The sequence below is a fragment of the Archocentrus centrarchus genome, chromosome 5, assembly GCF_007364275.1.
Source record: "Archocentrus centrarchus isolate MPI-CPG fArcCen1 chromosome 5, fArcCen1, whole genome shotgun sequence".
Lineage (NCBI taxonomy): Eukaryota > Metazoa > Chordata > Actinopteri > Cichliformes > Cichlidae > Archocentrus > Archocentrus centrarchus.
The window spans coordinates 4,337,846-4,455,230 of NC_044350.1; the positions used below are offsets into that span (position 1 = coordinate 4,337,846).

At 41.9% G+C, this 117,385-nt stretch overlaps 1 protein-coding gene across 1 annotated transcript; it reads left to right on the top strand.

Annotated features, from left to right (window-relative positions):
• Positions 1-25,229: 25,229 nt before the first annotated feature.
• klhdc8a (kelch domain containing 8A) lies at positions 25,230-91,482 on the top strand. Its single transcript, XM_030729676.1, has 9 exons — positions 25,230-25,307; positions 28,550-28,598; positions 60,746-61,145; positions 61,348-61,558; positions 67,600-67,764; positions 67,858-68,076; positions 86,113-86,214; positions 86,791-86,939; positions 90,271-91,482. Exons 3-9 carry the CDS (start codon positions 60,981-60,983, stop codon positions 90,322-90,324), a joined length of 1,065 nt encoding a protein of 354 aa, XP_030585536.1. The 5' UTR covers positions 25,230-25,307; positions 28,550-28,598; positions 60,746-60,980; the 3' UTR covers positions 90,325-91,482.
• The last annotated feature ends 25,903 nt before the right edge of the window (positions 91,483-117,385 follow it).

The following is a 117,385-nucleotide window of genomic DNA, read 5'->3' on the forward strand; positions in this document are numbered from 1 at the left end:
TGCGTTAAAATGGTAAAGCTCCCTATGGAAGTAGGTGGGTACCGATAGAAACTATTTCCCGGTGATTCCCTCATGCCTGGTGTTGGCTTTGGCTTGTTTTTCACTCTTTCATCCTCCCTCTCTGGTACATGGCGTGTCCCCCATTCTTCCACCCTCATCTCTGTTTGTTCTGATAACGAGCATCGAGGCGCACGCGGCCTGCCCACAGAGAGAGCGACTGAGAGAGTGGAGTAGAGAGGGAACGCTCTGTTTTTCATAGGAGACTCCTTGTGTTCCACTTTTGCCGTAATGGCCTATTTGTGTACGACAATCTCACTCCAACACCTCGCCTCTGATGCCTGGTTTATTTTAAACAATGCAGCGTATGTTTCCCCAGACGTAATTATGCGTGCACGTGGGCTTGTGTATGTGTATTTGTCTTAATGCCTTCGTGTGTGCATGTGTGTTTGTGTGTGTGTGTTTGTGTGTCTTTTTCCAACTATGTGGGAGGCCGACTCCCGCGCCTCTCATCTGTCAGCTCAGCAGGGTTGCTATGGGAACGACAGAGGGCCGACAAAAGTAATGATGATGCTCCAATTTGTTGTGAGGTGACCTTGAAAACGTAGCCTCGTCTGCAGGTGAGACACACCAGATGCTTTATTTAAAAAAGGGTGAAGTTATGGCTCTGAGCCACCCCCATCTCTCATGGCTGTCTGTTCGTCCATTTTATATCTCTGGACTTGTTGAATCTTTCAACAACCCATCTAAGGTTAAGGATATGGTTTTTAATTTAACACAAAAACTGTGAGTCCAAATGTTAGCCACTTAATTTTAAAGGTAGCATCTTCTAGTTCCTGAATCTTTGTTTAGCATGTGGCCAAAACCCAACCCTAAGCCTTGACCAAGACATCACTCTGTCCATCCATCCATCCATCCATCTACCACTTATCCAGGTCTTGTGGGGGCAGCAGGTGGCAGCATCAGTTGTACCCCAACCCAAAGTCTAGATGGGTTGCCAGTGGTCTGGTCTTAAAAACCTCCTGTAATAAGGCAAACCTTTGCTTTCTGATTCAGATTTCAGATTTTTCAGATTTTCATGCTTTCATGCTTATTCAAAATCCTCCTTCCACTTCCAGTCGAGGCACTGTTTTACACATGAGAACTGCGGATCACCAAAGCGCTGGTGATAACACTCAGCTTTTAATCAGAGGCTGATGGAGTGGCATGGAAGCCAGGTGGAGGCTCTTTCTGGGAAATTAGTGCCATTAACTGATCAAGTAAAGTAGTCAAAATGCACGACAATAACATCTGTATTCCCTAATGGAGGAAAACTGCTAATAACTGTGTGTGCGTAGGTGTGTGCGTGGTGCGAGCATGCTCAAGTGAGTGTCTAGAAAACAGCAAAAGTAACAAATGCTCGTCTGTGTGCGGGCAGGTCTGTGTTCATGCGTGTGTGTGTGTGTGTGTGTGTGTGTGTCGCTGGGGAAATGAAAAATTGAGGTCACAGGAGGTGCAGACCTACTTTGAGAGATTCCCGTTCGTTCGTTATAATGTCAAGCAACCGCCATTTAATGCTGATCCCAGCTCCTCATTGTCTTGTTCACAGTGACCTCTATGACCCCCGTGTGTATGTGTGTTTGTGTGTGCATGCACTCGCTATGTCCACACCAATCAACCAAGGACCCACAATTGATTGCGCAGCTCTCTCCTCACCTTTCCACTTGTTTACTTGTTTTAGTGATTAGCCTGACCCTCAACGAGCTAAAGCTCATCACAGCTACTTTCCAATGGAAATGTGGAGGAAGACGCGCTCTGGGTAGGAAGGTCAGGGGAGTCGTGATGAATAGAAAGCGGGGGTGAGGGAAGGAGAAGGTGAGGAAATGAGGAGCTGAGGGAGGGAGGCGTGAAATCCCATGATGGGCTCTGCTCAGCATCCTGAGGATTACAGCAGCATCCACCAGTGCAATGTAAGGCAGCATTCCTGATGGACACACCAGATATTTCAAGATGAAATATCCAGCAGTGGAAAGAAAACAGAAGCTTATTTTTATAAGATGATTATGGTGTGAATGTAAACAAAGGTTATGTTGGTTTTATTTCGCAAAGGAGATAAAAGAAAGGATACAAGAGTGAAAAATTGCACCAAAATAATAGAAAATAGCATAATCACTGCAGGTTTTATGCTGGGTTTAGACTTCCCAGTACTTGTCTGTGATGGTCACTATGTCAGATTAGGTGATTTCAGAGTAATAAAATCTTGCAGGTTTATGATTGAGAGACATAACAGATTCTCTGATCTGTCATATTTGCCATTTCTCAAGACAAGCGTGAAGGAGCGATTTTCCATGAAGACAGTAAACAGTCAGTGGCTATCCCAATGTTGTGCATGATACCGGCTGTCTACTCCTTTCACACTTCCATCTAGCTATAATGGAAACATCATTCATTTTGCTTCCTCGGTTGTACAAAGCTGAACAGTCAAAAAACGCAAAAGCTGGCGAAGCGCTGTCCTCACATTAGTCAACTTCAGAATTTCATAGATCTTAAAAAGAAATGCCACACAATTAGTGATGTAGTTTCTGCAGGTCAGCAATTCAATTGCAAAATGACATAGGTGCTTGGCAACTTTGCTTTTATGTAGAAATATAACCAGAATACAACCAGCTGGCAACCATTTAAAGTCTCCTGCAACAATAAAAAGTTTGAGTGACCCTTCATCTGCTCAGTGATGACGTCGTGCAGGAGGAACAGAGCTATGCTAACATTAGCATCTGGTGGGATATGTACTGTAGTTATACCACGGTGATTTATCTGGGTAGGTAAAATGGTAAAATTGTCTCCAAGTTACGGTGCCTACGCCAAAATCCAAGAACAAGCCACAGAGAGCCCGTAATCTGGCTATTGTCTCTAAGATGTCATGTTCATGATGGAACTCGCTCATGACTCTGCAGAAAGTTGGCGACCTCAGCGTCTCAGCATCCACTAACCCCGCTCTGTGATTTTACGTGGCCCACTACATTTTGCTTTAATACCACTAACAGCTGACAGTGAGGAAATTTCACGACTGGACTTGTTGCACAGGTGGCATCCTATCACGGCACCAACGCGGTGCTCACTGAGCTCCTGAGAGCGACCAGTTCTTTCACAAATGGTTGTAGAAGCAGTCTGCATGCCTAGATGCTTGATTTTATACACCTGTGGCCATAGCAGTGATTGGAATGCCTAAAGTGAATGATTTGGATGGGTGAGTGAGTTTGGCAATACAGTGTAGTTCTTCGGGATTTGCCAGAAAAAACTGAACATATTATTCACACGGCTTTTCGTGTACGATCCCTCGAGGTCACTTGCTTTTATTTTAAAATGTAGGTATTGGTTGTAAAACATGCCCGCACAAAGCAACCTTATGTCATGTTTTTTTTAAAAGAGGACAGGCTCCCTCAGACAGACTGGCGAACGTTTAAAAATACTTTTAAATTTGCAAATTTAATTTATAAATTGTAGACAGATTGCTAGCACCTTGGAATCAATCTGACTCTTGGTGCAACTTGTCTGTGATGCATGTTTTTGCAGCCGGGGACGCAGTCTAGTACAGTATGTTAAATTTCCCACCAGAGGCAGCATTAGATAAAGTATACTCAAACCTGGAGCAAGCTTATAAGGTCATTCCCCTCCCACACCTAGACATGTTCAACCATCTCTCTCTGCTTCTTGTCCCTGCTCACACACCCCTCATAAAGAAAACCAAACCAGTAATAAAGACTGTAAAACCCTGGCTAGAGGGGTTGCTCAACCAATTGCAGGACTGCTTCCAGCAGACAGAGTGGGCTATGGAACATATGGAGTGTATAGAGGTGGTCTTGGCCTACATCAAGAGCTGCACAAACATTGTCTCTGTAAAGAAAAGAAACTGGCTCTATCCCAACAAAAATCTTTGGATGATCTCAGAGGTTAAGGCACTTCTCAGGGCCAGGAACTCAGCATTTAAGTCAGGTGACACAGAAGTATACAGTGCAGCAAGAGCTGCCCTGTCACTGGCTTAGGTTCCATCCTGTCTAAAGGCAGCCACCATCATCCCAGTGCCAAAAAGAACTGTCATCTAAAGCCTCAACGACTACAGACCTGTTGTCCTCCAGCACCTCAAAACCTGTTTACCTGAGTCCCATGACAAACACCAGTTTGCCTACAGGCCAGGCGATCCACAGAAGATGCCATTGTCACCACACTCCACACCACCTTAACCCACCTGGAGCTCCCAGGCACTTGTGTCAGGTTGTTGTTTGTCGACTGTAGTTTGGCATTCAGTACTATCATCCCCAGCATCCTTCAGCATTGAGAATCTGGGCACCCTAACCTCACCCCCCAATCTGCTCCTGGATCAAGGACTTTCAGACCAACCACCCACAGGTTGTGAAGGTGGTTAAAATTTTTAAAAATTGGTAGCCCTCTTCCTGCCCTGGAGGACATTGCTAGCTCCCGCGGGCTTTGCCAAGCCAGGAGAATTTCCACAGGCTCTACTCACTCTGACCGTGTACTGTTTAACCTTCATCAGACGAACAGTTCAGGTCCCAGAAATGCAGAACCAACAGATTGAAAAACTTTTTTATCTGTGGGCTGTCAGACTTCTAAACACATCACAGTAACGCACCTGCTCCTTCATCCCATAAGACAATTACAGGGCAATAAAAACTGAGCTGTGCAAGCCCCCCCCCCCCCCCCCCCCCCCCCCCCCCCCCCAACAACAGTACAATATTCAACTTGGTAATAGTGCAATATTTTATTTGTGAGTGCAATGCCTACTTATCTGCAGTACTTCAAACCCATGTGCAATACAAATCGCATTATATATTAATAGATATTTATTAAGAGGTACCCCCCCGTGTAAATGTAAATACACTTTTGCTGTGTGAATGCTGTTTTTCTCTTATTTTTATCCTTGTACTTATACACACTCATCCGTTCACACACACACACACACACACACTTCCACATACACACACACGTTTTTGTATTACATATGCTTTACTGATTTTTATTTATTATATTTTATTCTGAAATGTAACTTTCTCCTTCATGAATTGCCACCTTGTCGTGGTGGAGGGTTTGTGTGTCTGTGGCCCTTTTTCCACCGACTGGGTGCTCGTGCTGGTGCCGGTGCTGGTGTCAGTATAGATAAGATAAGATAAGATAGTGTTTATTTGTCACATGCACAGTTATACACAGTACAATGCACAGTGAAATGTATTTTGTACCTGCAACCTTATATACACACACATATAAATAAGAAGAATAAAAATAAAAAAAAGTAATTCACATTATACACTATACTCTATATACTATACACTATACACACTTTTTAAATTATGATATTTACACTGTGCAATAATGGTCCAGTTAGGGCTCAGAGTTGAGCAGACGGATGGCTTGTGGGTAAAAACTCTTCTTCAACCTTTCAGTCTTAGCCCTCAGGCAGCGGTAACGCCGGCCTGATGGGAGCAGGGAGAAGAGAGAGTGTCCGGGGTGGCTGGGCTGTTTTAGGATCTTCATGGCCCTCAGCCTGCACTGCTTGGTGTAAATGTCCTGCAGGTTGGGGAGGGTGGTTCTGATGGTCCGTTCAGCTGAACGAACCACCCTTTTTAGGGCCATGAAGTCCTGCTTGGTGCAGTTTCCCATCCAGGTGGTGATGCTCCCACGCATGATGCTCTCAATGGTGCAGGTGTAAAAGTTCCTGAGCACCTTGAGTGGGAGCTTGAAGTCTCTCAGCCGCCTGAGGAGGTAGAGACGCTGTCTGGCCTTCTTCACAGTGATGTTTATGTGATGAGTCCAGGACAGGTCCTGTGAGATGGTCACTCCCAGGTATTTGAAGGTGTCCACTCTTTCCACCTCAGCACCACTGATGACAAGTGGATGGTAGTCCCTCTGCTGCTTCCTGCTGAAGTCCACGATCAGTTCCTTTGTTTTGCTGACGTTGAGCAGGAGGTGGTTCTCCTGGCACCAGTTCTCCAGGCGGGAGACCTCTCTCCTGTAGGCTGTCTCCTCATTGTGGGAGATTAGTCCCACAACAGCAGTGTCGTCAGCAAACTTGATGATGACATTGGACTCTGACGTGGCCTCGCAGTCATGGGTGTACAGTGAGTACAGCAGAGGGCTGAGCACACAGCCTTGGGGGGATCCAGTGTTGAGGGTGAGGGAGGATGAGGTGAGGTGACCCACTCGTACCACCTGTGGTCTGCTGGTCAGGAAGCTGTGAACCCACCTGCACAGGGATGGGCCCAGGCCCAGGTCCAGCAGCTTAGAGACCAGCCTGGAGGGAACTATGGTGTTGAATGCTGAGCTGTAATCTACAAACAGCACTCTCACATAGTTCCCCTTACCAGTGTCTATGTGTGAAAGGGTCTTGTGGAGGAGGAAGGATATGGCATCATCTGTGGATCTGTCTGGCCGGTATGCAAACTGGCCGGTATGCAAACTGTAGTGGGTCGAGGGTGGTGGGCAGTGAGGAGGTGATGAATGTCTTGATGAGTCTCTCAAAACAGTTCAAATACCCATCTTGGATGGGTATTTGAACTGTTCAGCGGTTTTTTCCACCACAAACGCATTCAGTGCTCGGCCGAAAAACGGGTTCAACTTGGGCCCCGCAGGCTAGCTCGTCTTGAACCAAGAACACATGACGAAAGCGGCAGAAGAGCGTGACTCGTCTCAACGTATTTCACTGCATAGTATTTCACTGCATAGTGTGCATTACATGAGGGTCTCATATGGCAATTTGGTCCTGGGTGAGGGGCCAGACAAAGAACGATTCAGAAGAGCTTAATGGAAGCGTCACCAAAAGAACTTTTTACCCTGCCCAGGATAGGGTTACTGGGGCCCCACCCTGGAGTCAGGCCTGGGGAGTGAGCTCAAGGGAGAGCATCTGGTGGCCTGGTATTAGCCCGTGGTGTCTGGCCAGGCGCAGCCTAAAGAGAAGACATGGGCGCGCCCACCTGTAGGCCCACCACCCACGGGATGTATCATAGGGGTTGAGTGCAATGTGTGTCAGGCAGTGGCCAAGGGCGGCCCAATCCCCGGCTATCGAGACTGGCTATTGGGACATGGAATGTCACCTCTCTGGTGGGGAAGGATCCTGAGTTAGTATGTGAGGTTGAGAGATCTCGGCTAGATATAATCAGGCTCACCTCAACACATGGCCTGGGCTCTGGAACCAGTCTCCTGGAGAGGGGCTGGACTCTATTCCAGTCTGGAGTTGCCCTCAGTGAGAGGCAGCAAGCTAGGGTGGGTATTCTTGTATCCCCTCAGCTTGCTGCCTGTACATTGGAGTTTTGACTGGTAGCGAGAGGGTTGCAGGTTCCCCTGCGCCTTCGGGCTGGGGAACCGGTCCTGACAGTTCAGAGTACCCGCCCTTCATGGAGTCTCTGGGCAGGGTGCACACCATGTTCAAACATAAGAATGTCCATAAGTGCACGTGGCACCAGGACACCCTAGGTCGTACGTCGATTTTGTAATTGTATCATCAGATCTGTGGTTGTATGTTCTGGGTGGAGAGAGGTGCTGAGCTGTCAATTTATCACCACCTGGTGGTGAGGTGGATCAGTTGGTGGTGGGGGGTGCTGAACAGAACCGGCGCACCTAAACACATAGTGAGGGTGCCCTGGGAACGCCTGGCAGAGGCCCAAGTACACGAAATCTTCAACTCCCACCTCCAGCAGAATTTCGACAGCATTCCAAGGGAGGCTGAGGACACTGAGCCTGAATGGACCATGTTCCACACCTCCATTGTTGAGGCTGCTGCTCAGAGCTGTGGCTACATGGTGATTGGTGCCTCTCATGGTGATAATCCCTGAACCAGATGGTGGTCACCAGAAGTGAGGGGAGCCAGCCAGCTGAAGAAGGAGTCCTATCAGACTTGATTAGCCTGTGGGATTCCGGAGGCAGCTGAGGGGTACCGCCAGGCCAAGTGGAACATGGCTCTGGCAGTGGCCAAAGCAAAAACTTGCGTGTGGGAGGAGTTCGGTGAGGCCATGGAAAAAGACTTTCGGATGGCCTCGAAGCAATTCTAGCAAACTGTCAGGCGACTCAGGAGGGGAAAGTGGTGCACTACTCACACAGTCTGTAGTTTAGGTGGGGCGCTGCTGACTTCAACTGAGGCTATAGTCAGGCAGTGGAAGGAATACTTAGAGGACCTTAATTCCACTGATACGCCTTCTGTAGCGGAAGCAGAGTCTGGGGATGAGAGAGATGACTCGCCCATCACTGGTGGTGAGGTCACTGAGGTGGTTAAACAACTTGGTGGCAGGGTTCCGGGGTGGACGAGGTTCACCCTGAGTTCCTGAAGGCTCTGGAGGTTGTAGGGCTGTCTTGATTGATGCCTCTGCAACATCACGTGGAGATCTGGGATGGTGCCATTGGATTGGTAGACCTAGGTGGTGGTCCCTATCTTTAAGAAGGGAGACCGGAGGGTGTGCTCCAACTATCGGGGGATCACACTCCTCAGCCTCACCCATAAGGTCTATGCCAGACCTCGGATTCATAAGGAACAATGTGGTTTTTGTCCTGGTCGTGGAACGCTGGACCCGCTCATCATCCTCTTGAGGATGTTATAGTGTGTGTGAGAGTTTGCCCATCCAGTCTACATGTGTTTTGTGGACTTGGAGAAGGCATTTGACTGCATCCCTTGGGGTATCCTGTGGGATGTGCTGCAGGAATATGGCGTGTCCAGCCCGTTGTTGCGGGCTATTCAGTCCCTGTACAACCACAGCGAGAGCTTGGTCCATATTGCCAGCATTAAGTGGGACTCCTTTCCTGTGGGTGTTGGACTTCGCCAGGGCTGCCCTTTGTCACTGATTCTGTTCATAATTTTTATGGATTTATGGGCTTCTCTGCTTAGGTTGCACCCCCCCACGACCTGGCTCCAGATAAGCGGAAGAAGATGACTCGATGGATGGTATCTTTCTACATGCTTGTAAAGCACTGACCAGTGGCAGCTGTCACAATTTCATCAAACACCTGTGTTTGATGACAATAAAGGCTTTCTGATTCTGAATTTGAATCTTCTGATTACAGACCTCCAAATTTCATGCGGTCTTCAGATGCTTCAGCATACCAAGATATTTTGGATAATTTCATGCTCCCAACTTTGTGGGAGCAATTTGGGGATGGCCCCTTCCTGTTCCAACATGACTGTGCACCAGTGCACAAAGCAAGGTCCATAAAGACATGGATGAGTGAGTTTGGTGTGGAAGAACTTGACTGGCCTGTACAGAGTCCTGACCTCAACTTGATAGAACACCTTTGGGATGAATTAGAGCAGAGACTGTGAGCCAGGCCCATCTCATCCAACATCAGTGTCTGACCTCACAAATGTGCTTCTGGAAGAAGGCAAAAATTTCCATGAACACACTCCTAAACATTGTGGAAAGCTTTCTCAGAAGAGATGAAACTGTTATAGCTGCAAAGGGTGGGCTGACATCATATTAAACCCTATGGATTAACAATCGGCTGTCAGTCAGGTTCATATGCATGCAAATACTTTTTGCAATACAGTGTATGTGAATAAAGATTTTCTCAGATTTCTGAAAAGTCTATGGGGACTAAATGGCATTAGATGCCACAGGAAAAGAATAACCATTAAATAAATGCACTGGTTCTTATTTAGCACTTTTCTATTAAATTTGAGCACTCAAAGCACTTTATACAATATGCCTCATTCACACCAATTTGTACAAGCACATCAGCATTTTACCCAAGAATACTTTGGCATGCAGACCATTACATTACATGTTGATGTGACCAACATGACACACAAAACCACATGTAGGAGCACTCATTTAAAAAAAAAATTCATTTTGGACCAAATGACTATTGTCTTTATTGTCGCTGATATTCTTGTTCGAATTGGAGAACAAGTTTGTCTGAGAGGGACTGCAGTCAGTCCGAGTCAGACTGTGATTGTTTGGAGACAGGTTCCCTCCCACCAGGCAATCTGTGCAGTTGCCTTGGGATGGAAAGTGGTGGCCCAGAAGTTGAGGATGTTGCACGGTCAGGTCCTAGCTGACCAGCTATTCGTTACAACCATTTGCAATTGTTTCTGGATGCAAAAAAATTCCGTGCCTTCCCCTGGCAACCACAGATTTTTCCTTATTGCAAGGAGCTCACTGTCCTTTTTTTCGCTCCGGTGTGACTGAGCCATGAAGTAAAATTTCTTGCACTAATCTGTCGATAAAGGTAGACATGGATCATAATCAGGCAAGAATTTAATTGGGATATGACTGTTTTATCCTCAGGTTAGCGTTTACTCTGCAACATTTGCTCATCCCCGTCAACATGTTTTTGTCTACAACTATAACTGAAAAAAAAATTATAGAAATGTTTGAGCTTTCAGTCTGCCTCTCTTTTTACTAACTGCATATGTCCTGCACAAAGACCAGAGAGCATAAGAGTTCCAGTTGTGAAAGCTATACAGCTGATCTGAACAGAAACAACAAGAATACAGTTTGACAGCATAATCTTGACTCAAGTTCCACTCAATAGAACTTGTCACAGCAGGAAAGGTTCAGGTGTAATGAATAACCTTAACAGTGACTGACTTCCATTAAGTGTCCCATTAATCTGTGTCAGTCACCAAGCAAGCACACTATATAACAGAAGTGTGAAAAGGGCTCATCTAAATGGAATGCTGCCTTCAATACTGACATCAGTTAATGCTACGGCATGTCAACCTGTCTGCTGGGAAAAAGGCCTTTTGTATTTCAGGCAAAACTGCTATCAGTTAATGGTGTTTTTCAGTGGTATTTAATGTAACATAATTTTATATGATTACATTTCACAATTTCTGAGAAATGTTACAAAAGTTCTGCTCTCAGTGGAATGAAGTCAGAGCACCGAACTTTGAGCCTACTTCACTTGAGAGCTCTTATCACTAAAATATGTCAGTTAAAACGTGTTTTCAGGCGAGAAAATGTTGACATGCACATTGTGTCCAGTCTGCAGAGCACTCGCTGATGCTTCACTGTTCACTTTCCATTTTGCAATTTACTTGTGATTCATCACTTCTTGTGGGCAGATAAGGGACCTAAAATTTGAATTGGACAACCACAGTGAATTTATAGCATCTCATTCAGCTGTAGTGAGGTGCTCTTCTCTGCTGGAGGACCTCTTTCAGAAGTAGGCCAATATGTTTTACATAATTATCCTGTCTTTTCCAGCATTAGCAGAGAATGTGATTACATCGTGCATGTTAAATGAAACCATGAAACGTAGAATATTGAGCACCACTGTCGGTTTTTAGGAAACAGAGACCAGGAAATTCTGAGACGCTGAGCAATCATCAACACAACATCACCAAGCCGTTTCAGTGTGGAGTGTGCTTACAGATGGCTTCAGGACTGATTAGGATGCCTGATGAAGCATCTTGGTTATTTTACAGCACCCTTGATTGTTTCTACATCCTGTGAACATATGTGAGCTTGGCAGAGTTGGTTTTGATTAACAGTGGTTCAACACACCAAGTGAGATCACTGCTGTGTGTAATCTGCTGCATGGATTAAATTGTCCATTTAGGCACTAGACATATTCAAGACATTTTATTTTCAATTAATATGTTATAACTTGAAGATTTAAAGATTCTTTGTGAGCCGGGTAATTTTATTTATTTATTTATTTTTGGCCACTTGGGGCAGCAGAAACAAGCTGTGACACAGACACTGAATCATTTTCACTTTATAAAATTTATATCATAAAATCTTTATTTTCCTTTCCAGCAGACACAGAGCAACAATATCATCCTTTTGATTCTAATCACACCCAATGTCCACACTCCTGTCAGGTCTGTCTCCTAAGGGAAATATGTGGCTGTTGAGCTTTTAAATACAAAACTATGTTCCCCAGCAATTTGCTGACTTTAGCCAAACTCCAAGGAACTTAAAAAAAAAAATAAATGTCTGTCTGCATTACCACAAAAATCTAAAAGCCCCAGTTGAAAGCCTCACCATTAAAAAATAATTTCCCAAGAACTAAATTTTGACCCTTCGATGGAAGTTCTTTTAAAGGATGTTAAACTAAGGGGAAAGCTCCGATGGTGGAAACACACCTTTGGCTTGTCTGTTGGGGAGATAAATGGACTGGTACTTAGTGTTTTTTCGTACTCTACCTGAGCACTCAAAGCATGTTTTACTGCAAGCCTCATTCACCCAGTCACACACATTCATACAGCACTTTTGTTCTATGCCTAAGCATTTTGTCTAACATTCACACTCACACTCCACTGAATGCACTGGGGGGCGACTCAGAGTTCAGTACTGTATCTTGCCCAAGGATACTTTGGCATGTGGACCAAAAGAGCCAGGGATCAAACCACTGACTTTCCAGTTAGTCAACAACCTGCTCTACTGTCTGAGCGCCAGCCGCCTGCTGGTTAGTTAGCTACTAGAGAGAAATGTAGAATATATAGCATTTTTTTTCTTTTTTCTTGTGGACAGTAATTAAATACAGCCAAATAATAATGCAATCATAATCATAATACAATACTGGAACTTGCTAGAAAATGCATATCACATAATCCAGATATTATATGACAGATAAATCCATAAATCAACTTCTGTTGCTATTTTGTTCCTCTTCTATATTTAGTGGATAAGGTGGCACCCAGAAGGTTCTGGGTTTGAATCCAACAGCCGGCTGGGCTTTTCTCTGTGGAGTTTGCTCATTCTCCCCAAAGTTGCGAGTGTTTTCTCTGCGGCAGGCTAAACAGTTCAAAGAAGACCACCGATCCAGTCAAACTCTGACAAACTTTTACTGAGACTGATTTTTTTTAGTTCAGTCGTGCGGGCTGTGCTGGTCGGGGTGAGTGGGGATAAAGCTGAAGCAGGCTTGGCTATATCTGACTAGGTGGCTCTTTTCTTGTTGGAGAAAATTTTTAATTATAAATCAGCAGAAAAATCATAGTAGCACTCAAGGAACAAACATTAATATTCAAACTAGCTACTGTAATAAATATTTAGCTGGAGAGCCTTGATTTCACATAAAAATCCAGTAAAGTTGGGGAACTTTTATTTTGGAAATGTGACAATAACGACAACATGACAACAATAAATTGAATAATATATTTAACCATGTAGTGGTGGTAGTGGTAGCTCACTTTCTTTTCTTTTTTTTTTATTCATTTTACACCGTGCAGGTTTTTAGTCTTTCACCTGAGAACAAAAAGTACCTAAAATGAAATTCTGTCTCTTCGTTGTCACAATCAGTTTTGTTTTTATTACCAAAACATTTGCAGAACTTTCAATGTGTTGGACCCAGCGTTACATTTGTGCGTTACATTGTATCCTTCATTAAACTCAGTGGTAATACAGAATTCAAAAGGCAATAGTCATGTTCTCTACCATGTGATGTGACGCAAGCAGCTCATAAGTCATAAGAGTGTGAATTCGCTGACTGGTACCGACTTCTTCATTTTGTTACACTGTCACCCAATTATAACATATTCTGAACGCAGATCTATATTATACAACATGTAGATTATGTTTGATTCATGATGATTTTTGATCAACAAAGTTAGCAAATAACTGTTGAGCACAGTGGGACATTTAGCAGCATGGGAACATCACTCAGGAATTTCTAGAAAGTTCCATGATGGGGAATTATGGACTCAAATGAATGAATGGTAGTTTGGCTCAGTGTCTGGATCTGTAAGTAAGCCTGCGTTAGCTAACAAAATTTCCCCAAATAGCCACAAAAATCTGTTGCAGCTTTAACTATTTGAGCATCGAGTACAAAGTATGTGTTTTTTATCTCATTCTAAAGTTACTCTCATGGTCTCACGCTGCTTTGTAAGAAATCTTTCCATATAAAGTCAGAAATAAGTGTTGACAATCAGGCAGCTGCTGTGTAATGGAGGCCCGCAGATCCCAGGCTGCTGCCTATCAGTGCTCACAGGGAAAGGCAGAGGAGTCTCAACTGTCAAATTGCTTTTTCAAGTCAGATTGGAACAAAAGCTGTTTGACTCAAACTTGAAGGTCATAACTGAGGAATTTATTCATTGTTTCATCTCTGTCTGGGCCAGAGCAATTACTCCTGTATATTCTAATCTTGCTATGCATCCATGTACACTTCTGGCAAACTTCAAAGGGTTTCTTTGAAAAACATTCATCCCCTTCCTCCCCAACCACCTCCATAACAAATTACCATACAAAAGTCTCCCAGCACATGACGCTACACCACACTGAATCTCTTCACAGACAGAGCTCCGCTGGATGATTGAAGTCAAGCTCCCCTGAATTTCCTCAGCTCGCTTCCGTGATCAAAGTGGATGAAGGCAGGCGGTTAGCAAGACGGCCCCAGAAGTGAGGCTCTGCCTGGGGCTCACTCTGGTCTTTGCATGGAGAAACACTTCTCTGCCTCGTACCCTCTGCTCTGCAGAATAAGCACTGTCTAGCTTATGCAGGGCATAGATTTCTCCTCTTACTTTTACTGGTTGGAGTTCTAAGTACAGCTGAACTTTTATTAGGCTTTTAATCTTATATAGTGTATCTTTCTATAAATTTAATACATGAAGTGAATGAATAATGTAGGAAGCAGTAGTCATAGTAGTTCAACTGTGGTCCCATCTGAAACATAAAATGTAATGGCAATGTCTTTTAGCATTTTACAGCCTGATAAAGGCCTCTGTAACTTGATACATCATTTTAGCCTTTTATTTAAAGCAGCTTTAAAAACTTTTTTCTTTGCACTACATCGCATTACCAAAAGTACATGGACATTTCAGTATTACAGCTAAATGGCATAACTTGGCATCTTATTACAACATTTCTTGCTGTAACACACTTTGCATCAGGTTCTGGAATCTGGCTGCCAGGATTTGATCCAACTTAGACGTAAGAACAGTCATGAGGTCCAACACTGGTGTTGTACAATAAGGCCTGGCTTGCACTTGGTGTTACGGTGTCTCACACAGGGTTGACCCAAAGTCTCTGAGCCAAACTGCCACATTCTTCTACACCAACCTGTGACCTGGAAATGTCTATGGGAGCATTGTCATGTTGAAATAGGAAAGAGACTTTCCCAAAACTTCTGATGCACAGTTGGACTTGTGATTTTTCATGAGGTACTAAGATACATGAATTAAGACATAGTATAGTGAAAAATACACCAATTAATATACTTTCATAAGGATTACCAGGATCTTGGAGATGTATGTATCTGTTTCTGCACGGCGAAGGAACGAACCAAGAAGCTTCGGATGAATTGGATTTTTTTTTTTTTTTCGCCACAGAGAGGTGCCAGAAAGACTAAAGGCTGTCAACAAATTAATCAGTACAGTCTGTACCCAAAACAAGACGTAGAATCAGAAATTTGGCTCTCTGATGAGCTTGGACTGCAGCTTATTAAATTGTCTCCGGGATGTTTTGTAAACAGATGCTCTACGCCCCCGCTGTCCTGTCTTCTTCTGATCTGTGTTGGACTGAGTAAGCCCCACAGTTGAATTTAGTGGAAGTTACTAAAATGTTTTCATTTTTCTTAAGATTTCTTCAAAAATTATTTGTCCATTTGACAGGTGGTATAGCAATGTATTACCAGCAGGGTGTGCTTGACCACCGCGAGAATTAACAAATCGCCTTGCTGGTGAAACACTGTTGTAACCAATCACTGAATTTAGTAACGTGTGTTTATTAGCACCAACGCCGGTTCTGTAAAGATGAAACCAAATTCTCTTGTAATTCAGGGGTGGCATCAGTCTGCAGCTCAGTATCTCCAAGAAAATGATGGATTAGGATGTAAAAGAAGTGTCCAATGAAGATGAAGCAGCTACTTTCAGCTGTTTTCTTATCCAGAAGGAGTCGCCACAGCAGATGAATCCAGATATTTGATTTGGCAGATTTCAACATGGTAGTGGGAAAAAAGCACCAGAGGGCACAGCCAGCTTCCCTCTGGTCCCAGTATGATAGTGCTAGCACTGCTGCTCCACCACTATAACTTGCCTCATAGCTGCAGTCCTCCTGTGACCCGGGGCTAAGAGCATTAGTATCCTCCACAGGAGGCAACTGCTCACAGTTTATGCTTTGTTGACCTGCTAAGTGCTCCTTCCTCCCATAGACTTAAAGGCTTTCCTTCTTTGCTCTCTTTATGTTGGTTGCCACATTAACAGTTGACATTTGCATTAAAGCTGCATCATTATGCCATTATTTAATGGACTCGTTTACAAAAACTGAAACAATTTTATAATCGTACAGGATTTTGAAACTCCCTTTATTGCAATATTTTTAAAATGTTAATGTGAAGAGTCCCCACCGCCTCCAGAGCCCATGCAGTGATCTGTCTGTGACCCCAGTAAGACCGCATTAACATGTCTCCACTGGTTCACTATAAACATTCAGTACTAATTCAGAATCATAAAGTTTATGGTGGTTCCATGTGCGTATACCACCTCTGAGTTTATAATCCCTCTGTTCCTTGTAATTGGAGTTTACCTTTTTAATAATGATGATCATTTCCTAAACTTTGCAGTACTATAGCTGCCATTCACTGATGATTACTGATGATTTTTAGGAATAATGACTCTGGAAAAGAAAAAAAGTCATTGTCAATGAATGTATTCAGAGATTTGTAGAACAGTAGTTGGTCAGCTATTGAGTTTGCCTAGACTAATGAAATCTGTTGAACAGCTTTGGGCAAGACTGAGCTTATATATATTCCAAATGTATTATTCACCCACTTGGATACACAGAACCTGTATAAAATTATGCTGACAGAACTTCCCTGATTGGTTAAATGAGTTACTACTCTGAATTGCACATATACAGTATGTGTCCCTGATGTGCGCTGCAATTTTCTTTTCTCCTTTCCAGCTGAACCCCTCAGTTTATTCATGGGAAGAGATTTGATCCAGTTATAAGGTGAAACTGGAAAATTCTGGTGTGGACAGGCACTGACAGTAATAGACAGATGGATCATTTTGCAGCTTGAGCCTTTATCTTAACAAGTAAGCTGAGCACTAGGGAATCTTCTAACAGGTAAGTTGTGCAGTAGAGAATCTGCTACAAACAGAGTTTTCCTTTATAAGTAAGCAATTGTTTTTCACAGTCTGAAAAAAGCAATTTAGGGCCCCCAATTACTGCTCCTGCTGACCTGGTATGAAACAAACCCTGCAGTAACAGTAAACCTCATACATGTGCCAAATACTATAAGCTCCAAGTTTTGCCAAGTAAAAACTGCTGGCTGTCGACAGTTTGACTCCCAATTGAATTATAGATGTAGCAGTGGATTCCTTTCTCCGAGACCAGTGTTCTGCTCCAATGGAAATATCAGTGACAGGGAGTGACATGTCGACAAGCCAATTATGTGACTGGCCAGTTGTCATCAGCAACAGCATCTCCACAGTCATCTCTGTCTCACTCTCTGCGGCTTCAGAGACCCTGAAAATACAGTGCAGTGATACTACACAAATCCAAGGCTCTTAGACAATAATAATGCGGTTGAAAAGACATATGAAATGAGCTCCAAACTACACAGCCACAGCTGTGTGTGTATGTATGCTTAGATGTGTGTGTGTGTGTGTGTGTGTGTGTGTGTGTGTGTGTGTGTGTGTGTGTGTGTGTGTGTGTGTGTGTGTGTGTGTGTGTCCAGACCTAAAAGAAAGAAAATGATGGTGCTGTATTCAGGCTAGGTCCCTGGAGGACAGGCAGCAGTGCTGACAGCGAATTGGTACCCATCTTCAGAGCTGAATTTCTGGGGCATGGTCCTTCTGTCTGCCTTAAAAAAAAAAAAAAAAAAGGTGCATGTGTGTATGTGTGTGTGTGTGTGTGTGTGGGGGGGGGGGGGGGGGGGGGGGGGGGGGGGGGGGGGTCAGATAGGAGGAGGGGGAAAAAAAAAGGCCAAGCAGAGAAAGTAAGGGGTGCTTGATTTTCAAGAGGCACTGACAGTAACCAAAGCTGGACTGTCTATCTTTCTGCCACAGCCTGACTGACAGATTCTAGACTGATGAATGTGGGTAATTGTGGCCTTTCCTGCCCAGAGAGCACTAACTAAAGAAATACTGTGAGAGGACAAAGAGTTAGAAGAGTCATACCTTTTAAGCTAGTTATTAAAGCATGGGTGGTTTGTCTAAAATTATCAGATCCCAGCTGATTATGTCACACATATTTAAAGCATGCTGCTTGTTGCCTTTTTAGGGCACAGTGTTCACAATAGCAGGCACACACAAAAATATGTTTATCACCTATGAGTTATAGATAAACTCTGCAAAAATCAAATTGACTCAGTGCAGACCAATATATTTCAAGTTTCTACTGTCTCTTCTCGCGCTCAGCATGCTGTAACTACAAACCCACAAACCAAAGGCAGTCAGGACAGTAATCAGCAGTTACACACATCTCTGTAATCAAGGCCATTTCCATTGCATCATCATCTTGTGGGAGCATTCAGCTAACCCTCTAAGTTTTAAGTTACCATTAGTGACCATAAAGTCCATTTTAGCTTTTATCAGAATACAGGGTTTTGGTTAGTGCAAAGGCATGCACTCAGTGGGGTTAGGTTAATTGGTGATTCTAAATTGCCAATTGGTGTGAATGTAAATGTGAATGGTTATCTGTCCCTATGTGTTAGCCCTGCGACAAACTGGTGACCTGTCCAGGGTGTACACTGCCTCTCACCTTACAGCAGCCGGGGTAAATGGTAAATGGACTAGCTCTTATATAGCGCTTTTCTACTCAGTCAGAGCACTCAAAGCGCTTACACAAAATGTTTACATTTACCCATGCACTCACATTCATGCAAGCACTTCCATGTTTCTACTAAGCTAAGTACTTTAATTAACTAACATTCACACACATTCATACTACGACAGGACGGTCGCTATCTTGCCCAAGGATACATTGGCATGGAGTAGCCAGGAATCGAACCGCTGACCTTCCGATCAGTAGGTGACCTGCTCTACCTACTGAGCTACAGCCACCCCATGTAGGCTCCAGCCCCTCTGCAACCCTGAAAAGGATGGATGGATGGATGGATGGATGGATGGATGGATGGATGGATGGATGGATGGATGGATGGATGGATGGATGGATGGATGGATGGATGGATGGATGGATGGATGGATGGATGGATGGATGGGTGTCCCACTGAGTGCTTCTTTTGTTAGATATTAGCTGTAAACTGTCATGCCACGAAGTACTTCTCCATGATCATCAGTAACCTCTGTGCAGTGTAGTGTGGGGAGACAGGCATCACTGCCTCACCTTCTGCCAAATAAGAACATGCCTCCAATGAGCATTACTCTCAGAGACTAAAGTAGCTTATTGTAACTTCAGTGCTACAACATTTTATCACTTGGGTGAAGCTCTATGAGACAGCACCACTGTGTCCTCACCATTGTACCACTGTGGTATCCACCTTAGAGAAACCCGTCTTGAACATGTGCTGACAATTTTGTGCCTCAATGTAATGCTACATTTTGGTATGATGTGAGCAAATGTTTTACATAGCTCCTTCTGGAGTAACCATCTTTTGCAGCAGGAAGAGCAGATGCTGAATTTAAAGTTGGGCTTTCTGAGGTGCTTTAAAGAAATTGAGAAACTGCATCTTTTGAAAACTGGAAAATTAGAAATTAGCATGTGTTGGATCTGATACCAGAAAGTAAATACATGTTTCAGATTTACATACTATATTTGAATGTGCGCAACTCCTGCCAAATTAAATTGTTTTAATAAAAATATACCAGACATACACTGTATGGACAAATCTCTGTTTTCATTTCCATTATCACAGGTGTATAAATCTGGAATTACACATGTCAAAAGTGGCACGCAAGATGTTAGATTCAACTCATTGTCACTGAGCACACAAGGCACACAATGAAATGATCGTTCCAGATCACTCATCTAGAGACGAGCATCTGCGGTCATGCAGCCAGAGACAGGCGCTACCGTTAGGCAATGTGGTTTAAGTGTCTTGCCCAAGGACACAACGCAGCGCAGGGACAGGGGCTTGAACCAACAACCTTCCGGCTGCAAGGCGAGCGCCTATGTAACGGGTACCGGTTCACAGCGCCCGTGAGCAGCTTTACCGATAGCTGGAATAATGGAAAACAATAAGATGACACAGGAGAAGCGGTTTGTCGTCTCTGATTCCTCCTCAGCTATGAGGGGAATGCACGAGCGGCAGGCACACCACCATCTCACAGTGCCTCCTACTGGTGGGAGCGGAGTAACTGCATACACACTCAATATTTAACACAGTGTGTGAACCAAAAATTGACCCATATAAAGACAAACAAAATATATCTGAAACACAGCATTATACACCTTATTCAAATGCTTATTTCTAATTACATCCACATGTGAACACACACTTGTGGGCTTCACACCTACCCACTGCGCCACTGCCACAAGAAAGACAAAAGCAGGATTAGGGTTAGGGGGTTCGGTATAGGGTTAAGGATAAAACTGTTCAACAGACTAATGGGACAGGAGTGCAGAGGCTTCAGAACGTGACAGAATCTGTTATTTTTTTACAAAATCCTCTGCATTTAAGTAATCCGTGATAGCTGTCAGTATGTTCACTGCTGCAAAGCAAAAAGAAAAAAAACCCTGTTGATTCAGAAAACGTCATTTTCCAAACTATGAATAAACAGGTTATAAACCAACCCTTATATTGCTGCCATGATGTAACTCACTTTAACACTGTAAACTGTCAGTCACAGAGGTTGTGGTGTCACTGCTTTGAAAGTGACCAGTCACCTTAGGGCCCTTGTTCATTTGGTCTCTGCCCTCCAAACAAATTAAAGTCAGATTGATTTGAGCAAGTAGAATTCAGCTTTGAGAGCAGAGCTGCCTGCGAGAGCGCTCGCCAAGCAGACACTCTCGCATGACTGATGGCTTCTTTGGTTTCTGCGTGAGTGGGTTGTTAAATTTACCTGCAAGGAATTTAATTGTGAGAACGGCAGTGAATACCTGCACCTGTGAAATTAAATTATTTGCTTGTGATTATGTTTTATCTCATGCACCACTTTTGACACAAATATAATTCAGTATTTTAATCAAGTACCTAGTCATGCAGTCTACTTTTACCAGCATTTATGAAAGGATGGGTCAATCTGAAGAGCTCGTTGAATTAAAGCATGATCCTGTAATGGATGCCACTGTTGCAATCGGCCAGTTTGTGGAGTTTCTCCCCTCGTAGATATTCCACAATCATCTGTAAGCGGTATTATTGCAAAGTGGAAGTATTTCAGAACCACAGCAGTTCAGCCACCCAGAGCGGGGTCGCTGAGTGCTGAGGCACATAGAGTGCAAATGTTGCCAACACTCTGCTGACTCAAAAACTGCAGCGTTCCAAACCTGCTCTGGCATTAATATCAGCACAAAAACTGTGTGCCAGGAGATTCATGGCATGCGTTTCCATGGTCAATCAGTTCCTGTAGGTGTATATGTGTATACAGGTGTGTATTTAGCCCAATATTTTTGTACATACTGGGTACGTACTAAGTGTGCAGAGTCTAAATGAACACTGTTTAACTGTCTTTGGTAGTCTGGAATTATTCAAGCAAGATTGTCTCAAAAAGGTGCCACTAGACCCACAGCTGATTCTGCTTGGTCTGGTTTGTAAAGTACAAACAGTAATAAAGGGTTAGGTAACTAACTCATCCAATAAGTAGCTCTATTTCCAGCAGTGTAGACAGTAACTTTTGATTCCTCTGGTTGTTGTGAATGCATGCTGTATTCTTATCATGTTTTAGATAAAACTGTTTACTGTCTAGTTAACTAGCAAAATATGTAGAACTTTTCCCCCACATTTTGATTGTGCTCTTGCTATTGTTAAGCAATTTTTGACCCATGAAAAAAGCCATGAAAACTCAACAGTTGCCTTGAAGAGGTGACCAGGTGGAGGGGCAGCAAAGGGTGATGATTTCTGTAATCAATTTTAGGTGTCCTGTCTACTTGAAATGTCTTTCACAATGTAGTCCAATTTCAAATCCCCTGCTCATGCTGGACAGTGCAGCTGATGCCGTGAGGTGTCTCCTGACAGGCCCTATAAGGCGTCTTGTATTAAGGGCTATGGTTCATTGTCATATAAATGAAACTGCTGGCCGCTCACCTATCTTTTGATCCACTGTGGTCTTGGTTCATTTGCTCACACAGCTGTGCACGAATCAAAAGAACTAAACAGGTTTCTATGTCACGTGGATATGAATAAAACAAGCATAAATTATGACAGAATCGAGAAAAAGAAACATGAGATTAAAAAGAAAAGTTAGAAGCAGACCTTTTTTTATTAGAATGTATCACAGTATAAGGAAAGCATTAACGATGGCTCTCTTCCATGAAAGTATTGTTAGTGAGCCAATATGTACAATGCAACATAGCCCCCATATTGTTCTGGTGAAGCTGGTGCTCCTAATGCATCAGGAGAATACAACAGCTACAAACACACTGCTTTCTCCAAAGGTTTCAGTTGTTTGTTACAAAAGTCAGACATTTTTTTTGTGATAAAGTATACATGACTTCATTAAAAATGCAAGCTTACAACCAAAATCCCTTCTCTTTTTTTAGATGAACTGCTGGAATGCTGCTATACATGTAATCCCAGTGAAAGGGGTTACATGAAGAGGATGTGGGATGTCGGACTCGTCGACACCCAACATTCAGACTGACATCAAAACAGCCAGTAGCTCAGTGTCCCAACAAGAAGCAACTGCTATCGCGACTAGACTGATGAGGTACAACACAAATGCTACGGCAAGGGGGCGCCAGGACGACAGGTCAGGGGGGAGATATTATCATCCCCACACTCTGAGACTCAGGCACCAAGCCCCAATAACAACTGGCTAAGTTGGAAACCTGGACCTGGATCTGGACCCCCCCAAAGCCGTCTACGAAGACTACATGAAGAAAGTTCTGAAAGTCTACTAGAAGATGCGAATGCAGCACTACGGACAATCCCTACTTCGACCATCGCTGAAACCAATCAGTGATGGTTTCAGGTAACAGTGATCAGCTATCAGAGCTGCAGAAAGGTGGTATACTGTTAGCTTATAACCAGCTATTGTTATTCAGCTGGCTCCTGTCAGCTGCCTGTAGACGGGAGGGTCGCATGTCTGATCTCCTGAAAATATTGACAATATTGGGAATAAATAAGCATCTTTATGTACAGTATGTCTTTGTGTGTTAGAGTCCTGACTTCAGGTCAGGAGATGAAGCTTGAGGTGAGGAGGAGCAGGATGAGGATGAGGAGGGAGGAGAAAGAAATAATAAGAAAAGGCAATGAGAATAAATGATAAAATGTATAAATCTTAAAAGGTCATCTTATATATAGTTTAAAAGAGCTACTTGTGATCTTTAAATTAAATTAAAGCTAACTTATAATTTTTTTTTGCTATATTTAGGTGTTTAGAATGTTTATTAATAAAGGCCAAAATCATTTAGCAGGATGTGACAGGCTGCTAGTAACAAAGTGCTAATAGATACTGTTAAAAATCGATTCTTTTTTTAAGTTGTCTTTTATGTGTAAACACAACAGTAGCTCATTCCTTGATTTAGGTGCCTTTTTTTTATGGTTGAATGAGTCATAGATCATTGTCAAGGGGCTAAACAAAAAAAGTCCTCTGAAAATCGCACAAGCCTGGAGAACTACTCCTGAAGACCACTTTAAAAACTTACAAGAAAGTCTGGCTCTTTGGAAACAAAATATAAAGAAATTGTTCTGGCTGGACTCTGAATGTAAGTAGTTAATGTAAATTTCTGTTTAACATCAATTCCTGTGTAACATGTTTGCAATTTTTGTTAATTTATCAATCTCCGTGTCATCACAAAGAGATTGCACATAATTGCCCTCTTGACCCCATTCAATCATAAACCGATAGCAGACTGACTGTCGTATTACAGACTTTCTCTGATCTTGATGCACCAAAGTTGCCTTTAAGGTGGCAACTGACTGCAAGGAGTTGCAGACCTGGTCCCTGTCTTCAAAACAACCATATCAAAGGCAACACGACTGCAAGTTCACTGTATACATTTGCAATAACTGTGGTCGTGCTGCAGCCTTCAAGCACCGTTGATGCTTCACGTAATGGTAGCTGTATCCATCTTTTTTCAGCTGCTATTGCTCATAGTAGCTTACAGGCAACCTAAAACTACAAAAAGATTTCAGCATTTACATTCTCCCTTAAAAAATGTACACAATATGAAGTAACCAGATTCCAACAAAGCTGAACACCTCTGGCAAACTTTGGACCATGTGTGAGAAAACGCTCCAATACCATCATAAAAACACCAAATGAGGGAATATCATTTGGAGGAATAATGTTCAATCCTACTACCAGAGTTCTTTTGAGCATCAATTGAAATGTGCACTGAAGCTGTTCCCGCAGCACGTAGCAGTCTATAGGCTGAATATGTGTATCAATCATAAATCAATATAATTATTAGTGTGATGTATCAATTTCAATACATTTGGAACATTCAAATATTGTGGCGTAACCTGCCATGTGTATAATGCCATGCTGTGTTGCATTTCTTTCATTATGACATCAATAAGCAGTACAAAAGTCTGGCATTTTGCTCCCAGGCCTGTATGAGCACGCCAGAAGCCCAAGACACAGGCCAGCGTGTGGTATCAGAGGACCCTGGAACTGGCACACCTAAACAGAATGCAGCCATCCATCATGATCTTAATTAGATCTTTGCATTTCCTATTTTGACATGTCAAAATATCATCAGCTAATGCATGCTAACTGTGTGGGACTATGTCTAGAGCATCAAAATAGGGTATTACTGAAAGAAAAATAAATTGCATTACATAACTCATCATAGCCCATGACTTTGGGTGTATCTATAAAGTATTTATACCGAATCCTCAAATCAGCTCAAAGACCAGTGAACATAAGAGACACCAGTCTCTGTGTCTTCCAGTTCAAACACTTGAAGTGTGTCAGTGGGCTCCCCTGTACCAAATATAGGTTAACACTCACGCCCCCCCCCCCCCCCCCCCTTTTTTTTTCTTTCTTTTCGGATCATACCGTCACAGGGAACGGATATGAACTTGTGCGGTGTAAACTGGAGATGAATAGCTCATCTCTGACCCACATAATGGCGATATATCAGGCTCTGTAAGCCGTGTTACCGCCTGCTCCTCCGCTGTGCGCTCCCGGTGCGGTGGGAGCTTTTAGCGGCGCGCCTCGCTTCGTCTCTCATCTTCCTCCGCCTGGACCCGACTCACCTCCTCTTGTTACCTCTCTTCCTCTCTCTCTCGCTCTCTCCCTCTTTCCATCTCGGTACCAGAGGGAGGAGAGGAGGGACAAACGGAGGCGACACACGCCGAGAAAAGGGGCGACGGAAACGGGAAAAGTAAGTAGCTCCGGAGGGGAAATGAATGGGAATGTTATCGCTCTCCCTGATAGACATGACTCCCGGCTCAGTTGGGAAATAAAGCTGGTACTTTAGCTAGCAGTGTTTCATGACACGTTACATTATTTAGGCGAGACGGTGGAAACCTCGAGAAAGTTACCTGCTCTTAACTTCAGCTAGTTGATGAGACTTGGTTTGGTAGGCTGATATTAAAACTATTTTAAGAAAACTTGACATATTTATTTTGCCTTGTGGCTAGCTGTTGTGTTAAATGAATTGCTCTTATGTCTTTTAGAAAACATTACTTTTACTAAACGCTAACCTTATACACTGGAATGTAGTTTCCATTACAGCCATAAGCTGAAAACAAACTGCACTTGTCTAATGGTTATTCTGGAAATTGTTACATCAAAACACCTTTTTAACAGTTATAATACTGTTTCAATAAGGAGGACTATTGGTATTATAGTGCCAATGAATAGCACAGAGTACCAGTGAATGAGGAGGGTTATATAGTATTTAAACTGTAATACAGCGAAGCCATGAAAAACCTGTGCTATAAGGTCACTGCACATTCACGACACAGCTTATTGAGAAACTTGGGTAGAACTGATGCAGTTGAAAGGGGAAAGGTTCAGTGGTGGTGCCTGGGCAGTCCGTTGGCAGTCTGTTGGCAGCTACAGACAACTTGTCTGCCTGCAGAGAGCTCTGTTGTCAGATGGGGCCAGTGTCAAAAATGTGGTACAACCTGTGTGTGGGGGTACCTTTGCATGTACTGCTGTTGGTCCATCAGCCGGTCACAGAGAAGATCAAAGCTATATCATACAAAGGGGTGAAGTGAAGCAGAGTGTTAAAAACAATGAAGTGTCCACTGCAGTCACTCTGTGTACTTTTCATACTGTATTTTTTGATTTGTTTTGGGGTTTTTTTCCGCGCTTCTCCCATTCCTGGTGAATTCTGTTGTTATTCCCTTCCTGTTCCGGCCCACTTCTTAAACAATCAGTATTTGACAGATGCACAGCATCATCCACACCGAGCAAAGTGCAGCTGGGATTTTGGAGCACCGCACAGGAGCATGTTTGCATCGGCTGAAAACCCCACTCCGTAGGCAGATTCATACGCAAACAGACACAGTTGAAGGCTTAGACTGGTGTTCCTCATATTTGGATATAAAGATAAATAGTGGATATAGTTTTATCATCTCACAAGTAGTACATTAAGTTTAATCTGCACTTCTCTGATTAGATTATTCTAAAACTAAGCATTCAAATCTCCATGAAGGTATAATTAGGTTCTCATAAAGTTGCAACTGACTTGGATTGTTTACATCTTTTTTCATAGTTCACTAGTTCTTTTTCCCAAAACTTTTTCCGCAGGCTGAGAAATGATGATTGATGATGATGGATCCATTGTTGCAGTCCTCATGACAGTGATGACAGTGAATATAAAGACCTTCCAGGCCTTATCTCAAAAGGTCACTTACTCAATATTCACCAGGCTGTCTGTCTTCAGTCTGTCTAGGTTCAGGCTCAGCACAGATGTAAAGGAGGAAGATGACATTTCTTTCTCTTCCCATCTCCCTCAGGGAGATTGTCACTCTCTTCTGTTTTCATTCTTTGCTCCAAAGTTGGAATTTCTCAGCTCAGCTTACACTTATATGTTGAAACCCCCCCCAGAGAAACATGGGTCCCAAACTTTGCTCAGTGTTAACTACTGTTTTAAGTCTAACAGTAGTTGCTGGAGGTTACTGGCTGCCAGTATGTAAAATTGGTTGCAACAAAGGTGCTGCACCAAAACCTCCTTGTGGTTGCTTTGGTTGCTAGCTGATTATTGCCTGTAATTTGCATGGAAGCTGCTGACTTGTCTATAGACACTCACTAACTAACCACCGAGCAATAGCAAATCTTAAAAAAGTGTAACCAGAAATCGTGACATTCATCTTAAAAGTAAAGTTGTTCCTTACTGGTGGAACCAATATGTTTTACTTTGAAGACAAGTTGGCTCCTTCCATTTAACTATGGGTGGTCTGCAGTCTAGCAACCAAAGCAATTACAGTGAGGTTTTTGTGCCGCACCATGTTCCTTTTTCTGACCAATTTCACCTAGCGACTGCCAGCAACCACTTTCCAACTGATCGCATAATACATATTTTAATCATAGGTCTTTAGGCCTGCATGAATGGGGCTTAGCATTTGCTTTCACAGCCACTGCCAGCAACCTCCAGCACCCACTCGGAACCGGTTGGGGAATACAAATTTTTCCCTAGCAATCGGTTGTTGCCTGGTGGTCACCAACCCATTTTGTAGGCCTGTGTGACTGAGATCTTAGGCATTTCTGCTTCACTTTATTTCAGACACAGAAGCTACATTCATCCTCTATATGAAGTTCATGTGGATTATTCAGTTTCTGGTCACTAGAAACTGCTAAAGAAACTGACATTTGGCTGCCTTCAGTTAGAAAAAGTTAGGTCCATTATTTGACAGAATTTTTGGAGTTTGCCTCTGTACACCACCACAGTGGATTCAAATAGTCAAGGTGTGACTGAAGTGCACACTTCCAACTTTAATTCAAAGAACAAAAGTACTGTATTATTTGTTTAGGAATTAGTCATTTTTATACATAGTCCTCCATTTTCAGAGGCTCAAAAGTAATTGGACAATTGACTGACAAGCAGTTTCAAGACCAGGTGTGGCCTGTTCCCTCATTATCCAGGGTAAATTAAGCAGATCTGGAAAGACAGAGGACAGCTGCTGTCAGCCTGCAGCAACGTTTACTGTACATGAAATCTGCCACATTTTAGCATGGTGGCAAAGTAAACAGGCAGTTTGTCTGCGTACATACAGCTTTTATTTTAATGTCACAAACACCACAATTGCAGTCGCTGTAGATCAGGCCACTTTTCTTTATGTTTAAACTATCCCAAAAGACAGTTTGATGATGACTGTAAGAAAAACAACTACTCATCAGTAAGGATCTATTGCAGCCTGCCAGCTTCAGGTGAAGTCAGTCAATGGAAATGCAATCATATACCCAAATAGGCCATCCCCTTGCCCAGTATACTATTTTAATGGCCCCATGCCATTGGTTATGTTGCCTACCAACCAGACAAATTTCTTTGAGTCAGTGTTGATATATAATTAAGGAAGCTTTGAACAAGTAGGCATTAGTGAAATCTGGGGATTCTACACACGTTTAAGACAGTGTAGTGCAGAGTTTTAAAGTGCCAACTTCTTGACTTCACAGGTAAGGCTGAGATTATCCAGAGCTTCCTCCGTGGGATTCCAAACTGAAGGTAGTGTCATTAATTTTCTTCTAGTTGAAGGGCCTCACCTCCAGCACCTCTGCTTTCCTTTACTCTACACATCTTCTTTCTGTTTTCATTCTTTCCTGTCTACACATCAACTGATTACTTCCTTGCACACACAAACACTCATAAATACCATTTCAGTCAATTGTTGTGCAAAATGTGCAGTGGTGCACCATGTTAAATCAATGCTGGCCTCACTGTAAGCATCAGCACACTCATTTGTTCACAAGACAAACTAATGACAGATCTCCTTCCCTTTGAAATCAGGAAGAAAATTTAAACTGGTAATTCTCTGTGTGTGTGTGTGTGTGTGTGTGTGTGTGTGTGTGTGTGTGTGTGTGTGTGTGTGTGTGTGTGTGTGTGTGTGTGTGTGTGTCAGTCAGTCTGTGCTGTTGGGATGATGGGCCATCTCCTCCTGACAAGACAAGTGGCACTTAAGGTTTTAAACTGGCAGCAGGTCTCTGAAGTCAGTTTTGTTTGACAGTTGGTGGCACTTGCTTTGGGTGATTTGGTTATGTTACAAAACAGACAAGAAAAAATGCATGTCTATCTATGCAAACCCAACTATTTTACATTGTATTGTTCATCATCTGTATGTATACACTTACCAAAATGTATAAGATGAATAACATTTCACCTAAAATCACTATAATAATGAATTGTCACATTAATTGATCATGTTACAAATGCACTGTATTTTTGTCATAATTTCTGCTGTGAAATAAAAAGTCATTTGTAGGTAACATTTCTTTAACATACTGGTAATAGTAATAACACTGTAATCCTGTACTACCTTGAATGCCTCATACCATATCTGGGAGGAACATTTTCAGGTCATATTCACTTGTTCAGACCCATTTGCTGGAAACCAAAAAGAAACTGCAGGATTCTTTCACATCTCTTTAGTAAATTACAAAATAAATAGTTGAAAAACTGCAGGGCTCTGCATGTTTTCATAAAAGGTTCTTGTCAAACTAAACAGCTGAATCAAAGAGAGCAGGATTAGCAAACACAGAGTAATGAAATGCTGTGTGTGTGTGTGTGTGTGTGTGTGTGTGTGTGTGTGTGTGTGTGTGTGTGTGTGTGTGTGTGTGTGTGTGTGTGTGTGTGTGTAGAGTTCCCAGGTTACAGCTTTCCTGCTGATGACACAAATTAGTCGTTCTTTTTTGGTTTTTGTTCTTTTTTTGTTGGCAGTATTGGATGGTAGCCGTGTTATGTTTCGTATGTTGTTGACTGAGTGTGCCCAGGCTTACATTACTTCCTTTTTCAGTAGCAACCTCACATGCACCTGGGCCTGCTTCTGTTTTGGGCTGATTGTTGCTGTCCTCATTATCTCTCCCTGAGTAAATTTCAAGCCTAACTGATATATCAGCCAGCCAACATACAAATCAGTATATCAGATTACAGTACTCTCAGCACTAGCTTCTGCTTATGATGCAGAGTAGCATTGCAGCTGAGATAGCTGTGATATGGAAGCAAGTGGTGTCTGCACCTTAGGTTGCTAACTTGTTTGTACCCTACCTTCCGCCCTGTGGCAGCTGGGATAGGCTTCAATGGTGTGAGTCACTGAGTTAGTGTGCATGGTGATAAATTTAGATCAATCTGATGATGAATGGAGAAAAATAAGGGTCAGTGAGTCAGAATAGTTGTTTATTGATCTCAGAAATATTTTTAAAACATTATTTAGATACCATTCACAGAGTTACTCTATCAGTTCAGTGTATTTATACTCAATACTCTAATACAGCAATAGCATGTGCTCATTTTGGTCTGTCTTGCAAATGAGACAGTCTCAATGAGACTACCTGTATAAAAAAAAGGTTAAATAAAAAATTTTTTTTTAAAGTGACTTCTGCTCTTGATAGCTCTAGCATAAAACATATATAAAGCTGCGTCTTTATTCCCCGATATTGTTGGAATCAAAGATTTTCAGCAGATCAGACCTGCGACCCTCCGGACAGCTGACAGGAGCTGGTCAGACAACATTAGCTGGTTATAAGCTAACTGTGTACCAGCTAATGTTAGGCTCGAGTGTTCTAAAAATCACACTTTCCCTCTGATAATCAGTTTGATTAAATTATCACATCGTATGAGTTTCTAGCTAACTGCGCAAAAAGAGACTCACCTCAGCATCGCTGTCGTCCGTCAGAAGTGAGCTTCACTGACTCATCAGCCTCTGTCTGAACCCTGTCATAAAGTTTTACAGGTAAACAGTGATCTGACAGCCTGCACGTTACGCCAGCCACAGTGTTTGAGGGGACTCCAGGGTAAAAATGCAAAATATTTAATTTTCACAAAATAATTTTTTTATTCCTGATTTTTTTAAATAAGCCTTATTATTATTAAAATGTTAAAATAAAGTGTGCACAAAAACATTTTTTTAAACAAACAGTAGTAGAAACACGCCAGCTGGCCGCTATGGGATACAATTGTATCATTAATTGTATCATTGTACAGTTTTTTCGATCCTCATAATTTGTTTTATTGTCTGTTATAAGAATGTATGCAGCTGCAGTACAGGTGGACTTCTTCAGTTGTCCGTTTCAGACCACTTTTTTCTTTTTTTTTCTTTTCCCTGAGGCTTCTCTTGATTTTTTTCAATTCTTTATACCTGATAAAAGGAAAAAATATGACCCAAATGAATCGTTTACATCGGTGAGAGTGGGATCCCACGTATTTGTGGGTTTGTGGCAATTATAAACACCAGGGCTTGTCAGCTCTGAACAGACAAACAAATATGGCGGACACTAGTTTAGGTCGGGGCCACTTTTGATGACATCACAGGCCTGGTTGGTCAGTCTCCCTCTGGTGCCTGCCAAAGGCATTTTAGCCCGCACCAAAGCAAAATGACAAGCACCAAAATGATAACATTCCAGATTGAAAAAAATCAAGCGGTCTGTAAATGTGTTAAATCAAACATACAACACATAAACTTTAATGTGATGTCTTGGTCTCTCCTCTTATCTATAGCCACTGTATTTAGGACAGGCGCTGGATCAGCAAGCGCAGATGCAGTGACTTGGTTTTTATTAGGGGTGGGACTTTAACACGTTAACTTCAATTAATTAATTACAGGGAAAATAACCAATTTTAACGCATTTTAATCGCACTTTGCACTGTGGAACGTTTCTCAGTGCACGAGTTCCAGGCATACAGATTATATCGACACCGCATCCGTCGAAGGATCCGTCCTACGCAGACCGGGTCCTTCGCAGCCCACGAAGACCGCAAAGGCCGGAAGTGAACGGCTAGCCTTCATATCGCCTGCCCTCACCTCTGCGTAGCTCATGTCGCCTAGAAACCGTGAGCTGTGTAAAAGCAGCTGGTTAAACGGAGAACGAACTTTTTCTCCTTTTTGTGGTTTAATTTTAAGTCTTTAATTGAAAATAAGCTGTTAAAACAAGCATGACACATTTCAACATCAAGGAATACAGCTGAGAGAATGATTAATTTCCAACTATATTAAGTGAGACATTAATGTTGAATAAAACTATCCAGTTATGATGCTTAACTTTAATTTCAGGAGTTTGCTTATCACAGGAGCACTTCCACCCTTCGTTGGTCTGTGTAGCAGACTGGTGGGAAAATACACAAAATTTTGAAGTTTAAGCTTATGTATATTGATTTATTCATCAACTAAACTTAAATTAATATTTTTCATGTTAAATATTTAAATGTGAGTAAAATGCAATTAATTCCGATTAATTAATTACAAAGCTCCTAATTAATTAGATTAATTTTTTTAATCGAGTCCCACCCCTAGTTTTTATACTTTTAATGGGCTGAATGCTTGACCAGAAACACTGGAGCCCAGACTCTCCCACTGCGTTTAGCAGTATTATATTATAATTTTACCAACGACTACTCATTCTGTCAAGTGTCGTGTTTCAGGTTCAGCGTACAGGCATGTCTGAGAAACAGGGGCTATAAATGGGCAGACATAGGCTGAAAGGAGGTTCTGTACCAGTGTACAGTATGAAGGAACTAGTGTGTTTGAAACTCTAAAATTTATCTTTTAAATTTTTAAATACAGTTACACAGCTGTTTATTTTACAGACATGGTGCATTGTTTGTCTTTGCCAAAAATGAACCACAGTTGACTGTGTTTTATCCTGTACAATTTTTGTGTCCTCTATTCAGTAACAGTCACAAATAGCAGAGAAATGCAAGTTTTTGTCTAATAACAACGCAGACTCATTACTGATTGATTGTGTTTAGTGCCCATAGTCACCACCGAAAGGCCCATTCTGAGCCAGGGAAAACCCTGGAAGTGTATTCATGCTTTGAATGAATGAATTATTAAGTAAAACTATAGATACTTAAATTACTTGCAGAGAAATAATCAGCTGCCGCTGTGATGAGTGGACAGACTCCAACTCTATTGTCTTGTGCTGCAGCTGATGCCAGTAGTTATCTGCAACCCTGGTGTGCACAGCTTGTGTTGCTGCTCTCAAAAAGGGACATGTTACAGAGTTACTCGTAAGGCAAGTAACTTAGAGTACTTTTGTGTTATAAACCTTGTGCAGATATGTTGTTCAGAATTTATTTTTCTTTTACTGGATAACTTCCCTCAGAGTGACAGCTCAACAGAAAAATGATTTAGTACTCTAAATGCACTACTTTATAATGTGTTACACCCAACGCAGGTGATAAAGAAGTTATAGACAGAGTTTAGTATTGTATTTTTGTTGCAGACCTCTTTTCTGAGCGTTTCACTGGAGGGTGTTGCAGTTCTTGGCTGATAAATCTTTTGCTGCTCAGCAGTGTCCATAATTAGGTCTGACCTGGATCAGCTATAACAACACAAACTGGAACAAATTTGAATTTCTTCAGGTCAGTCAGAGACTTAGTTTGGTTAGTAAAAATGTTTTGCTTGAACTCAATACACAGTTTGTTAAATTATTGTATGCAGCACAGGAGCTAGTGATCCTTAGGGACCTACTGTATAATGCTAGTGCAAATCTTCTTCTGCCTAACAGGGTGAATGTCCATGTACCACTGCAGGCGAGCGGTATGTTTACTGTGCATCTATCTGTGGGACAGGGAAATAAAAGTCAGCCTGCTTGCTGGGTTTAAGTTTCAGAATACACTAACCATACCTCCTGCTGATTTCATATCCATACACACAGAGGAAGGAGGCGGGGTGTTGTGCAGTCTGGTACACATAAACGCACCTCCAACACCTAAACAATTCACTCTTTATAGAAGTGCAGCCTGAAAAAAATGCCCTTAATATGCACAAATGCTCTCACTCTGAAAGTCACCCACTTAAATCTTTAAAGGCTAGAAGTGCAGCTAACACACACGCGCACACACACACACACATTAAAAGCATGGTGCAGTAAAGGAACCGTTAGGGAGTTAATTCCAATTCTGCTGACAGTAGATAGGTTTTACCATTCTCTCTCACTATCACATAGTAATTACTTATAAGGCCACAGGGATTATGATGTCCCCAACTCCCCTCTGTAATAGAGCTCTTGCTCCATATAACCCTTTAGCTTTGCTTCCCAGTGTCTATCATCCCCCTAATTAAGCTGTCCCTCCCTCTCATTATCGCTGCATGTAATATCCTACAACCATTAACTTAGCCCACTTCTCATACTCCTCACCATTACTAACCCCTCCCCCTTCTGCCTCTCCTCCAGCTTTCCTGTCTTGCTTTTGCGCTTCTCCCTCCTCTGCTCTTTTCTTCACTCAAGTCTTCACAACACTGCCACACCGGATCAGCTCAGTCTAATTCTACTCCTACACAGCAGCAAAAGGAAACAGAACCACTATGCCCTGAATATACAAGTGTTTGAGCTGGGGGAGGGGACGCTTCTTCGCTGACACAATACAGTACAGAGATAATTCAATATGCATTGGCCTTACGTAATCAGCCATGTTTCTTGGTGCAGGCACAACATGTCCAAGCATACATCGCGCTTCATTTTCTCAGCTCTGATCATGTTTGCTGTTTCCTAAGTGCCTGCATCAATTTCTGTCTTGTCTCCATGGCTCCTGCTGCAGCAACATGCAAAATGCAGCCACATCTTCTGATGAGCTGATCCACAGACTCCCAACTCTCAGATGAAAATTCATTAAGATGTTTGTGCAGCACAGCATCAAAGGGCAACTGTGTGTGTTGTGTTGATAAGTTTATGTAGGTCAGTACTGTATACTATACTACAGCCAGTGGTTAGTTTTTTCAAAAAGTGATAAAACTCATGAGGCCAGTAATTAGTAGTCATTTCTATTAATGTAAATAATCAGCAATAATAATAAGTAATATATCCCTTTATGCATAAGAGAAACTTGGCATGCAGCATTTCTCACACATAGACTCTATTGATGATTGTCCAAATATAATATGTCATTCATTTTTCAGCTGCCCAAGATGATGTGATGGATTTACTATTGAACAGTCTCGTTGCTCTTGTTTTGAATGTTCAGTTATTGCTAATCAGCTAGCTCTTGTCTTTTCTAGTCTCAGCTCGTGTTTCCATGCCAGCAGGCTGGACAGATCGCTGTTCTGGCAGTCAGCTCTCTCAGACTCCTCGTCCTACAGTTGGACAGTCCACTGTGTTGAACTGCAGTGGGCCGCAGCAATGGTCCTTGTCCTGCTCTGGAGGTCAGCTGCTGTACCTTAGCTCACTGAGGCTGCAGAGCAGTGAACATGTTTCCCTTCATCCACTGCAGTCCAAGATGGTTGGAGCTGGGCCATAGGATGAGGAGCTTGTTGGAGTGGCAGCTGATTACTATACCATTGTTTACTGGCACAAAGTATATATAGTAATATTTATTATATTTATTCATCTAAGTACGGTACGGCCTCCTTTTGCACATGTACACGTGGCACCTTTATAATCCAATTCTGTGGGAAACACTGACTCCACTTTCTGTATGAATCATGTAAACAATCATAGTGGAACTACTAGTTTTCAGAATGTTTGTATTAATGTAATGTGCTCAGTAGCATTTGTTGGAGTTTTATCCTTATTGTTTTCATTATTAGGATGGATTTTTTTGGTGTGTTTTGCAGGTGCTTGTGTCAGATGAATGGCTGTGTCCCATTGTCCACTGACTCCTAGCTCATGGCTTTTGTCCAGTCCTTTGTTGTATTTTAATCTTGATAGGCTAAAAAGAAAAAACACCTTTAGTGCTTAGTTTAAAATGATCTATGAGATGAAAAAGAAAATTGTATTTTTCTTCTTCAATTGTACTGTGTAACTGAAGAAGAAAAGCACCCAAAAATGCAAAAAACAAAACAAAACAAAAAAAAAGCCCAGGAAATTTGTACTGATACCTGGCATTGTGTTTTGTTTTAATATTAAATTATTTTCAGTTTTTGCCCCATGCAGTCTGACATTCTTCCCATCTGAATTTCTTCTTTTTAACTGCAAGTTAGTCATATTCAGTAGTTTTTTACCCTTAATCATTTGATAAGTACCACATCCTGGAGTCATGAAGTAGTCGTTGTAGTACACATGGTGTAAACTGTGATGGAAAGCAACTTCACGGTGATGTTGTAAAAACTTGTTAGCATAGCACATTGTAAAAAATGTTGATTTGTCACAAGAAGAAATGATACAGTATGTTTTGCCCGAACCATAAAATTAAAAAATTAAAATAAATAAATAAATATATATATATATATATATATATATATATATATATATATCTCTGTTGTCTTCCATCCGGCCATCCATTTCTTATCTTTTTCAAGGTCAACGGGGGCTGCTATCCTCTTAGCATTTTACATTGCAGAATAAATTACAAACTGCATTGTACTCAATCACATGTATAGACCTCATAGTGCTTGAGCTGCAGAGGACCAAAATAGAACTTGTACAGTTTTACATTACTGTAGTAATATACAATACACAGTTTTACATTACTGTAGTAATGTAAAACTGTACAAGAATATTTGATTATTAAGATACTTTTTGAGTGAATAGGTATTCACTTTCAAAATTTAGGAATTCAAATGTTTTTTTGTTTTAATTTAAAGGTGAAACTAGTCTATGTATATTATATTGACAAAAGTACTCAGCCACCTATACATTACACCTACAGGATCTGCTTGGCCATAGAAATCCATGCCACGAAAATCTTGGGGCACAGTTTCTGTGCTGATGTTAATGCCAGAGAAGGTTTAAAACTCTGAAGTTACTGAGTCAGCACTTTGGGATCTCACTATGTAAATTTATGTGTTCTGCCCTGGAATTCAACAAGCTCTTTAGAATGCCCCATTCTTTCACAAATGTTGGTAAAGCCTGACTGTATGGCTAGGTGCTTGATTTTATAGGCCTGCAGCCATAGAACTGAAAACACTGGAATTCAGATTAAGACGTGTGACCAAATACTTATGTCCATATAATGGTTCATTTCAATGTGTTTGCTTGACATCCCAGTCATTACAGTTGGGCACTATGTTAACATTTTTGAACAAGCAACTGTCAGTCCAACAGCGAGGCTTACAAAATCACAAATTTTGGATTATTTTTGTTTTAAATTGAATAAAATGTGAGGGTAAAATATTCCTAGTCTGTACTGTGTCAGTCATCGTGATGGTTTTGGTGCTGGTGAAGAGCTAGTAACTACTGTCAGCCAGCTTAGCTAGCATGTTAGCTCAGCCTTGTGTCCAACAAAGGAATGGAGATGTCTACACCTGTCCTTTTTCTGTGATACTATGTCTCCATGACACTACACTTGCTCTGGGCAGCCAGTAACTTCCAGGAAACTGAGGAAGGTCGGTGATGCTGGAGAGACAGACGACCTCCAGGAAAAGACTGGCGTGGGTGCATGAGGAAGTAGAAAGACAATACTCTCACAACAATAATATACAATCTAGCAAGGAAGCGTTTTGGAACTGAGGAGAAGAAAGTCAATATCAAGTCTGCATACCAGCCAAGCAGAAGAGAAAGGAGAGAAGAAGGGAAAGGAAGATCACTTGAGGGCAGAAATCATGCGATTCAAAACAGCCCTAGCTAATGAAGGGAAGGCATCAAGGACCGGAGCCAACTCCAGGAACACCTTTGCAGACTATGAAAAGCAGAAAGCTCTTGGAAGAAGAAGAAGGAAAGGGAAAAGATCACAGTTCACCAAAGACCCCTTCCGATTCACCAGAACACTGCTGAATGAAGTAAAATCTGTAAGGCTGATTAGCCCCAGAGAAGATGTGAGGCCTTCTTGAGGGGACCCACAATTATATCTTCAGGAACCCAACCGAACATCAACAGCATTAATACCCCAGGAAATAATACCCCAGGAAGTTCAACTTCAGTGAACCATCCTGGAAGGAAGTCAAAGAGGTGGTGAAGAAGGCAAGGTTGGGATTTACCCCTGGCCCCTGGTGATCTGAAATGGGAAACTGACCAAAAGGTCCAAGCTGTACATGTGCAAGGTGAGGCAATTCCACCAATAGAGGAGAGTCTAATTAAGTGCCTTGGAAAGTGATTTGATGATTCACTTACTGACAGGAACAACAGTGCCAGGGTAAAATATTCCCAGTTTGCAAGAAAGGGGGAAAAGCCACCAACCACAACAATAACAAGGACCAGTCTGCTACAAGAGTCTCAATCACTGAAAATTAAGGTCGACTTGGGTGGAAGGTTGCAGTTCCCCCAGGTTGTCCAGACAACCCATAGGCTGGATGTGGCACTGTGGTCTGAAGAGGCAAAAAAAGATCATCATCATAGAACTTACAGTCCCATGGGAAGAGGGGTGCGAACAGGCCTTTGAAAGGAGAGTGCCAAATACCAAAACCTTCTGCATGACTGCATGGGTAAAGGATGGCAGGCGTGGCCGTTCCCGGTCGAGGTTGGCTGTAGAGGATTCCCTGCCCAGTCACTGTGGAGAATGCTCACAGCCATTGGAGTGACAGGGAAGGAGAAAAAGGTAGCAGCTTGCAGGTTGGGGGGAGCAGAAAAAAGAACCTCTTGCTGGTTATGGAGCAGGACAGAGGAGTTAAGCTGGAAACCAGGAGGAGGAGATGGACAGTGATTTGGCCACCACTGCTGACCCACCATCAAGAGGGTGTTGTGGTTGAGGATCGAAACACACAATCAACGATGATTACTGCCTGATGATATCAACTCCTTCTGGCCAAGGCTACGTTCATTTAAGGTGAATGAAGGTGAAGCATCCTTAGATGTATTTGTAAGCTAGTCATGCATGTTGAAAATCTGTTTCAGAGTAGTGAACAGATGTTTATGTACAATTGTAGCTCAACAAAGCAAAAAAGAAGAGGTACCATCTTTTGGTGGCCACTGCCAAGTCAAATTCTTAATGAATCAGACCACAAAATAAGAAAGAATGAGGAGCACAATTCTGTAAATATGTTGGCAAGTGGTTGTTGGACTACGTTGGAAAATGTAAATGACTGCATCCTGATATAACAGTAACTTGCCATGTTGTCAGCTACGCATTAGGATTTATGTCAGCTTTTAACTAAGGATTAGTCTTGACATTAGACAGGTTAAATTGGCAGGCAACCTAATGTTAGGTGACTTCTCACTTCATCACAATAGAGTAGCTTTTTTCAGCTTGATGGGTGGTCAGTGTTCTCAGCTTTTAATGGACTGGTAGAGTGTTATGAAAGCCAGAGCAGGAGAAAGAAATAGGTGCTCTATTTTTTACCTCCTTAACAGCAATAGTGTTCTCACTTTTGCTGCATCTGCCAGCTGAACACACAGACATTCCCAAACACACTCAAATAAAAGACACACAAAAACCATAAGGACAGCCAGAGGGAGGGAAACAGAGTGATCTGTTTGCCTTTTAAAGACAGATAAGAGAAACACCAACTGCTCCACAACAGCCTCGGCCAACAATCAGCCACAACTGATTTAGTCTCTGCTTGCTCATTATAGGACCTGGACCCTGTGCTGCCAGATTTAGTCTGCCAGTTGACTTCATGGGTACCAGCACAGACATGGGAACAGCTGGGCTGGAGCATTTTGTCATTTCAGTCTTGTGTAAAATATGTAAATGCTAACATTCATAGCATGATGGCAAGCAGCAGCAGAGTTTAAAGGAGCTCTGGTGACAGCAGCAAGATAATTACACCTCATTGTGATTTCCTACCACAGAGTCTCTGTCTGTTGAAAGCATTTTCATAATGATAGCTCATGGTGTGTTTGTTTGCATACAGTGGAGATAGGATTAGCAAAGAGAGCAGCCTTTGCATCTCTGGAGGCTAGGGAATGCAGTAACTCCTCCTCCTGGGCTGTTGGTCCAGAGGTCAGCTCAGACTCACACAACAGAGTCGTGGTTGTGAGTCTGCACAAGCCACAAACCTTCAGACTTGATCTTTCATCCCTGCTTTGTGAAGAAGCACATTTTCCTATTATTGTCTGGAGCATTAAATCAGATCGAGCTAGGCAGCCAGGTAAGCCAGAGCCTTATCTAATCTTCAGGCTGATCAGTGGCAGGATGGTGACTGGGAGCAAGAAGGTGATTCAGTTGGCTGCGAGGAGCTGAGCTGTGTATCTGTCAGCCAGAGAGGCTGAATATGGTAACGTTGGAATTTGCCACATGTTCGCTTGAAAAGAGCTATTGAACCTCAAGCTATTACAGCTAAGAGGCTGTGTAAATGTCAGGTAGAGTATACTGTGCTGAGCTGAAGCAAAGCAGACAAAGGCCCTGCTGTCCTGAAATTCCTATCCAAAGGCAGTCCACAAGTTCTGCTTTAACTTTAACTCTATCTTTAGTGCTCACCTCTCTTCATTATAGTGGTTTTACACTGCTTTCCCTAGACATTACCTGTCAGTGTGGGTTGTACTTTGTGTTAGCATTTTCTTCATATGAAGTCTGAGCTTCTCTAGGTTTCCCTGTCTGTGTCGGTTCAGCTATGGCAGCTCTCACTGCCAGTCTTTCTAATCATTACATAAGGAGTCACAAACTAAAAATGCATTATCTGCTTCTGAAACTAAATCCTCAGAATAATACTTCAAGTGCAGAAGCTTTTAGGTACTGTGCTGCTTAAGTATTGCAGGTGAATATGTAACACAGCTGGCTTTATCAAGATGCAATAGTGAGACCTAGGTGTCTGTTACTGCATGCAAATGTTCCTTCAGCTTCATCCAGGGAGCAGAGAGTGCTTTTGAGTTAGAAGGTAAGTGTATGAAGATAGGAAGAGTGTTTCACAGGATGAATTATGAATGGATATCAATAGTTTAACTATTAGTAGGTGCACTTCTTGCTTTTCAAACCCAATCCTTATCCAACACACGCCACTGTTTATGCTGAGAATTCTGCTGCCTGTTTTAAGGCAGCTGAGAGTAACAGAAATTTAAGTTGAAATCTTTATTATTCAGCATTTGCTCAAATACTGTATGTGAAACATTTTACTTAATTGATAAAACCGTATTCTTTGAAATTTTAAGGAATGTGAAAGCTGGGCTTCTAGTCATTTTTACCATGCAAGAAAAAAAAGGAATCTTAATAAACTGAATGAATAATTAGTGGGTAGATAAAACTCTTAGTGTGGTGAATAGGCGTGTCAACTGCAACATGTCCTCTAATCCAAACAACACTATCAGTTATTTGTGCAAGCCCTGAAATGCAGTCTATATGAGCATTTCCAAAATGAGTGTTTTCACCTGTGGCTTCACATGTTATGTGGTCATGTCTGTGGGTATTGTTGCTGTAGCTCAGTAATCTATTTATCAGAAGGTTGATGGTTCAGTCCCAGGCTGTTCAAGTCGACATGCTAAAGTATCTGAGGGCAAAATACTGAAGGGCTTGTATGAATAAGGAATTTTGCATAAAGTGCTTTGAGCACTCAAATACTCAAGTAAAGTGTTATATAAAAAACGTATTAATTTATTGTTCTAACTTTTCCAGTTGCATCTAATGCTAGTTAGTCCACATAGACTTTTCAGAAATCTGAGGAAATCCATATTAACATATTTTTTCAGGATTTGCCAGAGAAAACCGAACAAGTTATTCACACGCACTTCTGTCTACGACCGCTAGTGTTCGCTTAATTTCATTACAAAACGTAGATATTGGTCGTAAAACGTCCCTGCAGAAACGACCAATTTTTTCAAGGACAGGCTCATCAACGGATACTCTAAATTTGATTGTAAAGTTGAATATTTTAAACAAACTTTTAGTCATCTGATTGTGAAAATTAATAACACTGGTCAACAAAAAAACACTTTTTTGTCTGCTACCTGAGGAAAAACAACTGATTTGTACTAATTTGGGTATGTTGAATCCAAATATGCAAACAGAATTTCTCTAGCATGTCAGGATCTTGAGTTATGTAACTATGCCAATAAATACCAATTGCCAAACTCGATGTCAATGATTTTATTAGAAAATTACACCATGAACATACAACTGGTGAAAAAAAGACAGACAGGGTCCCAGGATAGCTCAGGGCGTGAGCAGGCAACCACATATGCCGCTTGGCTGTGCAGCGAGCACAGGTTTGAGTCCCGGCCTGTTGCCATTTGCCACGTGTCCTCCCCCATTTCTCCTCCCTGCTTTCCTGTCTATCTCCACTGGAAAACTATCAAATAAGACCAAAAAAATATCTTAAAAAAAAAACACAGATAACAAAATCAATCATATGAGGAATCTCAAACTAATACAGTCCACAGTTAGTCTGCTTCTTCATAGTTTGTGGCTTTGTGGTTGCCCAAGAAATTCTGAACCACCTGAATAAATGATTCCCATGCTCTTAGTTCAAGGGGTCTGAGCTTAGATGGAAAGTCTTTGTCTCTAATAAGCTCACGGACTTGGGGTCCATCAAAGATCCCAGCTTTAAGCTTGGCATCACTTTGGACTGCCCCAGAAACACGATACCATCACTTGATGTAGCAATACAACTTTGTTTTTATCTGTTGACAGATCAATGCAGTCACTATAAGAAATTGCAAATTTCTGGCATTGTTGATCCTCAATATTGGCAGTTAAACTTTAGTTGATTGAATTTTAATGACCATATTTGGATTCAGCACCCCAAAATCAATTTATTGCTAAATTCTGTTAAGTTTCAAAATTAGAAAATCTTAGCACACTTTACATTTACGTGAGAAGCAACAGTAGAGCAAGAGTAGAAAACTGGATTTCGAGCAGAAAAGTTGCTGGAGTCATCAGTGCTGACTCCAGCAACTTAAAATCTTTTTATTTATTTATAGTTCAAGTCAATATAATGTTTGTAAATTGTGGTCCCATTAGAGTCAAAAAGGAGGCTAAAGCAGGCCATGCAGGATGGCCACTAGTCACTAGCATATGAGTGTGCAATGTTCCTAGGTTTGCCACTCAGATTCACCCCTTGTGAAATGCTCAGCTGCTTTGTATTTACATTTACATTTATTATTGAGGTCACCTGATATAAGGTGTGAATGTGGCTTGAGACAACTGGGAAGCATGCCAATGTCCTTCTGCTGCTTGTGTCTTGGTTCCAGACCAGCTAGCTTGCAGTGCTGGAGTTCAACCCGTTTTTTTGGCCGAGTACCATTCGCAGTGGACAAAAAGCTGAGCAGTTCAAATGCTGGCACCGACACCCAGTCAGTGGGAAAAGGGCTTGCGTCCACTGTGAATGACAATCACTGAACAGAGGTGGTGGCTTACAACATCAGCTGCCAACCACCTACAATGCAGTCTTAAGATTCCTTCCCAGGTGCCTCAACCCACACTCACACATTAGGGGAACTTAATGGGTCACTTGATAGACTGGGGCAATGTCTAGCAGTGGTGTCAACCCCTAATGGTAATGACCCACACTTTTTTCACACCTTGGCTCATGTGATGATGCACATGAACAATAGTTGGTCACTGACCACTTCCAAGGGGACAACCCCCATTAGGGTTTAAATGCCTAGGACTCTCCACCATTTGGTTTTAGAACTGAAGAAGCCTGTTAGACGTGAGGTGAAATTTCTTCAACAACCTAAAAAAAAGTCACCTTCTTTCAAGCTCCAGAGACTGTCTTGGAGAAATGATTCCAAGATTCCTCAAAGTGTTACTGGAGGCCAAGTTAGTGCCATCCAGTGTATCTGGTTAGACTCCATGTTTCTAAATTTTGTAGGACAAACTACAATCAGTTTAATCAGAATTTAGAAGCATGTCTTTAAGACATTCCTGCAGTTTAATTGGTGTGTGTCATCTAGCTTCATGGATAGATAAAGCTGGGCATCATCTGCATAGCAATGAAAATGTATGCTATGCCTTCTAATAATACTGAGGGAAGCATGTATAATGTAAATAGAAGTGATCCTAGCATGAATCCCTCTGGAACTCCATAATTAACATTAGTGTCTGAATAATATTTCCCATTTACATAAATTGGAGTCTATTAGATGGTCTGTTTCTTATGTTATTTATGGTTTTGTTTCTCACCTTTGTATTTCTTTATGTATTATATTTCTATGTTCTTTTTATTTGGAGTTTAGTTTTCCTTGTCGACCTCATGTCCCCTTATGTCTTGTCTGAGTTTCTGTGTGTTTGTATTCCTTCTGTATTTAGCTGTGTTGCATCAAGTCCGCATTTGTATCATGTTTGGGCTCTTCCTGTTTTATTTTGACAGCCTGCTGTTTCCTGCATGTTGTGTTCGGTTTTGCTTCCCCTGTCTTGTTAGTGTCATTCAGGCCACCTGTCTTTCTCAGCTGTTTCCTCTTGTCTCATTACCTTGTGTATATATTGTCTGAGCTTTATTCAGTTCCTTGTTGCATTGTCGTCTATGTTTCTCTGCAAGCTGTGTGAGTTCTCTGTTTAGAGATTTTTCCCTCTAGTTTCCAGGGTGTTGCATTTGCTAGCTTCAGCCCTACCTTGGCTCAGGGATTTTTGTCTTTTGGGTTTTGAAGACGACTCAGCACTAAAGCTCTTTTAAGTTCAGTTTTGTCTCCTGCGTCATGTGTTTGGGTTTGACTCTGCTTGCCACACAGCCAAACCTGGGGTTGTTCTTATTTTCTTTTCTGATCAGAGGTGGCAAAAGTACTGACATTCTGTACTTAAGTAGAAGTACAAGTATTTATGTTAAAAAATACTTTAGTAAAAGTCAAAGTACTGGTTCAACTTCTCTACTTAAGTAAAAGTAAAAAAGTACAGGCTCTGAAATGTACTCAAAGTAAGAAAGTAAAAGTAGTTCTTTGGAGGATGTTTCTACCTGCTATTTTTGTGTAAAACTAACCGAACCTCATTATATATTATTGTAATAATATAAAATAATATTACATGAGAATACAAACGTTATTCCAATCTAAATTTTAATTCTAATGAATGTACTCAGCTTATGTAGGACACAAACTGTGAAAGGGAATTTAAACACAGCTCTGTTCTCTGTGTCCTCCATAGTAGAGGGTGACTGTGCCTCCACCTAAACACCAACACGAGGATACTCAGGGGTTACAGTGGGATTCAGAAGGTGGAGGAACCCTAAGATCAGCTGTAGTGGCTCTGCATGGGGAGAAGAACCACAACTTTCTACTGTGAGCTGCAGTAAATGATGTTGGTGTGCAGGCTGTGATCAGCTGACCTGCTGCTGCTGCTCTGAGGTTTACTGCTCTGTGTGGATGAAGTGAACTCACAAAGATGTAACCCAGTATTTCACAGCTATCTGAGCTGATCTCCATCCCCTACACTGACAGCATACAGGCTGAATACATGTTAGATTCAGTGAATGAATCTCAGCATCAGCAGCTTTGATTCAAACTCATCTCTGCTGCACTGATGTAACCTGTAACTCTGACCATGAACACAAAGTGCACCAACACAGAGCTTTACTGTAAATACAGTACAACAAGCTAACCTAAACTGCAGTATTTTCATACAATCTTTGAATTACACAACGTCAGCATACTTCAGTTTATTTTCCAGTCCTTACCTTTAAATCTAACCTCTCTTCTTCCTCTCCTGTCCTCTTTCTCCATCTCTGAGTGAACTTCTCTCTCTTTGCTCTCCCTGAAATACAGCAGCTCTTCTTTTAGCTAGCAGACACACTGTGTGACAAACTGCACACACTTTGTGTGTTTGCTGATATTTGTTGAGCATTTAGAAACGTTGCATTTACCTGCCACACGTTACTCCCTTCATGCTCGCTCCTCTTCAGTAGCGCTAGCTAAGCTGTTTATGTGCCGCAGCGCAACTTACGGACTCGGTCCGGCCCGATTATAGCGCTATAAATGATACATTAATTATATGGGTTTGCGTATTTAATCCCTTTGTATGAGATAAGCCGGTGATGGAGGATACGCAGTACGATTGTCTCTTATGTGTTATTATTCCTCCGTTTAGGCTCAGATCGTTTGATGTTTGACGGCGCACTGACCGGAAATGCAAACTTATCTCTGACGTGTTAAAAAGTAACGAGTCTGTTTGAAAATGTAAGAAGTAGAAAGTACAGATACTTGTATAAAAATGTAGGGAGTAAAAGTAAAAAGTAGTCAGAAAAATAAATACTTAAGTAAAGTACAGATACCTGAAAAATCTACTTAAGTACAGTAACGAAGTATTTGTACTTCGTTACTTCCCACCTCTGTTTCTGATGAATAGTAAGATGCCCTAGCTTTACAGAGGGCTTCTTTTTTTTTTCTTTTAAAGAGAGCAAGAAACTTTTTTTTTTTTTTTTTTTTTTTCCAGGCTAAATGTTAATCTTTTAAATGAGTTAGTTGCCATCTCCTCTCCAGCTTACGGGTTATCTGCTTTAAGGTGTGCATTTGTGAGCTATACCAGTGAGTCAAGCACTTCTGATTTGAGGCTTTTTTTCAGAGGAGCCACAGTATCCAGCGTCATATGTAGAGAAGATGTAACACTACTGATGAGATAATGGACCTCTGTGGGAGTAGAGTTTAGGTAGCTGCTCTGCATTGTGTTGGCACATGGCACTGAAGAAGATAAGAGAGGAGGAATTATATCCTTAAACTTAGTTATAGCACTTTCAGAAAGACTTCTACTGTAATGAAATTTATTCCCCATTGCTGTGTGATTCATTATTGTGAATTTAAATGTTAAGAAATGATCAGACAAAAGAGGATTTTCAGGGAATACAGTTAAGTCTTCAGTTTCTATGCCATATGTCAGAACAAGATCTGGAGTGTGATTTAAGTGGTGGGTGGGCTCATTTACATTTTGAGAGAAGCCAATTGAGTCTAATAATAGATTAAATGAAGTGTTAAGGCTGTCATTTTCAGCATCTATGTGGATATTAAACTCGCCCACTATAATTGTTTTATCTGAACTGAGCACTAAATCAGATAAGAAGTCTGAGAAATCGAATAGAACTAAGTAAGGGCCAGGTGGACGGTACGTAACGACAAATAAAGCAGTGGCTTGAGTTTTACAGGCATTATGCAGAACTGTGCCCATAGTCTGAAATGTATTTTTAAGTGTCTATAGATGTATCTGAAAACAAGTGTTTGCAGGCAGCTTGACTTAAAATTAAAGAATGGCTGAGGAAGTATTTGGGGCTTAATGGTTCTCCTCATTTGTATTCTGCTCATTTGAGTGTATTTGTACATAGAAAGCAGAATTGGTAAGAGAATTTAAAAAATGAGAGAGAAAGACATCCCAAAGCTCTGTGATCATTTACACTGCAATTTAATTGAGTCAATTTCACAGTAATATTTCTCTTTTATATAGTATATATAGTATATTTCTATTTTACTGTTTCGGTTGTCAGACGATAGAACGAAAATAATTCATGAAGTTTGATTGTAACTCATACCTGGCATGCTGATCAGCAGGCATTACCATGCTGTGGAGCTAAATGTGAAATAATAGTCATGACAACATCATGCAAAATAAACAGAGAGCAGCTGTGATTTTGACATTTACAGTGAGTGAAGACAGTTTGAAGCTTGAAGCAATAAACTGATGTTTTTTAATTATAGTCAAAAAACCATCTGTTACCAGGACACATAGTGGAAGTATGAACTAATAAGAACTTAAATTCAGTATGAACCAAATAGAATCACTCTTTCTTTCTTTTGTGAAGTGTCATTTTGGTTCATTTTGGTATAAAGAAGGAGATGAGACATTTTGGTTTGTTAGAGCAGGAAAAGCACAAGTGGCATTAATAACATCAGCAATGGCTCTGTTTCATTAAGTGTCAGAGGAATGTGTTCCAGTGAGCCAGTAGCATCAGCAGGACCTCCCATAAGCACTTTGCCTGTATTACATCATTTTTTTGCACCCGCTCACAGTCTTGCATGTACTAGATGCACCCGCTGCCTGTCATTTCAACATGTATCTATCATCTGTAAAGAAGGGAAGTAGGCGGATTACAAGAAAGAGGTTGTGGGTGCGTGAGACACTCAGGCTTGTGAAAGAGCTCCGTTTTCACAGGTTCCAAATGTACTTTCGACTTATCAATGAGCACTTGTGTAGTCTGCTGGTGAGAGTTGGACTTAGGATCTGTCGGATGCAGACAAATGTCCAAGAGGCAGTTTCTCCAAAGGAAGATTTAATTTGTCTGAGGTAGGTAATTTATATGAAAATAAGATGTCAAGCAAACGCTCCTGTTACGTCTGTTTAACATAAAGCAATGCAGTTAACATTTGCTGATTGAAAAGATAGACATGAATTAAAACTTTCTTGCTCTGTTTTAATAGCAATTACATTTAAGAAGAAGAAGAAGAAAGAAGAAACAGCCTTTATTGTCCCACAGAGGGGAAATTTTGGTGTAACAGCAGCCGCAGTTATTATAAATATAAATAAAAATTTTTTTGTTGTTGTAAATTATTTGACTGAAAACAACCTAGCTTATATTAAAACAGTACTAATAGTTTTGCAGTCAGTTTCATTGGTAGTATAAAGATAATACTGATGATTGCAGATATGACAAAGTGAGAATTTAATTGATGTGACATGACAGTAAAGTCTTTAAACTTGAATGATGTTATTTTCAGATACCTGGCATCTGGTGTGACTCCTTCATCACAACTGCCTCCATTTACTGAGTGGGCATCACCACTATGACATACATTTTGCCAGATGTCACCAAGGCCAATGGGGACCTGGTGGATGAATTTCTGCCTGAGCCGAAGGCTGCTGATTGGAAGGAGATTGCCCAGGGCTTGATAGAAGTGGACTTTCCCTAACTGTGTGGGGACAATAGATGGGAAGCATGTGGTGATCGATGCACCACATAACCCAGGTTCACAATATTTTAATTACAAGGGAACATACTCAGTAATGCTTTTGGCTGTTGTGGACTCAAGCTACCTTTTCAGGGTATGGATATTAGAGCCTTTGGGAGAAACGGTGCAGGAGGGACCCTTTGCTGCTTCTGCCTTTGGAAAAGCCCCATGGGAAGGCATCTCCCTGAAGATGCTCCTCTCTGTGGTGCTGAACATCTGGGGCCTATGCCATGTGTCTTTGTTGGAGATGAGGCCTTTCCCCCTCAGGTAAGGGTTAGAATCCTACTAGGAATACGCCATATTTTTTTCTTAATCTTTCACCACATCACACTTAAAATAAAAATGCAAAAATGTAATTGTTTTAATATTTTGCATAGCGCTGTATTAGACCTTTTCATCATTTATAATGTTGTGTTGTTGCATTTTTAATCTGTATCTGTATATTTCCCTGTCCTCTTTTGTATTCATTATAAGGAGGAATGTGCTGAGGCTCTGACCTGGAAAAAGCCTCACCCAACACCAGGAGAGTTGCTGAGAATGCCTTTGGGATCCGTGCTGCACAGCGGAGAATCTACTTCCGAGTGATTAGAGACAGACCTGCGAATGTAGAAACCACTGTTAAGGCAGCAGTGGCTTTGCCCAACTTTCAGAGATGGAACTCTACAGTAGCACTTCATGGCTCACCGGAGGACATACATGCGCTACATGGTGCCCACTCTACTTGCATACATGCAAGTAGAGTGGGCACCAGCACCTCCACCCAAGAAACCATTGCTATGCGGGAGACCTTCAACAACCACTACTACAAAATGTTGTATATTAAAATTATATATCATAACCTTAATAAGGAAATTAATAGGTTTGTAGATATACAGAGGCAAAACATAAATCTAAGTTATATTTGTACATTTTTTCCTGTCCTACAACAATCTAATTGGCAAGTCTAAATGAATGGAAATATGTCACTCCACCATAGGAAGTGTATATGAAACTTCTGTATGGATCTACAATCAGTGCAGTACATCTTTATTTTAGCAACTAACAACATGAGTGTATATATTACAACATTAACATTATTTCAAATAACAACCGAGGTATTCGAGGAAGTTTTAGTTGAGTACACAATCCTAAACTACAGATACTAGCCTGCCTAAATACAACAAGATACTGTTTAAACAAATTCAGTGGAAATATATTTCCACCACACCGCTTTGCTCCCTAGGTCCCTATAAGCATGCAAACTAGTGTCATAAAGTTCCTTAGACAGCGTTGAACATTTACCACAGTACACACGACAACACGCTTGCACTGCACTTTGCTCGCGGGAAACTGTTATTGCAAGCCATAGAGAAGAATGAGATTCAGAGCACAGCGCAACACATGCTTTCTGCTGTCATTTATGGCCACGCTAGTTTATTCTTTCCATGCTCTCAGTCTCACTGTGAGTGCAGTCCTCTCACACAGTGGAGTGGACAAGAGAGAGGTGAAATGAAATAATAATTGAGTTGACGACAATCATATGGCACTGTAAGTGTAATAAAAGCTTTCCTACAAGTGTTACGTGAAACATAAGCATGAGGTCAAGCGAGAGAGCAAAGCGAGAGTGAATCCATTGTTGTCTGAGGTTTTTATTTGCATCATCTCAACTTAATCGCAGTTTTTGCATCACAAAAAATATTAAGAGCATAAAAGGAAAAGCTGTTTTTGTGGCAGGTGAAATAGCTCTAAACTACTGACCCATTGCTGTTAGTTTCCTCTTTCCTACAAAAGCTCTCCTGCTAGCAACTGGTGCTCTCCTGAGTAGCTTTCTTTGTTCTTTTTCTTCTTCTTTTACTCCTGAAGTCAAACTGTTATGTATCAATAGAAGGGAACTTTACCAGTTAAGGCTCCTTTAAGCTAAACCCTGTATCAGCCTGTGGATGGGGGAACTTCTGGCCAATAAACAATCCCTTACTTAAATGCCTGTGTGTACCCACAGAGAGAGGGAGGGTACACAGAAGGTCAGTTGCACAGCAGAATAAAGCACACCAGGCGTTTGAGCTCACTTCTAAATAATGAAAAATAGGTTACTCCACTAAAAACAACCTGGTGTAGGAGGTTACTGAAGCCTTTTCCCAGATCATAGCTCAACCTCTAAGACAGACTTGAAAGGAGGATTACAGCAAAGACTCACATGGTGCGTTCTTTCAAAACATTCAAAGATTGCTGCTGCATTTCAGTTGTAATGTTGGTGCAGTAGCCAAGATTACAGTCCCTTTCATTCTAAATTTCCAACTTATTTGTAATCTTCAGCACCGTGATGGTGATGAATGTAGTTGTTTTTGTCCATTTGTAGGATTTCTCCCAGCAGATTATCCTGTAAAAACAAGCTGAAGCAAACATATTCATGCAGATCAGACACAGGAGCTGCTCGATGTTGGCACTTGTTTTGGCATCCAATTGGCTTTTCACATACTCTGAACACCTCTTATCACAAAGAAAGGTGCAAACAGCATTTTTTTTTTTTTTAGATTTTGTTGGCAGCACTGCACTCACAGACCCTTCCAAAAATCTAAAAAAAAAAGAGAGAGAGAGCTTTTTATGTTCCATGTGTTGAGGTTTTTTTTTTTTCCATTTTCTTTGACAGACATTTAGTATGTAAGTAGTCCACATTTAAAAAGGCACTCCAGCATTTCAGCATGGTGCTTATGTAATGACAGGATTCACAGTATACAAAAAAAGGAAAATGAACCAGCACAGCTTGAAATATCCTGACTTCTAGACACCAGATTGCTGGATCCTGTATTTCCTATAATGCATGTTCTTTCTAAACACAAACTCCACAGCACCAGTTTCAAATCTAATTTGCATGCCACACCCACATGCATTTAGCTGTGAATGCATGTGATTGTTCGTGAACATAGTTTCATCAAGTGGTTATGATGTAAAGGAGGTGCCTTGCCACGTTACAATGTGCGATCGTGTCGGATTTGATTGTTCAGGCATCGTGTAACTATTTTCATTGGTTGCTGTGGTAACAACCTAGATAGTATGTGTGCGTGCTAACTGCTGTGATTTCCCGACACAGCATGAAACAACACGCTGGTGTCTATAATGATAATGTGTCCTGTCAGTCTGTCACCTTGTCACAGTGAAGGAGTGTCACTGTGAAACACATCTGTGACAGACACGCTGTGTTCAGTTTAGGCAGTTGTTATTCTGAGCTTATTGGATTCTGGGTGCCAGTGTATCCATTTTTTGTTTTGTAACTAATGCGTGGAGATGGGCAGAGTGAGGGTGCTGTGACTCCTGTTTGGTTCACTGTGGTTTGATTGCAGGGTGAAACCACAGGATTTTTGATAACACAGATAAGGGAACTACTCTTTTGGTACCAAACTGATGCCAAAGTTCTGAAAATGTGGCAGCACTTGTTTTTTTTATGGTACCATAGATGCTGGAGATACGGACAATGGCGGCAACATTTGGGATGTCAGAGGTAAGCTAACAGAGCTTCGATTAGAAGTTAACAGGAGCTTAGAAAGCTTTCTTTGAGCATATGAAACAGGCTGATTACTCACTAATCGCTCATTTGATCAACTTCTCAAACATTTTGATGTCAAATGACAGACTGCAGGAGCAGCCACCCCTCTCATGAGGGTATCATATTTTATTCAGCAATTTAACTGGCAAGTGACCAAGCTGGAGTATGTGATGTGGATTTGATCAGCTGGTGCCTGTGCTGGGGATTGAATGGTCAAATTTTGATTTTACTCCAAGACATGCAAGTAAAGCAAAGCAAAAGCTCCACTTTTCAGTTTGGCAAGTGTCACCCCAAATAAACTGAATGAGAAGCGAGAGCGTCAAGCCTGAAACTCATTTGTGTGAGTTTAGCCTGAGTAAAAGAAAAAGCACTAATGGGTGTGAAAAGCTTTGTGAGCGATCACTAGTATATGAACACAGACCGAGCTAGATCAGTAATCACCAACAGTCCACCAAGAGCAGTGCAAATATGTGGGCTGCAAACAAGCAGAGTGCAAGTAATCAACAAACGCAGACATAACTTGTTACTTAATCTGACACATGTAATATAGACTAAGGGTCGATGTTTCCGCTCAGACCAGGAGGGCAGCCAGAAGGAACTGATGTGTTCTGATGTAAGAACAAAATCTTCAGTGAGACACTGAGATGAAATATGTACCCTCCCTGTTCCCCCTCAGTGTGTGAGGGCAGCTTGGATGAATCCTGACAGCTCAGATGGAACACGGGATTCATCCAGAGGAGGGTTGCTTTATTAAAAGTAATTCCACCATATAAACCTGAAATCTCTATATAACAGCTGACCGGTCAAATGTGTAAAAGAACACTGAACATTAGTTTCCATCAGATCCTGACCAATCCAGCATTAATGTAGTTACTGCTGCTGTGCCACTGACTTTTTCTGGTTGCTGGGTCATGCTCCAAGTATTTAAGTCTAAAGAGAGAAGCTGACATTACCCACCGTGGATAATAAACAGGACATCAGTGCTTCTGCAAAATCCTGGAAATGTTCAGTGATGCCTGAAAGGCATTATTGTAAGATTCATGTATCACATCTGCCTAAGTCACAGTAATAGGTGTAATTTGACAGATATTTCAACATGTTATGTAACAGATACCATATGTGAGAGGAATAAAAAAAAGTTGATATGTGTTAATGGAGAGTTTGGTGTGTATACTTTTGTTTGGATCTAACTCTGTGATGAAATACCTGAAACTCTGACATCCATGACCTGTATGCCTCTCGTACTGAGCAGCTGGTTTTTCCATTCCTTCAGGGTGAATTCTGCTTTGTTAAATTGAAACTAAAAGCTCAAGACTTCTTTTATAGTTTAGCAATAAATCTAAACTTCTCCTTCACATAGGTAGATTAAACTGCCCACAAAGTTAATTACAAAGGAGTTTGCATGAACTGAACCTTAAACTTCTACAGCGGTAAAATGCAACACACACATTAATGCAGTAGTTATATTAATCCAAAAACATAACAGTAAAATTGCCATAGGAAACCTTTTCTGCATAGTAAGCACTTTGAAACTTCAAGTACATTTAACTACAAAGAAATAAATAATAAATTGAACTGGTTCTAGAGGATTTTCACACTGTTGTATTGCTACTTCTACAACTGACTACTTTTTCCATCACTAAGAGTTAGTGCTTGGGACATATTTAAACCTTTTTTTTTTTTTTTTTTACATTCATTCATATACTCTGTTCTGTCAGTCTCTGCATCTGTTCTACATGAACCACTGTCCTTACTGTGGAGATTCAGGAGAATTGAATGTTAAAAGCTTTAAAGCTGTTAAAGCTTTAATTTCAGTCAGTTAGTGTAGGAAGTGTAGGGTCCTAACGGTCTCTATAAATGGGGAAATGAGAGCGTTACATAAGCAGCTAGGCTTCTGGAAACTCTTAGTGACTGTCCTGATATCTTGGCTCTAAAATAGCTGAAAGCTGACAGGTTAGAGAGAGACACAGGAAGAAACTGCATGGTAGTGTCAGTGTTCAAGGTGTACTATGAAATACGATAGGTACACTTTTCCATCAACTCTGCTTGGCTACCATCCACGCTTATTATAGTTAACTGAATATAAACTGAAAACTAAAATTAGGTAAGATAAAACATTTTTGTTAACTTTAATTAAAATGTTTTAGTTTTGGTTAAAATTTAGAGTTTACTTAGCTTTTTGTTTTTTTTTTAGTTTAGTTTTTGAAAATAATAAAAACTTCTTTCAGCTGGTCAATTTAAATGTCAACACAGTGGATCATCTGCTTCCATCTCACCCTATTCCGAGCATCCTTTTCTGTCACACCAACCCTCTACACGTTCCTTCCTTCATTACATCTGTGAATCTTCTCTCCTCCTTTCCTCCTGCCTGGCAGCTCCATATTCAACATCCTTTGTCCAGTATATTCACTGTCCCACCTCTGCAGATGTCCAAACCATCTCGGCCTTTCATCTCTTACTTTGTTTCCTAAACGCTCAACCTGAGCTGTACCTCTGATGTACTCATTTCTAATCCTGTCCATCCTGGTCACTCCCAGCAAAAATCTTAACATCTTCAGCTCTGCCACCTCCAGCTCGACTTCCTGTCGTTTTGTTAGTGCCACCATACATCATAGCAGGTCTCACTACGTCTTGTAAACCTTCCCTTTCACTCTTGCTGCTCTCCTTCAGTCATAAATCACCCCTTAAACTCATCTCCACCCCGCCTGCAGTCTCTTCTTCACTCCCTTTGACTGCTGTTTGCTGTTTAATTCATTCCTCTTCAGGGTTCTAGCCAGAAAAAAATTTTCAGCAGGGGGGGGGGGGGGGGGGGGGTTGCATTAGCATTAGCTAATTAGCATTAGCAAACTCTGAAGCCTACACGATAATCACAATCTTTGTAGATCTGTAGTTACATTTCTCAAGAGGTGCACGTCAGGTTACATCGTATGTTACAGCATAGGGTTCACAGGGGATTTCCAGTTACACACAGAGGACCGATGCAGAACTCTAATTCAGGCCTTATTATATAGAGCGATAATTCTTTTTGCATATAAACCAGAGTTACTGGTCACCATTTTGCGCTCTATAACTGTGCAATTCCAGTGTGAACAGGATCATCGCTAGATTATGCATGCACATTGTGAATGAACCTGCCCGGTGGCAGATTGCAAATTGCTGTGAAATAATACCATAATGCAGTAGCCTAGTTAGAGGGAAAAAAATATGAGTCTGGTATTTTCAACTGGGCAGAGTGTGCGGAGCGCACACCTGCTTGCTAATTGCAGTGACAGAAGAGTTCCGATAGCAAACCGGTGAAATTCTCAGCCCAGCGCAAGACAACCTCAGCATGGCGCAGCGCAGAGCGATCAACTGCTGGCTAGAACCCTGCTCTTCTCTCCAGTGCATACCTCTACCTCAATAGCTTCTCTGGTACCCGTTCCCTCTCACCACAGATCACAGCGTCATCTGTGAACATCATAGTCCATGGAGATTCCTGCCTGACCTCATCTACCAACCTGTCCATCACACTGCAAACAAAAAAGAGACTTAGAGCCAATGTAATCCCACCCCCACCTTGAACCCATCTGTCACTCCTACCACAGACATCTCCACTGTCTTGCTGTCCTCATACATGTCTTGCACCAGCCTCACATACTTCTCTGCCACTCCTGACTCCCTCATCCAGTTCCTCTCTCTGCACCTTAAACTATATTTTCTCTAGATTCACAAAGACACAGTGCACCTCTTTCTGATCTTCTCTATACTTCTTCAAAGAAAACATCACATCTGTAGTGCGCTTTCTCAGCATGAATCCATACTGCTGCTCACTAATCATCACCTCTCTTCTTAGCTTCAACTTAGCTTCAACGACTCTTTGCTATATCTTTATGGTATGGCTCATCAACTTTATCCCTCTGTAGTATAATGCTCTGCACATCACCTTTATCCTTGAAAATCAGTACCAGTGCACTCCTTTCTATTCGTCAAGCATTCTCTCACACTCCAAGATTGTGTTAAACAATCTGGTTTAAAAGTCTGTTGCCCTCTCTGACTTTAAAGACTTGGATATTGCTGCTGATACTCTACCAGCACAGTGCAGCCTTGGACTACACCTGATTTGGACTGTTAACAGTGAACAGCCTGTATGATCCTCCTGGATTTGTCTCAAGGAAAATTACTTTTTTAGGAAGTTTACCTGAGATTCCTCAGATTGGGACACTCCACTGGGAGCAGAAAAGGAGTAAGTATGGGACAGCTGGAGAAATTCTCTTCAGGAATTAGTTAATATAAGAATTCCCAGGCCATACTCAAATGTGTCACCATTTGTGGCCAATCTAACAGAACTCAGGTGTTTCAGAGAAAGCAGAAGCTGAAGTTGCCTATTTGAAGACTGGTTGGAGAAAGCTGCTCTGGATTGGTCTCAAGTAAAGCCAGACTCACTCCAAGCCCAGAACACAACACTCCTCAGTTGGAGCTTTGTGCAGCAGTTAGGGAAGTAAGACACTGTATTCAATGTAGTCACCTACTACACAGATAAGGTTGCGGTTGGGCACATTTACAATGAAAAAAGGAGGATCAGATGGAGCGCAGTGACACGACGGTGTGCTCGGAAAACACACACCTGGCAGAAACTATTACATGGTCTTAGCACAGCAGATCACCTAGAGAATGGGTTGAAGACACGTCGATCTGTATGTAAAAATGCTCGTTCACTGGACCAGCATTCTTGGACTCTCCTCAGACTTGGGTGCTGATTCCCAGCTGCTTCAAACTTGGCTGCAACCAGGTGCTGACCTACAGCCTGCAGTGCAGGCTGTAGGTCAGCACCTGATGAAGCTAGCAGACACCATCTGTCCATAAACCTTATGAAAAGAATCTATGGCAAAATGCAGTCCTGGTGGAATCCAACACTCACAGGGAATGGCTGGTTGGGCAAGCTCCCGCGCACCCTTGTTTATCCTGAAGAGCATAAACCCATGACAGGACAAAAGCTGCATTGCTCAGGGGAACTAATTCAATTAATGCATTTGCTAAACATATATATGGGGAAAATGATTTACATTATTTTTGAAAGCAGCAATGTAAGAAATAAATAATGTGAGAATAAATGTGTAAGTGAAGTGAGTTGAGTCCCCAAGGAAGAGTAGTACTGGATTTCATCTTTGCAAGTTTGATTAAGAAGGGATTAACTTGCATGGCGGCACAGTTGGATACAGTTTAGTCATCTCAAATATTCCAATTTGTTGTATCAAATGTTATTACCGGCTGGATCCATGCCTTGGCTTCAGGTTAGCTTTTGCAATCTCAGTATTTGCATATTCATTTTTCTGTGTTCTATGAGCAGAACAACCAGCAGACTGAGTTCAGATGTTTCTCCTTCACTACAACCTGTTTGTCACGAATGATGTTTATTGTCATTCAAACTTGGATGGAAGGTTGATAAGACACTAATGACTGGTAAGACATGATGTGACATTAAAATGCATTTGATTATGTTTCATTTAACGAATGAAGCTTTCACTGGCTTTACGTTTAGAATAGAGTCCCTGCACAGTGACAGCGGAGGGAGGGTAGCAAGGCAACCTAATTAAAAGTTTCAAGTTGGAGGCATGCTGATTGTAAATGACTTCAGATGATGCTGGTGGGCTTACTGTTGATCTCAAGCTGTTCAAGCAGTTAATTGAAAAAAAAAAAAACCTAAAACCCGATATGGCGAACCAAATTGGTTACAGATTGCAATTAATACACTCTGTGAGCTGGGCCGTATGAGAACTACCCAGTCTCGTTAGCAAATGCACGCCTGCTGGGGTCAGACTATAGGAAAGCACCCGCTTTTATTTGTTTTTCATCCGTTTTCATAAGCTGTTATTAACAGCAAACCAAGCGATAAGCAGTCACGGGCAAAACAAATAAAAAAAATAAATAAAAGTAGTACCTCTTGAGAAAAGCCTAACTGTTGCTATGGCAACCTGTCCCTGCACAATAAAATGTGGGAGATTTTATTTTGAAGGACGGTCTTCTTCCCAGCTGTTATTTTCACCCTTTGTCCTTTATTCTCTTTGTCTGTGAGGTGATCAAAGGTGTGGCAGGTAGATAAAGCATGCCCGTAAAATGGACAGAGAAGGGCAGATAGGGGAGGGGGTGCACCTTTCCAAGGGGAGGGGGGCATGTGTTTTAAACGAGATGTGAAGCTTTGAAGGATAAACTGCCGAGAGAGTGTGTTTAATCACAGCTGGATAATTTAACAGCAGTCACATTTTCACTTAAATCGTCTTTGTGTGACCTCAAAACACCTGAGCTTAGGAGTAATAACCATCTGTGTGAGACAGAGGGCTGTGAGACAGGGTGCATTTAAGGTGATGTACTCTGTGATGTAGTCAGAATTAGCCTTGCAGTGCATCGTGGGCTTATTCTGGAACGCTTCCTCCCACGTCTGTCACAGACTTCCTCCCCCTTTCCTCGCTGGAAATCGTATGTAGGCAGAAGAAGTGGGTTACACGCAGGAAACAGAAAGCTCCTGAGGGATGACACAGGAAAAAACAACAGCAGCGCCTGGCTTCACAACGACAAGGAAGGAAAGTTAAACATGAGAGATGCTGAATCACTTCAGTCCAGACTACAGCTGCTCCTCATCTGAAGACAACCTGTAAGAGGTGGATATTTAAATTCAGTTACACACGAGTAGAGAGATGCAGGGAAAGGTGCGTGACTTGTAGTCAGTTATCCAGGGCATTTTGTGTTACTGGCTTGTACATTACATCACAAGGCAACTCAATAGGACCTCAGGAGCAAGCAATTAACATTATGCACTATGTGAGAAGATAAGAACGGATGGATGGTTCTTTTTAATGAGATGTGCATAAACCTGCCAGACCTGTTTGAGACTCTGGGAAAGCAAATGTGGACAAACAAATGAACTTTTACTGACATAAGAAGTGAATTAATCCGTGGACCTATATACAAAAAGAAAGTACACCCACTGCCAATTCTAAGGTTTTACGTATCATGAGATAATAATAAAAATGTCTCGTCCTTATCAGCTCATAAAATAAGATAAATACAACCTCAGATGTACAATAACACATGACATAGTACACTGTGCCATTATTTACTTAACGAAAAATAAGACATAGTGAAGAAACAGTGTGTGAAATTTTTAATTGAGATTTGCTGACATTTGTTCATGCACAGCTCTCTTAAGGTCCCACCACAGCATATCAATGAGATTGAGGTTTAGATTTTGACTGGATTATTACTGCAGTTTGATTCTTTCCAAACCTAAATCATCAGCTCTCCTCCACTGTGCTTGTAGTTGGTATCAGGCATTTGTGCTGATATGCAGTGTTTGATTTTTCACCAAACTTGGTGCTGTGTATTATTGGCAAACATCTCCACTTTGGGCTTGTCTGTCCATAGGACATTGTTCCAGAAGTCTTGTGGTTTGTTCAGATGCAGCTTTGCAAAACTAATCCATGCAGCCATGTTCTTTTTAGTGAAAAGAGGCTTCCTCCTGGCAATGCTTCCAAACACGACACACTTGTTTTACAGTTTGTATGAGCATTCCATAGTCTGACCTTAGGCTGAATTTGCTGGGGCATCCACTCTGTCTTGAATGTTTTCTGGTCTGGAGCATTCAATTCTGTCTCAACACAGTGCCAAGAAGGAACGACATCAGCATACTGTTATAACTTCTGCTTCTTTAGAGGTCTGCTGAGGTGATGATCAATTAATCAAGTGCATTTGATTATCAGCACCTGCCTGCTACTTACCCTCTTAATTCCTATGGAAGTAGTAAGGGCATACTTAGCTTTTTTCACAGTTTCTGCATTTTGGCTTAGTTTTTATTAAATAATCTGAGGTTGTAGACCTGCTGGGACCAGATATTATGTCCTGAGGGTAATGTTATACCACCTATATCCGTTAGAGCCCATCCTACAGTAGGTGAACCCAACTCTTCCTATGACAGCTGGGTCCATCTCACAGTGCATACACACACAGCGCACTGGAACAAACACAATCATATGACAGACACACTGACACAAGTAACTCCAGCTCACAAAGTCTGCTTCCCATCAGCAGACTCCCTCAAGTGTGTGTCAGTTGTTACAACCTCAGACCTTTATGAGTGTTTACTCTGTGTGTGTGTGTGTGTGTGTGTGTGCTTTGTGTTGCAGGAGTTTTTTGTGTGATGCAGGAGATTGCAGTAAATGTAGAACACCTGGCCAGTGTTTTGCAGTGCTGTTTAATCCTGCTGCCGTTCTGCTCCTCCCCTCTGATGGTGTCTGCTGTGACTTTGTGGCCTGCCTGAACTAATGCCATGTTTGATTACTTGGAAATAAAGTGCTATGCAGATGTTTCCCATGACACACTCTGAATCATCCTATCTAATGTTACTTATTCCTAACATGTTGGCCATTATATACATCCATTCTGATAACTCAGCTGAAAACTACTAATACACTACCAGTATATATAGCCATTGATTCCATCTTTATGCTGTGCTCTGCTATTTTGCAGTACTTAATCCATTCTTCCTCATGCTGTCTCCTCTCCAGGGCCCAATGTGAGGTGGCAGACCATCCAGAGAGGAGGAAACTTCAGTCTGGGCTTGAACTGATCTCACACTCTCACTGTTTACCTTTGCTTCAACTGTGTAACCTCTCTCCAGCTCTCCCACACCTTCATCTTCTAAGCTTTCCCTGAATAATCCCACCCCCAACACTTCTGTGGATCTGGGACTCCGCCTACCTGGTCCCCTCTCCCCAGAGTCTACAACAGGGTGCCGAGGTGATGGCAGTACCCAGTGCCCAAGAGTTTCATTGGCAGAGCCTGGCTCGACTGTCCAGTGGCCGTGTCTATCACACTCTCTCTGAGGTGGGTGGGCAGATGTACATGCTGGGTGGATGCGATGCTGCAGGAAGGCCTTGTCCGGGCCTGGAGGTCTACTCCCCTGAGGTATATAGTGTGGACACTGGAGCTGATATTTTACTATTTTCTTGGTTGGAATTAATTAATTTTTTTTTAACTATAGATAAACCAGCCACTTTGACCTGTGCTTCTTAATCTTAGCTGAACACAGAACTCTGAACTCATTTGAATGGTTAAACATAACCAGATGCTTTGACAGCTGGCCTGTCTCCCTACTCACAATTTTCAGGGGGATCGGTGGATAAGCTTGTCCCCTATGCCCACTCCTCGTGCTGGGGCTGCTGTGGTAGTTCTTGGAAAGCAGATCCTGGTGGTGGGAGGGGTGGGAGAGGACCAGACCCCTCTGAAGGTGGTGGAGATGTATAATACAGAGGAAGGGAGGTGGAGGAAGAGGAGTGCTCTGCGGGAGGCACTGATGGGTGTATCCATCACAGTGAAAGGTATGGCTTATGACAGTGACTTCACAAAAAGTGTCCCCACCAATAATACAAACATTAATTAATAATAATATTAATTATATATTATTATTATTCACTGAAAACAATAAGAATATTCATCAATATTTCCGCCTGCTCTTCATAATTGTGGTAGACTTGTGACGTGCTAGCTTTCGCTCCAGTTTGGACTGGGCTTTATATACTTTTAAGAATTTTTGACATCTGTGTAAGTCTTTGGCTTTGCATGTTTCTTATTTTTAGTGCAGTAGTTGTTAACATGTTCTTCTGTTTATGTTGTTTACTGGTGGTTGGCAAGCAGCTTATAGCTACATTATGGCTACCTTATGGCAGTAGAAGTACATTACATATAGGGATGTGCGTCAAATGTGGCAGGAACATCAACCACTTGTGTAGGTTACTTCGTAGCTCTACAAAGACGTAGCGCTGAAGTCTGAATCAGGCATGATCTGGAGGAGGAGGCCGAAGGAGAGGGAGGTCTCAATGTTCAAGGTTCAATGATCAGGCTGCAGCACCACGACCCGTCCCTGGATAAGCGAAAGAAAATGGTGATTCATGTGATTATTGGTTTCAAATGCCTTGTTTAGACCGTTTTTGACATCGTCCATTAAACAGGCCTAAAATTTAACTTGATATCCGAGTGTTTCTTAGTTTTAGACTAGACTTCACACTGGACGCGTAAATTCCGTGCGAATGTTTCGTGCGTTAAAAATATTTTTCGGACTCTCCTTTTCTTAATGCAGCCGTTCACACCGACCGCGTCATTTCACAGGACGAATTTGCGGCATTTATTTTTTCGGATCAAGTTCGATTTTTCTGACTTTCGCAAGCAAACAAACAGGACTGACGAATCAGAACGCTGCATTTAGCAGCATGTGAGGTCATAGCTCAGAACACGAACCGATGTACTGAATATACAGTGATGTGGGAACAATAAAATCATAATATTTTACCTCAGACACACAGCTACACGCTGCTCCGGGTCAGTCGGCTCTCTGATATTATCCTCTGCCTCCTCACATGTGATCCCAACTCTGCCAACAAGAGCTCAAACTGTCCCACTGACATCCTGAAATTTGAGTGAAAGCATCCGTGATGCAGCTTCAGCTGCGTGATCAAACCATGAAACTCTCCCTGCTGCTGCTTTCTTATGAGTTGGATGAACCCATAAACTCTGTTTCTTCCTTCTCTTGTTTAGAAACATCAGGACCATTACATCATCACTTGATGTCGACTGCATTTTTTTTTCCACCGTGCGTTATATAGGGAGGATTTAGTCGCAAAAACGCAACGCGTCCGGTGTTTATATAGGTTACACGACAGGTTCGCATCCGAAAGATTCGGAATTTCGTGTCGTTTTTACGCAACGCATCCGGTGTGAAAGGGCCTTTATAATTAAAAGCATGGCTGCTTTGATTGACAGGTGTGCCATGGGCCACTTTAGGCTCTAAAAAATATTATAGCAGAAGCCAGATTCCAAGACTGATGGGTGATGTCGTGCTAGCTGTGTTCATCTTTTATGTACAGTCTTTGGTAAAAAACAAAGGAAAACATATTTTAAGACAAGCTGCATAAACTTGATTATTTATTAATAATTTAGTGACAGTTGGTATATTTGGAGATCATTGCCATCCATAATAATCACCTATGTGGGTCAAATATATTTTATAGGCAGCAGGTTATGTATGATATTATGTGTGAAGTGAAATCAGCAGGTGGGAGGACGAGTAACAAGAAGCACTCTGAAAGTGCAAACCTCCACCAAGGCAGCTCACTGTCTGGGCAGTATTTACTTTAAAGGGAACAGTATTACATTTTTATATATATATATATATATATATATATATATATTTCTTCTGTTTTCTTTGTTCTTTTAAAACATTTAAGAAGTTTGTAGTGTAGTAAAAACAAGTGCAAAGTGTCGGCTTTTGTTATTTACCCTGTTGAAACAAATTCTAATATATTTGACATAATTTGTTTTTATTATTTTTTAATTATGTGGATTCTTTCTCTTGACAGTCCTTTCTATAAAGATATAACACATTTTGGGTTCAACTTTAAAGAAAGGCACATGGGAAATGTAAAAGTGAGGTCAGAGGTCAAATGTATATGTTTTCAATACAAACAATGACAGTAAGAAACAAGTGCTACATAAAAAGCTCTATATAGCAATAATATCACTTTGACCTTCAGATTAATCTATTGATATTGAAGGAGAGGTCAGAGGTCAATTTATCTTTATGTGATACTTTTATATATGTTGACAGCACACCCCACACCTGTAAGAATCAAGTTATAAGGCATTTTTTGACCAATAAATCATGAAGTTGACATTGAAGATCTGGACGTGGACGTGAGCCAAATTTTGATGGATTGTTAATATGATCACTCTACACTCCTACAAAGTTTTATTACAATTGATTCAAAACTTACAGACAGAATGACACGCACACATGCAAACGCTACCAAAAACATAACCTCCTTGGCAGAGGTAAAAAAACAAAAACAAAATCCTGATTCATTAGTTAGGCTTGTATTGTTATATCTATGTGTAAAATATATACAGCCCATGGAAACTGTTGACATTGTCAACATATTTGAAATTTTAGTATTTGTAGAACTGTAATAATATAATGATGCCATTTGAATACTAAATCATCCCACTGTCAGAAAATCTAAGTGTCATTGATTTCTGCTCACGAGCAGATGTGAAGAAGACCACCAACACCCTGGAGTTAAATGTGTTCTGGACACTGGGATAGGCCAGACTGAGTTCCGATTCAAAGCAGATACTGAAAGTAAAAGGTTCCCTGTTTAGTAGTTTTCACACAATCTTTTTCAAAAGTTGTACTTTATTTTTTACTATTATTTACTCTACAAATTCAATTATTGAAATGATTGCATGCATTATATCTTTGATCAGCCACTGATCCTCAAAGTAGTCACTGTTAGCCTTTGCTGTGGTTAGCAATATGTTTGCCAGCTTCATCAGGCTGTCACCTGGTTTCAGTTAACAGGTGAGCTTTGCTGGAATCTCTTTGCTTCTTGTAATGTGTTTGAGTGCATGTGTTGTGTTGTGCTTAGATCGTGTTGTTGTAGAGCACACAGCCTTTTACTGGTGGCACAGCTGGAGATTTATTCAGCGCTCCAGGCAGCAGTGTGTTTTAACAGGACAATAAACCAAAACACACCACCAAAATACTCTCAGGGCAATTTGGCCAGGTAGGACAGTGATGGAGAGCAGCTTTAGATCACCTGGCTGCCACGAGCAGGTGTCCTAAACCCAGATGAAATGCTTCTGGATGAGTTAGAGCGCAGAATGAAGGAAAAGCAGCCAGGAAGTGCCTGGTATATGTGGAAACTTGGAAACTGTTGGAAGGGCTCATGGAAATGAAGAGTGTGCAGAGATGTTATCAAAGCAAACGGAGGCCACTTTGAAGAATCTGAAATATAAAACAGCTTTTTGGTTTGTTTACTCTTCTTTTTGCTTTTGCTCTTCTGTATTCTGTTGGGTAAAAAAAAAAAATGACTAGATTTAAAACATTGATACTGTTATATCTGAGATACTCCTCAACCTTAGCAGGGATGTTCCTGGCAACTAATTTCATTGTTGACTAAACAAGAGAAAAAGAGAAAATAAAAGAATCAGCTGAATTGAGGTCAGTATAAGGATGAGGTTAAGCATTGTGTGATCAAGTGTTACCAAAGACCCATTTAAAACTATTTCTGTCAGTTTGTATACAATATTTATTTATTTATTTATTATTTATTTAACATATATTTATAGGTCAGAATGCTGATGGACCTCATTGATCAGCGAGCCTGTCGGCTTGTACAGAGGGTGGGCAGCACAGTGGTTAGCACTTTGGCCTCACAGCAAGAAGGTCTTGAATTTGAATCTGCTGACTGCCTGGGGCTTCGGTGTTTGCAGGTTCTTCCCATGCCAGCATGAGTTCTCTTTGGGTACTCCAGCTTCCTCCAGTCCAGAGACATGCATGTTAGCTTTACTGGTGGTTCTAGATTTAATATACATGTGAATGTGAAAATGGTTGTGACCTTTCCTCACCTGTGACAGCTGGGATAGACTCCAGCCCTCCTGTGATCGTGAATTAGATAAGCAGTTAAGAACATCAGTGGCTGGATGGATGTTCAGAGGGTCAGCCCATACAAATAAGCTCACCATGAAACTCAATGAGACACAAACCCATGAGAAACATCATTTACATGTAGATATATAAAAATGGCATAAACTTGTTTGGCTGATTCACAACCAAATAAAATATGAATCCATTAGAAGGTGGGCACAAAGACTCATATTAAACAAAACAAAGACAGATGTATCTATATTTTGGCTTAGATATCTACTTAACTTTCACTTTCGAGACAAATTTAACCAGATTTTAGCCTTTGTGGCTATTTAACGTGGAGTGGTCATCTTCTAGGCCTCTAATCAAAAGAAAGTTGCTAATTGGTTAAATGGGAATTGCTCAGTAGTTGAAACTGGTTTGTATGTTTGGGAAGTTATCTTTTCAATGAGGATTTTTTCATGGCTGTATTTGGGCCATGAATGGTCCAAATAGATGTCCATTTTAGGAAGTTATTTGAACCAAATTATCCAGACTAAACACAGCCCAATTTTTAATGACTAATTTGTGCTAAATAAAGCCCAGAAAACGATTTCCATGGATGTCTCTGGGATGGTATTATTTCTGGTGTTGATGAGTCACACCCTGAGCTTAGTTAAATGATAGCAATCTGTCACTTTGTTAATCTGCCACTTTTTACCATTTTGATGTCAAATCGGTGAAGAAATTCTGTGCCACATTGTAGTTCAAACTCTGAAATCTCACAAGACTTAAAAGTTTTTGTGATTTTCATGTTCATGTTGTTTCAGTGTCGGTTATTTTGCAGTAGAAACAAACAAGATGGATTCATTAAAAATTAGTTGTGTGCAGAGTGCAAAGAAGATAATCGGAGTGGCTGCACTGAACTGTGAACTTCAGATCAACGCTTGAATACCCTTGAATTTTTACCAAGAAGTCGGCTCTGTTTTCCTGTCTGAAGTCATTGGAGCAATATTTGGGACTCTGATTTATTCCCACATTTTGCAGCCAGTATGAACAGTCTTTTCAGGGAGCTTCTCTATGAATTTGTGTTCTCCGGTGCATCTGTCAGTGTCCACGGGAACATAGATAGATGCTGTATACACACAGACTTATTGGCTGTATATGGGCTTCATTGTGCTGCTCCCTCTGTCTCCCTGACTGCTCTTCGATCCTCTGCCCTTTGCTCACACTTTCATCCCCCAGCTCATCCCAAGCAGCTGAAAAAGAGACAGATGGTCTGACAAAATAATCAATAATGGCAAATTAAAACAAATCTGGTATTTCTGAATGGATCGTCAGCCACCACATTGACTAAATGATGCCATTTTTATTGACATTTGTGGGATCATTATTTTCTAGATATTTAATAATGAACTTCTGGTAATGAGACATTCTTTTCCCCAAATTAATATAAAGTGTTTTTGCAAACTTTCTTCCCCTATTGTTACTTGTGTCACTAATGCAGATGCATTGAGGTTAGAATTTGAAGTTAAGTGGCTTTGTATAGAAACACTTGAATAAAGTAAACACATAATAAAAATGCAGACTGTTTCCCTGCAGCTCTTTTCCTCTTCATTTTGGCGATTAGTGCTGCATTCTCTCATGCTTCAACACTCTCCTTCACTTCAATTCTTATTCTCGGGGTGTCATGCCAAAGTGCCAGACGTGGACTGTTGCATTTTTATTCTGCTGCTGTACTCTCTGTCCTCCGTCTGTCAGATTCTCTTGCCTTGTCACAAGCTAACTTCTCACCCGTGTCTGCATGTGTATGAGCAGATTTTTAGCACTTCATAAAGTGCACACAAGTTGTTTCCGTCAGCTGGGGGGAGGTAGAAAACTATCGCTGCACTTTGGTAATGATATGATTTATGTCTTTCCATCTATGTGTCTGAAATCTCCCGTCTCTTTGCATGTGTCTAGATGGTCGGGCTCTTGCTGTAGGGGGAATGGGTGCAGACCTGCTTCCCCGTAGCATCCTGCAGCAGTACGACCTTCGAAAAGACGTATGGGCCCTACTTCCTCCCATGCCAACCCCACGCTACGATGCTAACACACATCTGCTGGGCAACAAGCTCTATGTGGCAGGTACTAACAGATAAGGGTGGCTGTGATCACTATTCTTAATTTTTCACTCCAGTAGACATGATAATCCACAGTTTGTATTTTTTTCCCTGAAAGGTGGTCGTCAGTGTAAGCGACCGTTGAAGGCCTTTGAGGTGTATGACACAGAGACGCGCTCTTGGACTACGCTTCCCATGATGCCATGTAAACGTTCCTATGGGGGTGTGATATGGGACTCAGCGGGTAGGCTGTGCCTGTTAGGAGGACTGCGGCAGGGTGGGGGACACCAAAGCTCCAAGTTCACCAAGAACGTCAATATTTTTGACACTAACCAAGGTACAAAAACAAATGCACCTTTTTCTTTAGAGATTTTCTCTTAATAATTAAAAAAAATAAATATATATATATATATATATATATATATATATATATATATACACACACATAAAGATGAGGACAAAATTATTAGTCCCCCTATGAAATTTAAAGTTTTTGTCAAAATTTTCCCAAGTGCTTTATTAACAGAACTGGGGATTTTCAACATAGCATTGCTAAACATACTAGTGTTCTTTAGAAAGCATAAATTATTTCTATTTGCACATAATAGCAGAATTATTTTAGAACATACAAAAATTACCAGGGTCAATATTATTAGCCCACTGGAAAATGTTTGCTTGAGCCACAGTACAAACCACTGCTGTGCAATGATGTGCTTTAACTTTGCAATGATCAAAGCTTGTAAAAATCAAGTTAAAACTGAGGGTTATCGTCCAATTTACACACAGTGTAAAAACTTCAGCAAAGGTTTGAGCTGTCACTTGAGAAAGCTTCGTGCCAAAAACTAAAGAAATCAGTTTAGACTTGAAAACAAGAATTGTTGAAGCTCGCAAAGCAGGAAATGGATATACACAGTTATCACAGCATTTTCAAATGTCAAGAACTGAAGTGAGAACTATCATCAAGAAATTCAGAGAGAGCCACACAGTACAGAACAAGCCTGGCAGGGGCAGGAAGCCAAAGAGTTCAAAGACTAGGGAAAGAAAACTAATGAGAGTGTTTAAAGACTCCTGCAAGGCACTAGTGAATGACCTAGCCAATGACTATAGTCTCAAAGGAGACAATCACTAGAACCCTGCACAGGAATGGACCAAGAGACACCTTCAAGCCAGACTGAAGTATGCTGGAGAAAGGTTATGCATATTGGAACTGCATCCTTTAGTCAGATGAGACAAAACTAGAGCTCTGTGGACATAGAGACGCTGGTTTTTTTTGGAGAAAGAAGAGAGAGCCATACAAACCAAAGAACATTGTCCCAACAGTGAAACATTGGCAGGAGTATTATGTTGTGGGGATGCTTCAGTGCATCTGGATCTGTGAATCTCTTCAAGGTGGAAGGAATCATAAAGAAAGAAGGATGTGTGAAGATTTTGAAAGAAAACCTCAAGCTGGGTCTGAGTCATCGCTTTGTTTTCCAACACGACAACGATCCAAAATGTACATCGCTCCTGGTCAAGAACTGCCTCCAGAAAACAGAAGTGAACATTGTTGACTGGCCTGCACAAAACTCTGACTTGAATCCCATTGAAAATCTGTGGGGTGAACCAAGGTCCATGCCAATACTTTGAAAAAAGAAAAATTTTATAAGGGGGCTAATAATTCTGTCCTCATCTATACTAGTTTTTACGTTTGGTCTTTCACATGTAGTAAGAGCAGAAACAAAATAATTCTTTGCCATACATATCAGAATTCATTGCACTGACAAATAATCCTGTTGGAACTAGACATACAGAAAACACCATCTCAGGTTTGAATGTTTCACTTAACGTAAGCATAGATATAACTTCAGTTAGGTGCTGGAAAGAGAGCAAAACATGAAAAGGGACTGAAGAGTTCAAAGGCATGTATACATAATACTGTTTTACATGCAGCTCTGTATTCAAAACTTATCAAGTTGTGAAAGAATAATTCAACATTCTGCAAATTATACATATTTTCTTTCCTTCTGAGACTCTGATGAAAAGCTCAGTGTTGAAATAGCAATTTCAGTCTGTCCAGAAACTTCTATTGCATCTTACTCTCCCCCTCAAGTCCCTTCATTGCACCATTATCACTCCCTAATTAATGCATAGAAAGAATAAAATAGTATTCTAACTTAATTCAATTTGACAGTTTAACATGTCAAATCTCTTCATGTTTGATTGAGCATAATGTAAAAATGACTGTATTTTGGGGGATAAATATTTCTTAATAAACAACAGTATAACAGAAATCTGTCAACTCCAGCTTGACAGCAAGACCCCAGCATACAGTCACTTGCCAAGCTAACATTTGCCAAGAAATACGTCCAGCTTGCTAATCCCCACAGTCGTGTTTAAATCAATACGTTGTCATCCCAAGGCATCATATACTACTGTTCTGTCAGATGCAGCTGGCATCTCAGACACACACACAATAGGGTTGCTCTATAGTCCAATCATCCTGTTGTGCCCCTCTTACATTGAGATGAATGATATGACCGGTTAATGTGCACCCCTCACTGTAGCATCCTCTATCCTTTTACCTCAGACCTACAGTTCTACTAACTCATGCAGTCAGTTTTTATATGCTTAAATGTCTCATCTGTTTCTGCTCCTCTCTTCACGGTCCTCCCCACGTAAAGCAGAGATTTTTACTGTCAAAGACACTCAGTAGGAAGAAAAAAAATTAAAAGTTAAGAGATAAACAAGTGTTTCTGCAAGTGCACATGACATTATGCTCTAATTTAAAAATAAAACCAGCAGTCAGAAATATCCTCCTATTTTCTCTCGGTTGATGATGATGATGATAAAAGTGTAGCTGCTCCAGACACACGCGCTTAAATTAATTTCAAAGTCTGCAGAAATCCAGGCCTGAGCGTGTGTGTGTGTGTGTGTGTGTGTGTGTGTGTGTGTGTGTGTGTCTGTGAGAGCATGCCCACATACACTTAATTTCCAGAAGTATTTACTCACCCATCCAAATCATTGAATTCAGGTGTTCCAATCTCTTGCATGGCCACAGGTGTATAAACCAAGCACCTAGGCATGCAGACTGCTTCTACAAATATTTGTAAAAGAACGGGTCGCTCTCAGGAGCTCAGTGAATTCCAGTGTGGTGCTGTGATAGGATGCCACCTGTCCAGTTGTGAAATTTTCTCACTACTAAACATTCCACAGTCAGCTATTAGTGATATTATAACAAAGTGGAAGCGATTGGCAATGACAGCAACTTTGAGACTGAGGTGCAAAGTGAGCAGAGATCACCAATTTTCTGCAGAGTCCATCACTACAGACTTCCAAACTTCATGTGGCCTTCAGATTAGCTCAAGAACAGTGTGTAGAGAGCTTCATGAAATGGGTTTCCATGGCCAAGCAGCTGCATCCAAGCCTTACATCACGAAGTGTATTGCAAAGCGTCGGATGCAGTGGTGTAAAGCAGGCACTGGACTCTAGAGCAGTGGAGTCATGTTCTCCAGAGTGATGAATCACACTTCTCCATCTGACAATCTGATGGATGAGTCTGGGTTTGGTGGTTGCCAGGAGAACAGTACTTGTCTGACTACATTGTGTCAAGTATAAAGTTTGGTGGAGGGGGGATTATGGTGTGGGGTTGTTTTTCAGGAGTTGGGCTCGGCCCCTTAGTTCCAGTGAAGGGAACTCTTAATGCTTCAGCATACCAAAACATTTTGGAAAATTTCATGCTCCCAACTTTGTGGGAACAGTTTGGGGATGGACCCTTCCTGTTCCAACATGACTGCACACCAGTGCACAAAGCAGGTCCATAAAGACATGGATGAGTGAGTTTGGTGTGGAAGAACTTGACTGGTCTGCACAGAGTCCTGACCTCAACCTGACAGAAAACCTTTGGGATGCATTAGAGCGAAGACTGTGAACCAGGCCTTCTCATCCAACATCAGTGTCTGACCTCACAAATGCTCTTCTGGAAGAATGGTCAAAATTTTCCATAAACACTCCTAAACCTTGTGGAAAGTCTTCCCAGAAGAGCTGAAGCTGTTATAGCTGCAAAGGAGGGATCAAAATCATATTAAGTGGGTTAGGAACGTGCTGTCACTCAAGTTCATATGTGTCTGTAGGCAGACAAGTGAATACTTTTGGCAGTATAGTGTGCATCTTTGTGTCAGTTATATGTGGAGATGCAACATGACACTATAGCAAGGCAAATTTAATTTACTTTGAATCTCATAATAATGATAATATTAACGTAATACATGAGTGAAGAAATTAACTAAAAATCAGCTTGATTGGCAATAAATTCAATTGATTTTACATGTGTGTAAAATCCACAAGTGACATCAGTTGCTTGAGGCTAAATAGGTTGAAGAAATTGAACTCATACTGTCAAAGTCAGGGCTCTGATTGATGAACCTTGGGGCAATATCAGTCCACTGACATCACAAAGAAGAGCAGTCACTCATAATGACCTCATCCATGAAAGGGAGCACAGGCTGCTAAGCTATATTACAGCCTGAATTCCAAAAACATCAGGATGATGTGCAAAATGTACTGTAGATAAAAACCAAAATGCAAAGCAATTCTCAAACATCCATATTTTATTAATAATAGAACATAGAAAACATACCAATTGTTTAAACTGAGAAAAATAAGGACATTTTGAATGTGATGAGAGCAGCTGCTGGGCTGTGAGAGGAATGTTGTCCCATTCTTGTCTGATAGAGGATTCTAGTCCTCTGTCGGACAAGTCTTTGTCATATTTTTTGTTTCATGATGTAGCAAATGTTTTCAGTTGGTGAAAGGTCAGGACAGCACCCAGATTTTTCTACTATGAAGCCATGCTGTTGGAATAGATGCATACTCATGTATACAATTTAGCATCATCTTCCTGAAAAGGCTTTGTCAGCATTGATGGTTTCCTTCCAGATGTGGAAGCTGCCAATTCACTAAGGCATGAATGCACCCCCCCATACAATCAGTGAAAAGGTTTTTGAAATGAAAGCTGGAGCGTTAGTATCCACATTTCTATTTTGACTCGGTCCATTTTAAAAGAACTTTGGCCCAGAGAACACTGGTCTTTCTAGATCATGTTCACATATCTTGAACACATCTTTGTATGATAAGGCTTTGACCTGTATTCATGGATTGCTCAGCAATCCATAAAAACACTCTTATGGCTCATTTTTGGAGCAAATCACTGATATTGTCGTTCGGATTGGAGGACAGGTTGTAAATGGCATTTTTTGCTGTTGTCTATATTAAATTGCTTTATCACATCAAATTTGCACTTGCTAAATGTTCAAAGATGGCATGACTAAGGGCTGAAAGACAGTTTAATTATCATTTTTAGACTGGAGATTTTTGGTTCCTCCAGAACAAAATGGAGAACAATGAAAACAAGGAAGAGCAAAAAGGAAAGAAAAATCCTGGAAACTGAATCAGCTGTTGTTCCAAATATCATTTTGAACTTTGGCCCAAAATTTGACATTTGTTGTATCCCTAGTGCTTGGTATGTTGCTGCATCCTTGGCATTAAACATTACATGTGACATTATGTATCTGTTATTCCTCCATTATTTTGGGTTTTTTGCATTTATTGAATAGCAGCAGGGAAGAGCAGCAAAGGACTGCATTTAGCCATAGGGCGTATGGGCGCCTGCTCACCCACTGAGCTAAACTGGCACCCTCGCTTCTCATTTACTATATTCATGAGCTCCTCGAAGTACTCCTTCCATCTTCTCAACACACTCTCTTCACTCATTAGTACATTTCCATCTCTACCTCCATTTTATTTATATGCCACTTTAATCTCTGCTGTGTATTGCTTACATTTGACAGTATGAGTCTGCTTGTAACGCGCTTTCAGCTGGACATTCAGAATTCTCATCTTCGTAATTGAGCATTAGAAAAGAAGTGAGTTTACAAGACTGTTGTAGCAAATCATCAGCTTGATGCAGGAAGTGAAGGATTAAAAAAGAAACTGCTATTAACACACCTGCAAGGTTTTGAGCAAGTGCCAGGTTCAGGTGCACTGATTTTGATTCTTTCTTTTACTGTTCATCATGAAACTAACAGTGTTATAGAAAAGCAATGCTAATTCCTATAGCATAGCATACAGGACTATCTTGCTAAACAGCTCTTAAATCTTAGCTTGATGAATATACATGATGTTTTCATAGCACCCAGAAGATTCATCAAGTCTTCAACCCCAATATAAAAATCATTATTTTATTTTTGGCATTGTATTTTTCTTCATTTAGACTCTGCTCTCTTACAAAGCAGTGATTAACCTCACCTTGCAGATATGTGATTTCTTTCCTCTCTTAATTCTGTGCACATGCCATGTCCGCCAACACAGCGACATGACTTATCCCTCTATCCAGCAAAGGCACCCCAGAGTAACAGGTGAACAAATTGAGGAGAGACCGGAAGGAGAAAAAGGAGAGGAAAAATCAATAAGTCATTTTAGACAGCTGGAAAAGTGGTCACACTTTGGGTTCGGTTGAATGAAAGCCAAATAAAGCAGAACATGGGTGTGATAATGTTAATGTATGATAATGGGGAGAAAGTTTGCTTTGTGTGTAAGAGATAGAGGAGGAAAGATGAAAATAAAATAACTTCCACACAAACGCTCATGTTTGATACTGATACAGGCACGCACGCACACACACACACACACACACACACACACACACACACACACACACACACACACAGCAGCCATACCCCGTTTCTCCAATCTAATTTTGGTGGAGATGAGATGGGAGATGAGCTGCTGAGGGAGGGTTGGGGATGAGAAGCACTTTAAATTACAAGATCCAGAAACAGATTGCTTTATTATCCATCTGCAGCAGTATCTCTCCACACATACACACACACTCATGCAATCTGCTGTCACACAGTGATATTGTATTACTGTTCCATTTCATATTGCCAGTATTAAGACGTACATCTGTTAGCAGATGTTGCAATGTGGGCAAGATGCAACAAGTGCAAAGGAAATACAAAGAAGTTGTGGCAAGAAAATTGCTGGAATAAGACATATTTTGTTTTTAAAATGTTTAAGGGTTCAGTTCATCCAAATAACTTAGGAATTATTTTCCCAGTTTTTTTCTCCTGGTGACTCCTCATGCAAACAGTTTATTTTTTTTAAGCTTAGGTTTTTGAGCATCAGTTTCCAAGACAGTTGATTTCACTGGTGTGAAAATTCCATTCACTTTTTCAAGAATTCAAAGAGCTATTTTAGGAACTGAGCAACATTGCTTGTATTTCAACCTGAAAAAAAAAAAGCCTCTAAACGAAGTTTATGTAGTATTGTTTCTGAGCCCCCAAAATGTCCTGCTCTGGAGGTGATACTTAGCTGCAGAACTATTTGGTGGACTTCACTGGACACTAAGTATCAAGTTTTTCCTTATCTAGTGATATTTTCTAGATGTGTGTCTGAAACTGCAGTTAAAGTCTTTTTGGTCTTTTAACTTGAGCAGAGATGTGCTGAGGTGATGTCGTGTAGATGACAACCGTGAGGTATCGGAGGACAGCAGCACTGCAAGACAGAACTGTTCAAACAAATCATTCATACAAACATATGCTAAACTATAGGCGATAAGCTCTGAGGCTACAGTCTGTTTAGGACATTTTCTACTGTACAGCCATTTTCTTGGCGAGAAAGAAGTACCTATTCTGGGGTAAGTACTTGGCCATGAAAAACTCTTTGATGGGGCTTGATGCTGATTGGATAAGCATCCATTCAAACATACCATTTAAAAAAAAAAAAAAAAAAACGCAGTAACAGAAACAAGACTGTTTCCCAAAGAATTACACTCACCCACCACTGCATCAGGTAGACCGTGCTGTTATCAAGTTGGACCCCCTTTTGCCTTCAGAACTGTTTTAATTCTTTGTGACATAGATTCAACAAGCTGCTGGAAAAATTTTGGTCCATGTTGACAAATGTACGTTATCCTGCTAGATCAGAAGCCGTCAGAAGATGGGTATACTGTAGTTGTAAAAGGATGAGCATGGATAGTAACAATACTTGGGTAGACTGTGGTATTTAAGGGATACTCTGTTGGTACTAAGGGGCCCAAAGTGTGCAAAGAAATTATCCCCTACACCATTACACCACCACCAGCAGCCTGAACCATTTATACAAGGCAGAATGGGTACATGCTTTCATTTTCTTTATGCCAGATTCTGACCCCACCATCTGAATACTGCAGCAGAAACCAAGTCTCCTCAGACAGGCAACGTTTTTCTAGGCTCTTGTTGTCCAGTTTTGGTGAGCCTATGTGAATTATAGCCTCAGTTTCCTGTTCTCAGCTGACAGGAGTGACACCCTTGACAGGTTGAAAGTCCATCATAGAGACATCATTCACACGTACATTCATAGAATAAACTGGTCTACCCACAGAGAACTCATATGAGCACAAGGAGAACATGCAAACTGACCAGACCGTTTGGAACCCAGGGCTCTGGTGCTTTGATGCAACAGTACTAACCACTGTGGAACCCAGTGGGGATACCATGCTTTTTATAATCCATTAATAAACAATATACTTTCACAATATATAACAGAGTGATAACAGAAGAACTTTACTCTCTGGAAAGTTCTTCATCTTATGGATGGACCCCATTGCTGCAATCTAGAGCTGCAGCTGGCGGTGGTACAGTAGGTACTTTATGTGCTGTGCAATCTCATTGAGTTACAGCGTAGACCCCCAGCCAGAGGTGGCAAAAGTATAGGCATTCTGTACTTGAGTAGAAGTGCAAGTACTAAAAACTACTCTGGTAAAAGTTGAAGTACTGGTTCAACTTCTTTACTCAAGTAAAAGTAAAAAGTACAGGCTCTGAAATGTACTCAAAGTAAGAAAGTAAAAGTAACTCTTTGGAGGATGTTTCTACCAGCTATTTTTGTGTAAAGCTAACTGAACCTCATTATATGTTATTGTAATAATATGAAATAATATTACATGAGAATACAAACATTATTCCAATCTAAATTTTAATCCTAATGAATGCACTCAGCTTGAATCTGTTATGTAGGACACAAACTGTGAAAGTGAATTTAAGAACAACTCATCTCTGCTACGCTTCCTGTAACCTGTAACTCTGACCATGAACACGGCTGCTGTGCTGCAGTCCAACACAGAGATTTACTGTAAATACAGTACAGCAAACTGACCTGTTTATCACACACTAAACCGCAGTATTTTCATACAATCTTTGAATTACACAAAATTAGCATACCTCCGTTTGTTTTGCAGTCCTTACCTTTTAATCTAACCTCTCTTCTTCCTCTCCTGTCCTCTTTCTTACATCTTTCTCCATCTGAGTGAACTTCTCTCATTCTTTTCTCTCCCTGGAAATACAGCAGCTGTTCTTTTAGCAGACACACTGTGTGACAAACTGCTGATATTTGTTGAGCATTTAGAAATGTTGCATTTAAAATTACCTGCAACATGTTACTCCCTTTATTTTTACTCCTCTTCTTTAGCGCTAAGATGCTGGACATTGTCACTCAGTCCGGCCCATTGTAACCCCGGATTACAGCACTATAAATGTTACATAAATTATATGATTTTGCCTCTTTTTGTATGCGATAAACCCCGGTGAAGGAGGAGGTACGATTGTCTCTTATGTGTTATTGTTCCTCCGTTTAGGCTCAGATCATTTGATGCTTGACGGCGCACTGACTAGAAATAAAATCTTCTCTCAGACGTGTTAAACCTAAAGTAACGAGTCTTTTTTGAAAATGTAAGGAGTAGAAAGTACAGACATTTGTGTAAAAACATAGGGAGTAAAAGTAAAAAGTAGTCAGAAAAATAAATACTCAAGTAAAATACAGATACCTGAAAAATCTACTTAAGTACAGTAACGAAGTATTTGTACTTCATTACTTCCCACGTCTGCAACCAGCTAACAGTGGATCTCCAAAGGTAAAAAAGGACTAAAGTTCAATACGAGGAACTGGTGAATGATGCTGAGGCAACATCATCAAGTTGACCGGCATCCCCATAAGGAAACATGAGATGGGACAATCTGGAACCAGCTGGTTAGCAGCTACTGAACATTCAAAACAAACTACTGACCAGTAGTACATCAATAGTGTTGTTGCTGGGTGATTCAAAAACTAAAACGCAAAGTCAATATGCAAGATGAACAGCAGAACAAATAGAGAAGAGTCTTTTATCTTTTTTTTGCTTAATATGACTTTGATGAAATCCTGAGAGATTTCGCGTGGGAGAACGAGTGCGAGAGAGACAAAAAGTGTCTGAGAGAAATGGATCGAGAGAGTGCGTGGCGGTGGTTGAGCGAGCTAGAAGGTGAGCAGAGAGAGGGAGTGATGTTAACGAAAACAAAGCGATGAATCAGAGAACAGAAAGAGAGATGCAGACAGCCGAGATTTAATGTGGTTGCTATGTTTTTATAATCCTGCTAGTAAACACAGCTGTCACTACGTCAGTTGATTAATTTGCCTAATCTTCACGGGTCTCCACTGCAGTGGAAATGCAGACATACAAAAACCTGAAGGAAAACGCTACTTTGGATGGAACAAACAACATCTGTGAGCTTTTCAGACTACATATGACCCTTACAATCTCCTCTAGGCGCACATGTTGCCTAAGAGGCATGGACCAGAGTAAAACAACCACAGGGTGACAAAAACAGGATTTAGAAAAGTGGAAAATAAGCCCCTGTGTACAAAAGTAAAAGTGTTTTTCTGCTGCTTATATACCCTTTGCATCCAGTCCTTATGTTTCTACAGGGATTACTGTGGTATTCCAACTGGTAATATCTCAGGTCAAACTAATTTGCATTGTGTTCACACTCTTCACTTGTGATGGGAAAGAACAGCACTTGATAAAGAGGACTTGTATATTTTGGAAGCTTCTACATTTATTTCCACTGGTTTCAAAATAGATTCAATTTTACTTGTATAGCACCAGTTGACTACAGTTTTCTTGAGGCACTTTGTAAGGCAGACAACCCCCTATGCACTTGGTGATGGTGGGGAGGAAGAACACCCTTTAACAGGAAGAGACCTCCAACAGAACCAGGCTCAGGGAGGCGCAGCCAGCTGCCATGGCCAGTTAGAAGTGTGAGGAAAGATGCTGGAGGAATACATAAAAAGTAGCATAAAGAGACCACTTACATGAGATGCATTAAGGCTTCTACCAAAAGTGAGTGTGGCCTACACCTAGAAGGCTTTCTCTGTGTTTTCTTTTTTTTTAATTATTATTATTCCTGCTGTCATTTATACTCATAGCTGCCAACAGAGTCTTCCTAAACTAACCAAATAATAAGTTATGATTTGTGCTTGAGCCTTCAAAAATGATAAAAGTATACAAATGTGAAGTAGGTATAAAAGCTTTGAGGCACAGTAGACCTGAGCTGGTGTTTATGTACAATTGAAAATTTCTAATTCAGCTGCTTTTCTGTAACAAACCTTCAGCTGGAATAATGAATTCTGCTGCCTTTACTGCAACTAACAAAGCAACACTTTCCTTTGTTCTGCTAAAGCTCATACAGCTCAGACAACATGAACAATAGCCACAAATGACGCAGTCCCCCTGAGGCCTACTTATAACAAACAAATTCCCATGTTGTGAATTTGATTTATGTCCTGCTCGGGATAAAAAACGGACTAAAACATAACAAAGCAGATAGAATGAAGCAGAAAGGAGGATGGAGCAAAAGTGGACTGCCTTCTTAGGCCAGTATGTAATTATTAGAAATGGCTGAACGTCATAGTGAGACATATTCAATTCAAAAGGATCATCTCCGCGGTCAGCAGTGTCTAAGATTTCACACGTGACACACGCAATCTATCAAAGAGCGGGAACCAATCACCATCCCTTTCTAGTTTTAATCATGAGGGACAATTACAGAGGAGAGCCGCAGACGAAATTACCACCACACAGACTACAAAGCCCAGTCTTCAGAGAATCGCTTCATCTCCTTCATTCCATTGTCTCACCCTCTCTCTATCTGAAATCCTCGCTCTGTATTTTCTCTCTCGCTCTCGTCTCTTTATTCTCCTCTGCAGTCTCCCACCAGAGTAGAATAATGCATGCTGGTGTTTTCCCTGCATCCTACAAAGAAAATCTTGGCGTGAAGACTTGTGTAATCCCTCCAAAGCAAATAGGAATGAGGCCTGCAGTTGCAGCACAGTCTCAAAGGATTGAACCACAAGTCTGTAGAGTGATGTGTTGACACAGCTGTAATTTAAAGACAAAAATCCAGCCTGTACCACTGTAAGCACTATTTAAAAATCAGCTATTGCTGTTTTTGTAGAGTGATGTATGTTTTTGTTAATACAAAGTAATATGTGAGAAAAAAATCAAAGACAATGTAATAGAAGTGCCATTTTCTAATGAAGTCTTGAACCGATGATCCAATGCAAAATATATTCTGATCCAGCCTCAAAATATATCCAGCCACAGGAAATGCACTGTCCTCTGTAATGGGGGTATTTTCTTTTAATTTGGCCATAAATGTAAGTGCCCACATATTCTGTAATTGAAGGTTTACATATCACTACATTAAATTGTTTTGTTATCATACAGTGCTTTTCTTTTCTTATTTCTTTCAACATTTTTTTTCACTTAAAGTGAATGAACATAAAATGACAAAAATAGACTACCTGACATGTTATCAAAATAGCACAGTAACAATGTAAACTAATGATATTTCAAAATACACCCTTCAAAAATGATCCTGTGTAACTAAAATTTCCACCCAACCTACTCCAGAACTGCAAAAATCAAGCTATTTTCATATACCTGCTTTGGGTCATGTCTGGTCAATCAGGTCACAGTATTTTCCACAGTTCTCACGTGTACCGCACAGCAGGAAATAGTCTGCTTCAGATGGCTTTGCACTTGTAGGGTTGTCACAATAGTAGAATTTTAAACCCAGGCTTGATACCCAGGAAAACACTTAATGCTTGATACCATTTTCAATAGCGGGGAAAAAAATAAGATGCTTTTTTAAAAAAAAGGATTACAACAATATACGTAATAATGTCAGTGACAACACTATATTTAATTTGTGTGACATATTGCAGAAAATAGAGTAACAATAAAACAACAACCTAAAAACAATATTATTTCTAGACACAAATAATTGTTAAATTATTTGTGTCTATTTATGTCCAATGTTAAATTAACACGGTCAATATCTATTATAATTACAGGCCTATGATGTTTGGTGCCAAGCCCACATTATTAATTTGGTTATCAATTTTAATTGATTAGCCATAGCTACTAGCCTCTACCTTAGTGATAATCAGTGGTTAATGTGAGTATCAGGAATTGCTAACAGTTAAGCAGCTAACATCAGCATGTGTGCCAGTCAGGTTAACATTTCTGATCATTCTCTGTGAGCACTCATCCAGGTCGTGGTACCCTCAAGAGCTTGAAAAAAAGGCCACTGGACTTGTTCAATCTTTTTGAAGATGTTTCAGTTCTATAGAACTGAAGAAGCCTCTTGGATAGGAGGTGAAACATCTTCACAAAATAAAGGAGTTCAGTCACCTTTTTTTTTTTTTTTTTTTCAAGACATTCAAGATAACTCTTTAATACGTCAGTGTTGTTGAAGCGGGAGCTTTACTGACCTCTTGAAATTCCTCATAATGTGTTGTTCAGTGTTGTGCATGCTGGCTACTCTTCATGCGGTCAGCTGCTCCTGAGGGGAGGGGCTGTGTGCCTTCCTGTCTTCAGCTGCTGTGTGAAGTCGTATCAGCTGGAGGAGGCGAAGACGCCCCTGTTGGTATTGATACTATTGATCAGTGAATATCTAACTCAATGAGTATCTAATCCAGTAGTCATTGTTAGTATTGATTTGTCCCTGAGCATTGATTTTGCTTTTGACAGCCCTATGCTGAAATAATACTGAAATTATTTCGTCTTTTTTGAGTAAAGGAGTTTCCTGGGTAGAACATGCAGAACACGTGCCCACTTGTCACTTCACACTGGCTTTGTACTAGACAGCTGGCACATTAAAGATCAGCTAAAGTCTGATCCAGGTCTGTTGAACAATTTTGTGTTCTGAAACGCAGCTCTGTCAGTTAAGCACAGAAAGCTTAAAGGCTGTAATTTGTGTGGTTTAATTCAATAATAAGCAGACAAGCTAAAATAACATTCTGTGCCTGCTTACTGAATTATTCAACACTGCAACCACGTTTGAGCGGTCTAACCTGATTCCTGACTATTAATAACTGCTGGAATCACACAGATGATGTGCAACACTGGAATACACCGAGACAGGATTTTCTGCTGTGGAGAAAAACAGAGCAGAGTGGACAGCCAGCTGTGATCGCTGCTCTGTTCTCTTTGGTCTAACTTAACCAGGCTGGAAAGAGAAGCACTGCTCTTCATTACACTCTGCCGCAACACACAGGAAGACTCACCATCTGGCTTCTTATCTCTTTTTCATTCTCTAAGTCTGTTTGTTGCTCTCGACCTTGTCTCTACCTCTTAAAAAGATTGAGTAGAAAGAAAGGGGGAAAAAAGCAGAGAGAAACAAGGAGAAAAAAAACATTAGGAACAAAGAAATGCAGGAGTGAAGGCAAAGAAGGAGAATGGGAGAACTAAGCGTGATAAAGCAGAGAGAGAGAGGGGTAGAAGAAAGGTGAGATAGACAAAGATAAAGAGTAAGACATTCGTTTTCTCTCCTGTTCTGTCTCTATCTTTTACATTCTCCCTCGCTTTCCTTCACTCCCTAATGAAGTTATCTGTCTTCCTCTGTCACGGTTTTCTCCTGTCTGGGTTTTCTTCAGATAAACAAAGCTTGGCAGCAACAAAACGAGAACTTCTCGCAGAATCTGCTGGGGAAAGAGAAACATCATTTTCATGGCTGTGTTTCCATTTCCTGCAACTATCAAGTACACTTTTTATCATTTTGAGTGCCTCAGCTGTCACTTCCATACTGCAACCACATCAGACAGAATTGAAAAAAACACTGTCAGTCTTAAGTTTTCAGTAATTAAGGAGATTAAAGTGTAAAGTCTTTCCCACCTGTGACTTGTCTGATTTTTTTTTTTTTTTTTTAAATCCTGTTACCAATATTTTAGGATTAAAGCTGCCAATAGTTGTGTTGATGATGGATAAGAACTAACCCTGCACCTGCGTTCAATTCCCAGCAGTGTGGCTTCAGGATTGGATGCAGCAGTGTTATGGGCAGGAAGCAGCTGGGGGATCATGTTATACCCCACTCTATCTGCTGGTTTGTCAGGTAGCTGCGCAGAGGGGATTGGACCTGTGAATTACTGCATGTGGTTTCGTAAAGGACTCTTTGCAAAATTTGAGACAGTGTATCTGACATCTTCAGCCCTGCAACTTAATGACCTTTTTTCCTTTTTGACTTTTTCACCTCGTCCTACAAAACACAAAAAACAAAGGATGTCTTCTTGGTGGTTGCTGAAAACTGTTAAAAAGCTAAAACATGCCTACAAAGACCTACAAAAGCACAAGAAAGCCGACTGTTTTGACTTCAGATCCACAACTTAGGGTTAGAGTTTACAGCTGGGTTTAGCCCCATGCTAGATCGGCAAGTTATCAGGAACTACATACAGGATGAAACATTTCAAATGAAGCCACATACATTTTGGCATTTGAGTTTTTCTGTTAATAACTTTTCCATTCGTGTGTTTCAGAGGAAGAACGCACATCTTCCTTCTTCCTCTGCTGGTTAAGACACGAGTTGCACGGTGGCTGCGGAAGCATAGCACCCAACAGTGGATGAAAGTATTGCGTTACAGATTTTTTTTTTAAAAAACTGTTCTATGGTTTTTACTCATGGTTGCTCTAGTTGCACTTATAAGCATATTTTATTTAGTAACTCATGTAAAATGTTTCTTTCACTTCACCTGAGCCGCTGACTCTTTACTGCAGAGAACATCATAATCCAGTTTAAGAAGCCTAATCGTACAAAGGTTTTATCGTCTTTATATTACCTATAGTAAACGTACTCATTATGCAGAATCATATATGTGATGTTTGTGCTGGTCATAATTATTGATTTACTAATATGTATATCACAATCTTAAACTTAGTCTTAACTTCATGGAGCATGTTTCACACAGCAGACAACCAGAACAGATCTAAGGCAAACCACATGTGCTCCAGGCAGGCTCAGGTCACCCAAAATAAAGCACACAGTTTATAGCCTGAAACCAAACCAGCTACATGGCTGTGAAAAAGTATTTGCCCCCTTCCTGATTTCTTTCTTTCTTTCTTCTTCTTCTGTTTTTCCATATTTATCACAAGTTTCAGACCATCAAACAAATTTTATTAGGCAAAGATAACCCGAATAAATGCAAAATGTACAAAAATACAATACAAAATGATGATTTAATTTATTATAGGAAAAAAGTTATCAAACCTCCCTGACCCTATGTGACAAGTAATTGTCCCCTTGTTAAGTCATGAATTAACTGTGAATAACCGCATTTCTTTTGGAAAGGTGAGTTCGATTTTACTAGCCACACCCAGGCCCGATTATTGCCAGACCTGCTGAATCAAAAAATCTCTTAAATAGAACCTGTCTGAAGTAAAGTCTGCTGAAAGATCTCAAAAAGAAACACATCGTGCCACAATCTGAAGAAACGGCCGAGAAGTAAAGTCAGTGCCATCAATCAGTCTGGAAAGGGTTACAAAACCATTTCTATGGCTTTGAGAAACTTGAAACAGTGGTGAACCTTCCTGGAGGTCACAAGAGAACCTAGAACAACATCTAAAGAACTGCAGGCCTCACTTGCCTCAATTAAGGTCAGAGTTCATGATTCGGGAATAAGAAAGAGACTGGGAAAAAATGGCATCCACGGACAAAAACCAGTGCTGACCAAAAAGAACACAAATGCTTGTTTCACATTTATCAAAAAAAAAAACCTTATGATCCCCCAGACTTTTGGGAAAATATTCTGTGGACTGACAAGACAAAAGCTGGACTCTTTCAGAGGTTTGAGTCTCGTTACATCTGGCATAAATCTAACACAGAATTTCATAAAAAACAGCTTCATACCAACAGTCAAACATGGTGGTGGTAGTGTGATGGTCTGGTTGCTGCTTCAGGACATGGAAGAACTTCCATAACCAGGAATTCTGCTCTCTACCAGAAAATCCTGAAGGAGAACATCCGGCCATCAGTTTTTGCCCTGAAGCTCAAGAGCAGGACAATGATCTGAAACACGTCAGCAAGTCAACCTCTAAATAACTGGGGAAAAAAAATTAAATAAAATGAAGATTTTGGAGCGGCCTCGTCAAAGTCCAGACAAAAATCCAATTGAGATGTTTTGGTATGACCTTAAAACATACTCGAAAACCCTCCAATGTGGCTGAATTTAAGTAATTCTGCAAAGAAGAGGGGGCCCAAATTCCTCCACGGCGATGTGAACGACTCGTTGCCAGTTAAAACTAATGTTTGATTGCAGTTGCTGCCAAGGGTGGCACAAGCAGTTATGAGGTTTAGGGGGAAATTACTTGTTCACACAGGGTCAGGTAGGTTTGGATTTTTTTTTTTCCTTTAATAAATGAAATCATCATTTAAAAGCTGCATTTTGTGTTTACTCAGATTATCTGTGTCTAATATTAAAATGTATTTGCTGATCTGAAGCATGCGAGTCTGACAAATATGCAAAAAATGAAGAAGTCAGGAAGGGGCAAATAGTTTTCACAGCACTGTGAAAAACAATTATATGATGTCAGTGTGCATTTTGGTTTATGTTTGTACATAAACAAAAATCTGTAGTTTAAAATAGATTGAGGGGCACCTGGGTGGCTTAGTGGTGAAGCCGGCGACCACATACATATGCCACGTTGCGGTGCGGGCGGCGCGGGTTTGAGTCCCAGCCCGTCGCCAATTTTCCCGCGTGTCTTCCCCTGTATCTTTCCCCCATTTCCTGTCTCTCTCCACTGCCCATAAAAGCTGCTGTGGCCAAAAATGCAAAAAAAAAAAAATAGATTGAGCAACATTTTGCTTTTAAAGCTGTTGATCGCTGTCTGTGTTGCTCTGCTGATCTTAACTCATTCAAATTTATCAGTTAAGTTTAGTCTTAATGTACTAACAGAAAGACAGAATCCTCCTCACTCTCTCCCTCTCGATCTTAGCTTGACCCTCCTCTTCCCTCCTTTTCTCCCTGTCTGTAGTCTGCATTTGTTATAACCTTTTCCTGTCCTTGTTACGTATGTGTGTACGGTGCACGTCCTGGCTGCAGCTGCCTTGTGGGTGACCTGTTTGGGCAGGTCATCTTCTGAAAACTCAGCAGCATCCTGTCTGGCTGAAGGTGGACTACAGTACCACCAGACTTTATCTCAACTACTTTGTAAGCTTGTGCACACAAACATGCTCACCGCAGCTGTCGCTTGTTATCCTTCCTTTTTTTTCAGGTGCCTGGCTGAAGTCAGAGGAGACGGTGGCAATGAAAACAAAGAGAGCTGACTTTGCTGCTGCCTTCCTGCGTGGACGGATGGTGGTCGCAGGAGGACTCGGTAAGAGAGATGAACTGTGAACTAATTTCTGCTTATCAGCTTGATGAAATAAAGCTACACACAAGGATTTGATGGTTCTTAGTCACTTTTTATTGCCTGCATACAGTGTATTCCTGGGCTTTTAGATGGTCTGAATAAATTATCAGTGGCAGTTTTGTAAACTAAGCAAAACTGAAACTTTTCTGTTAGATTTCCTGTAAACACAAGCTTCCCCCTGGAAGGAGATTATCTCCATTTGCAGTGATTTATACTGCAATTTATACTGGCATGGCCCTCTTCTGGGATCTCCGTGCTCTTCCACTTGCATACATGGAAAGCCATTTGCCAGCACAGCAGTAAGAAGACCCCAACACAGAACAGAGCAGGCATCAGTGAAAACATACATGACATGAAGTCAGAAATCAAATGAAAGGAGATGCTGGGATGGAGGTGGGTTTGCAGTGTCTTGCAGACTAAATAGTGCGCCCTACATGAAGTTTGCCAATAGGCTGAATAGAGCTATCAGGTGATATGGGCTAGCATAAAGATTTGCTGATTTGCTAAGTTATTTTCCTCCACTCTTCCTCCCTTCTTTAGGTCATGAGCCTTCAGCTCTGGACACTGTGGAGGCCTTTCATCCTCAGAAGAAAAAGTGGGAAAGATTGGCTCCAATGACCTTTCCCAGATGTTCTTCTTCCTCTATTGTCATCAGAGATCGCCTCCTGGTGGTAGGAGGAGTCAACCAGGTACACAAGGACTTAGTATAAGTGGAAGCATTATGTACAGCCTTTGCAGTAAAACAGAGAATACTTACAGTAACCTCACTATTGAGCAATCAAGGCAGCTGTTGGTATCCATGGTGACAGATGCCGACCCACAATTCACCTGTTTATTTGTACTCAACCTCAGCAGTGAAGTTGTGATTTCATGCTGAGTGGTACTCCGTGGTGAAGGGCCAGTGAAGAGTGATGTGTTCTGAAAAGGACCTTAACAGCCCAACTATCTGCTCACTGCACATCTGCCCCATCGAGATCAAGCCTCTGCTGATCTGAGCCTGCTTTACACACAACAACTGTAAGCGGGCTGAAAATAGCAGTTTTTACACTGGACACTATAACCCACTATCTCTGAAATGGTCAGAGACCGGAGACGATGTCACAATATACGAGAACTTAATCGCTGCCGCACATCAGGCACAAACTCTGGCTGGCCAGTCGAAGTGTAGTTCTGAAATCGGTATAAGGTATATTTAAACATCTCTTTCAACTGTTCAGCATCTTATACATCAAGGTATTACAGTAAATAATACAACAAACTATAATCTTAACCCTGTGGATAGAAGCAGATATGAACAGATGTGAAATGTGAAAAAATCTCTCATTTGATGGTCAATACTGCCCTCTACTGGACCCAAGAATTCACCCAAGTGCTGCTCTCACTCCTGGTCCAACATACAGGTGTCGTCAGCAACAACAGGTATATACATTAAAACAGTAGTGACAACATTTAACACTTTCCAATAAATATTACCTCTAAACAACATCAATCAATTTTTAACTGAAATATGGCCGATAAAGCGATGCTGTCCTCCTCCTAAGCACAACAATAACTGATACAATAACAACCTATTAACCATTAACTGGCCAATTTAACCCAGAACAGAAACAATGGAACACAATGCTCACAAAGTAAACCTACTGGTGCTATGAATGCATACAGACCAGCAGGAGTCCGACTGTCTGAAAGCCTGATAAACTTACATGCAGCCACATTACTGTCAGACTGAGCTCTCAATAGCCAAGGCAGGGGGTGACGACTAAGCACGCTGATTGGCTGCTGGATGCACTCCCATTGGTCACTGCGTGACTCATGATCAGCCTGTGCAGGTAATGCATGGGCTGATAGGATGGGCTTTTCAATAAATATCCCTACTCATATTGGCATTATCATCATAGTTAAAAGAGGAAGAGGGAAATCTTTGTTTGCATTCTAGGCATTTTTTTTCTTCTTGACTTGGTGACTACATTACCCACTATGCAGCATGACAGCCATCAAATTCAGGTGTGCTATACTGCTACACAGCAGCCGATTGTTTTTAGTTTTCCCTCTTGTAGTCTTGAGCAACGAATGACTCAGGTGACATCACCCAAGGACATTTGCCAGACTTCACGCAGCTCCCTCTGGGGCCACAAATGACTATCCAAAGTTTTTCACACATGCAGTAGTACTCCTTGATACCTGTGAACAGACTTTGATGTATAAAGGCTCCAGAGTTTCCCTTCGAGTGCACTTTATAAAAAGCCTCTTTTGAAGTAATATGAAAAAGAAAAACAAGAAGCTTTCTGTTGTGTGTAGGTTCTGCACTCAAATCCACAAACAGCAGCAACAGCTCCTTTGGCAAAAACTCCGCTATTAAATTCTGCCCAAACTGAGAAAACAGAATTTCACAATTTAATATCGAGTTCATGCTGAATTATCTGAGTGCTTTGACCCATCCACACTGTTTTTATATTTAAGCCCTCAGGCCCAGAGACTGGTTGACAAGTCCCTGGCAACCTGCAGTTGCCGGGCAAAAATGTACATTCCCCGATCTGCTGGCAAGTGGTTGCTGTTGCAATGTGAAATCAGTCTCAAAAATGGTGCTGCACCGAAAACCTCCTTGTGGTTACTTTGGTCGTTAGTAGACTGCCGCAGCCACTCGCAGTTTGGATGAAAGATGCCGACTTTCTGCAAACACTCACCTTTTGCTCTCCAAGCTGTAGTGGAAGTTGAAAATGTGCAACGCAAACCAGAAATGGAAAACGTTCAACTTCATAGTAAAAGTTCTGCTTTAGCACCGAAACCAACATGCTTCACTGAAGATAATTTGTCTGAATTTCAGGAGCTGCCCCACACCCCAAACACTCCCCTTCCAGTCGTACATCTATGAATGTCTACTTGTACCACAATACCCATTTATTCCCATTTCCATGACCCACCCCTTTTTCTCTGGTTGTCAACCTCTCTCAAAGGCATCAGGGGATCTGCCAGGAGCCGTCACCAATGCTCAGTGAGGATTTTAACCTCTGGCCTAGAATGTTGCTTCATTATTGATCCATTATTCATCCACATTTGGGTTGGGACCCTTGGTAGCAAAAAAAGCGACTGATCTCTAGGCCTTCAGGCAGTAATCAATAACAATATAATCAGCAAGGGAAAGGCTTAGTTTTCAAACACAAGGAGCATGGTGCCTCACAGCAAGAAGGTCCTGGGTTTGAATTGACCATCTGGCCTTTCTGTGTGGAGTTTGCATGTGTGGGGTGTTCTCTCCGGGCACTCTGGCTTCATCCCACAGTCTAAAGACATGCAATTAGTGGGGTTAGGTTAAATGATGATTCTGGGTGTGAATGTGGGTGCATATAGTTGTCTGTCTGTCTCAGTTTTGTCAGCATATAATATCATCTTAGCTAGTTTTTTGTTTTGTTTTGTTTTCATTTTTAGTGTTTCGTTTTAGCTGACAGGACTAAAAACTGTCTGTTTTGTAGTATTGTGGTGACATTTTGGACCTTTTTAAAAGTACATCTTAAAGATGAATTTATTCACACATTGATTCACAGGTTCGAGCTGCATTGTGTTTTGTTTACTTATTTCAGATATTTGAAGTATGATATGAGAAAGTCAGCCTGTGCATATGAGAAAGAGGCAGTGCTGTGTAAGACTGCAGGAGACTGTAATGTTTCTGTGTATAAAATATACAATTTCTCTGAACCCAGTTTCCCAACTGCTAACAGAGCCTTAGCAGTCAGTTATTTATTGTAAGGCTCAGTCCATATGCAATGGACATTTTAGAAATTGTGACACCTCCAGTTACATTATGTTTCATTTAAATGACATATACTGAGAATGGAAGAAAAAGCAGAGTGACTTATTTTGCTCTCAGTTGATGGCTGGGCTCAGTGAGTTATGTGCATGTAAAACACATACATGGAGATTTAAATGGATTGTATGGTTATCGGGTACATGTACTTTCATTTATTTCATATACCTGTATGTGTAGAGAAATGTCTTCAGTCTTTGACTGCCAGTCTTTTCTTTCAGGTTCCCAGCTCGGCACACGAGATCCTCTACATTAAAGAAGAAGAGTATCTGTAGCCGGTAGTGACTGACACCCAGATGAATGCAGCTGATCAGTGATTCCACTTCCTCCTTTCTGAACCAGACTGTAGTGCAGTATTTAGGAAGCATCACAAACACTGAGAAATGAGTGAAAGTCCGGCTGCCTCCTGTAATGTATCAGATAACACTGCCCCCTGCTGGACTTAACTGGCACTGAGCCCCACATGTTAGCACACATACTGTATGCACAATGGAGGAGCTGGCTCTTTCTTTATACCGAGTTGATTCTTGACACTTTTATGTATGCAACACTTCTGCATTGTACGTTGTAGTGCATACTTGAGGAAGGAACTATTTTGTAGCCATCATGTTGATTACTGTGGACAGGAGAAATGTGGGAGACTTATTTATATTGCATATATAGTGATTTCATATCTGCGTTTGTTTCGTTTGTGTGCAGCTTACCAACAATTGAGCAACGGCAGATTTTAATTTAGGTAAATGACATGACTGCAATCTTTGTCTCTGATTTAATCTGATCTAGAAACAGTTCAATGTTGGGTTAATAAAGTATACTGTAACAACATTTGCACTGAATCAATCAACACTGAGTGGGAGCTTTGCCTTCAATTATTTCTAGTGTAATGTGTTGTAGTAATTACACTTAGAATGCTGTAATGAAACTCCTCTATGCTGTAATAGTGCACATTTGTGACATGCTGTAATTCACTGCATCCACGACTTGTATTAAATGACTGTATCTTTGTGGTTTAACTAATTATTGAATTGCTGTTATAAGCAAAGGGAGGAATCCTGTTGGACTTCCAGGTTGATTGTAGACGTTCTATTCCTGCAGCAATACAGTTTCTGTTTCTCTGCGTTTTATTTCATGTAACATGTGCTGTGCAGTAATATTGTAGTCATTTCACTCAGGTTGTGATGTTATAGACTGATTTTTTTGTGATGACATTTGTTTGCCTGTTCTTGTAGCTAACGACAAACTCTCACCTCTTTTGCTTGGCTTATGTGACGGATGAATAATCTGTGGACTTTTTATTCATTGTGATGACAGTTCAACCTTTGTAAAATGTTTTTTCAGTCTCCAACATGATCATGATCAGTTCTTGTTCCAACACCCAATCATGTCACCTCATACTGACAATATGTCATATTGTTATATTCAGTGAAATAAAAGGAACCTCCAGTTTGTATTACACTTTTTCCCCAGAAGATGGCAGTGATGACACATCGTTCTTGTTACACTATTTAACTCTGTCCGCAGCACACATTACAGCTGTAAAGAGGTCCATTTTTTACAGGCACACTTGACATTCAAAAAAATGTTTATTAGCAGTTATATCAGAGCATCTGTTTCACCCTTGTTCATTTAAAATGATCAGAAACTCTTGTTAAAGTAAGCATGTGTGTGTGATTGAGACATGCCAAAAATGAAGTGATAAGTTAGCCACAGTGTAGATACCCATAAACCCCATAGAAATGCCTTGTTGTGGAGCTGCAAGTACAAACAGCTATCTTGTTTAATATATAATTCAAGACTCTGAATATTTCTATAAGTGATCTTGTGAAAAAATACTCAAATGAGTAATTGTGACTAAAGAACTAAGATAGTACAATACATTTATATATTATACTGTATACTATATGCAAAAATGTTACAGAGTTATATCAAGTGTTTGGCACCACTGAGCTGACAATAATCTACTACACCAGCCAAGTTTGGCCAGTCTGGTACTGTGACTCATGGTAAATAAAATATCAAACATGTAACCCTCTGAGGTCTAAGATGTCACCTACTCTAACCCAAGGCAATCAGAATATGTCATTTTTGATGGTCGCTAGGCCTGGAGCTTATCCCAGCTATCACTGGGCAAGAGGATGTCAGTTGTCAGTCATTAGTCATTAATTGGTAAGGCAGCAGATTAGATTATCAAGAGTGTGTTTATGGCAGTTTTATTTTTATGTAAACACGATATTGATACAAAGCTGAGCAGATCTGTGTCACCAAATTTTGTGCAATTACCAAAACAAAAATATCTTTTCAGTGTCTGTCTTCATATAAATCTCAATTTGGGGACAAGGTGCATAAAATAAACACTGTGTGGCACCTGATAGAGGCACCAGTGCCAACACAGTGACAAGATGAAAAACCAAGTAAGAACGTGAGAACACAAAATGTTACATGAAGCTCAACCACAATTCCCAAAACATTGGGTTGGTGTGTAAAATGTAAATAAAGACAATGCAAATACTGGAAAATCTCATAAACCCATATTTTATTCATAGTGTGTATAAAACATATCAGAGGTTTTATATTTTAGTATTTCATTAAAAATATTGTCTCATTTTGAACTTGATGGCAGCAACATCTCAAAAGCTGGGACAGTGGCAACAAAAAGCTTTAAAATTAATTGGTACAAAAAAAAAAAAAACACCTGGGGGAATATTTTGCATCTAATTAGGTTAATTGGCAACAGGTCAGTAACATAACCAGTAAAAAAGGATCTTACAGAGGCAGAGTTTCTCTAAGGTAAAAATATGCAGCAGTTCACAAATCTGCCAAAAAAAGAAAAGAAAAAAAATGTTGGACAATTTAAGAATAATGTTTGTCAATGTAAACTTGCAAAGACATTGAATATCTCATCATCTACAACAGATATTCTGAAAATCTGGAGAAATCTGTGTGCAAGGGACAAGCCTGTAAAATCAATATTGGATACTTGTGATCTTCAGGCCTTCAGGAGGCGCTGCATTAAAACCAGCAATGATTCTGTCATGGAAATCACTGCACAGACTCGGGAACACTTCCAGAAATCACTGTCAGTAAACACAGTTCGTATTGACTAAAGAGGAGAGGGACCGTCAGGCTTGTTATCAGCATTCTCTCCCAAAGCTTGCGTCTCTGATGGTGTGGGGGTGCACTGGTGCCTCAGTGAACTGGCAGCTTCCACATCTGGAAAAGCACCACCAGTGCTGACAGGTATACACAGGTTTTATAGCAACATGTGCTCCCATCCAGGCAAAGTTCATTCAAGTTCATCTAATCCAGCAGCATGACTTCATAGTAGAAGAGTGATGAACTGGCCATCCATCAGCAATGACTTATAAATGTGATTCCTCTTTCATAAAGTAGTTGTTGATAATGGTCTTTAAGGTTTTTAAGGAGTGCAGACTAATTGGTCCAAGTAGTCATTGTGCTGACTTCCTTTGTCAAGCATGATGTATACAGATATTTAGAGACATATTAATTACAGTATATACATGTAGTCGAACAAGGCACTGTTTAGCCACACCATTAAACCACCTGCTTTCTATCCATTTCAGCAGGTCCACCTTGTGGCGACAAACAACTCAGACCCATGCAGGTATGGAGAAAGAATCCATAGGTGTCCAATGATATTCACCACCATGATTCTGTGGATCCTGTTGTTTGTGTAGGTTTTTGGTGGGGCCAATTCTGGAGGTCAGCTCAGTGCCTTAAGTTTGTTGTTGTGTCTCTAAGATGTTCTTGAGCAGTTGTTTTTGTACACTGGTGGAGTCCATTCTCCTGCTTGGGGAGGCCACCACTGTCGGGGAGTGCCCCTACCATGTTTTTTTTTTTTTTTTGGTCAGCAACAACATTATTGGGGTGGTTCATGTTCTTTTCCAATAATCCATTATATTGCAAAACAATGCTTTACCCCATGAGGTCTTCCTATTATCGGTCTCCTTGTGTAAAAACATTTCAGTCTGAGCTCAACAACAAAAGGTTCATTCACCATGGAAAAACTGATGTAAAGTTGCAGAAGACCTTCAATATTGGAATTATTGTTATGGAGCTATTGTACAACATCTCCAAAAAGGATGCAGTGGAAAGTTTCTGGAAAGATTCTGATTACAGCAAATGGCCCATCAGTACTGCTCACTGAAGTGTAGCACACATTCTCCTCCAAGCAGTGTGTAGCTTCCTGAACAGAAGGCATTACGTAAGATCTTCTCCTCAAATCAGAGGTCATGGTGTCACTATTAGAGGCAGAGTCAATGTAGTCTTACATGTATAGTAAGAAGGCACCATTCAACACAGCTAACTGAATTCTCTTTGAGGGAAAAAGAAAGAAAAGAAAATGGATGGATGGATGGATGGATGGGGACTGATTGGGACTGATTGGGACTGACTGTACCGATGTCATGACTTTAATGTTTTAATAAAAGAAATGTAATTAGAGTTGGGTGGCTCATCCATTATTTAAACACTCACTAACATTAGCCTGTAAACTAATGCTGCTGCTCCCACCCTCTCCAGGCATCACAGTGGAACAAAGATTTGGAATTAATAGTTCTACCAACTCCCCACCACGGCCCACCACCACATTAATGCCTGTGTGGAATCAGGCTCAGGGCTGGGAGGTGCAGTTACACTTTAAATGAATGTACATGTTACTCTGTACAACTGTGTAACTCACTTGTGTGCTTTTAATAGTTAGACAACAGCGTCACGAGTTGTACCATTTAAAGGCTGGACCCAGCTAATGCTTAAGATACACACACACACACAAACTCTGTTATGCCACATTTCCGCTGAGCATCTGTCATTCATTGATCAGACAGGATGTCACATTGACACTATCAGCAAAATCTTATTGATTTACAAAAGGTGATTTAAAGTCTAACTGCATTTTAGCTTTCTTTAACACACTGTAGAATTAATATATAACAGATGGAAGCTGTCTAACTACTGTCTAACACATTTTAGCCCAGACAGAATTATGACCGAGCGCTGCAGTTGTGCTCAGAGTTTAATACAATCTGCCAGCTTATTTGGTTTTCATCTTGTGAGTATTGCAGGGGGAAAAAGGAGCACTACAGTGCTTAACAAACCACCACAAAATGTAATGTTAATGCCATAGCTTCCCTAAATTAACAGTACTGGTTTCTGTAATGGTTAAACCACCAGTATGTGCAAACTCTTTAACTGAAATTATATTTTCAATGTAAAAAATATAATCATTGTTATTATCCATGAATTTTTCAAATTCATGAATTTTATGCTTGATTGTTATTTTTTAAGTTCCATCACTCCCTCAGTTATTTCAGACATGCCAGGTTAAATTGCAGCTAAAAATGTGGCTTCTTACATTTACTGCTAGCAGTTAGCTGTGAGCTGTGACAAAAACACTAACAAAAGCTGGATGCTGAGGAATATTTAAATATTTTAATTGCTTATTGTACTGCAAATGCAGTTCTGGAGTAATAATCCTGAAATAAATGTAGTCAAACTTTTTTTTTAATTGAAACCAGAAGTTACAAAAATATATTTAAGCCCCTTAAATGTTGGTTATTGCTCATTTTTAGGTGTCCACTCTTTAATAAACTGTTCATCCTGTTTTGATTAAATCGGGCTCATTTGAAGTAAAAGTTTATCAATGACATCATCGCATTTCAGATCTTATGATTCTCTCTCTGTTGAGGCCTTGAGGCGACTGTTGTTGTGATTTTGCTACACTTAAAAAAAAAAAAAAATTAAACTGAATTGACTTCAAATGAATGAACTCTCACTGTTCTTAATGGAGTTGACGTTGTAACGGTCAGGCAGAGAGAATGGAAACTTCTTAAGAGGATTCTCGAGCTAAGCGGATTTATTCTTAGTTCACGTGATGCAGTATTTACTAGACGTGGGTCTTACTGTATTCATCAGCAACACTGCAATTAAAATTTCAGTCACTGTATGAACTCACACTGAATTCACAAAGTGACTTGTGTTCTAAAGAATGGCACACCATAAATATACAGGATTACAGTCTCATATGGTGAATCCTATGATAGACACGCCTTCACACTGGTCAGTTATAACATTATGACCACCCGGCTAATATTATGTTGGTCCCCTTTTTGCCGCCAAAACAGCCCTGACTCAGGGAGGCGTGGACTCCACTAGACCCCTGAATGTATGCTGTGGTATCTGCACCAAGATGTTAACAGCAGATCCTTTAAGTCCGGTAAGCTGCGAGGTAGGGCCTCCATGGATCGGACTTATTTGTCCAGCACATCCCACAGATGTCCTGATGAAACCGACTGACACCATGAGGAGGACCTACACAACACTGGGCAGGTGGTTTAAATGCTGTGGAAGAACTGTATATACTGTTAATAATATGTCTTTGTGCAATCAGCTATCCACAGCATAGAAAAAAAGAAAGGTGCGTGATGGTGTGCTGAGTGTCAACTGTGGAAAGTTTGTATGAATAAATAAGATCTCGGCTCACCTTCATACTACACCCTGTATTCTAAAGGTTTTTTGATTTTATTATAGTTAAATAATTATTTTGCACATGCATTCTGCACATGCCTACTCATGGTGTAGAAAGGAAGTTAGAAGTTAACGTCAATCAGAAAAAATCAAAATGTTGAACGAGGTGTTGAGTTGATTGACTTTGGTAACCAATTTGTGGATTGAAGATTACTGTAAAACAAACACAGCGTTTTTGATCTCCCAGTAGACTGTTTATAAAAACAGCTCTGCAGGATGATGCTCACTGCACCATTCATTTCTCATAAGACATTTTTCATTCAGTGGTGCAATTTTCAGTCTCAAAGTTGCATTGTAAACTGTAGAGACCGGACATGTGACCCTATTCATTAGCTGACATTAGCTAACAACACTGGACAGATATTTTCTGTGGAGCGAAATAAGAAAAGCCGCACCGCTGTCTGCCAGTGAAGACACAACAGAATGAAACTGTGCTGGTCTGGTTACATGTGGACATGCAGTGTAGTATGTGCTGCCTCTGATACTCCAGACTACTTCCAAACCAGGAAGTGAGGTGAGAAGGGAAGACAAAACAGCACTGGGCCCCAGCAACGTCTCGGCAAAGTGGCTGCCCTTGGCAACACCAAGGCGGTCTGTGCCAGTTTTAGCCCACTTCTGTCCCTGGGCTTCTTTGAGCCCAGAAGAATGTCAGGGGGGAGATTTGGAAACCTTCCCTCAGCTCAGGATGAATGGCCGTCCCCCGCGCTCTCTCCCATCCCCTTCAACCTTCCTCCTCTACTCTGAGGGGGGAAGCAGAAAACTGTGGCAGGCTCGAGTTGGAGTGCTCCCTTCTTCTCCTCACTGCCGCCAATGGTGAGAGTGCTGTCACGAACATCACCCAATCACTTCATTCCATCAAAGTATTCCTCCTAAAGGACACGGTCACTGCTTGTGTCTGTCTCTTTTTTAAAGTTTTGATCATAATTCCTCTTTGTAATGGTAACATTGTACTCAGAAAGTTCATTTCTGGCATCTGGGGGAAAACTAGATGGCCTAAAAGATGATAGAAAGTACCAGAAATGTAACAGCATAATTGTTGAAAATATTGTAAGTGTTGCTTTTGTCCTTCTCCTTCTCCATCTACTCTATCTTCCTCCATCATCCCTGTTATTAGTTGTAGCATTTGACCTTTAGTTAGACAGGATAGTACAGAGAGTTGACAGGAGCATGGGGAGACAGGCAGGGGGAAGGGACACATGCAGTGGTCTGGGGCAGACTTGAACCCAGGCTCCTGCAGTATCCTTTGATATGAGTGTGGCTCAACCAGAGGGGTGCACTATGAAGATTAATGGGTTAGTGAGGTAAGTTGAGCCTAAAGTCAGAGTTTTCAGTGTCACAAAGGTGGATCTGGCTTGATCACCATGGTAACCTATACTGAACACATGGTCCAGACCCGGTTATTTTCAGAGTTTTGATTTGAAATTGTCTGGAAGCCCCAGGTTTTCACTTACAGTGTTTCGTCAGTGTGGAAATGTGATATTGATTCTCTGCTGAAGGAATATGCTTTACATATGCAACCTGCAGAGCTTACCACCACAGAATGGAGCCCAGCTGCAAAGGTACAGCAGCACAAACTGTGCGACACATTGTGACTGGAATTTGCATGGATCAGATGGTCATGCAGAAAATGTGTACATTTTTATGTTTGATCATAACCTGCTGTCAGGGTTATTGTTCCCTCTGCTGGAATAACAGCCACTAGACCACAGATTAGAAAACTGATCAGTTACATTTGGATTTATTACCAATAAGTTTGAGTCAATGAAAATGATTTCACTTTCATATAGAGACAATTCCCACGTATCCTGTGTAAGACTAAGGGAGCGTGTCAGAGCTGAATGCATTGAGTGACCTTTAATGTTTATCTGTCTGCAGGTTAAAGTTTCAGAGCTCTGATGGACAGCTGTCACATTAGAAATAAACAGCAGCACCAAGAGTGCGCTGAGCAGTAAAATAAAGATATTAATATCTTTATTTTACTGCTCTGTGTGCTCGTGATGATGAAATCACCAAATTAGTGTATTATCAGCAGCATTATTCACTTGTATTTTACTGTTATGTTCTTTATGGGTCTCTATCACCTGTTCACTGATAATGTTTCTGACTGGAGTATTCAAGGAATCCGTTTTATATGGAAGAAGAGTCATAGGACACTTCAAATGCCCCCTTTCATACAGAGCCTAAAGCAGAAGGTCTGAGTTAACAAAGATAACAAAGTTGATAACCTCTGTTGTGATACCCATTATCTGCAACTGGCAAAGAAAGCCTGGCTATGTTGAATTTGCTTTGTAGTATATCACTCAGGTGAGCTATAGCAGGTTCATCTTTGAACATGCTCACGCTACCCTGAAAACTGATTTGCCCCCTTTCAGATCATCGAACAAATTTATATATTAGCCAAAGATAACCTGAGAAAATAAAAATTGCAGTTATAAATGATGATTTCATTTATTAAAGGAAAAAAAAAACTTTCTTTGTCTAATATTAAAAATTGTTTGACACTCTGAAACATGTAATTGTGACAAATATGCAAAAAAAAAAGAAAAAAAAGAGAGAAGTCAGGAAGGGAAAAACTACAAATCACAGCACTGTATGTGAAGTACTGACGTTTAGCAGTGTGATCTCATTCATCAGCGTTACGGTAAATGTGAAATTTCTACTCTCTGTACTGTTATATTGCAACAAACTGAGTGGAAATAGCCATCCATCTTTTTTTTAAGTTATTATCTTTTGGTGTTTTCCCTTCAGTAGAACTTTTACTTATTATTAGCATTACTAATAAAAACTTGAATTCATTTGGGATCACGCAGCATAAATGGAAAGTGTGTGTCCTGACCTATGACCACCACCTATGACCACCACCTTCCAAATGATTGCAGTCGAGTACAGGATAAAACCCGTGTTTAAGGCAGCAGTGTAATGATCACAAAGTTAGGCAGACAAAAGCTGCACAACAACAAGACTTGTTATAAACAGAAGAACAACGTTAGAGAGCAACAAACAGCCATACCCATTAAATGTCTCATTCTGTGAGCATGTGTGGACTTATGGGTGTGTAAAGAGTAACCTCCTGCAGGCTGCACATGCTTCACCCATTAAAGAAAACAGACATCATCATCACACCATGGAGAGTTGGAAAGTTGGAAATCAGAGACAAAAATAGTGAAGATGTGTGGAAAGTGGGTCCTGCGTCATCGTAAAGGGCCATGCAAGAGTTTTTTGTTTTTTTTTCCAAGTTTCATCTTATTGCTGAGATCTAAAGCTTGTTTATTTTTTTTAAGTAAGGCTGATTTGTTTTTGGTTTTTTTGTATAGCATTGCGCAAAATGAAAACATAAATATACACAAACATGACTTCAGTTGATGAAAGGGTGGATGACATCATTAGCCGCTGCTGGTATTTGTCATGTCGGTACCTGCTAGCGACACTTATTCCTGTCTTTCTTCAAATAATCAAAACTGTTAGATTGCAAAAATCCTCAGTGCCAATTATTGTTTGCCAGTCAGGTGTGCAGAGCATATTTTGATTTTTAAGATACTTCTACATGATTTAATTACTATTTTTTTAATCCAACACCTTCTAAATGAAGCCAACACAAACATTTTCATTGAGTCAGTCTATACAGACCCCACTTTAATCCAGTGTCTGTTATTTTATATCATATTTAAAGCACAAAGTATTGGCACCTAAAGTCTGTATTTTAGTGGTATAAAGTTATAGGAGGGGAATGACAAGTGAAATAACAAAATTTCCATCAGTCAATCCATTGACTTCATTGCCCTTGTGCCTACTGCTATCTTCTGAGAAACACACACACACACACACACACACACACACACACACACACACACACACACACACACACACACACACACACACACACACACACACAAGTGTGTTTTGCTATCTTTGTGGGGAATTTCCATTGACTTCCATTCATTTCTACAGCCTAAACCTTACCTTTACCCTTTTCCTAACCCTAACCATCACATACCTAACCCTAACCCTAACCTAAACTCAATTCATACCTTAGCCCTTACTCTGACCCCTGACCCAAAAACAGGGTTTCCCCTTGTGGGGACAAGGTTCCAGTCCCCACAAGGAGCAATTGGTCCCCACAACGTAGTATATGTCAGGAAAATTGTCCCCACAAGGTATTATAAACATACGCACGCACACACACACACACACACACACACACACACACACACACACACACACCAACAGGGACTTTTCTGGACTGCTGCTCAACTGTTGTTTCCATAAATTATGCAACAGGTCTGGAAACCTTGTGCTCACATCAAATATGAAGCACAGAAAGGAGGGTCACCCCCACAGAGCTGCTGCAATTTACTACTGCAGTACAGAAATGTTAAAGTCCTCTGAAGAGGATCTCTAATTTAACAAAAACAGATGCAAAACCATTACCTTTTGGTCAGACTAGTGCAATCATAACAGGGAACAATACTTACTAGCTAATTATTAGTGCGTTTGATTAAATAGCATGAAATATTTTCATCCATGTGTTTCAGATAAAACGAAGGAGGGAATGAAGTAAAGTGATTAATAAGCATACATTTATAAACATGTTTATCTTTCTTTTTTAGATACTGGATCTGTTCTCTGGAGTTTAACTTAATTTGTATTCTTTGTGTGAAAGTCATATATTGTCAAATCTTCCTCTTACCTGAGTCACTACTTCAGCTTAACAACTGCCCACCTTTATGTCTCTGCTGCTTTGCCACAGCAATTACTTTGACTGAGTTAATGTGGAAAAAAGCACAGAGAGGAATAGCTGTTCTAAACACGCAGCAAGTTTCACATTAATGCAGCCTGCCCATTTTAGACTGGAGGATGGCTAAAATGTGTGTATATGTGCTTGTGTGTGAGCAAAATCTGATCTTCATGGGCAGCAGAAAAAGCCTCACAGACAGAATCAGTGTGGATGTGGAGTAAACAGAGAAGAAGCATTTTCTAAAGAGCGTTACCAACCATTCCTTCCCTTCTCTGTATCATTGTGGGTACAGCTGTTTCTGTTGTATCCCATTAATCAATGTATGAATCACTCCTTATGGTCAAGGACTCTTTAGTATCTATTAGCTTCCAGCTTTTAAGCAGGGGTGGATATCTATCATGGTAACAGAGATGATGATGCAGAAATATGTAGATCTGGACTTTCAAAATCAAAGCCTTTTTCAGTGGAGAGAATTCAAACAATAAAACAGCAAGTGTTAAAAAAAACAAACAAATCTTCAACAGAATCAGACACATGCACTGCAATTAATATACATCCATCATCCATCCATTTTCTTCTGCTTATCTGGGGCCAAGTTGTGGGGGGCAGCAGTCTAACCAGAGAGATATAATCTCTTTAGCGTGTCCTGGGCCTCCTCCCAGCAGGACACGAGTGGAACACCTCACCCAGGAGGTGCCCAGAAGGTATCCTATTTAGATGCCCCAACCAGCTCAACTAGCACCTTTCGATGTTGAGGAGCAGTGGCTCTATTCTGGATGACCGCACTCTAAACTCCATCTCTAAGGGAGAGGCCAGCCACCCTTCAGAGAAAGCTCATTTCCACCACTTATATCTTGTTTTTTTGGTCACTTACCCAAAGCCCGTGTCCATAGGTGAGGGCAGGGACATAGATCGACCGGCAAATCAACAGCTTCGCTTTTACACCCAACTCTCTTTTCACCATGATGGACTGGTATGTGTCCGTATCACTGTAGCAGCAGCCCCAATCCATCTGTCAATCTCCCACCCCCCCCTCTCATCTCACTCGTAAACAACACCCTAGAGATACTTAAACTCCTCCACCTGGGGCAACAACCCATCCCTGACCCAGAGTGGACGCTCCACTCTTTCCCAGCTGAGAACCATGGCCTCAGACTTGGAGGTGCTAATTCTCATATCTGCCATTTTACACTTTACAAACCACTCCACTGTGAGCTGGAGGCCACCACCTGATGAAGCCAGCAGAACCAAATCATCTGCAGAAAGCAGGGATGAAATTCTTAGGTCACCAAGGCAGAAGCCTTCCACCACTTGGCTACCCCAAGAAATCTTGTCCATAAAAATTATGAACAGAATCAGTGACAATGGGCACCCCTGGCGGAGTCCAACACCCATTGGAAATGAGTCCTTCTTATTGTCGACAATGTGGACCAAGCTCTCGCTGCAGTTGTACAGGGGCTAAATGACTTGTAACAACACGCCAGCCAGCCCATACTCCCGAAGCACCCCCACTGGATACTCCAAGGGACGTGGTCGAACGCTTTCACCAAGTCCACAGAGCACATGTAGACTGGATGACTTAAATCTCACACACACTAGGATCTCCTTGAGAAGACAAAGAGCTGTTCCAGCATTTCGCAACCAGGATGAAAACTGCATTGTTCCTCCTGAAGCTGAGGTACAACTAATGAATTAACTCTCCTTACCACCCTGGCATAGACCTTCCCTGAGAGGCTGAGGAATATGATCCCCCTATAGCTGGATCACGCCCTCTGGTCCCCCTTCCTACATATGGGAATGTCAGGTAAACAGGTAAAAAAAAAAAACCTGTTTACCTGACAGGAACCATCACCCCAGTCTGCCAATCCAGAGCCACCACCTCAGATCTCCACACAACATTGCAGAGGCACGTCAACCAAGACAGCCCTACAAAATACAGAGCCTTCAGGAACTCAGGGCAAATCTAATCCACCCCAGGAGTTGTTTAACTACATCAGTCCCTCTTGCCCCCAGTGATGGGTGAGTTGTCCCTCTTTTCCACAGACTCTGCTTCTTCTACAGAAGCTGGGTCAGTGGGATTAAGGAGGTCCTCAAACTATTCCTTCCTCTGCCTGACTGTATCCTCAGTTAAAGTCAGCACTATAGACCATGTGAGTAGAGCACCTCTTTCCTCTCCTAAGTCTCCTGATGGTTTGCTAGAATCACTTTGAGGCAGACCAAAAGTCTTTTTCCATGGCCTCACCAAACTCTTCCCACACCCAAGTTATTGCTTCAGCTGCTGCCCGAGTTGCATTCCACTTGGCCTGTTGTTACCCATCAGCAGCTTCCAAAGTCCCGCAGGCTAACCAAGCCTGATATGACTCCTTTTTCAGCTTAACTTCCTGTGTCCATCATTTGGTCCAGGAGTTACCACCACGACAAGCACCAAACACCTTGCAGCTGGAGTTCTGTGGAGCAGCCTCAACGATGGAGGGGCGGAACATGGTCCATTCAGACTCAATGTCCTCAGCCTCCCTTGGAATACTGTCAAAGTTCTGGAGGAGGTGGGAGTTGAAGATCTGCTTCTGCCAGGCATTCCCAGTGCACCATCACTATATGTTTACAGTGTGCTAGGTCTGCAGTGTGCAGATCTGATGACATGGTTACAAAATTATCGACCTGCAACCAAGGGTGTCCTGGTGCCATGTGCACTTATTGACAGCCTTATGTTTGAAGATGGTGCTCATTATGGACAAACTGATTTGCACAGTAGTCGGATAACAGAACACCACTCCGATTCAGATCAGGTAGCCTCCCAATCACATTCCCCTAGGTCTCACTGTCATTGCCCACATGAGCATTGAAGTCTCCCAGTAGGATGGCTGAGTACTCTGAACTGTCATTCAGCACATAAGCGCAAATGACAAGCAGGACCTGTTTGTTGGCATGAAGGTGCAGAGAAACAACCCTCTCATCAACTTAGTACAACCTCCAATTACAAGCTGCAAGCAGAGGGGATGCAAGGACATCCAGCTTGCCTCCACTTATCAAGGGCAACTCCAGACTGGAACAGAGTCCAGCCCCTCTCCAGGAGACTGGCTCCAGAGGTCAGAGTGTGCATGAAGGTGAGTATGACTATATCTAGCTGGTGAACTGAGGACCCCTGTCAGATGTCAAGTCAAGCGGTACGCCAAACCGAGATACCCAGGAGGAGACGAACGCACGAGCAACATCTGCTGAGGTGGTTGACGACAAAGGAACTGCTTCAGGCCACCGAGTCGTCCTGTCCACCATTGTCAGGAGATGGGTGAAACCCCGGGAAGGGGGAAATGGACCTACCAGGTCTACATGGACATGTTCGAACCTTCTCTGGGGTATGGGAAAGTGCTCCAGAGGGGATTTGGTGTGTCGTTGCACTTTGGCACGCTGACAAGCAACACATGAGGAAGCCCACGCCCTGACCTCTTTCCGGAGGCCGGGCCACACAAACTTGGCCCCTACCAACTTAACTGAGGCTTTAACTCCTGGGTGCAAAAGGGAATGAACTGCCTCAAAAACCCGCCGACGCCAGCAAGCAGGAACCAAGGGGCGAGGCCTGCCCAATGAGACGTCGCAAAGTAGGGTTACGCCACTATCCTGAAATGAGACATCTTCCAAACGCAAACTGGACTCGGCCACCTTAAAAGCCTGAATCTCCGTATCCGTAAGTTGGTCGGCAGCCATGGCAGAGTAGTCCACTCCCAAATGCACAGAACTAACCTGCACCCTGGACAGACAGTCAGCCACCCGATTACACTTGCCGGCGACGTGCTGAATGTCAGTGGTAAACTCTGAAATAGCAGAAAGCTGCAGTTGCTGCCGTGCAGTCCATGGTTCTGAAACCTTTGCCATGGCAAATGTGAGAGGTTTGTGGTCTACAAAAGCGGTAAAGTCACGGTCCTCAAGCAGGAACCGGAAATGACGTGTCGCGAGAAAAAGGGCAAGGAGCTCCCTGTCAAACGTACTGTACTTTCTCTCCGCATCCCGAAGCTTCCTGCTAAAAAAGGCGAGGGGCTGCCAAGCACCACCCACCCAGTGTTCGCACACGGCCCCGACTCCAAAATCGGAGGCATCGGTAGTAAGGGCAACAGGCGCCTCGGGAGACGGGTGGGCCAGCAGGGCAGCGTTGGCAAGAGCAGCTTTGGCACTGTCAAATGCCTGCACCCGCTCAGGTGTCCACTCTATCTCTTGGTTGCCTTTCTTGCCCTTAAGTGCATTGTACAGAGGGTGCATGAGGTGAGCAGCCCGGGGGATGAAACGGTTATAAAAGTTCACCATCCCCAAAAACTCCTGCAGGGGCTTCACTGAGGGAGGGCGCGGAAAAGCAGAAACCGCCTCCACCTTAGCGGGCAGGGGAAACGCCCCTTGGGGCGAAACGAGGTGTCCCAAAAACTCTATGGCCGGCAGACCGAACTGGCATTTAGCTGGATTCACAATCAAACCGTGCTCACTGAGACGCTCAAACAACTGGCGGAGGTGCACTGAATGCTCCGCGGCGGAAGGACTGGCAACCTGTATGTCATCCAGATAGATGAACAAAAATGGCATACCACGCAAAAGTCCATGAGGCGCTGAAACGTCTGTGCCGCGCCCTTCAGACCGAAGGGCATTCGCAAAAACTCGAAAAGGCCAAAAGGAGTGATAACCGCGGTCTTGGGCACATCACGCGGATGGACAGGAACCTGATGGTATCCCCTCACCAAATCCACCTTTGAAAAAATAGTTGCCCCCGCAAGATGAACCGAAAAATCTTGAATGTGGGGAACCGGGTACCTGTCATTAGTCGTCGCATTATTAAGGCGCCGAAAATCCCCACAAGGGCGCCACCCACCGTCAGCTTTAGGGACCATGTGCAACGGGGACGCCCACGGGCTGTTCGAGCGACGCACAACACCAAGGCGCTCCATGTTTGCAAACTCCTCCCTGGCTATCGCTAACTTAGCGGCATCGAGACGGCGTGCACGCGCAAAAACCAGCAGACCCACAGTGGTAATGTAATGCTCCACACCATGTTTAGCTACGGCTGCAGAGAAGGTGGGAACCGTGAGGGTGGGAAACTCGGCAAGCAAACGCTGGTACTCATCACCTGTGGCAAGCATGTTAGCGAGGGGCAGGGGGCCAGGACTACTAAGTGTACAGGGGTAGGTATCAAAAGACACAGCATCTATCAAGCACCTATTAGCTACATCGACCAACAACCTGAAAGCACACAAGAAATCAGCGACGAGTATAGGTACTGACACAGACGCTATCACAAAGTCCCAGTTAAACTGACGTCCCTTGAAACACACAGTCACCAACCTCATTCCATATGTGCGAATGGGGGTACCGTTCGCCGCGTCCAGCAGGGGTCCGTGACATTGTCCCAAGGCGTCCGCAGCTGAAGCCGTCATGATGCTACGCTGAGCACCCGAGTCCACAAGCAGACGGCGTCCCGAAGCAGTGTTCTCAATGAAGAGCAGCTTGTCCGAGCTGCCAGCGCACACAGCTGCTAGTGAGCACCGGCCCTCTCGTTTCCCAGGTGCTGGAAGGTACACGGCGGAATGCAGGGCTTCGCCTTCACTCCGAACCGGCGATGATAGAAGCAGAGCACGCTCTCCTTCCTCCGGCGCTCTGCGACGGCGGCCACAGCACCAGCTTCTCTAGTCTCCGTCCCTTGTAGAGCCGCACTCGGTAAAAGTGCATGCACTCCGGAATGTCTGGATGCCAGCAAAATCTTGTCCGCCTCTTCAGCTAGCCCGCGGTAATCCTTGGCCCGTATCGGAGCGGAGCTGGCTAGCGCGGTGCGCACGGGAGGGGGGAGCTGGCGCAGGAACAGATGCGTAAAGAGAAACGAAGCGTCGCCCGGGCCGAGCAGAGCCAGCATGTGCTCCATCAGTTCGGAGGGTTTACCATCTCCCAAGCCTTTCAGGGACAACAGGCGATCAGCCCGCTCTTCGTCTGAAAGCTGATAAATCCGCAGCAGGTTCTCCTTCAGCGCTCCATACTTGTTAGCAGGCGGCGGGTTCCGGAGCAGTCCCATCAGCCGGCGGGTAGAAGCAGAGTCCAGCGCCGCGACGACATGGTAATACTTGGTGTCGTCTGAGGTGATCCCGCGGAGGTGAAACTGGGCCTCCACATGCTGGAACCAAGGCTCTGGATCATGCTGCCAGAACTCCGGGAGCTTGACCGTGGCCGCAAAAATAGCGGGAGAAACGGCGGCGGCTGGTGAGGAAACAGCGGCCGCGGGTGAGGAAACAGCGGCCGCGGCCGTTGAGCTGTCGTCAGCAGTCGTGTTCTTTCGTCTGGGTCACCAATGTAGGAGTCAGTGAAAGGAGACACGAGCAGGTATGTAGTCTCAGCTTTATTGGCGGTAAACTCACAGCAAGCTAGGACTCAAAAGATGACTGCCTCTCAAAAGGAGAAGTCAAGCCCTTTTATTCCAGGCCTCTCTCTCCCGCCTTTTCCAGATCTATTCCGGTCTCTCTCTTCGCAATAAGAGCTTGGGGCATTCTGGTGTGAAATGTGCATATATGTGGCCACCACAAAACCATATTAAAACAGAACTATACAACAAGCACCTAAAACACTGGGCCACCGGCCCAGGACCATGACACACACACTAGCTCAGGCTCCTTCCCCACCAGAGAGATGACATTCCATTTCCCAGTCGCCAGCCTCAGTAGCTGGGGATCAGTCCCCCTCCTGTGACCCTGAACACAATAAGGGCATCATTAAGCTTTGATGCTCTGACCTCTTCCAACAAGACTCATTCACTGACTAATTTCTATAGTTTGGGAAGCCAAACATTTTTTCTACATTCTTGTTTACTGCTTTGGAGCCTCTTGTTGCATTTTTAGTTTATTCCAAATGTTTTTGACAGGTGACAGGCCATGACTGCAGGCAGGCCAGTTTAGCATCTGGACTTTGTTACTACTGGCTCATGCTGTTGTGGCATTTCATACAAGAGCAGATGTTCTGTCCTCATCAGGTGCCCATTTACTTGACTAGACAGACAGCTAACGATGGAATGGATTTCTGAGGCCGAAGTAGGTTTTGAAAGTTTATTCCAATCTTCAGATACACGAAATCCTTCCTTGGGATTCGTAAAACTAAATAAACAAACAGAAATGTACATAAAAGTGTGTTTGCTTCATCCTTCTACATACATTCATTGTAGCATACAAATTACATGCGGAAATGAACATGCTAGTTAGCTTGCTAGCTCTACATGACTTGCAGAAAATCTTCAGACATATTATCTACCCACAAACAATATATTGCCATTAATTTCACTACAAATTAACTTAAGATGCATGAAAGCATACATTGGTCCTTAATACACAAAATTACAAACAATATTAACTTACAAGCAAAGCCTTTCCAAGGGCAAGAACGACCTACAAGGATGAATGCCTCTTCACCTTAGCATGCTCTGACCCAACTGACGTAATGAACTTCTTACTCTAGCTAGATATGACGTCACAGGAAGTTACATCAACTGAAGGTAAGTGTCAAAATAAAATGCAGGCTTAACATTGAATATTCCCCCACTAGAAAGGTGGCGCTAAACCCCCAAAAAGTTCCAATGCCATGACACTCCCCGCCTGGTATTGTGAGATACCACTACAATTGCAACTATATTACGTAAACACACAATTAAGTTTCTATACACAGTCCTGTGACTCTCAGTTGTCGCGGGACATGAGAAGCACTGTTTCAGAAACAGGCCTCTGGTAGGTCTTAGCTGCTCCATTCTTGAAGATCTTGACCTCGACTTTTCTGACTTTACCATCTTTGTCTGGAAAGGTGTTGTTGATAAGCCCCATTGGCCATTCATTGCGATTCACTTGCTGGTTTTTCAGCAGCACCAAATCCCCTACTTGAAGGTTTGGACGGTCGGCTTGCCACTTTCCCCGGCTCTGAAGCGTCCCAAGATACTCCCGCCTCCATCTTTTCCAAAACACGTCTGCAAGGTGCTGCACCTGCCTCCATTGCTGCCTGTGCAGATCTTTTCCGTCGAAACCTCCTGGGGGAGGAGGAGGAGTGTAGACCTTTTGGGTAAGGAGCATCGCTGGCGTGAGCAGGAAAGGTGAGTCTGGGTCTTTCGTGATAGGGGACAGTGGTCTGGCATTGATTATGGCTGTTATCTCTGCCATGAGAGTAGAGAGCACTTCATGTGTCAATCGAACCTGGCTGGACTGGAGAAGTATCGCATCTAGGATGCGTCTGGATATCCCTATCATTCTCTCCCAGCTGCCTCCCATGTGGGAGGAATGAGGTGGGTTGAAAACCCACGTGCAACCTTCTTCTCCTAGGTACCTTCTGATGTTGGACAGGTTCGGGTCTGTCTGCAGGAACCCCAGCTCCCGACAAGCACCAACAAAATTGGTACCACAGTCTGACCGAATCTGCTTGGCAGGTCCACGCAAGCTGATGAACCTCCGGAAGGCATTAATGAAACTTGAGGAGTCCATTGACTCAATCAGCTCAATGTGGATGGCGCGTGTACTGAGACACGTGAAAAGGACAGCCCACCGCTTGCTGTTTGCCTGGCCTCCCCTGGTGTGCCGTGTGACAACTGGCCAAGGACCAAATACGTCCAGGCCCACAAAGGTAAAGGGGGGTTCCATGCTCAAGCGATCGGGTGGTAGGTCTGCCATCCGCTGAGTGTTTGCTTTGCCTCTGAGTTTTCTGCAGGTGATGCAGTTGTGCAAGACATGATTGATCAATCTTCTTGCTCCAATGATCCAATATCCAGCAAATCGCACTGCTCCTTCTGTGAAAACTCGACCCTGGTGCATCACTCGCTGGTGATGGTGCTCTACGAGAAGTTTTGCCACGTGACCCCCTGGAAGAACAAGAGGATGTTTCTCTTTGTATTGCAGATCGCCATGTCTGAGCCGTCCTCCTATTCTCAGCATCCCTTCTTCATCACAGTAGGGACTGAGCTTGTGCAGAGGACTGTGTATGGGGATGTCTTTCCCACCGGCTATGCAGGTAAGTTCCTCCTTGAAGGTTTCCTTTTGTACACTTTTGATGATTACTTCTCCTGCTTTTGCCAGCTCTTCAACGCTGCGTGGCCGTTTGCAGTAATGCCATGAACAGCATGTCTGATCCTTGGTTCTGTTCTTGACAGATTGGACAATGTGGACTAGCAAGCTCATGGCCCTGATCAGCTTCTTCCATGAAGAAAACCGTTCGAATCTCTGACATCCAAGCTGAGGCCACTTGATGAGCAGGTGAGTGGCAGTTACTCGTACCTCTGCATCTGAATCAGGGTCAATGAGTTCATAGGCTTCTGTGTCCGGGTCTCTGCTAGCTTGTGACAAGAAGGCAGGCCCCTTGAGCCAGGTGTTGTCACTCAACATGGTTGCAGACACAACCCGAGTACCTATGTCAGCTGGGTTACAGTTTGTGGAGACATAGTGCCACTGCTTGGGTCCTGACGATCTTCTGATACGTTGCACCCTGTTGCCAACATATACATAGAACCTCCTGGTCTGGTTACTAATGTATCCAAGGACTACACGACTGTCTGTGTAGAATTCAACAGTATCCAGATCGATGTCCAATTCACTGGCGATGACCTCTGCAATTTCCACGGCTAGAACGGCAGCATTCAGTTCTAACCTGGGGATGGTGAGCGCAGACTGTGGAGCTAGTTTAGCTTTGCCCAGTACAAATCCGACATGGGGCTTCTCTTCTGCATCAATGACCTTGAGATAGGCGACAGCTGCAATAGCTTTCACTGAAGCGTCTGAGAAAACATGTAGCTCTTTCCTTGTAGCCATTGAAACTGAAGTAGCAACATAAGGTCTTCGAATTTGTAACTGCCGAAGATCACTGAGAGAATCTTTCCATGCGTTCCATTCAGCTTCCCTGTCTGCAGGAAGAGGAGAGTCCCAATCCAAAGCCTTGCTTGAGAGCTCTCTGAGCAGCATCTTTCCCTGAATTGTGACTGGCGCAGCAAACCCCAGTGGATCGAATAGTCCGTTGATGGTGGCTAGGACACCTCTCCGTGTGTAAGGTTTGACTGTGTCGGTCACTTGAAAGGTGAAAGTGTCATTAGTTAAGACCCACCTTAGGCCTAGGCTTCGCTGAATAGGTGTTGCATCAGCATCTAGGTTGAGTTCTTTGAGCCCTTTAGCGCGGTCGTCTACAGGAAATGCTTCCATGACTTCCTTGTAGCTGGATGCCACTTTGTGGAGACGGATGTTGGATATGGCAAGCATCTTCTGTGTCCGTTTCAATAGATTGATTGCCTCGCTGGCTGTGGGTCGTGACAGAAGCCCATCATCCACATAGAACTCCCTCTCGATGAAGCAGCGCACATCCGAGCCAAATTCCTCTTCGCCGTGAGCTGCAGCACGCCGAAGTCCATACATGGCAACTGAAGGAGAAGGGCTGTTGCCAAATACATGAACCTTCATGCGATACTCACAGAGGTCATTGGCGGGATCATTGAGCTCGTGCCAGAAGAACCGCAGGAAATCTCGGTGGTCCTCCCTGACAACGAAACTGTGAAACATCTGTTCTATGTCCACAGTTACTGCAACGGCTTCACGTCTGAACCGCAACAAAACACCGACCAAGCTGTTGTTTAGGTCAGGTCCAGACAGCAGGACGTCATTGAGCGAAACGCCATGGCTCTTCGCGCTTGAGTCGAAGACCACCCTGATTTGGCCAGGTTTCTGCGGGTGATAAACCCCAAAGATGGGTAAATACCAGCACTCTTTCCCAGCTGGGAGAGGAGGAGCCCGCTCAGCGTGGTCACGATCAAAGATGTTCTGCATGAAGGTGACAAAGTGCTTCTTCATTTCAGGTCTTTTCTCCAGAGTGCGTTGGACAGAAGCCAGCCGCATGAGTGCCTGGTCGCGACTGTGAGGTAGGCGTTCACGAGGTGTTCTGAACGGAAGTGGGGCAACCCAGCTGTTTGCATTGTCCATGAACATCTCTTTATCCATAAGCTCTAGGAACAGTCTGTCTTCCACAGAAAGTCCTATCTTGTTGTCATCTTTGGTTGTCTCAAAGACTGTGCTTCCTAGTGTACACTCGAAAGATCTGCGAATGTCTGGAATGGCTGTTTGTTCAGACAGGGACCCAAACTTCTCCTTGACATGAAACCTGTTAGGACAGGGGCTGAAGAAGGAAGGGCGTTTGTTCTCAAGGACGTTGGTGCAGTAAGTTTGAATAGCTACAGGCCTGTGAGTGCTCCCCAAGCAAACATCGCCTATGATGACCCATCCCAGGTCCACTCTCTGTGCATATGGAGCATTGTGTGGACCATTCCGCTGCTCTCTCACTTTGTGGACTCTCAGTAAGTCGCGACCCAGCAACAGGAGGATCTTGGCCTCAGGATCCAGTGGTGGGATGGAGTGAGCTATGGGTTTGAGGTGAGGGTGGTATGAAGCCGCTTCAGGAGTTGGGATCTCAGCACGGTCGCTTGGAATGTTGCTGCATTCAATCAGCGTGGGCAAGGTGAGCGTTGTAGTTCCATCTAGTGACTGCACAACGAACCCTGTGGCTCTTCTACCCGTCATCTCTGTTGTCCCAGCGCACGTACCAGGGTTATAATAGTTTTGGATTTTACATTATAGTTTAGTTTTAGTTAGTTTTTACTTTTTTTTCTCTAATTCAGTTAGTTTTAATTAGTTTTCAGAGTGGTTTTGCTCGTTTTTATTAGTTTTATTTTTGGTTTTATGCTTAGTTTTAGTTAGTTTCAGTATTAGTTTTAGTATTTTCATACTTAATCAGGTACCCTTTAAAGAAATATATTCAGCAACCAACTGTTCACAGACAGCAGAACTACATGCTAAATGTGTGTAATATTAAGGACACACATGAACATCAACAGGGAGAAACTGCTAACAATATGAACTCCAAAACTCGATAAATTCTACAGTAAACTCCCAATTAAGTTCAGCCTCAGTGCAGCAGATTAACAACAGCTACATGTGGTGTTTGACAAAAACAAACTCCTTGAAGGAGTCAAAGCTCAAATCCAGCTGCATCCTGATGTTCTCACCACCTGATGCTGCTTCTGTTTTGGAGCTAGCTTGGTTAGATGCTCGCTGATTAGATTTGCAGGGTCTTTGCGGCCTATGTAGCCTACGGAAGTGTCCGACCTCATGTCCGCATTTATGCATGTATAGCTGGATTGCGTGTGTTAATTACCTTGTGGTTGTGTGCTGGGGTTTTTTTGGTCCTTGCTCTTTGTGCTCAGTTTTTAGGGTGCAAACATATTTGTCCCCGTTTTCTTCATTCCTTCACGTCCATTCCCATAGTTTCAGCAGCTCCCTCCAGGAATTTGCTGACATTTGTGAGTCCTTATATTGATGCTTTGATTATTAGTCCTGATTATTATCTGACTGATAAAGTAGCCGGAAACGCACAAGGACTAAACACAACGTTGTGGCTGCGTTGACCCGACGAGTAGTCACGTTTCTCTGGAGGTGGAGGCCAGGTTGCCTTGTAGGATGACAGCAGTTTCCGTAGCTGCCTTGTGTGCGCTTCTCAGGTCTACTTTGATGTTGGTGTTTTTTTTCCTGACTAAGAAGTGTTCCGTACATTTTTCATCATCCACAACATCATCCACAACAAGACACTCGCTGCTATCTGTGCTATCATAGTAAAAAAAAACAAAAAAAAAAAACAGTCCACATGGGACTCTCTGAGGAGCAGCGCGGTGTGCGCACGCACGCACATGCGCACCCATTTGCCCGACGGCGTTCCGAGCTTAAACTCGGAGAGAGGAAAAAAATGATTTCATATCAATCCACAAGACTTTTGAAAAAATAACAATAACTATAATTTCAGTTAGTTTTAGTTAGTTTTGTAAACTCACAATTCAGTTTTAGTTAGTTGTCGTTTCTTCCTTTTAATTTTAGTTTTTATTTATTTCAGTTAACGACAATGTTTTTTTCAATTTCAGTTTTCGTTATTTCGTTCGTTTTCGTTAACTATAATAACCCTGGCACGTACGCAGTGTGAAGGGTGAGTCTGATCCCTTGATGTTGTACATGTCAAAGAAGTCGGGTCTTGCAAGAGACCGGTTACTTTGATCATCTAGAACTGCATAAGCTCTTATCACTCTCTCAGGGTGTGCTTCAGGAAAGACTTTTACTAAGCAGATCCTGGAGCAGGACCGTGGCCTTTGACCTTCTCCACACACCTCTGTGCAGCTTGACTCGACAGTTGGTGGTGGTGTTTCTCCTGCGCTCTCCCCGCCATGCCCAGGTGATGACAGTGGCGGCCCAGGATGGAGAGCTGAGACGTGATTCTCACTATCACACTCCTTACACTTAATGACTACAGTGCACTCTTTGGCCATGTGACTTGTTGAGGAACAGCATCTAAAACAGACACCAATGTCCTTCAAAAAGGCTTTACGTTCCGCTAAGGGTTTGCTGCGGAACCCTCTGCAGCGCTTGAGAGGATGTGGCTTCTTGTGAAGGGGACATTGCTTCTCAACATCACCAGCCTTGTGGCCTGAAACCTCCCTCTTGTCTTTCTCTTGTGATATATCTGTCTTGTGGGCAGACACTAGACTTTTCTATGGTTTCTTAGCGGTGGCGCCTTGCTTTAGGTACTCAGTGTTACCAGTTTGCAGCCTGAAACCTGGATCGTTGCGTGCGCGTGCCTCATCACAAACGAACTCACAAAAGAAGGAGAACGGAGGGAAGGTTACACCATGAGTGGCCTTGTACTTGAAGCCCTGTGTAAGCCACCACTCTTGGAGGTTGTATGGTAATTTCTCCACTATAGGAGCGACACCACGTGCAGTGTCCAAGTAGCTAAGGCCAGAGAGATAGCCTTCTAGCTTAGCGACTTCTAACTCATGAAGGAGGTCGCTGAGTTCTCTCAGCTTCATTGGATCCTTGTTGGTGATCTTTGGGAAGTTCGTGAGCCTGTTGAAGTGTGACTTCTCTATAATCTCTGGAGAACCAAAGCATTCTTCCAAGTTTTCCCACGCCTTGGTCAATCCGGTAGAGGGGTTACCTACATGCACAGCTCTTATTCTCCTGACATGCTGTGCAGATTCTCGCCCTAACCACTTAATTAGGAGGTCCAGCTCTTCACTGGCACTGAGGTGTAATCCAACGATGGCATTGATGAATGATGATTTCCATGCCCAATAGTTCTCAGGAGCATCATCGAACTGTGAGAGGCCGGAGGTAATCAGATCTCTGCGTGCCAAGTATCTAGCTACATCACTGTCTGGACTGCCATCTACTGGCTGTTGTGCAACACCTTTGAGAGGTGAGAACTGTCCCGCACCAGGTGTAGATTGCCATGGAGATGTGTGATGAGGTATAGTCTTGGTGGGTTGCGGTGCTGGTCTGGAAGGTTTGGGCATTTTAGAAGAATGAACTTCAACCGTGAACTCCGTAAGGCGCTGTCTTGGGGGAGACTCAGATTTCAGCATATGAGTTATTGGTGTTATGGGTTTTGCGTGTGGCTTAACATCTTCTGTTAACTGTAGCTGAACATACTGAGGTGTTCTCTCTTCCACTTCTTGCAGGAGTGATTTATCCTCGACCTCTTCAGACTCCTCTGCTGCTTCAAGTGCACTAGCTTCTGCCAAGGCAGCTGCCACCTCCCTTTCATGTCTGAGTGCGTTTAATCTAGCTTCACTTTGTGCTTTCTCAATCAGAATATCTGACTCCTTCTTAGCAAACTCAGCTCTTGCGCGGGCTGCCTCCACTTTAGCATGAGCTGCAGCTATGGCTCTGCTAGCTGATGATTTGTTTGACAAAGATTTACTGGTAGATGCACGAGCAACTGACCTGGTTCCCACAGTAGAGTGCTGCGCTGTCTCTTCAGCTGCTGGGTTGGGTTCTATAGTGGGGTGTTGAGATGACTCGTCAACTGCTGTTTTCCCCCCATCCATCATTCAAATATGAAGCGAGCAAGGTGTGAGCAGTGGTGACGATGATGAGAAGGAGGACGACAATCAAGGTTTACTCTCCTTGAATAGTTCTGCCCGCTGTGCTGGATGCTTTTTTACTGTTCTGTCCTCATCAGGTGCCCATTTACTTGACTAGACAGACAGCTAACGATGGAATGGATTTCTGAGGCCGAAGTAGGTTTTGAAAGTTTATTCCAATCTTCAGATACACGAAATCCTTCCTTGGGATTCGTAAAACTAAATAAACAAACAGAAATGTACATAAAAGTGTGTTTGCTTCATCCTTCTACATACATTCATTGTAGCATACAAATTACATGCGGAAATGAACATGCTAGTTAGCTTGCTAGCTCTACATGACTTGCAGAAAATCTTCAGACATATTATCTACCCACAAACAATATATTGCCATTAATTTCACTACAAATTAACTTAAGATGCATGAAAGCATACATTGGTCCTTAATACACAAAATTACAAACAATATTAACTTACAAGCAAAGCCTTTCCAAGGGCAAGAACGACCTACAAGGATTAATGCCTCTTCACCTTAGCATGCTCTGACCCAACTGACGTAATGAACTTCTTACTCTAGCTAGATATGACGTCACAGGAAGTTACATCAACTGAAGGTAAGTGTCAAAATAAAATGCAGGCTTAACATTGAATATTCCCCCACTAGAAAGGTGGCGCTAAACCCCCAAAAAGTTCCAATGCCATGACAGCAGACCAATCTGAAAAAAATCAGCTGATTTTTTTCTGTACAGTATCTATGAAAATTTTCCAAGTTACAGCTCTTAAAAGTAGCCTATATAGGTGTTGGTCAAAATTCTGGCACCTTTTAATTTACCTTTTTTATTTTTGCTGCATTTTGTAGCATCCCTCATAAGATCTTAAGTACAGGGCATATGCACAGGACATTTTCATGGCAGAAAGGCACATTTGAGCTCTGTTAAAAACTACAACCAAATCCCTTTATGCCCATTCCAAGTTGAAAAATGCTAAAATCCTGTTTTTATTCAGAAGCTATGACAATCTTTGAGCATCAGTATCACAGGACATATCATAGCTTCAAAAGCAAAACTGCACTAAATTAATGTTTATGGTGTAGAGTAACAGGAACAAGCACTGGAACGTCGATGTTTGATCT

What these genes read in the sequence shown, in the direction of transcription:
- klhdc8a (XM_030729676.1), top strand. Translation starts at nt 60,981, where the DNA reads ATGGCAGTACCCAGTGCCCAAGAGTTTCATTGGCAGAGCCTGGCTCGA. An exon ending in TGTATCCATCACAGTGAAAG is followed by an intron (nt 61,559 to 67,599) that starts GTATGGCTTATG and finishes GCATGTGTCTAG; the next exon opens with ATGGTCGGGCTCTTGCTGTA. An exon ending in TATTTTTGACACTAACCAAG is followed by an intron (nt 68,077 to 86,112) that starts GTACAAAAACAA and finishes CTTTTTTTTCAG; the next exon opens with GTGCCTGGCTGAAGTCAGAG.